Source organism: Pleurodeles waltl, chromosome 7 (genome assembly GCF_031143425.1).
Source record: "Pleurodeles waltl isolate 20211129_DDA chromosome 7, aPleWal1.hap1.20221129, whole genome shotgun sequence".
NCBI classification, from domain to species: domain Eukaryota; kingdom Metazoa; phylum Chordata; class Amphibia; order Caudata; family Salamandridae; genus Pleurodeles; species Pleurodeles waltl.
In genome coordinates this window covers 481,905,668-482,049,846 of record NC_090446.1, presented here as the reverse complement: position 1 = coordinate 482,049,846, position 144,179 = coordinate 481,905,668, and positions in this window count along the sequence as shown.

The following is a 144,179-nucleotide window of genomic DNA, read 5'->3' as shown; positions in this document are numbered from 1 at the left end:
ACAGCTGAAACCCCACTTCCTAGAGCTTCCTATGCATCTGCTGCTTCTTTCTAGTCAGTGATGTTCTTAACGTAGTTCTTCAATTCCTTACTATTGTCAGGGATGTTAGTACACCATTGTTGAACTTTTAATATCCAGCTTAATCCTCCCTCCTTCACAAGAAGGATGTCTAATGCAAGTCTGTTTTTCAAAGCCACTGATCTTATGGCAACCATTTCAGTATCGACTAGTAATAAGGCACCTGTTGTCCTAGTGGACAACTTATCTACAACAGTTGATTACTTTCTTAAAATCACTCCTACAGATGGAATCAGTGCACCAAACATATCTCCTACAATGTCTGAACCAGTAGCACCCCTCTTAATGCTTTCCTTTGTTTCCCATAAATTGTCATTTAAATGTTCTATGTGATAAATCGTTGGAAAACTGTCCCTAAATACCATGTACCATACCATCCTTTGGGCAACCTAAAACAACCATGATCTCCACAAATGAACAACAGTCCAGGCATAGCAGGATCTTGTCCTGACAACATGAATGTCCAACTACTTTTAATTTTAAATATGTGGTCATACTCATAATTTCCCATGAATTTTGTATCAGCTGCTGATGTCATCCTAAATATGCATAATTTCCCTTTATGTTTCCAATTTAGTGTTAAAGCAGCTTGATTCCCTGCAGTCACATGTTCCATTTCTTCCCACTCCCAATTTTGTACTACTGTCCCATTTACTGTTTTGACTTTCATTTCTCCTCTCCTATCTTCCATTACGTTCAGGAAATCATTCTCAACCTTTGTCAAGGTACATTTTAAATTGTTTCAGTGAGCATAAACCGTATCTAGTGACATACTACATTAAAGAATCCTTCAACTGTGTAAATGTTCTTTGCTTTGGGGTTCTTGTTTTCAGAATAGGAACTTCGGAAAAGGCAAAATCATAATTCGAATAGTAGTACTGAAAATGGTCTTGCTCATACAAAAGGCTCACCAACAAGCTACAAGTAACACGATAAGTCAAAGGAAGATGGTAATCCGTTTTTCCTTCTCCAGCTGATGCAGATAATTGCATCAAATGTAGCAACCCTTTGCATCCATAGTGTCAACATACTCATAAAGCAATTTATAAAACATATTTGATGGAAGATCTCCTCTAGAAGGATCTGCGTGTAATTCTTTCTTGCTCAGTAAATGCATTCTATTGTCAGTAGGAACTTGATTTGTAGGGGCACTTGTGGATCTAATGTTTTCTACACTAGAAAATGAAGGTAAGCTCAAACCTATAAGCAAAGCAATTATTACTATAACAGTCACAACTAACACTCCTGTACACCACAAAGTTCAGTTCACTGAGGCTCAGCTGTATTTGAATTGTTAAAACAAAATGTTCCGAATTCCTTCTCCCAGTCATTGGAAGCAAGATATGTCCATTTAGGTGAGGCGTGCCTCAGACAGTGTACCCTTGCTCTCGTTGGTCTCCGGACTACTGGCCCTTCACCATCATTGTCACCTTTGCCAGATTCCTCCGTCTCTTCAATCTCACTGTAACTGGCCCTTCAGAGACAGGTGCTGTTGTATCATCAAGATGACACAGGACTCTACGACTGTGCGCTGCATGCACCCAGTTGGGAAGAACCACATCAGCCAGTCTTTTGCAGTAATCAAGAACCAGGCCATCTGTAATGTTCACAAGCACATTTGCAGGCTCCGCTGGTAATCTTATGCCCGTCCCATGATCATTTATTGGGGAGATAGTTCTGTTCTCCTGACAAGAGTACTGAAAGGACTCATAAAAACAAGTGGCAATGCATCAGGCCATTTCAATGAAGTGGAAGCACATACTTTAGCTAGTTTGGATTTCAGCGTTCCATTACCTTGCTCAACAAGGCCAGAAGCCTAAGGTCCATAGTTGCAATGTAGTCTCTGCTCAGCTTGCTATGCTGCACAGTGTAATTTCAGGACTCATTATTGGATTGAGTCCCTCGGTCTGACTCCAGAAATGTCGGGAACCTGAAATGTGGACCAAGCTTTCATAACAAACACTTTGCTACTGTACGACTGTTATTGCTGCTGGTTGGGTGAGCTTCAACCCAATGAATGAAAATGCATACAACAACCTGGCCATATCTCAGTCCATTGCAAACAGGTAATAATGAAGATGATGAAGTTTAACTGCATCCTATTAAACAGCCCTCTTGAACTACCTATGTGACTCAGGCCCTCATTCAGACTTCGGCGGAACCTGAACCGCCTCGCCAGCGGCGTCTTTTGACCGCCGCCAGGGTGGCAGTGCAGACCTCCAAATAATGAGTGTGGCAGTTTGGCCTGTGCCAAACCGTCATATTCCCGTTGCTACCGCCAGGGTGGCTGGACCGGCCATGCCGGAGACGTACATCTCTGACCCGGTGGGCCACCCAATACCGCTGGCTGTATTCCGAGTGCCTGTTCCACAAGGAATTGCATTGCAGGAGCACCGCCGCAAAAAGTCTGGCAGAAAGGCTACCGGCAAGAGGAACTAGCATTCCCTCTCACCCTCCACCCCCCCAGTATAGACGCCCCACCCCCAGATCCCCATACTGCACCCTGCCCCCAAATACACACACGTACACCCTGACACACACACACTCACAACACCCTTACACACACGCATCACAACAATTACATACAGACACACACACACACACACAAACACTATGCATTACACGCATACACACACTGGCACACACTAATTCACACACCCAACCCCCCTCCCCTTGTGGATGACACTTACCTTGTCCGATGAGGTGCTCCTCCATGAGTAAACGGGACCCTGCTCTCCCACTGCTGGCCCTGCACCGTCATCACGACACCAGCAGGCCATATTACAGGTTGTAGTACGGTGGGAGGAGTCCTTTTGGCAAGGTGGGGCAGGCGGTGGGCCCACCTCTGCCCCGCTGACTGCCAGCACGAATACTGGAGGATTTCTGCCAAAATTGAGGCAGAAGTCCTTCAGTACTCGGAATATGGCAGTCGGAGGACTGCCATCACTGGCAGTCCTATGGCAGCCGCAACTTCGCCGTTCTCACCAGAAGACCGATGAAGTCGGAATGAGGGCCTCAGTGTTTCTGCAGTTTGTTTGCCCACATTTATCTGTTGACATGTGACACATCTGTGACACAATGCTTCTGCGTTCTGCCTAAATCTGGGATTGAACCATGTTTGTCAAAACAATCTCACCATTGCATCACATCCCACTTGAGCCAGACCATGGTAATGTCTCACCACAGGTGGTACAAGCTATCTGGCAACACAGTTCTCCCATCATTTGAAACCCAAATATCATCCTCATCTCTTTTGCCACATCCTGCTCTGATCCAGCCTTGCTGTTCTGCTTCTGGCACCTCTCCCTGTAACCTCTTAACCTCTCATGTATCTGATGCAGTTAGCAATTGTAATTTGTCTCATCTGTTGCTTCATTTTGATATTCACCCTTGAAAGCTCATACTTTTAAGGCGCAGTATCTGCCAATTTTGCCTGCATATTCATTTTCCATGACATCATCAGTTCCCTTGGTGTGAGCTGAACACTTCATGACTGCAGTCTGGACAGACAGCTGTAATGCCTTCAGTAAATTGTGCAATCTCTCTACTATGGATGGGAGAGCCAGTGGAGGTCATAAACCCCGTTTGCGACCATAACTGTCCGAAATCATGGACAACACAATGCCATATTATCTATTAAAATGGCCACCTTCAGCTGGTCTGAAACACAGCAAGCTCTTGTAAGGGCAATCAATTCAGCTACTTGTGCGGAAAAGACTTCTTGAAGCCAGGAACCTTCGACCACATCTGAGACAGTACAGACTGAGTAGACAGATCTCAGGTTTCCTTCGTGGTCCCTTAAGCAGGAACCATTGACAAACATTACATAATCTGATTCAGGAAGTGGCATATCTGGTATGTCAAGTCTCAGCTTGGTGCACAGTTCAGTGGCATCTAGACAGTCATGCTCAATTTCATCATCAACATTTCAAACATTTACAGGCAAAGGCCACAAATTTGCAAGATTCAGCGTTGTACATTGTTTCAAGGTGTTGTTCAGGGCAGCTAGAATGACATGCTCATAACATGTTAATCTACTACTTGTAATATTCTGGGTTTTGGTTCGAGTCAACGGAACCTCTACAGGATTGGGAACAAAAACATTCAAAGGAAGACCCATAACAATACTTTTGCACTGTTCATTGTTGACACCGGTGGTGCCAACAGCTTTCAGACAGCCAGGCAACACTGAAATTACTGGGTCAAGTGTAGCTGTAAAGTAGGCAACAGGCCATGAGTGTTTCTATGTAACTCATGAGTGCATCCCTCCCTCTCACTGCAGTACAAAGTAAAACATTCGCTGTAATCAGTCATTCTCAGAGCCAGGGGCATGACAGAGACTTTTGCCCTCCTTATGAACATGGCGGTGTGGGCCGCCATGCTAGCAGTGGCGGGAAATCCCGCCATCCGGCATGGCGGCCCACACCGCCACTTAATGAAGCCACCAATGATGCCTCACCCACCGCCTGGCTGTCCCCGACAGGCAGACTGGTGGTGGACAGCATCATTATCCGACAGGGCAGTGCTGCTGCCCCTCGGATAATGATCCCAATTCCCCCAGCCTTAAAGACTGGTGGAAGGGGTGCTCTAGGGCCCCCTGGGCCCCCCTGGGCCTGCACTGCCCATGCTTGGCAAAAATGGGATCATGACCATGGCGGAAACTGTCAACACAGACAGCCACTTTAACACTCCGACCGCCACGGCGGTAGAAACAAACACCGCAGCGGTAACCGCCAACAGACAGGCGGAAGACAATGTACCACCCACTGTATTACAAGGCACCAATCTGCCAGCTTTTCCGGGGTGGTACCAACGCCATCAAAACCACACCGCAAACAGTCTGTGGAATGGAAACCACTCACCTCTCGACACCCAATGAGGAACCAGGACGCCATGGAGCCCGAACTACAGGTTTTACCAATGTTGGTTTACCTCCTCTTCTACCAGGAACTTCAAAGACGGCGGCGACGACCGCAGTGAGTACTGCACCTAGCACACAGGGGAGGGGGGGAGGAAAAAAAGAGTGACACACACACGCAACAAGCAACACCTCCAGCCCCACCCTCACCCCAAGCACCATACACACAAATACATGCATCAACATTACATTTACACCCCGTCACCCCCTGGAAGAAAGCAAGGACCAAATGAAATTATTGTAACAAGTGTAATGATCAAAAATCCAGATAGGGAAACAGGTCTGTAAAAGATCAATATATACAAATATGTACAGCAACTACACAAGTCCGGATAGTGTTCCATTCATTGTCCGTGGACCAGTGGTCCCAAAATGCATGGGCGAAGCCCACACATGATACCTGCCTCAAAATGGGGAGAACACTGCAGGGGCATCAGGTTGAAAATAAACAGTCACCTCAGGGGGAAGGGGAGGGGGGCACCTCAGCCGGATGATGGGACGACGCTACTGCTCCACGAGGGGGCTCCATGCCCACAGATTGGTCCTGGGGAGTGCAAAGCCACAGTCTCACAAGTCTCTCAAGTGGGTGGATTGCCCACTGATTGGTCCTGGGGAGTGCAAAGCCACAGTCTCACATGTCACTCAAGTGGGTGGGTTGCCCACTGCTTGGTCCTGGGGAGTGAAAAGCCACAGTCTCACAAGTCACTCAAGTGGGTGGTCTGCCCACTGCTTGGTCCTGGGAAGTGCAAAGCCACAGTCTCACAAGTTTCTCAAGTGGGTGGTCTGCCCACTGCTTGGTCCTGGGGATTGCAAAGCCACAGTCTCACAAGTCACTCAAGTGGGTGGTTTGCCCACAGACTGGTCCTGGGGAGTGCAAATCCACAGTCTCACAAGTCTCTCAAGTGGGTGGTTTGCCCACTTATTGGTCCTGGGGATTCAAAGCCACCGTCTCACAAGTCTCTCAAGTGGGTGGTTTGCCCACTGATTGGTCCTGGGGACTGCAAAGCCACAGTCTCTCTAGTGGATGCTTTTCTCCACTGGTTCTGGAGGGGGCATGGTGCCCAGAGTGCTTCATCCTGACGAGGACTAGGTTAGTGGATGCTTTTCTCCAATGGTTCTGGAGGGGGCATGGTGCCCAGAGTGTTTCATCCTGCCAACGACTGGGTTAGCGGGTGCTTTTCTCCACTGGTTCTGGAGGGGGCATGGTGCCCAGAGTGGGTCATCCTGCCAAGGACTAGGAGGGGGCATGGTGTCCAGAGTGCTTCGTCCTTCCAAGGACTGGGGTATTGGATGCTTTTCTCCACCTGTTCTGGAGGGGGCATGGCACCCAGAGTGCTGCACATGGTGTGTGGCAGTTCCCATTCCCTCACTTGGGTGTGTGAGCCACAAGATTTTCTGGGAACAGGTAGCATGATACTCCATGGAGGCAGAGACACACTCCACCCTGCAGCGACTTTAACTGCCAGCTGCTGGTACTGCCAGTGCTGGTTGTGGTGCCTCATGTAGTCTGTGCAGGGTCCAGGATGTCTCCTGCAGCCTCAGACGGCTGCCCACTGGGAATGATGTTCATGTTGGCTGCAGTGGCACTGTCTGAGCATGTCGCGGGGCAGGTGGTGGTGGTTGCCGCGGTGTCTGTGGCAGAGATGCTGCCTGTGGTGCATGTGTCAGCACTTGTGGAGGGCGACAGCAGGACTTCTCCTGCAGCCTTGGATGGCTGCCCACTGGGGATGATACTGGGGACTATTGCAGAGGCAGCAGACGTGCAGGTGGCGGTGCAGGTGGCGGTGCAGGTGGCGGTTCAGGTGGCGGTGCAGGTTGCGGTGCAGGTTGCGGTGCAGGTTGCGGTGGTTGCAGCGTTGGCCACCGCCGTACAGGTTGCTGTTCTGTTTTGCAGAAGGGGTGACACCAGTCCCTCACCCGGAGGCTCCATGCTCTAAGCTGACTTCCCTTTAGCCTTGTGTCCCTTCCCCACCTTGGAAGTCACTGCTGGGACCTTGGCACTGTCCTCTTTTGTCTTGGATGAGGCCTTGCTGGGTGGTTGATGGGGCTTTTCCCTACGGCTTGTTGGCCCCTTCTTCACCTTGGCAGGTGGCAGAATAGGGTGATCCTTGGCCTCACTAGGTGGCACACTGGCAGCCCTGATGGGTGCCTCCTGCGATGTTACTGGACTTGCAGGGACTACAGTGCTTGAGGATTTCGTGGCTGAGGTGCTGGGCTGGGATCTGGACAACCTGGCCCAAAGGGAAGGATGGGGGGGAGGTGTAGGGAATAGGTCAATGTTAGCCAGAAAAAGTTTTTTAGACACACTGGGACGGGAAGCTGGAAGGGGTTTGGGAGTGGAGGTAGAGGTAGTGGTTGTGGGAGGCGAATGTCTGCTGAGTTTGGGTGAGGGTGCATGGGCTGGAGGCTGTTGTGAGGTGGATGGCTGTTGAGTGGGTATGTGCCTGTGTTTGTGTAGTTTGGGAGGAGGGCTCACAGACACACTGGGAGAGGACACAGGGGACTTGTGCATGGTAGTGGGGGTGGTGATTGCACATGAGCGGTGTGTGGTGATGGGCATACTGGTGATGGAGGTAGTGGCTGAGGATGTAGTGCATGCAGGTGTGAGTGGAGATGAGAATGGGAGGGAGGAGGAGGACGTGGAGGAGGGGGACACAGTGGAGGCAGTGGACGTTGGTGTGTCTGCAAGGGGATGGTGCTTGTGTGAGCGCCTGTGCGATGTGCAGTGCTTATGTTTGCCATGTCCACTCTTGTGTGTTTATGAGTGTGCATGCTGGTCTGATGGTGTGCTTGGGATAGGCTGAGGTAGAGGGGATTGGGTCTGGGTAGTGGAAGTTGGAGGGGGAGGCTGGACACAGGGACAATGGCTGCCATCAGTCCTGAGGCCAGAGCCTGAAATGCTCTCTGTTGGGCTGCCACGCCAGAATGAATGCCCTCCATGTATGCATTTGTTTGTTGCAAATGCCTCTCGACACCCTAATTGGCATTCAGAATGGTTGATTGCCCAACAGTGAGGGATCTCAGGAGGTCAATAGCCTCCTCACTGAGGGCAGCAGGGCTGACTGGGGCAGGCCTGAGGTGCCTGGGGCGAAGGAGATGCTCACCCTCCTGGGTGAGTGGGCACGGGAAACACACTGAGGGGCTGCTGGGAGGAAGGTGCTGGTAGGGGGGGGGGTGGTGGCTGTACTTGTTGATGCAGTGGGCACAGGGGTGCCCGCCACCGCAAGGGAGCTCCCATCAGAGGAGGAGTCGCTATCGCTGGTGTCTCCTCCTATCCCCGTCGTGGAGCTCCCCTCGCCCTCCGTCCCACTGGTGCCTTCAGACTCCGTACATTCACACTCCTGGGCCGTGTGGGTTGCAGCTCCCTCCTGCTCCAGTGCCAATGCTCCTCTGCCAGATGATGCTAGTACACACATGGACAGGGTGACAAAACAAAAAGGGGAGGAAAGGCAGAAGAGACACATCGTCAGTGCCTGCAACAACACCACCGTTGGCGGACACAACACACAGGGAGCAGCCCTATGCACTAGCCCATGCACTAACAGTTCAGGGGAAAATCACATGCCCTATCTATGCACTAGACCCATTATGATGCACACCTGGAACCCACAGGAGTCTGACTAGGTGTAGAGGGCCACTACCACTTTTGGGGTTGGAGTGCCACAGAGCCTGCCTAACAATGGATTTACCCTGGCACGTTTGCCATGGCCTAGGGGAACCCACAGCACACGTCCCCCACCCAGAAACCTCATAAAGCGCGCAGAGTCAGCTGAATGAGACTGTACTCACCCCCTTGTGGCTGCTGTGATGCCCTCAAGCACCCATCCAACTCAGGATATGCCACCGCCAGGATCCGGTACATCAGGGGGGTCATGGTGCGACGGGCAACCCTTCCACGTTGGGAGGCCATCCCCAGCTGGGACTCCGCCGTTTTCTTGCTCCAGCGGCGCAGGTCCTCCCATCTTTTGCGGCAGTGGGTGCTCCATCTATGATAGACCCCCAAGGTACGCACTTCCTTGGGGATGGCACGCCAAATACCCTTATTCTGGTTGGCGCTGACCTAGAGGAAAAGTGAAGTAAGAATGGATTTTACTCCCCCGGCCGGTTCTCTTACTTATTGGCCACAACCTCCCACCCTGGCACAGAAACACATACACTGACCATCCTCACATACTGGCCTCTGCCCACTGTATCTTCCATCCACACCACTCCATACATTCATGTCCCATCCATCATGCTCACAGTGTACTCACCTGTTTGTCTGGTGGACCGCAGAGCAGCGTATACTGGGGGAGGACCCTAGCCACCTGGTTGTCCAACTCCTCCGCGGTGAAGACAGGGGCCCTTTTTCCCAGACACTGTAGCCATTGTCGCTTCCAGACTCAGGTCACAGCAGCACTTGCAGTGTAGGTCCTCTCCTGTTGAAGGTCAGGGATCAAGTGAGTGAAGAGATAGAAAATGGCGGTCACATCGGCGGCGGTGCATACCGTCACCGCCGGCGTACATCGTCATTGGCTCCTGGAACCCAATGATAACTAATGCTGATTTGCGCTGCGGTCTTCGTCCGCCAACCGCGACGCTGTACAACGCCAGCGCAGTTACCTCACTTCCCCTTGTCCATCCTTACAGGTCAGGCAGCCGCCATTTCAGGGGGGCACATGGCAAGGCAACTAACTGGGTCACAGCACTTTTGGGCAGGAATACGGACAGACAGCGCAACACACTGATTACATGACGATTGTTCTAAACACCCTGGTCAAACCTATGTGGTATTTGACCCTCTGCTCACCCTTCTCCTCCATAGGGCACGTCCGCTGGGGCAGATGATGAGATGACATCATCCTCTGGTATACAGACCCCTGGTGGACCTGTCGACAATGGAAGACAGACACATCATTATCAACTACAGACTTGATTGTGCCACAATCCATGAACTGTGTGCCCAGTTGGAGCCAGACCTGATGTCAGCTATTCGCCATTCCACAGGAATCCCCCTCTAGTGCAGGTCCTGTCAGTACTCCATTTCCTGCCCAGTGGGTCCTTTCAGACAACAGTGACCATGGCATCAGGGATGTCACAGCCAGTGTTCTCTAACGTGTTGTCCAGAGTGTTGTCTGCCCTGCTGAAACACATGAGCAGCTACATCGTTTTCCCTCAGGTGGAGGATTTGCCCACAGTGAAAGGTGACTGTTATGCCCTGGGACATATCCCCAACATCATTGGTGCCATTGATGGTACACATGTGGCATTTGTCCCCCCCGCAGGAATGAACAGGTTTACAGAAACCGCAAAAGCTACCATTCCATGAATGTGCAGATGGTGTGTTTGGCAGACCAGTATATCTCCCATGTGAATTCCAAGTATCCTGGCTCAGTGCATGACGCTTACATTTTGAGGAATAGCAGCATCCCTTATGTGATGGGGCAACTCCAGAGGCACCGTGTGTGGCTAATAGGTGATCCCAAGGTCCCAACACAGTTGACATAGGTATCTAGGTATGGGAGAGTCCCTAAGGGTTGGGGTGTGTCTGACAGTTGTCGATATTTGCAGGTGACTCTGGTTACTCCAACCTGTCATGGCTACTGACCCCAGTGAGAAATCCCAGGACAAGGGCAGAGGAATGCTACAATGAGGCACATGGGCAAACTAGGAGGATAATGGAGTGGACTTTCGGCCTCCTGAAGGCCAGGTTCCTCCATCTGACAGATGGCTCCCTATACTACTCACCGAAGAAGGTGTGCCAGATCATCGTGGCATGTTGTATGTTGCACAACCTGGCTTTGCGACGCCAGGTGCCTTTTCTGCAGGAGGATGGGCCTGATGTTGGTCTTGTGGCAGCTGTGGAGCCTGTGGACAGTGAAGAAGAGGAGGCAGAAGAAGAGGATATAGACAACCGAAACAACATCATCATGCAATACTTCCAGTGAGACACAGGTAAGAGACTGGCACTGCTCCTCTTATATCATACTACTGTAGGACATTGCATGATTCTGCCTTTTTACCTCTGTGTATGGACCCTGACATTTCACTTTGGCTTTCCATTTCACAGATCTGGGTACCACTTTCTGCCTTCTGCTATGTTTACTGATGCCTAACAACTGTCGAACATTGGTATGTGAAAATGAACATTGACATTGCTATTTTTTTGAGAGGATGCAATTACACATTTGTGAAAGTACAGACTGACTCCAGATTGATTTGTGATTCAAGGGTGTTTATTTCTGAGCTAATAAGAGGAGAGGGCTGTGCAATGGGCTGGGGTGATGGTGGAGGAATGTCCACGGTAGAGTCCAGTCTATTGGTATCACAGGTGCATTGTCCAAGGAGGCGTAGGAAGTGGAGTAATGGCAGTTAAAGGTTGTCAGGGTGACATGGTTGAACAGAAGGGTGACAATCAGGAGAGTCTCATTTCCTGGCGGGGGTCTTGGCAATGTTCTCTGTCTTGTTCCTGGATCTCAGGGACCGTTTGTGGGCTGGTTCGCCTTCTACAGGGGGTGGGGTGCTGGTGGCCTGTTGGTCCTGTGGCGGGACCTCCTTTCCTCTAGCGCTGGCTGAGGTGGAGGGCTGTTCATCATTCAGGCTAGTATCAGGGGCCCGTTGGTGTGCCACTGTGTCCCTCATGGTGTTGGCCATGTCTGCCAGCACCCCTGCACTGGTGACCAGGGTGGTGTTAATGGACTTCAAGTCCTCCCTGATCCCTAGGTACTGTTCCTCCTGCAGCTGCTGGGTCTCCTGAAACCTGGCCAGTACCGTGCCCATGGTCTCCTGGGAATGGTGGTATGCTCCCATGATGTTGGAGAGTGCCTTGTGGAGAGTGGGTTCCCTGGGCCTGTCCTCCCCCTGTCGCACAGCAGTCCTCCCAGTTGCCCTGTTATCCTATGCCTCTGCCCCCTGAACCGTGTGCCCACTGCCACTGACCCCAAGTCCCTGATTGTCTTGGGTTGGTGTTTTTGCCTGGGGTCCCTGTAGTGGTGGACACACTGATGAGTGACGTGTCCTGGGGGCAGAGGGATGGCCCGCTGGGTGGGTGCTGTGCTGGTGTTTCCTGAGAGAGGAGGTTTAGTGGCGGTTTGTGGTTAATAAGTGGTGAGTTCCCACATCAAGAATGAATATTGATAAAAAACCTTATAAACACTGTGCATATTCAGCAATCATTTATTAAATTTGAAAAAGAGATCATGAGTAGCTGCAAAGCAAAGCGTCTCTCAAATTCCACAGTTGCCAGAAGTTCCACTGATTTAGAGCCCAGTTGGCTCTTGACAAACTTAAAGAAGATGTTAAGTTCCAAAAATCAGCAAAATTACAGTCCAATTGACAAATATCCAGGTTAAAGAGAGATCAGGTTGAGGTATTCAGAAGAGTAACAGCCAACACGTGTTTCGCCCCTTTAGCGAATAAGCAAGGGCTTTCTCAAGGCTGTGGGAGATACAGGGAGTGCAGAATTATTAGGCAAATGAGTATTTTGACCACATCATCCTCTTTATGCATGTTGTCTTACTCCAAGCTGTATAGGCTCGAAAGCCTACTACCAATTAAGCATATTAGGTGATGTGCATCTCTGTAATGAGAAGGGGTGTGGTCTAATGACATCAACACCCCATATCAGGTGTGCATAATTATTAGGCAACTTCCTTTCCTTTGGCAAAATGGGTCAAAAGAAGGACTTGACAGGCTCAGAAAAGTCAAAAATAGTGAGATATCTTGCAGAGGGATGCAGCACTCTTAAAATTGCAAAGCTTCTGAAGCGTGATCATCGAACAATCAAGCGTTTCATTCAAAATAGTCAACAGGGTCGCAAGAAGCGTGTGGAAAAACCAAGGTGCAAAATAACTGCCCATGAACTGAGAAAAGTCAAGCGTGCAGCTGCCACGATGCCACTTGCCACCAGTTTGGCCATATTTCAGAGCTGCAACATCACTGGAGTGCCCAAAAGCACAAGGTGTGCAATACTCAGAGACATGGCCAAGGTAAGAAAGGCTGAAAGACGACCACCACTGAACAAGACACACAAGCTGAAACGTCAAGACTGGGCCAAGAAATATCTCAAGACTGATTTTTCTAAGGTTTTATGGACTGATGAAATGAGAGTGAGTCTTGATGGGCCAGATGGATGGGCCCGTGGCTGGATTGGTAAAGGGCAGAGAGCTCCAGTCCGACTCAGACGCCAGCAAGGTGGAGGTGGAGTACTGGTTTGGGCTGGTATCATCAAAGATGAGCTTGTGGGGCCTTTTCGGGTTGAGGATGGAGTCAAGCTCAACTCCCAGTCCTACTGCCAGTTCCTGGAAGACACCTTCTTCAAGCAGTGGTACAGGAAGAAGTCTGCATCCTTCAAGAAAAACATGATTTTCATGCAGGACAATGCTCCATCACACGCGTCCAAGTACTCCACAGCGTGGCTGGCAAGAAAGGGTATAAAAGAAGGAAATCTAATGACATGGCCTCCTTGTTCACCTGATCTGAACCCCATTGAGAACCTGTGGTCCATCATCAAATGTGAGATTTACAAGGAGGGAAAACAGTACACCTCTCTGAACAGTGTCTGGGAGGCTGTGGTTGCTGCTGCACGCAATGTTGATGGTGAACAGATCAAAACACTGACAGAATCCATGGATGGCAGGCTTTTGAGTGTCCTTGCAAAGAAAGGTGGCTATATTGGTCACTGATTTGTTTTTGTTTTGTTTTTGAATGTCAGAAATGTATATTTGTGAATGTTGAGATGTTATATTGGTTTCACTGGTAATAATAAATAATTGAAATGGGTATATATTTTTTTTTGTTAAGTTGCCTAATAATTATGCACAGTAATAGTCACCTGCACACACAGATATCCCCCTAACATAGCTAAAACTAAAAACAAACTGAAAACTACTTCCAAAAATATTCAGCTTTGATATTAATGAGTTTTTTGGGTTCATTGAGAACATGGTTGTTGTTCAATAATAAAATTAATCCTCAAAAATACAACTTGCCTAATAATTCTGCACTCCCTGTATATATAAACAGTATAAGTCACATATTGGACAATGGTGCTGCCAAAAACCTTAGGTGCAAGCCATGCGAATCCTAATGTGCTCCCATAGGGTGAGACCAATAAATATTAAAGGTGTAGCACGGACAAAATCCCAAGTATTGTCCTAGGACAAAGAGTCTTTAAAGAAATGTGAAAATGAAGCCATATGTGAAAAATAGGAGAAATGAACATATTATTCAGAGATATGAAGGAGAATGAGAATAAAGTCTGATAGAGCAAAGTGGGATTATAATTGTCCAAACAGAGTAGTGAAAAAAGTACATGCTGGCACTCGCGTGATGTTAATGCATACATGCTCAACAGAGGTGCAAGAGAATAATTACTATTTAAAGCAGAATATGAAAAAATTCAGGTGAAAGGAAACTTAAAATGAGTAGCATACCTAGTTCAGTAGGTTTTGAAAAACTTCTGACATCAATTGTCACATTTAAGGGTTTAGATCTGGACATGAAATTGTAGATAACGTATTTAGAGAAAGCACTTATAGAGACATTATTTACAAATTAAAAATGAGAACACCCAAAGGTGTATGAAGTCAAATTGTGGCCCCCTCTATCATGTCATGTATTTGGAATTCAACAATACTGAAAGGACTGGATAACTAAGAACACAGGTAAGGAACTTATGTGGTGTGCAAGATAAATAATAACAGCAGGCTCGCTATGTACAATGCATCAAAGAACCTCAAAGTCTTAAACCGGTGCTCCCTGTCTGTTAACTTATATGGGCTCTAAAATAGAAGTTACACAGCGAACAGAAGGCATCTGACAATCAGTAAGAGAAACGGATAAATGTACTTTACCTAACGAAACGGGAACAAGTAAGTGAAGCCGAGCAATCCCGGCGCGTCCTGCGGTGAATCGCTAAGGCGCGCCGGAGAGCAACGCGGATTTAATGGCCCCTTCTCTGTTTCGAGGGAAGCGAAACAGAAGAGGGACAAAAAATACGTGCAGCGTTCAAAAAACTAGCGGCGCCATTTTGAAAGTGGGCGAAACTGAGACTAGATAGAAATACGAAATATATATAGTGTTAGAGGAACGATAGACACATAGGAAATTATGGAACCCAATCGAAGGGGATTGCTTCCTCTAAAAAATTGACTCTCGGTCTAGTAGATGAGTCCCTGTCTGAATCATCAGATGTTTCAATTTCAGAGGAAGGAATGGTATCTGGACAGCTTAATATATCTGACGGAGGATTGGAATCTTGAACATGATCATAAGGTTTTTTATCAATATTAATTCTTGATGTGGGAACTCACCACTTATTAACCTAGTACTGGAGTTATTGGGAGGTTAAGAGTCCAGGCCTCCTGGTTTGAAGTTCCTACAACCTCTCCACAAGTCTGGCATTTTCAGGAAGTCTTTTGGCTGGACTCTCCCTTCTCTTAGTGGCGGTTTGTGACTGTGGCAGGGAAACCGACTGTCCAGAGGTCCCTGATGGGCCGGGCTGGTCCTCTTGATCCAGGCATGCAGAGCTGCTGTCATCACTGTGGGCCTCTTCTGTGGGGGGACTAAATATGTCTGCCACCTCCTGTCCGGTGACGTTGGGTATGGGTCCTGTTGGGGTGTAAATGCATAGTTATTGTATCTGTATGAGCCATCTTGTGCAATGGGTGAGATACCCTCTACTCCTGTGCTTGGCTTATTGTCTTTGCCCTTGTGTGACTAGTGATTTTGGTGCCTGGGTGAGTATCTGTACTGGACATGCTTTGGTGATGGGTGTCCATGCATTGGTGTGACATGCAGGCCTTGGTTTTGGAATGTGCGGATTGTGATAGTGGGGTATCTGTGGGGTGTTGGGGTGATGGTGTGAGGGTTGGGCTAGGAGATTGTGATAGCATGCAGGTAGGGTGGGGGGATATAGTAGTAAAAATATGTCTTACCAGAGTCCAGTCCTCTTGCTACTCCTGCGAGGCCCTCAGGATGCATGAGTGCCAAGTCTTGCTCCTCCCATGTTGTTAGTTGTGGGGGAGGAGGTAGGGGTTCACCACCAGTCCCCTGTACTGCTACCTGGTGTCTGGATACCACGGAACACACCTTCCCCCGTAGGTCGTTCCACCTTTTCCTGTGTTCTGGGGTGCTGTCCCACTGCGTTGGCCCTGTCGACAATTCTCCACCATAGCTCCATCTTCCTTGCAATGGATGTCTGCTGCACCTGTGATCCGAAAAGCTGTGGCTCTACCCGGATGATTTCCTCCACCATGACCCTGAGCTTCTCCTCCGAAAACCTGGTGTGTCTTTGAGGTGCCATAATGTGGTGTGGGTGATGTGTGAGGTGCTGTTTGTTGTGCTGTGTGATGTGTTGTGTTGGTGTGTGTTCTTTGAGGTGCGTGAATGTTGTATGAGTGATGGCGTTGTGTGCCTGTGGATGCTGGTGTTGTGTTTGCTATTCTCTCTCTCTGTGCTTCTTCAAAAAAAATTGTTGTAAGGGGTTGTGAGTAATGTGGGTGGGTGCTTTATAGTGGTGTGAGTGTGCGGGTGTGATGTGTGTATGTGTATCAGGTGTGTGTATTTTGAATTGTCCAATGTGGTTGTGTTTTGTAAATGTGTGTGCATTTTGAGCGCGGCGGTGTGTACTGCCAATGGATTACCGCGGTTGAATGACGCGGGTCGTGATAGTGTGGGCGTAGTTCTGTTTGTGTGACGGTGTAGGTTTTGCTATCGCCAGTTTATCACTGACCTTTTGTGTGGTGGACTTGTGTGGGTGTCTGTATTGTGGCGGATTACGTGATGTGGGTCGTAATACCTGTAGCAGATTTCTGCCACGGTATCTTGGCGGCCGTCAGCACGGTGGTAGGCGGGATTTACCGTCAGGGTTGTAATGAGGGCTATAATCTTAGAAATAGAGATAATATAAAAACGCTTGACAGATATGAATAAACTGATACACGCCAATCTCGTTCCTTTTGGGATTTACTGGAAAAACGCAGCGAGAGAGGTGGGCGGTCAGAGCGAAGCACTGAGTATGTGAAACCGAGACAGGATTCACAACGCTCGACAGAAGTTTCTGTTAAAAAAGAAAAGAAACTTCCCCAATAAAATCCCCAATTTAAAAAGAAAAAGGTGGCAGCAGCCAAGAAGAGGGCTCTATTGAGGAACAAGAAGTGGGCATTAGCGCTATTAGACAGCGCAGCAGAGGTCACAATAGTTCTACAGAATCTTCTAGAGCATCTGGAGGTGAAAGCAACTGATGACTTCCTACAAGTAGAAACTGCGGACATGCGTGTCTCCACGCCTGATAGGGTGTACAAAGTGACATTACAGTTAGAAGGAGACATTGAGCGCACAATAAATGCAATCTTTCGGAGCTGTGTCGTAAATATATATGATTTTCTAGTGGCTGATAGGGATTGGCCACCTAAATTTGTCCGTACTTGCCCATATGGGGAAGATATTATCAAACCTTCTTTCTCGCCCCTTGTTTTCAAGGAGCGCGCGGAATCCTACACCATAAATTGGGCATTGGCACAAGCACCCAGGTTATATCGCAAACAAGTAGGATGGGATAAAGACTCCCCCAACATGTAATTCCTATTAAAAATCAACCCCAACCACAACCCCAGTATCCAATAAAACAGGATGCTAAAGCACCCGTGAGGGACATCCTCACACAACTAGAGTACCAGGCCATGATTGAACCATGCGTGTCACCAATGAATAATCCCTTATTCCCAGTAGCTAAACCGGACCATTCGTACAGAATAGTCTTAGACTACAGACATTTAAACAGTCATACACACACATACGCTATAAAAAACTCACATAGCACAGCACTCATGAACAACATAGTGTGCAAAAAATACAAAACAACACTGGATATTTCCAGTGGTTTCTTCTGCCAAAATATTGTGCCTAAGAGTAGAGACTGAACAAGTTTCAGCACACTAGGCTCCTAGAATTTTTTTTGTTGTTTACCCAAGTGGTACAAGAACAGTCCAGGACTGTTTGCGGCCCGTGTGACTTCAATATTGCATGACATTGACCCTGAAGTATTGTCTTATGTAGATGATATTTATCTCACGGATGATGAATTACTGCAACATTTAAGATGGGTAGCCTGTATTGTTGTGGGATTTGCCGAGTTCGGCTACAAATTCAATTTAAAAAAAACAAAAATAGCCTTCCTTAGCGTCATGTTTCTGGGATACAAGCTATCAAGTGAAGGAAAGAACCTAGCGCCACAATTCTTGGAAAAATGCACACAGTTACAACCTCGAAATACAATTTAAAAACTCCAATCCCTAGTGGGTTTCCTAAATTTTGGCAGAAGTTACATTCCAGATTACGCATCACGTATAAAATCATTATGGCCCTCATTACAACCCTGGCGGTCGGTGATAAAGTGGTGGTAATACCGCCAACAGGCTGGCGGTAATTACCGCCAAATTATGAACATGGCGGTGAGAACTCAGATAGACAGCCACTTTACCACACAGACCGCCAGGGTGGAAACAACAGTCACCACGGCGGTAGCCGCCTACAGCCAGGCGGAAGCCAATGTCCCACCCACTGTATTAAGACCCTGCAATCCACCACCTTTTCCGAGGCGGTACCAACAACATCAAAAGCCTGGTGGAAACGCTGCACAGAAGTGAAAGGACTCACCATTGGAGACACAGGGAACAACAACACCACCATGGAGCCCAATCTGCATGTCTTCCCCATGCTCTTCTACGTGCTGCTCCACCACGAACACCAATGACAGCGAAGACGACGACAGTGAGTACAGCTGCCTAGCACACAAGGGGGGGGAGAGAGTGACACACACACACACACAACCCCCACCCCCACCACCATACACACAATCAGCTGCAGTGATAAAACATATATACCCTGTACCTCGGATGAAAAATACAAGGACAAAATGAATTTACCAAGGTGAGTGTAATGAGAGCAACACAGTAGAAATAAGAAATATGCAATTTAACTGGTATATACAAATGTACAGTTCAAGGGACACTGCCCAGTCCTCTGTGCGCGTGGGCCACAGGCCCACAGGCCAAAGTCCAAGGCCCCACTTCTCACCTGCACCAACACAGAGAGAACACTGCAGGAGCATCAGTTGGAAAATAGGCAGGCACCTCAGTGGGACGGGGAATGGGGGGCACCTCAGCCGGCAGATGGAACAAGACCACTGGTTCTGGAGGGGGCAACATGCCCCGTGCTTGGTCCTGGGGAGTACAAGGCCACAGTCTCTCAAGTGGGTGACTTGCCCACATGCTCTGGAGAGGACAACATGCCCTGTGCTTGGTCCTGGGGAGTGCAAGGCCACAGTCTCTCAAGTGGGTGACTTTCCCACATGCTCTGGAGGGGCAACATGCCCTGTGCTCTGTCCTGGGGAGTGCAAGGCCACAGTCTCTCAAGTGGGTCACTTGTCCACATGCTCTGGAGGGGGCAACATGTTCTGTGCTCGGTCCTGGGGAGTGCAAGGCCACAGTCTCTCAATTGGGTGACTTGCCCACATGCTCTGGAGGGGGCAACATGCCCTGTGCTCTGTCCTGCGGAGTGCAAGGCCACAGTCTCTCAAGTGGGTGACTTGCTCACATGCTCTGGAGGGGGCATTGTGCCCTGTGCTCTTGGTCCTGGGGAGGCTGGGATTGGAGGGTGTCTTACCCACTGGTTCTGGAAGGGGCATCGTGCCCTGTGCTCTTGGACCTGGGGAGGCTGGGGTTGGTGGGTGTCTTACCCATTAGTTCTGGAGGGGGCATCGCGCCCTGGGCTCTTGGTCCTGGGAAGGCTGGGGTTGGTGGTTGTCTTACCCACTGGTTCTGGAGGGGGCATTGCGCCCTATGCTCTTGGTCCTGGGGAGGCTGGGGTTGATGAGTGTCTTACCCACTGGTTCTGGAGGGGGCATCGTGCCCTTTGCTCTTGATCCTGGGGAGTGCAAGAAAACAGTCTCTCAGGTGGGTGTCATACCCACTGGATTAGCAGGGGCCAGGCCGCACAGTAGCCCATGGAGGCAGGACTAAATATCGTCCGCCGGCGGTGACGGCTGCTCAGTAGTGGAAGTGGTGCTGCTGCAGCCACTGGTGTGGAGAAGCTCCTGCCCATCCGCTGCAGCCTCAGATGGCTGCCCACTGGTGGTGCTGCTGCTGCTGGTGGGGGGAAGCTCCAGCCCATCCCCTGCAGTCTCGGATGGCTGCACAACCATGGTTGGTGGTGGGGTTTTTGTCTGAGTCCCTGTCCCTTGCCCTTCCTGCCTGCTGGTGCTGGCTCCTTGCCCTTCCTGGCAGCAGTTGGGGCTGGTTCCTTGCCCTTCTGGGCAGCAGCTGGGGCAGGCACCCTTTCCCTGAGGCTGCCTGGTGCAGGCTCCTTCACCATCTGCACAAGTGCCCAGGATCCTTTCCCACCACGATTGGGTGTGGAGACTACTGGGCCCGTGGACTGGGTGGCTGAGGTGCTTGCCTGGGTTTTTGCCACCCTGGCCAGACGTGAAGGACGGGGAGAGGGGGAGGGAAGAGGTCAATGGTGGAGAGGAAAAGCTTCTTAGGGATGCTGGGGCGGGAAGAGGAAGAAGGTTTGGGAGTGGAGGAAGAGGGAGTGGTTGTAGGAGGTGTCTGTCAGCTGATTTTGGGTGCAGGTTCATGGGCTGGATGCTGTTGTGAGGTGGAATGCTGTTAGGTGTCTGAGTGCTTGCGTTTGTGTACTTTAGGAAGGGGGGACAGACACAGTGGGAGAGGACACCGGGGACGTGTGCATGGCTGTTGTGGAGGTGTCTGCCAGTCAGGTGTGTGTTCTGCTAGCTATGGTCATGATGCTGGTAGTGGATGAGGATGTACTGCATGCCCTCCAGAAATGCATTAGTTTGTTGCATTTGGGCTGACAGCCTCTAGATGGCATTCACAATGGTTGACTGCCCAACAGAGATGGATCTCAGGAGGTCAATAGCCTCCTCACTCAGGGCAGCAGGGCTAACTGGGGCAGGGCCTGAGGTGCCTGGGGTGAAGGAGATGCCCACCCTCCTGGGCATGGGCAACTCGATGAGGGGCTGCTGGAAGGGCAGTGCTGGTACCGGGGTGGTGGCTGTACCTGTAGCTTGAGTGGTCACAGAGGTGTCCACCACCACCAGGGAGCTTCCACCAGAGGAGGTATCTATGTCTGAACTGTCCCCCTCAGCCTCCACTGTGGTGCTCCCCTCGCCCTCCGTCCCACTGGTGCTCTCACCGTCAGTGGACTCTGCCTCCTGGGTCCTGTGGGATGCAGCTCCCTCCGTCACATGTGCCTCTGCTCCTCTGCCAGATGATGCTAATGCACATAAGGACAGGGTGACAAAACAAAAAGGGGTGCGGAAGAGACAAAGGATACACCTGGTCAATGGCTGAACCAATCCCAACGTTGGTGTGCAAACCCCTCTCACACACAGGGAACAGCCCTACACATTATGCATTGCACTACCAGTTATATTGCTAGCCACCAAGACATGGGAGGGGTGCACACCACCAAATGCAGGACACCTGGGACCCACGCAGCCTTGACCATTTGTGGATGCCTATGAGCTAGGTAGCATGATTATCTAGCTCACAGGACCCTTGCCACCTTCAGGACCCTTGTATCAGGGGACCTACTGGGCAATGTCAGGCCTGGGCTAGGGGCACCCAATGACACACATCCCCCACCTGGTTACCACCCTACCATGCGTAAGTTGTAATGATGGGCACTGTACTCACCCCCTTGTGGCTGCTGTGATGCCCTCAAGTGCCCATCCAGCTCAGGATAGGCCACTGCCAGTATGCGGGCCATCAGGGGGGTCAGGATTCGAAGGGCACCCCTTCCTCGTTGGGAAGCCATTACCCAGCTGGGCCTCTGCCGTCTTCCGTGCCCAGTGTCTCAGGTCCTCCCACCGTTTCCGACAGTGGGTGCTCCGCCTGCCGTAGACCCCAAGGGTCTGCACATCCTTGGCGATGGCATGCAATATACCCGCCCAAAGGACATCCACCCCCCCTTACACAAGGTCTTCACACACACCACTCCATGCATTCATGCCACATGCATCGTGCTCCCAGTGTACTCACCTGTATGTCTGGAGGCCCATACAGCAGTCCATACTGGGGTAGGACGCCATCCACCAGTCACCCCAACTCCGCTGAGGTGAGGGCAGGGGCCCTTTCCCTAGTCACACGGGCCATGGTAGGTTCCAGACACAGGTCACAGCAGCACATGCAGTGCAGGTCCTCTCCTGTTGAAGGTCAGGTAGCAAGTGAGTGATCAGATAGAAAATGGCAGTCACGTCCGCGGTGGTGCATACCATCACCGCCGGCGTAGATCACCATTGGCCAATGTACCCCATAGGGCCCAATGTTAACCAATGAGGAGTTGCACGGCAGTTCCCGACCCCCTCCCGTAACGGCACACAACGTTAGCAGAATTACCTCACTTACACCTGTCCCTCCACACAGGACAGGCGGACGCCATTTCGGGGGGGTGGGGGAGGTAGGCCCTGGATAATAACTGTGTCAAAGTTAAAGTGTGGACATACAGGACAAAACCCACTTACCCATTACAAATCAACATCATGCATTGTACTGTTATGGCTCCAATGTTCAGTTTGTGACTAGCTCCTCACTCCTTTGTCCCTTAGATTGCTACTGCTGCAGATGAATAGGAGATGGAGACATAACCCTGTGTACAGACCCCTGGTGGACTTGGCAACACTGGAGGGCAGGCGTATCATCCTCAACTATAGACTTGACAGGGCCACTATCACTGAGTAGCAACAACAATGCTTGCTTAAATATTTATTATAAGCCTTAAAATAAAACAAAACCAGTAACACATTATCGTCACCATTTAGTCTTAGAAATTGCTTCCAGCAGGCAAGTCTGAACAGTATTTAAAAAAAATACTCTTTGGGCACCCAGATTTGCAGTTCTTATCTGTTTAATTTATTGCAAGCCCCTTTCCAAAGGTGATTCTGTCTCTGATAGCCATGAATGGGAAATAATATGCAACTCTCTGTGTCTTGTTTTTTAGGTTGACCTGTTGTAAGTATTGTGGGCTTTTAACCACACCCACCTCACGTCCATCACTTTCACTCGTTTGTGGGCTTGCCTTTCAAAAATCCCTTTATGTCATTGGTGATTGCTTTATGTTTGGCCTGCCTTGTTGTGGTTTTGTTACCGCCTTGCTTGCAGACTAACCCTGTTACATGGATAATTACACGATTGCCTTACTACTTCAGCGTGGGTGAACTATTTTTTTCTTTTGTCTCTCCCCTTAGTACTCCATGGCAGCTTGGCCTTTGCAGCGCTCATAGCTACAACAGCAGAAACTCCATCGGAGCGCTGGTCACATTGTTAAAAGTGTTACCTAATCAGAGTAATTTCTTTTGGCTCTCCCCTTCACGCTCCATAGCTTTCCCAAAAACACTTATAATTGATAAATGCTTTACTAAAAAATACAGAAATCTGCAATGTGTCTCTCCTGGCCCAGTGGGAGAGCCGATACTACAATATTGACTGCACTGGGGAAAAGGTGCATTACAATGCTTCGCAAGCATTCTTTTTCAAAACATTTTTGCCCATAACTCAGCCTGTGGTGGTCCTAGGACAATGGGACCACCACTAAAACATTAAGCGTGACACACTCTTTCTGTTTAGGTCATCTCTGGGTACCCACACTGGGTTAGTGGGGACCCCCAAAATAATAAGCCCTACCACTGTTCAGTTCCTGTTTAAGCTCTCTTGTGGCTGAAACGTTTGTTTAACAGCTTGGAGTACTTTGTGTTTTCAGGGCCTTAGTCTTGCAGTAGGGCTGCTAGGCCTGAAAATGTGTAAGGCACTAAGCTCTCTGGGGGCTAAATATATGGTACACTACATTACTTTATACCATTCTATACCATGTTTCTGAGAAATGATATTTTCATTGTGGTGTTCTCTGGGGGCTGTTTTGAGCATTACAGTCAACATACTACAATATTTGCTGCACTGGACAATGAGACCACCTTCAAAATGTTCTCCATAACTTGCTCTTTCTGTCTAGATCATCTCTGGGTCCCCACACTAGGTTAGTGGGAACCCCAAAATAATAACCGCTCCCTTCATTCAGTGTCTTTTTAACCTCTCTCATGGCTAGAACGTTTGTTTTACAGCTGAGAGTAGTTTGTGTTTTGAGGATCTTGTTTGTAATATCATTGTAGTAGGCCTGATAGCCCTGAAAAGGTGTAATGATCTTTGCCCTCTAAGGCTAAATATATGGTTACACTGCAATGCTTTCAGTCATTTTCTTTTCATGTGGTTATGCCATCAAGGGGCTAACTATATGGTAACATGATAGTTTTTCTGTTTTCATTGTGGTGTCCTCTAGGGGCTGTTCTGAGCATTACAGTCTAAAAGGTTTTTATGGGTTTGTTTGATAATTGTATATGGTCTTATTAATCTCTCCTCATTGCAGTTATGACCACGATTCAGGTTTACTTACCATCCGATTTACACTGTTTGAACACTCTTGATATGTTTGAGTGACCCTTCTAGTTTATTTTTTTCGGCCGTGTCTGTCTTGTATTGGGAATTGTGTTAGCCAGCCAGCAACTTTGATGATGGGGCAGTGAAAGTGGTATTCTATTTGAATTAGCATGGAATATTTAAATTAGGATGCCAAATGGCAACATTTTCATTTTTGGCTGCAAATAGAAGAAGAAGATAACTGGAAGTGCTTTAGTTTTTTTTTTTTTTTTACTTCAAGTCAAGCTTTATTCGGTCAATTAACCATGAAAGCATCACATACATTAAAAGAAAAATTTCATCTCATTTTATAATCTGTACAATGATTTAATAATTTTATTAAAAAAAAACACATAAATAAATACATACATGTGATATCAGAGTATTCATCTAAAATCCTGCCTGGGCACGCTTCGTGGGTCCTTGATTGAAATGGTGATCACGTATATGCCATGCTGCCACTAAGAACTTGCTGACTGCTAAAATTAATTAATTTGATCTATGGCTTTTTTAAAACCCTTATTGCTATACTGCAGTTTTCCAGCCCCATTTCCCTACAGGTTTTTCGAATCCATATTGACTGTGGAAAAAAAAATATGTTGGGCAAAAAAACATAAAATGTTCAACTGTTTCCGGGGCACCGCCAGAAGCCGGACATATATCTGAAGTAGTGATTGGCCCCCAGTTGCAAGTTAAAGACAACATTGGTAAGGACCCAAAACGGAATCTAGCACATAAACCTTTGCCCTGTAGATCTAGTATAATATCTTAATAGGATTCATACTGCGGAAACCACTTAAAATCAGTAAAAAGATTAGATAATCGACCATGAGTTTTACAACAAATATAATTGTTCCATACATTGGACCAGTAAGCTGATTTCAAAGCAGTTTTATGGGATTTCACTAATTTTTGGGGATTCTCCCAATAATCTCCAAACCCCAAGATACAAAACCAATTGGACACATATTTAATCCAAGGAATAATAGCTGCATTTGGTCTCTTTAGCAGGTCAAGCAATGGTGCTTTGTATAAATCCAATTCAGGGTGGTCCAAATCCTTATCCAATATAATAGAGGTCATAGGGAAATTAAATCAGCTACTTGGTTTAGCCCCAAATCAAGAAACATTGGGATCAGTGGTGTACTTCGGGGGCACACTATCAAAGCCCTCGCAAAATTGTTTTCTCCCACAGTTATATTTGTACATACATAGCTTTATTGGTTACTTTCAACCCTAAAAGCAAAACAACCACCGGTAGAAAGATAAAAGATAAGTAAAAATTATGTTAAAAAGGAAATAAGAGGAATAAAAAAGAACATCCTTTACGGCCTTAAAACACATAAAAACCAAACACCTAATCTCCTACTGACTGTCATTTAAATCAATCATGGGGTATTGTTCCAGTCTAGGTGTGTGGTTAAAATTTGATGACTAAAACATTCCATTGTCAGTTTTTCATGTTGTCCTTATTTGGAAGTAAGTTCCGCATCAGCAACTTTCCCCAAGTGATAAGTACGTACATGCCAGGCAGCTGTAATGTACCTACTAACCGCACAGGGCAAGGGGGGGGAACTTTCCCTCATCAGAATTCTTAAGGCAACAATACAATGTCTTACCCCCACGTTCCTACACACTGGCCGTAACCACTTTCGACGCGCAATCAAATAGGCAGGACATAAAAACATAAAATGTACAATGGATTCTGGATTAAGAGTACAGCTCGGACATAAATCAGATCTTGTAGTTGCACTCCACTTACTGCCATATGATTTGAGAGGCAGACAACCATATCTGAACTGGATATATAAACTCTTACTTAATGGGTCAAGAATTATATCCATAAAAGATTCAAAAGACGGATACCATTTAAAATCAAAAAATTGTGAGGTCAATCTGCCGTGAGTAAGGCACAGCAGATAGTTTTCCCTGACGTAAGTCCAGTATACCGTTTTCAAATGATTCTTCTGCTCCTTCCTTATACTTTCTGGATGACTCCATAGCTCACTAAGACCCAATTTGTGAAACCATATAGAGATGTGATTAAACCAGGGAATGGTGAGTACATTAGGTCTATCCAAGATGTCTTGGATAGACTCCTTGTATGTAGATAACTCAGGGGTGGACCAAACACGGACCCAAAAAAGCAGAGGTCGTAGGGCAACTACATCTGTGATGCGTGGAAGGTCAAGGTCCCAAAACAATGGCAGCAGTGGGGTACTGCGAGGGCAGGCCAAAGTAGACCTCACGAAATTGTTTTCCCCCACTGCAAGCCTGCCAGTGTTTGAGGACCCCCAAATTTCTGCCCCATAGACCGCAGCACTTTGTGCCTTTGCTCTATAAATTTTAATAATTGGAGTAATCACTCTCTCAGAAGTAGACTTATGAAAACGAAGAATGGCTCCAGATGACTGTACCAGGCGAGCCAAACTTTTGTCGATTTGGGCCCCCCAATGCAGATTGTTGCTGATTCTCACCCCCAAGTAATCTATAGATTTTACCAAACCTAGGGGCGTTCCATTGTAAAATATTGAATATCTCTTGGTGGGGCCACAACCCAAAGTCATGAGTTTAGTTTTGCTATGGTTAAGTTCCAGACCGTAGTCACCGCAAAACGAACTGAACTTGTCCATGAGTACCTGGAGGCCCATAGGGGTTCTGGAGATCAAGAGAGAATCATCGGCAAATAACAAAATTGGAATTTTATGGTGATTCAAAGATGGGGCGTCATTTTGACAATTGGACACGACTTGCACCACCTCATTGATGAACAGTGTAAATAGCGTTGGGGCAAGAACGCAACCCTGGCGCACTCCTCTCTTGATGTCTATTTTGTCTGTGAGTTCCCCCTGATTGCCCCATCTTACTTGTGCAAATGTTTTTTCATGTAATCTTTGGATTAAATGCACTAAGTTCCCTGGGATACCAATTTTGTACAATACTTCCCACAGTTTCTCTCTTGGGACAAGATCAAATGCAGATCTTAAGTCTACGAAAGCCACATAGAGTTTTTGCTTAGATAAGGTGACATACTTCCAGAACAGTAATGACACCCTGAAAACTTGGTCCATAGTATTAGTTTTGGGCCGAAACCCAGCCTGTAAAGGAGATAAAATTTGCTGGTCTTGAATCCAGTCAGTAAGCCTCACTAAGACTTGTTTGGCAAACGTCTTCTGAAGGATATCAATAAGGCTAATAGGTCGATAATTTACAGGCAACCCTGTATCACCCTTTTTATAGATCGGTATTATTTCAGCACCGTGCCAAGACTCTGGAATAGGGCTGCCAGCTGCTATGGCATTAGACAACAAATTGATATACCATGCCCATATCTTAGGTTCTGATTTGAACAAATCCCCTGGAATCTTATCCGGGCCAGGGGCTTTTGCTGGCCTCAGAGAATCAATAGCAGCTGTGGTTTCAGCTAAGGTAAAAACAATTCTCTCAGTTGAGATCTTATTAGCAGCCCAACACTCGACATGTGCAGGGTCCTCCAGAGCTTGCTGTACAGGCAAGGCATAGATTTCAGAAAAGTAGGACACCCATCTTTCGGGCTGTATATGCAACCCAATATCGTCCTTACCCCTTTTCGAACTGGAGGTCAACAACCGCCAAAAAGAGCTATCATCTTTACTTTGGGCTGCTGCAAGCAGTTTCTGCCATGTCTCATTCTCCCAGTCTCTTTTGGCTCGCTTCAGGGCATTGGCATACCTACAACGAGCCTCTTTAATAGCCGCATGCGTAGAATTTTTAACAGCCTCTTTTAAGGTGGATCTTGCTTGCGCACAGTCCTGATTATACCAGTCCCTGCGAAGGGTGTCAGCGGGTCTCAATTTAATGGAAGTTTCCTTATAGAAGATACCCTGAAGGGAATCGACCATCTTAGTGTGGATCGCCATAATAGGAATATCCAAGGATTCTTGATCTTCATAATCTACAAAGAGTTTTAAAAAAGATGAATAAATTTCCACAATTAAGTACGGGTTACATTCAACCTTTGGCCAGCAGACCCTAGAGCGTCTATGGTTCAAATGAGGGAATGGAACATTAGTAATCCTTAAGTGCTGGACTCTTAAAAATGCCTGATTAGTCAATACAAGACACAAAGGATTATGATCACTATCCAAGCGAGGTAGAATTTCCATATCAAGTGAACTTGACCATAGCCTAATGTCCAAAAGAATGTAATCAATAGTACTAAAGGAAAGCCCTCGCTTGAAAGTAATGGCTCGCTCTGAGTCAGATTTAGTGCGGCCATTGCATTCTCTCAGGCCATAGTTCAGGCAAAGGGAAGACATCTGGAATGCAACACAGGAAACAGGCGAAAGTACCATTTCTTTAGATTGGGGAATACCCCAATGTTCGTCCTCCTCAGTAGTCAGATTGCTAATGGAGTTGTCCAACACAAAAGAACAATTAAAATCACCTGCTATAATCAAAAAAACTGAAGGGTCCAAAGCGTCTATGTAGTCCGTCAACTGAGAAAGAACAATTGAATCAGACCCACGGGGAACAGATCTAGCATAAATATTCAAAACTATAATTTTGGAGCCAGGACGGAATGTAAGTTGCACACCCAGCAGATCAAAGGAGTTAAACTTTATCACAGAGTGATCACATTCTAACTTATTGTTCAGTAAAATCATTAAACCTCCTATCTGTCTTCCGAATCCACCAGAGGCAGGTTGGGCAGCAGAGAAATAGGTTGTAAAGCCTTGTAAGGATAACTGTTCTTTAGTCCATGTCTCCTGGAAGAGACAGATATCTTGTTTGTTTACAAGGCTTACCCATTCCGGGTCATCCAGTTTTTGCTTGATTCCAGCTACATTCCAGGACATGATGTTAATTTTAGGAGATGGAGAGATTGACTTTGTTCTCATAGGTAGGGCAGGAGTCGAAGTCCCTATAAATTGACACACATCATTTACTGTTTTTGGAAGCACTGTACAGGGGGCAGACAGTCAGTCCAATTCAGAGAGTGAGGGGGAAGGGTTCTCATTTTAGAAGTAACAGAATTATCTGGGGAGGGAATAGCCCCAGCTGCTATAGTTCCGGATGTACAACATTCTCTGGATAGCGGGGCCCCTGGCGGCTGAGTGCTTTAGTTATATGGAGGGCCAATGGAATTATGTGGCAGGAAAAGACCAAATTATGAGGCAGGGTTGACCTATTTATGTGTCAAGAAAAGTCCAGTTTGAATTTACAACGCCATGGGCTCTAACTCAAGCAAATGCGAGCCCATTGCATTGCAAATGTTTGTTCTTTCATGTCCTAATTAAACTTCTGTGTCTTCAGAATCTACTCTTGGCACTACCCAAAAAACAAGTTTTGTTCAGCTATGGTTAGGATAAATTCAGTAATATGGTTGTTATTTAGAAACTAGTCCATTATCACATCTGCAATATCACTTTACCTCCAAATCAACAAGCACAAACTAGTTAGCAGTTGCCAAATGTTGCCTAAGAAAAAGAGTGCAGCGATCTGTGTATGTGGTCATGAAGGAACAAATTTGAACTGCTTGTGCAACAACTATTTCTTGCTGGGAAAATGTAGTTATCGTGTAACCCTAGCTCTGAGAATTGCCATGTCTTAGAAACTGTTTAGTTTTGTCTTAATCAGGCTTTAACACCACCATTGAGAATCAGTTAACTTGGTTTTACCCAAAGAGTAGGAATTGGAACAGCAAGCAAACACAAACTCTCTTTCAAGAAGTTTATAATGCACAGTTGCATGTGGTTTAGTAGTAGGGTGGGCTTGGACTGCAGTTTTCAGGGGGTAGTGGCCAGACACAAATTGTTTGAATGTTACAGTGTTTACCCAGAGAGGGAGGCAAATACCCACGCAGCATGTTGAAGGTTACAAGACCACATGGGGGCTTCCTGTACCACTCAAAGATTCTAGGGCCCATGGATTATAAGTCAGACTTGTACAAAAGTATAAAAATAAAAAGGAACCACCTTACAGGTGGAAAGGGCACCATAATACTATTTTCCTGAATAGCACAATGAGTATACTGTAATGGAACAAAGGAAGGCTCAACAGATGGTTAAGAGACACGATGCACATACATACTTTAAACGGCATTTCATCCAGATAGTATTCCTCCAAGAAACCCATTTGACAGAGCAAGAAGAGAAGAGTAAATTGAGAGGTCAGTTTTTCTCCTCCACCTATTCAGCATATGCCAGAGAAGTATCAATATGGTTGGTACCTCATATCTCAGTCCAGCTTTGTTAATCTGAAGCAGAAATAGAGGGGAGATATGCTGTGCTGTACGACTGCTGGGCAAGGTGGAGATATGTCTTGTTAACATGGAAGACTGGATCACAAATGACAGGTCATATTTTCCCATACTAACCGGACTAATTATTTCTTGCATCAATATCCCACTACTACAGGCTGGGATTCCTAATTGTATAATATATGAAATGCGGACCGATATCCAGCACGGCAGGGTACAAAACCAGGGATGACAGGAGGGGCTCAAAGTTCCGGGGGATGTTGACTGCATGGATACCTGCATAGATACCTGGAGAATGCGGCACCCAGCTTTTTGACAGTATTCATGTTACTCAGCCACACACAACACCTACAGTAGGTTAGACAGAGTGCTGATATCTTGTACGCTGGTGACCACAATCCAAACAGCATAGTATCCTCTGCGCTCATGCCCCTCTCCTTTTTTAATCTTCTTTTTTATTGTATTATCACAACAAATGACAATAAACAGACAGCATACTGTTCAAATAGCCTCAAAGATGAAACATCATGCTGGAAGACACAACCTTTTTACAGAGACAATAGAATAGATATAAAGGTAATACAATCCTCTTATTGGAATACAATGTCAAACGGCCTTTGATAACATATCATGAAAGTGGTTCAACCATTTACCCCATATCCTATTATGTCTGCCTGGACGGCCTCGAGTTTCTATAAACTGTGGCTTCTGCCAGAGTGCAACAGTCCATCCTCATAGTTAATCTGTAAAAATAGATAGTGCAGCTGCTTGCCAATGCATAGCAATATCGCTCTTGGCCTCCAAGCAGCCAATATGAAAACAATGTTGTCCCCACTGGACCCATCCCATCTCTGATGCACATCTAAAGGGGCCTTCCAAGGGACAGGCAGCGCAAGGAAACCTAGCACTTGTAAGGTGGCATGTACCCTGAAACGATATGGTTGAAGTTGTAGACAAATCCAAATCATGTGCAACAGAGTGCCCATCTCTGATCCACAGTGAATGCAAGCATCTGTAGGGGCCCTCTTCACTTTATGTATTTTCTCTGGGGTGTAATATATTCAATGGAAATATTTAAGTTGCACCAGGTTCACTCTTGAAGAGATTGCATGTACCCTAGCTGCCATTTTGGATTTTAACCAATCATCATCGTCTAATGCCACAAGAACCAGTACCCATCATTCCCTCAGAAGTATGAGTAGATCCCGTGCATTGATTACCATCGTTCTGTAAAGTCTCAAGGCACCCTTACTGTCTATCGCCTTAAGAACCAATTTGGCCTTGAGTGGGTTATAGTCCGGGATGGGATTAAGGGACAGCTGAAGTGCACTGTGTACCTGAAGGAAATTTAAAAAAAATGTGTTTTGGGGAGGTCATCTTCAATACCTAATTCCGTAAATTACTTTATGTGCAAAGAGGCTCATATATCCCCTAAAGTCGAAATGCTGATTCTGTCCCAGATCTCAAATCGTTAAAGCTGTAAAATAGAGGGCACCCACTTTCTTACCCATAGATGGGTTAGCCTATTCAATTTTTTCATCCATGCAATCCATTTTAATGCCTTAAACCAGCATTTTATATGTAGCTTTGTGACTAGCAGAAGGTCTTCTGCCAGTTTATCAACATAAAGGAGCACCGACACTCAGGGCCTGATTACAACTTTGGAGGAGGTGTTAATCCGTCCCAAAAGTGACGGTAAAGTGACGGATATACCACCAGCCGTATTACGAGTCCATTATATCCTATGGAACTCGTAATACGGCTGGTTGTATATCCGTCACATTTGGGACAGATTAACACCTCCTCCAAAGTTGTAATCAGGCCCTCAATGCCTCACCACCTCATTCGTTCAGGTCTGATAGTAGGATTATCTCTCTCGAACATCCAGTCATTGATGGGGAGCAGTGGTGCTACTTTAGCCCCATTAGCCCCCGCAGTGCAGGGGGGTCCCCGAGCTCCAGGTGGCCCCCTCAGCACAGTACACTGCCTGGGTCTGGGACCAGTTAGTGTTAGGTTGATACGCTTGATTTTTTGGTGCCTGGGCAAAGTGGTAGGTAGTATGCTGGAGGGAAGGGGGGACCTCCTTTTACTTTGCAGGGGACCCCCTCAAATTTCATTACAGCACTGATAGAGAGCATCTGCGTGGCCAATAGAATAGTTGGACGTCTGGTACAGCAAGTCCCCCGTTCCAGGGAGACCTTTAGCAAACACATAATATGCAGGTCTACCTCCCCATAAGAAGCGAGACTAACCCACAGGTTACTAAAGAAAGAGAAGAGCAAAGGAAACAGATAATTTTGTAAGATATAGAGAATTTATGGAAGAGAAATCATTTTGGAAAAGGGCCACCTCCTTGTGGTTTCATTTTACACTCTGCTTGGGCACACATATTTTAGCTTAGCTTAGGCCTATGGCCTGTGCCTTTTCACCTACATATGTGCTCTGATTTCATTTATTCAGTTTTATTCATTTTAGTTAGCCTGCTTTCAGTGGGGATGTTTTTATTTTTTAATTAGCTGTAACTCTGTGATTCTGCAAAAGCATTGTTATTATTGTTCTGTGCACAACATTTCACAATGTACCTCTGTTCAAAGATGACAAGAACAGTACCTGACAATCCAGCCAGCAATTGTCGCCACAAGAGTATGTAAACAGTCCAACACTTAGGCACGTCAGGCCTTTTCACAGAACAGCATTATGGCAAACAGTAGTTGTAGGAAAGTACCATCTTGCCTGGCATGTTACCCCCATATTTCACTGTATATATGTTGTTTTAGTCTATGTGTCACTGGGACCCTGCCAGGCAGGGCCCCAGTGCTCATAAGTATGTGCCCTGTATGTGTTCCCTGTGTGATGCCTAACTGTCTCACTGAGGCTCTGCTAACCAGAACCTCAGTGTTTATGCTCTCTCTGCTTTCCAAATTTGTCACTAACAGGCTAGTGACTAAATTTACCAATTCACATTGGCATACTGGTACACCCACATAATTCCCTAGTATATGGTACTGAGGTACCCAGGGTATTGGGGTTCCAGGAGATCCATATGGGCTGCAGCATTTCTTTTGCCACCCATAGGGAGCTCTGACAATTCTTACACAGGCCTGCCACTGCAGCCTGCGTGAAATAACGTCCACGTTATTTCACAGCCATTTACCACTGCACTTAAGCAACTTATAAGTCACCTATATGTCTAACCTTCAACTGGTGAAGGTTGGGTGCAAAGTTACTTAGTGTGTGGGCACCCTGGCACTAGCCAAGGTGCCCCCACATCGCTCAGGGCAAATTCCCCGGACTTTGTGAGTGTGGGGACACCATTACACACGTGCACTGTACATAAGTCACTACCTATGTACAGCATCACAATGGTAACTCAAAACATGGCCATGTAACATGTCTAAGATCATGGAATTGTCACCCCAATGGCATTCTGGCATTGGGGTGACAATTCCATGATCCCCCGGGTCTCTAGCACAGAACCCGGGTACTGCCAAACTGCCTTTCCGGGGTCTCCACTGCAGCTGCTGCTGCCAACCCCTCAGACAGGTTTCTGCCCTCCTGGGGTCCAGGCAGCCCTGGCCCAGGAAGGCAGAACAAAGGATTTCCTCTGAGAGAGGGTGTAACATCCTCTCCCTTTGGAAATAGGTGCCAGGGCTGGGGAGGAGTAGCCTCCCCCAGCCTCTGGAAATGCTTTGATGGGCATAGATGGTGCCCATCTCTGCATAAGCCAGTCTACACCGGTTTAGGGATCCCCCAGCCCTGCTCTGGCGTGAAACTGGACAAAGGAAAGGGGATTGCCCACTCCCCTATCCTGCACCTCCCAGGGGAGATGCCCAGAGCTCCTCCAGTGTTTCCCAGACCTCTGCCATCTTGGAAACAGAGGTGTCTGTGGCACACTGGACTGCTCGGAGTGGCCAGTGCCAGCAGGTGACGTCAGAGGCTCCTTCTGATAGGCTCTTACCTCTCTTGGTAGCCAATCCTCCTTCCTAGGTAGCCAAACCTCCTTTTCTGGCTATTTAGGGTCTCTGCTTTGGGGATCTCACCAGATAACGAATGCAAGAGCTCATCAGAGTTCCTCTGCATCTGCCTCTTCACCTTCTGCCAAAGGATCGACCGCTGACTGCTCAGGACACCTGCAAAACCGCAACAAATTAGCAAGACGACTACTAGCAACCTTGTATCGCTTCATCCTGATGGCTTTCTCGACTTTTTCCAGGTGGTGCATGCTCTGGGGGTAGTCTGCCTCCTCTCTGCACCAGGAGCTCTGAAGAAATCTCCAGTGGGTCGACGGAATCTTCCCCCAGCAACAGGAGGCACCAAAAGACCTCATCACTGGTCCTCTGGGTCCCCTCTCAGCATGATGAGCGTGGTCCCTGGAACTCAGCAACTCTGTCCAAGTGACTCCCACAGTCCAGTGACTCTTCAGTCCAAGTTTGGTGGAGGTAAGTCCTTGCCTCCCCACGCTAGACTGCATTGCTGAGTACTGCGTGATTTGCAGCTGCTCCGGCTCCTGTGCACTCTTCCAGGATTTCCTTAGTGCACAGCCAAGCCTCGGTCCCCGACACTCTAACCTGCAGTGCACAATCTTCTGAGTTGTCCTCCGGCATCATGGGACTCCCTTTAATGACTTCGCGTGGACTCCGGTTCACTCTTCTTCCAAGTGGCTGTTCGATTACTTATGCGGGCGCTGCCTGCTTTTGTGAGGGCTCCCTGACCTGCTGGGTGCCCCCTCTGTCTCCTCCTCCAAGTGGCGACATCCTGGTCCCTCCTGGGCCACAGCAGCATCCAAAAACCTGTACCGCAACCCTTGCAGCTAGCAAGGCTTGTTTGTGGTCTTTCTGCATGCGAACACCTCTGCAAGCTTCATCATGATGTGGGACATCCATCCTCCAAAGGAGAAGTTCCTAGCTCTCTTTTTTCTTGCAGAACTCCAAGCTTCTTCCAACAGGTGGCAGCTTCCTTGCACCCTCTGCTGGCATTTACTGGGCTCCTGCCCACTCTCGACACTGTCGCAACTATTGGACTTGGTCCCCTTGTCTTACAGGGACTCAGGTCCCGAAATCCACTGTTGTTGCATTGCTGGTGTTTGTTCTTCCTGCAGAATCCCCCTATCACGACTTCTGTGCTCTCTGGGGGTAGTAGGTGCACTTTACACCTACCTTTCAGGGTCTTGGGTTGGGCTATTTTTCTAACCCTCACTGTTTTCTTACAGTCCCAGCGACCCTCTACAAGCTCACATAGGTTTGGGGTCCATTTGTGGTTAGCATTCCACTTTTGGAGTATATGGTTTGTGTTGCCCCTATACTTATGTGCTCCTATTGCAATCTACTGTAATTTTACAATGCTTGCATTACTTTTCTTGCTATTACCTGCATAAGTTTGGTTTGTGTACATATATCTTGTGTATATAACTTATCCTCATAATGAGGGTACTCACTGAGATACTTTTGGCATATTGTCATAAAAATTAAGTACATTTATTTTTAGTACTTCTGTGTATTGTGTTTTCTTATGATATTGTGCATATGACACCAGTGGTATAGTAGGAGCTTTACATGTCTCCTAGTTCAGCCTCAGCTGCTTTGCCATAGCTACCTTCTATCAGCCTAAGCTGCTAGAAACACCTCTTCTACACTAATAAGGGATAACTGGACCTGGCACAAGGTGTAAGTACCTCTGGTACCCACTACAAGCCAGGCCAGCCTCCTACAGTAGTGGGTAAAGTGGGCAACTCTGTTTCATCCCCCTCTCTTTAAGGATGTCTAGGATGGAATGCCAATTATACATACCCCTGCCTGGGGAGAGAAGTAAAGGAGCCGAATGTATAATATGAACCTTGGACTGAAGTTCATTTTTGCAATAGAATACCTGATACATGAAGGATTATGTCACAGAATCAAAAGCAAGCAAAGTGGCCGGATGGGGGAGCCAGTGGACAGAGGCAAGTGCTACATGTAGACATCTAATACGTCTGGTACTGCGTGATAGCATAAAACCGTTTTGATTGGGTGAACCTGCATTTGCATCATCTCGGACAATCTAGTGGCCAAATCCTTAGAGATTATTTTTGGTTCAGTGTAATTCAGAGTGATGGTATGATAAGAGGCTCAATCCATGTGGCCTTTCTCAGGCTGCTATTGTCACCCTCTCCCCAAAGTCTTGTGGCCAATCATGGGTATAAAGGACCTCTCAATACCAGGAGACTGGTATATTTCTTATAAAACTCAGGGAGGAAACCATTGAGGATAGTTGTTTCCCCCAATGCTCCAGTGGCATGGTCCTAATCGCAGAGTATATTTTGTCTGTAGATATGGGTAGATCCAGTGCTTCTCTGTCTATGATCTGCAGTAAGTACACTGGAAGTTCGTGCATGAGAGGGTTATCTTTTTCAGCATCAGGGATGGGGACACTGCCATAAAGCCTTCTGAAATAGTTTGCAAACACTTCTGCAATTGGTGCGGATATGGTGACCAGAGTAGTAGAAGAGTCACAGATGCCAGCAGTCACCCAGGTCTCCATGCCCCAGTTAGCTAACCAGTGAATGAGGTTGACAGTCTTAACCCCTGTATCCTACAGGCAGTGTTGTGAAGAGACCCAGTGTTGTCTAGCCCTTCAAGCACCCTCTCTTTTAGGGTCACCCTGATTGCTTCAAGCTGTTTAAGGGCATTGTATACCCACCCCCCATCTAGTTGAATTCACCCTCCATTGCCAAAATTCTGTTGCCCAGATCAGTTATGTCATGATCCTTGTCTCTACCATATCTGGTTTTGTAGGAAATAATTTGTCCTGAATGGTTGCCTTCAGAGCCTCCCATGGAGTAGCAACAGAAGGGGTGGAAGCCTTTTCAATTCCCTCACAGAGTCGATCAGCAAAGTGGCCATCTAACAGCCTACAGGAGTTCAGTCACCATTGCACCTGCCCCTTCCTGGGGAGCACCCTAACCGCCACCTCTTCTGGGGAGTGGTCTCAAAGAACGTGGGAGTATGTTGCATTTTAGCAACCCCAGCAGGCCAGTCACTGAGACAAAGAAGTGATCCAAATTGGAGCGTGACCCATGAGCTCCAGAGTAGAATTTGTAATTCCTATTGTGTAGGCCAAGATAAGGGCAACCTCTTCTAGTAGCCACGGTGCTGCCAACTAGAAAAAAAGGCCAAGGCAGACCGTACCCTCCAGAAGGAGTCCCAGAGGAAAAACCCAATTAATGGGAAAAAACCTCTATCACAGGAACTCCTGAGAAAGAAGAAAAAGCAATGAAAAAAGGCAAAAAATAGAAGTCAGTTCTGCAGGGAAGCAGCAGGAGCCCGTACAAAACTGGAAACAGGAGCAAGGATCAACACTAAGACCGAAGTGTTTGCAACGCAAGCAAGGAGGGAACTTCAGTGCTTATATATCATGAAACAGGAAATGACAAAACAGGAAGAACGTACAACACCATCTTGGATTGGGAAAGACCACATAGAAATGAATGAGAAAAAAGACCAAGTAGAAAAGGAAAAGGAAAAAGGCATGCTGGGAAGACAAACATGAAGGAAGAAGACAATATGGAAGACCAAGAAGAAAGAAGACATGAAGATAGAAGAAAAAAGGAGAAAAAAAGAGAAAGGACCCAAGTAGGTAGGTAGGAATGGTAAGTCAGAGAGTCTACTAGGGGCTGCAGTGCGACCCGGAGCATGAAATGTGCCTCCTGGGCCGCACAGCAGCAAAAAATGCCAAACGAGCACAAAAAACCAGGCAGCATCCGTTCCGGCGTCCCAAAATGCGGACTGCCGGCCCAACCTCGGTCTGGAAAAGGGACACTGCGGTAGTCCACGACGTCACACCATAGATCTGTCAACCCTAGTGATAGAGGCTCAACACTTTAAGGAGGTCCTGCGCATCTGTGATCATAATTGTGTTGAAGTATCCTCCAAGAATCAGTCTACCTGCAGGGATTGTACGATTACGTCAGACAGGGATCTCAGTGTATCTCTGACTGTTGCCGATGGTAGATAGGTGCTCACAAAGGACCAGAAAATACCCTCCAAATGCTGGTCACTCCCACATAACAGCCCTGTGGATTGGTGTACACCTCAGCAATGGAATAAAGGAAGGCATGATTAATTACAATGGCTACATCCCTGGATCCTGAAGTAAATCCAGCATAATACACCCTGGAATATCCACATCTGCTGAGAAACCTGCGTCTGGGAACCAGCAGCTGGGTCTCCTACAAAAGGATTGTTTGGGGGTCGTGCACCTTGAGGTATTGTAATATCACCTTTCTCTTTACCTTATAATTGAGGCTGTTTACGTTCTACGATATGACTTTAAACTCAGTCAGTCATGTATAATATGTTTCAGATTCTGCTGTTAAAATGAGTGTGTTGTATTGAAATAACCAATCAGCTGTTGCCCCCTAACTAATGGGAACAAAAACTCAAACTCAACAACCCCCACCCCTTACCTCCTAGCATGAAGCATCCGTCACCCACCAGCTATAACTGAATTACTTCATATGTTCAGAGGATCTAGCCGGCTGCTGCCTACCAATAATGATAATGACTTGGAAACGTGTTATCAGCAACAATACTACTGGTCTGAAAGACCCTAGTTGGCTAGACACCTTTAGGAAGGGGATCTATCAGCACCCCCTTCCTCTGGCCCAGCACCACCCACCCCAGCCACTGTCCCCTCATCCCTGCTAGAGTCTGTGGAGACTGCCCATGAATGTGTGTGGATGTCTTGATCCCAGCCATCTTCATAGTTGGCTTTTAGGCTGGAGATGATTTAGGGCCTCATTAGGAGATTGGTAGTCCCACCATGGGACTGCCAACTTCACGGGGAGGATGCCACCACCATGGCAGTGACTCCCCCCCAAGCGTATTACAATGTTCCCACCTGGCTGACCTGCTGGAACATTGCAGCACGCATTCCCACCCATCAGTCTGGTGGGAAAAGTGCTACGATATGGGACTCAACTCCCTTAGGGGAGCCGAGACCTATACTATAGCACAGAGGGGGCCGACCAGTATGTTCGTAATGCACACTGTCTGCAAAACAGGGAGTGAGCATTCCGACGGTGCTGGGCAGGAGGGCCCCTGCACTGCCCATGTCATGTCCCATGTGGCCCCCAACACTGGCTTTCCACCAGCCTTTTAATGGCAGGGCCCAATCACCAAGTCGGGAACAATGTTCCTGGCAGAGATGGCAGTCTTTAGGCGGGTCCACCCATCAAGGTTGTAATTTGGCAATCAGACCACCTGGAGTGCGTCCTCGGATCGTCACACTCGTAATGAGGGCCTTATTGTCACATCCATCGCTGTAGTCCAGGGTCTCTGTCACCAATTCTGGGCTGATGCAGCAGCCCACGGATATCGAGCCGCTCTTTCACACAGTCCCAAACACGCTCCAGGGATTCAAAGAAGTGCATTTGGCCCTGGTGGTTAACATTCAGCTTCCATGGGTAGAGCAATTTGTACTGGAGCTCCAGTGCTCTTAGCTTTTGTTTCACCTCCTAAAACGACTTGCACTGCTCCTGCACCTTTGTGGTATAATCAAGAAAAGTTATGATCCTAAAGGTGTTGCAAAGCACTTCTCCTTGCTCCTGTGCTACCCAAACTATTGTGTTTCTTTTGGCATAATTCAGTACTCTTAAATCACTGGATGAAGAGGGCGCGGTGAGCACGTTGCAGGATAAAGTTTCTGTACCTCTCCTGACAAAATTGGACACTGGTCAAGTAAGCAAAAGCTTTCATATGTGTTGGTTCAGCTCAATGGTCCTGGATGACCTTGTATTTAAATCCAAAACACAAAAGATATTCACATGTCACTATATAGTAAACTTCTGGAATGACCTGTTCGAAATGCCGAGGTGATGACTTCCATAAAGCTGGAATGCACAATAGGACAATGTCTCCTTACTTTCATTCCTAGGCCTAAAGGGAGGAAAATGTAGCAAAAATTGGCAGCCTTGGGTTTACTATTCAGAAAGCGGCAAATCACCAACCATTGGCTCTCTCCCAGGCTCCTGTTCAGAGCCGGCCTTTGCACTGGTGGCGCCTTGTGCGACCACCTCTGCCACGGATTCTCTCACTACCACCCTTTTAAAGTGTACCTCAAGTCTCCATAACCACTCCCTCTCAGATGCCTTTAATTAGTTTTGTAGCGACACTCACACCAGTGTAGGGTGTCAGAGCACTTTACATCACAAACACATTACACAGAGACAATCAATTACAGGTGTGTAAATCAGTGTACAAGAAATGTTACATAAGACAGAGGACTGCAAGGTGTAGGAATCATATCTCATCCATACTGTAAGCTGTATACTTTAAGATTGCTTGGTCTGGAGAAGCAGAAACTCAGAATTTAAAAGGTAACTCCAGGGTTGGGGTTCTCTTTAATAATACTAATTGCTCTCTACCCAAATTAACCCTATATGCAATATTAGGATAATGAAAGAGCTGGGAAACAAGTAAAGCTCTAATCTACACCTTGAAGTTTGCATGCAGTTCTTTGGTAACAGTTAATTGCTTAGTGTTCTATTTTAGGATTTTAACTTATAAAGTGCAAGTATCAAAATGACCTCTCTGACAAAAGCAGTAAAGCACTGACCTATATGCGTTCTATGCACTTAGTGATCTGCTGGTACATGTTCTTTGTAGCTGACATATTAATTAATCTGCTGTGCTACCTTAAAACTTCCACTACAGAAAATTCCGAACTCACTCTAGGCAGAACATTAATCACCGAGTTATCTTAACATTTTTATTGCTGCCCGAAATTTGCTGGTGGCAAGGAACGCTGCAGTTGGGGCTTTTAAAACAATAATATACTTCTAAACAAGACGCCCCCTCCCAATGGCATCACCCGGTGCGGTGGCACCGGTCGCACGCCCTAGTGCCAGCCTGCTCCCATTAACGATAAGATTGAGTGGGCCTGTGCTGAAGAGCGGGGCCTGAATGTGCTGAGAAAGGATAAAAAGCCTTACGAGGAAATTGAAATCCGGAACTATTCATACCCTCCCTGAGGGTGAATAATTGTAATCGAGACCGACTGGATTATAGGTGCCAAGTACTGTATAAGTAATTTTATCAAAGGGTTGGGCTCGACACCTCCAGTCAATTAGATGCGACGGAGACCAAAATGGTGAGTCTGTACGGTCACTCAGTGCTGAGGGGTGGGAGTGTACACGTGGTCTTGATTTAAAGTATACTGTAATGCATTCGATCCTAGAGGGAGCTATAAGGGTGGGGAGTTGGGGATTTCCAAGGTCCAAAGGTGTTTTGACATGATTTGCAATGACCAAAACGCATATTATAAAATCAAAAATAAAATACTAAAAATAGGTATACTAGTATACTTAAGGCGTCTGAGCCACTAAAATAAAGTGGCAGTCCATCCCCCCTGAGGCCAATGCTGAGACTGCTGTTAGCATAAATGCATCAGAGGATGTCCCTCCCCATTCTCGCCTCACCCTTTATCCTGTAAGTAGCCCTTTGCCAATAAACAGGACTATGCTAATACTCAGAAAATTGGAGATGGAGATTCCAAAGGTTATAGAGGACAAAGGGTGTCAGAGAGAGAAAATCTGGGTAGATACGCTGCTTGCAGAAGTGAGGCAAGCTAGAGAGAAAAAGCGGTACGGAAGAAAAAAGGGCTTGACAAAGCTGTTGAGTTTCAGAAGTTAAAATTAGGAAGTGCGAAAATAACCCCTACTTCAAAAGCGAGTGCCACGATGCAGAGTAAAACTTCACTATGACCACATATCCCAAGGATTTAGAGCCCAACTACACTTTAGCAGGGCCACTGGAATTATGAGATTGTGCGGCCATGCCATTTTACAAATTATTATGGATTTGCCGCATTCGCCACTTAATGCCTCATCTGCTGCATAATCTGCCTAATTTAACAAAAAATGTTTGTAGCGCATACAGGTAAAACGTTACTAAAAACGTTGCAACGTGTGTTACCTGGCAATTGAACGCTCTTCGTAAGTATTGACTGGTGGTCAGTGTGTTGCTTAATGCTATATTTGATTATTAAACTGGTAGAAATTAGGTAAATGTATGCGCCGGCAGTATTACCATGAGTAAAAATGACAAAATATAAAGTAATATTATCACATAATGTGCCTCATTATACCATATAATTTGCTGTTTTTGCCACATAATTTAGTCAGCCCTGTCGCATAATTTGACCCTTTCCTTCGGTATAATTTCAGTGGCCCTGGCTATAGAGACTGATGTAATTGCTTGGTCAATGTATTGAATTGGCTTCATCATGTAAAATCTGAGTAATTTGGCAAAAGAGGCTTTTCAGCTATGTAGATTACCACTACTGGGTATTAAAGATGTGCTAGAGTTGGTTACAATGATAGAACCAAGCATAAATTACTTTAACTGGAGAATTTGGGTGGCCCAGGTCAATATTACATGGACAAGTGCTGAAGTAGAGGTTGCTAGAAAGTACATACATGATGGCTGAAAAGTGATTTCTCTGCGACTCTCTCTCACCTGCCCCCCATCCCCGATTGAAGCAGGACCAAGCCTGATTTGCATGAGGATGGGTCTTGACTGGAGTTGGACAGTGAGCAAAAAAATGATGGACTGGAATGTAGACCGGAGTAATTACCAGTGGCTGAGATAAATGTAAGCATTACACTCATCAACTTTTTGTTTTTTTTAAATGTTTGCATAGATGCGGGCTCTGTGCTCACTGTGCCACAGCAATTAAGCTCCACTTTCCTGACGAGGCCCTGTAGGAAAGTACCATCTTGCCTGGCATGTTACCCCCATATGTCACTGTATATATGTTGTTTTAGTCTATGTGTCACTGGGACCCTGCCAGCCAGAGCCCCAGTGCTCATAAGTGTTCCCTGTATGTGTGCCCTGTGTGATGACTAACTGTCTCACTGAGGCTCTGCTAACCAGAACCTCAGTGGTTATTCTCTCTCTGCTTTCCAAATTGTCATTAACAGGCTAGTGACCAATTTCACCAATTCACATTGGCATACTGGAACACCCTTATAATTCCCTAGTATATGGTACTGAGGTACCCAGGGTATTGGGGTTCCAGGAGATCCCTATGGGCTGCAGCATTTATTTTGCCACCCATAGGGAGCTCTGACAGCTTCTTACACAGGCCTGCCAGTGCAGCCTGAGTGAAATAACGTCCACATTATTTCACAGCCATTTACCACTGCACTTAAGTAACTTATAAATCACCTATATGTCTAACCTTCACCTGGTGAAGGTTGGGTGCAAAGTTACTTAGTGTGTGGGCACCCTGGCACTAGCCAAGGTGCCCCCACATTGTTCAGGGCAAATTCCCCAGACTTTGTGAGTGCGGGGTCACCATTTCACGCGTGCACTATACATAGGTCACTACCTATGTATAGCGTCACAATGGTAACTCCGAACATGGCCATGTAACATGTCTAAGATCATAGAATTGTCACCCCAGTGCCATTGGGGAGACAATTCCATGATCCCCCGAGTCTCTAGCACAGACCTGGGTACTGCCAAACTGCCTTTGCTGGGGTTTCACTGCAGCTGCTGCCAACCCCTCAGACAGGTTTCTGCCCTCCTGGGGTCCAGCCAGGCCTGGCCCAGGAAGGCAGAACAAAGGACTTCCTCAGAGAGAGGGTGTTACACTCTCTCCCTTTGGAAAAAAGGTCACAGGGCTGGGGAGGAGTAGCCTCCCCCAGCCTCTGGAAATGCTTTGATGGGCACAGATGGTGCCCATCTCTGCATAAGCCAGTCTACACCAGTTCAGGGATCCCCCAGCCCTGCTCTGGCGCGAAACTGGACAAAGGAAAGGGGAGTGACCACTCCCTTGATCTGCACCTCCCAGGGGAGGTGCCCAGAGCTCCTCCAGCGTGCCCCAGACCTCTGCCATCTTGGATTCAGAGGTGTGCTGGCACACTGGACTGCTCTGAGTGTCCAGGGCCAGCAGGTGACATCAGAGACTCCTTCTGATAGGCTCTTACCTGTGTTACTAGCCTATCCTCCTACCTAGGTAGCCAAACCTCCTTTTCTGGCTATTTAGGGTCTCCACTTTGGGGAATTCTTCAGATACCGAATGCAAGAGCTCACCAGAGTTCCTCTGCATCTCCCTCTTCACCTTCTGCCAAAGGATCGACCGCTGACTGCTCAGGACGTCTGCAAAACCGCAACAAAGTAGCAAAGACGACTACTGCAACCTTGTATCGCTTCATCCTGCCGGCTTTCTCGCCTGTTTCCTGGTGGTGCATGCTGTGGGGGTAACCTGCCTCAACCCTGCACCAGGAGCTCTGAAGAAATCTCCCGTGGATCGACGGAATCTTCCCCCTGCAACCGCAGGCAACAAAAGACTGCTATAGCTACCTTCTATCAGCCTAAGCTGCTAGAAACACCTCTTCTACACTAATAAGGGATAACTGGACATGGTACAGAGTGTAAGTACCCCTTGGTATCCACTACAAGCCAGGCCAGCCTCCTACATTGGTTGTGCAGCGGTGGGATAAGTACTTGCAACTACTTACCACTTTGTCATTGTGTACTTTTCATAAGAGAATACTATACAAAACAAGTTCAGTGTATGTACACCTAACCAAAAAGTTTTGCTTATCTTCTCTTACACTATCTGCTAAGTGCTGAAAAGTACTTCAAAACTTTCTAAAAGTTTAAAAAAGTTGAAAAAGTGTTTTTCTGTTCCTTAAAAAGTCCTGAAACTTTTTCTCTCTTTTATCTGTCTCTAAACCTTTTTCTATCATGTCTGGTGTAGGAACTCCTCTTAATTTGGTCAATACAACTTATGACCACCTTAACTTTAAGAGCCTAAGGAGTCTCTGCATTGATAGAGGTTTAGTGGTAGGAAAGAACCCTACTAGAGAATTTCTGTCTAATATGCGTATTGAAAATGAGAAGGCCCAGGGTGGCACCTCATCTGAAAAGTTGATAGGTAGCTCACAATCTGACTCAGGGGAGCGCCTTGAGAGAGTGGTACAGGGATCTCCTCCTAATCTGCCCCTTAGCAGACCACCTAGCAAGGCTGGTAGTAATAGAAAACCCCATCATAGTAGGGATGTTTTTGTTCCTGAAGGCCAGGTTGTTAGAGTGCCAACTGTTAGGGACAGGTCTCCCTCTGCTCATTCCAATATTTCTTCTGTGTCAAAACATTCCCAACCCACCCATCCTGATGACAAAATGTTAGAAAGGGAACTCAATAAGTTGAGAGTGGAAGAGACCAGGCTGAAGTTTAAACAGCAACAGCTGGCTCTAGAAAGGGAATCCCTAGACGTAGAGAAGGAGAGACAGAGGTTGGGGTTTGGACCCCATGGTGGCAGCAGCAGTATTCCTGATAGTAATCCTGTTAGAGAGCATGATTCCAGGAATCTGCACAAGATAGTTCCCCCTTACAAGGAGAGGGATGACATTAACAAGTGGTTTGCTGCACTTGAGAGGGCCTGGATGGTACAGAGGGTCCCTCAAAGGCAGTGGGCTGCTATCCTATGGCTATCTTTCAGTGGAAAGGGTAGGGATAGGCTCCTTACTGTTAGAGAAAGTGATGCCAATAATTTTACAGTTTTGAAGAATGCACTCTTGGATGGGTTTGGCTTAATCCTGTATTGTTCAGTGGTTAAGTTCAGAGAAACCAGAAAAGAGTACTCACAAGACTGGGTAGACTTTGTTGACTATTCAGTGAAGGCCTTGGAGGGGTGGTTACATGGCAGTAAAGTTTCTGACTATGAAAGCCTGTATAATCTTATTCTGAGAGAGCATATTCTGAATAACTGTGTGTCTGACGTGTTACACCAATATCTAGTGGACTCAGATCTGACCTCTCCCCAAGAATTGGGAAAGAAGGCAGACAAATGGGTCAGAACAAGAGTGAACAGAAAAGTTAATACAGGGGGTGACAAGGATGGCAAGAAGAAGGATGGTAAGTCTTCAGACAAGGGTGGGGACACATCTAAAAATGAGTCTTCATCAGGCCGACCAAAACACTCAGGTGGGGGTGGTGGGTCCAAATCCTCTTCTAATCAAGTAAACAAAACATGGTGCTATTTATGTAAAGTAAAAGGCCATTGGACAACTGATGCCAGTTGTCCAAAGAAAAGCACCAAACCTCCCACTACCACAACCCCTACTGCAACCTCTAGTGCCCGTAGTAATTGCAGTAGTGGTGGGAGCAAACCTACTAATAGCCAATCCAAGGGAGTAGCTGGGCTCACTTTTGGTAATTTAGTTGGGGTTGGTCTTGTTAGGGAGACCACAGAGGCTGTGCTAGTATCTGAAGGTGCCATTGATTTGGCCACCTTGGTTGCTTGTCCCCTTAATATAGATAAGTACAAGCAACTTCCCCTAATCAATGGTGTTGAGGTTCAGGCCTACAGGGACACAGGTGCCAGTGTTACCATGGTAATAGAGAAACTGGTACACCCTGAACAACACCTACTTGGTCACCAGTACCAAGTGACTGTTAGGGTTTGTGCACAGCAAAGAGCATGTCCCCTCTCACTGCACTAGTGGGTTCTGTAATAGCTCCCTTTTAAACTTACTATTCAAACCCTTTCTTGTTATCTCACCTTCCCCCCCCCTTAGGCTTCTGTGTATGTTGTTTAATGTGCTGTTTTGTTTACACATTGGGCCTTGCTTTTACCAAGGCTTCTTTAAAACACTCCTCCCTAGGCCATGTGTTAATTCAACTCATTTGCATAATAACTGAAACTCTGCACACCTTTCAAGAACATGTGCAGCATGTGAGGACCACACCCAGCCCTTCAAACCACACCCAGCTCTGCTCACCTTTCAAGAACATGTGCAGCATGTGAGGACCACACCCAGCCCTTCAAACCACACCCAGCTCTTCGAACCACACCCAGCCCTGTCTATAAAAGGCAGCCCCCGAGCCTCACCCAGTGCTTGTGCTCGTCTACCTCCCGCTTACCTGAGAACAGATCCCTCGGCGCTGGCACTCCTGCTCTCTACAGACTTTCATTGGCTTCAATGGGCGCAGCTGCTGGCTCTTCCTTCTTCTGGTTTCCGGTTCCTCCTTGCCTCAGCCTCTCTCCTACAAACAACCTGCAAAAGAGAAAGAAGACAAGGTTAGACTGATCAGTATCTCTTGCCAGCAACAAGTAAGTGCAAAACTTTTTATTACCTGAAGGAACTTTGACAACAATTTCTGGATTCGTGTGTGGACGGTTTGAAGCAAGATACCTTCCACGAACATTGTGATTCAGGCTCTTTGTTGCAAGAATACCTTGCGGAGCTTTGTGAAACAAACATTGGTTTTTTTTTTATGGAACTTTTAAGAATCGAACAGTGGAAACCATTAACAGCAAGGCAAACAGTAAATCAAGGACTTGCACAAATTACATGCTGTATTTTGATGTAAAAGTACAGTATTTGTTTTCCAAAAGATTCTGGAGATATGGGAAAAGTGAGTCTGCTATTGGGAATTTAGGCTTTAGTTATATTAAGATGAATGTTTGATATTGGTAATTCTGATAACGGTATTTGTTTAATGTTTTAGAAGCTTTACAGTAATAGAAAGCACATCCCAGAGCAGTAACACATTCCAAACCTGGAAACTCGAGACCAGGATCCAAGAGGTACTTTTAGAAGAGAATTTCTAATAAATAAAGGGATAGTCAGGAACCCATTTAGGAATAGGTTGCACTTATCTGTTCTTTGTTTATGTTTCATTAGGCACCAGTTTCTACAGAAGTCAGAAAGGGCCGCAGATTTGTGCAGCACTTCAACAGTGGAAACGCAAGAACGGTGTTGTCTCTCTTTTTTATTTTATCCACTTCCCCCCTACCCTTGAGCTTCTGTTCTTAGTGCACTGTGTTAAAAACTAGTGTGCTGGAACAACCAGTTTCAGGGTGGGGTCGGATTGTCTTCAACCTCCATCAGAACTGAACAAGAACTCAGGTGAGCTGGGCTTTGACAGTGACAGACGCTCATAACAATACTCTTAGCCACCCCATGGCTGTTGTGAATCTCAACTGGGGGGGGTTACTGGTCCAAAGAAAGTTGTGGTTGCTTCAGATTTACCTGTAGACTGTCTACTAGGAAATGATTTAGAGACATCAGCTTGGGCAGAAGTGGAGTTGGAGGCTCATGCAGCAATGCTGGGCATTCCTGGGCATATTTTTGCTTTGACAAGGGTTCAGGACAAAAAGCAAAAAGGACAGGGTGACTTGGATCCTGGAACAATGGACCAAGTGCTCCCTAAAGCTAGGGTTAGTAAGGGTAAATCCCTACCCACTATCCCTCCCTCTACAGATGATTCAACTTCTGAGAAAGAAGAATTTCCCCCCTGTGCAGAACCTTCACCAGAGGAGCTGGCAGCAGACACTGCTGAGCTTTTGGGTGGGTGGGGGCTTGCCAGGGAGGAGCTGAGTGTGGCACAGCAATCCTGTCCCACATTAGAGGGTCTCAGACAGCAAGCTGTTAAACAGCAAAATGGGGATGTCAGTGACTCACATAGAGTTTACTGGGGGGACAACCTCTTGTACACAGAGGCAAGGGGCCCAAAACCTAGAGCAGCCAGGAGATTGGTCATTCCCCTGCAGTACAGAGAGTTCCTCCTAACTCTGGCACACGACATTCCCTTGGCTGGACATTTGGGTCAGATTAAAGCATGGGAAAGGCTGGTCCCCCTGTTTCACTGGCCTAGGATGTCAGAGGACACAAAAGACTTTTGTAAGTCCTGCGTGACCTGCCAAGCCAGTGGCAAGACTGGTGGCACTCCAAAGGCTCCCCTTATTCCACTACCTGTGGTTGGGGTTCCCTTTGAAAGGGGTTGGCATAGTTGGCCCCCTTGACCCTCCTACTGCTTCAGGCAATAGGTTTATCTTGGTGGTAGTGGACCATGCCACAAGATATCCTGACGCTATTCCTCTAAGTACCACTAAAGCACCTGCAGTGGCAAAAGCCCTCCTGGGAATCTTTTCTAGGGTGGGTTTCCCAAAAGAGGTTGTATCAGACAGGGGTAGCAACTTTATGTCTGCATACTTGAAGGCCATGTGCAAGGAATGTGGTGTAACATACAAATTCACCACACCTTATCATCCACAAACAAATGGGCTGGTAGAGAGGTTTAATAAAACTCTCAAAGGAATGATAATGGGACTCCCTGAAAAACTCAGGAGGAGATGGGATGTCCTGTTACCTTGCCTCCTTTTTGCTTACAAGGAAGTACCCCAGAAAGGAGTGGGCTTCAGCCCCTTTGAACTCCTCTTTGGGCACCCTGTAAGAGGTCCCCTAACACTTGTAAAGGAGGGTTGGGATCAACCTTTAAAAGCTCCCAAACAGGACATAGTGGACTATGTACTTGGCCTAAGATCCAGAATGGCTGAGTACATGAAAAAGGCCAGTAAAAACCTTCAGGCCAGCCAAGAGCTCCAAAAGCAATGGCATGACCAGAAGGCTGTTCTGATTCAGTACCAACCAGGACAGAGGGTGTGGGTATTGGACCCTGTGACCCCAAGAGCACTCCAAGACAAATGGAGTGGACCCCATCTCATTGTTGAAAAGAAGGGAGAGGTCACCTATTTGGTTGACCTGGGCACTGCCCCTAGTCCCCTTAGGGTGCTCCATGTCAATCGCCTAAAACCCTACTATGACAGGGCCGATCTCACCCTGCTCATGGCAACATATGAAGGACAGGAAGAAGAGAGTGACCCTCTCCCTGATCTCTTCTCTTCCACAGAACAAGATGCTCTAGTGGAAGGTGTAGTTTTGGCAGACTGTCTTACTGTTGAGCAGAAAGACAACTGCATAAACCTCCTAGGTCAGTTTTCTGAACTCTTTTCAACTGTGCCAGGCACCACATCTTGGTGTGAGCACACAATAAATACTGGAGACAGCATGTCTGTCAAAAGTAAAATCTATAGGCAGCCTGACCATGTCAGGGACTACATAAAACAAGAATTTCAGAAAATGCTTGAACTAGGAGTGGTTGAACATTCTGAAAGCCCACGGGCCTCTCCTGTGGTGCTTGTACCAAAGCCTCACTCCAAAGATGGAAAAAGGGAGATGAGGTTTTGTGTAGATTACAGAGGTCTCAACCAGGTAACAAAAACCGATGCTCACCCTATACCCAGGGCAGATGAGCTCATAGATACACTGGCATCTGCCAAGTATCTAAGCACCTTTGATTTGACTGCAGGGTAATGGAAGATCAAGTTATCAGAGGATGCAAAAGCAAAAACTGCATTTTCGACTATTGGAGGGCACTACCAATTCACAGTAATGTCCTTTGGTTTGAAAAATGCACCTGACACTTTTCAGAGGTTGGTGAATACAGTCCTGCAAGGGTTGGAGGCTTTCAGTGCAGCATATCTGGACGATATAGCTGTCTTTAGCTCCACCTGGGATGATCACCTAGTCCACCTGTGGAAAGTTTTGGAGGCCCTGCAAAAGGCAGGCCTCACTATCAAGGCTTCAAAGTGCCAGATAGGGCAGGGGAAAGTGGTTTATCTGGGACACCTGGTAGGTGGAGAACAGATTGCACCACTTCAGGGGAAAATCCAGACAATCCTGGACTGGGTCCCCCCTACAACACAGACCCAGGTGAGGGCCTTCCTAGGCCTCACTTGGTATTACAGGAGATTCATTAAAAACTATGGCTCCATTGCAGCCCCACTTAATGATCTCACTTCCAAGAAGATGCCTAAAAAGGGATTGTGGACAGCTAGCTGTCAGAAAGCTTTTGAGGAACTCAAACAGGCCATGTGCACTGCACCTGTCCTAAAAAGCCCATGTTACTCCAAGAAATTCATTGTTCAAACTGATGCATCTGAATTAGGGGTAGGGGCAGTCTTATCACAACTCAATCCTGAGGGCCAGGATCAATCTGTTGCTTTTATCAGCAGGAGGTTGACCCCTAGAGAAAAGCGTTGGTCTGCCATAGAGAGGGAGGCCTTTGCTGTGGTCTGGGCACTGAAGAAGTTGAGGCCATATCTGTTTGGCACTCACTTCATTGTTCAGACAGACCACAAACCTCTACTTTGGCTAAAACAAATGAAAGGTGAAAATCCTAAATTGTTGAGGTGGTCCATATCTCTACAGGGAATGGACTATACAGTGGAACATAGACTTGGGAGTACCCACTCCAATGCAGATGGACTCTCCAGATATTTCCACTTAGACAATGAAGACTCATCAGGTCATGGCTAGTCTTATTGTCCTTCGTTTGGGGGGGGGGTTGTGTAGGAAAGAACCATCTTGCCTGGCATGTTACCCCCATATTTCACTGTATATATGTTGTTTTAGTCTATGTGTCACTGGGACCCTGCCAGCCAGGGCCCCAGTGCTCATAAATGTGCCCTGTTTGTGTTCCCTGTGTGATGAATAACTGTCTCACTGAGGCTCTGCTAACCTGAACCTCAGTGGTTATGCTCTCTCTGCTTTCCAAATTGTCACTAACAGGCTAGTGACCAATTTCACCAATTCACATTGGCATACTGGAACACCCTTATAATTCCCTAGTATATGGTACTGAGGTACCCAGGGTATTGGGGTTCCAGGAGATCCCTATGGTCTGCAGCATTTCTTTTGCCACCCATAGGGAGCTATGACAATTCTTACACAGGCCTGCCACTGCAGCCTGAGTGAAATAACGTCCACGTTATTTCACAGCCATTTACCACTGCACTTAAGTAACTTATAAGTCACCTATATGTCTAACCTTCACCTGGTGAAGGTTGGGTGCAAAGTTACTTTGTGTGTGGGCACCCTGGCACTAGCCAAGGTGCCCCCACATCGTTCAGGGCAAATTCCCCGGACTTTGTTAGTGCGGGGACACCATTTCGCGCGTCCACTATACATAGGTCACTACCTATGTATAGCGTCACAATGGTAACTCCGAACATGGCCATGTAACATGTCTAAGATCATAGAATTGTCACCCCAATGCAATTTTGGCATTGGGGAGACAATTCCATGATCCCCCGAGTCTCTAGCACAGACCCGGGTTCTGCCAAACTGCCTTTCCCGAGGTTTCACTGCAGCTGCTGCTGCTGCCAACCCCTCAGACAGGTTTCTGCCCTCCTTGGGTTCAGCCAGGCCTGGCCCAGGAAGGCAGAACAAAGGACTTCCTCAGAGAGAGGGTGTTGCACCCTCTCCCTTTGGAAAAAGGTGTCAGGGCTGGGGAGGAGTAGCCTCCCCCAGCCTCTGAAAATGCTTTGATGGGCACAGATGGTGCCCATCTCTGCATAAGCCAGTCTACACCAGTTCAGGGATCCCCCAGCTCTGCTCTGGCGCGAAACTGGACAAAGGAAAGGGGAGTGACCACTCCCCTGACCTGCACCTCCCAGGGGAGGTGCCCAGAGCTCCTCCAGCGTGCCCCAGACCTCTGCCATCTTGGATTCAGAGGTGTGCTGGCACACTGGACTGCTCTGAGTGGCCAGGGCCAGCAGGTGACGTCAGAGACTCCTTCTGATAGGCTCTTACCTGTGTTACTAGCCTATCCTCCTTCCTAGGTAGCCAAACCTCCTTTTCTGGCTATTTAGGGTCTCTGCTTTGGGGAATTCTTCAGATACCGAATGCAAGAGCTCACCAGAGTTCCTCTGCATCTCCCTCTTCACCTTCTGCCAAAGGATCGACCGCTGACTGCTCAGGACGCCTGCAAAACCGCAACAAAGTAGCAAAGACGACTACTGAAACCTTGTATCGCTTCATCCTGCCGGCTTTCTCGCCTGTTTCCTGGTGGTGCATGCTCTGGGGGTAGCCTGCCTCCTTCTTGCACCAGGAGCTCTGAAGAAATCTCCCGTGGGTCAACGGAATCTTCCCCCTGCAACCGCAGGCAACAAAAGACTGCATCACCGGTCCTCTGGGTCCCCTCTCAACACAACAAGCGTGGTCCCTGGAACTCAGCAACTCTGTCCAATTGACTCCCACAGTCCAGTGACTCTTCAGTCCAAGTTTGGTGGAGGTAAGTCCTTGCCTCCCCACGCTAGACTGCATTGCTGGGTACCGTGTGATTTGCAGCTGCTCCGGCTCCTGTGCACTCTTCCAGGATTTCCTTCATGCACAGCCAAGCCTGGGTCCCTGGCACTGTAACCTGCAGTGCACAACCTTCTGAGTTGTCCTCCGGCGTCGTGGGACTCCCTTTTCTGACTTTGGGTGGACTCCGGTTCACTCCTCTTCTAAGTGCCTGTTCTGGTACTTCTGTGGGTGCTGCCTGCTTCTGTGAGGGCTCCCTGACATGCTGGGTGCCCCCTCTGTCTCCTCATCCAAGTGGCAACATCCTGGTCCCTCCTGGGCCACAGCAGCATCCAAAAACCCTAACCGCAACCCTTGCAGCTAGTAAGGCCTGTTTGCGGTCTTTCTGCGTGGAAACACCTCTGCAAGCTTCTTCACGACGTGGGACATCCATCCTCTAAAGGGGAAGTTCCTAGTCCTCTTCGTTCTTGCAGAACATAAAGCTTCTTCCATCCGGGGGCAGCTTCCTTGCACCCTCAGCTGGCATTTCCTGGGCACCTGCCCAATCTCAACACTGTCGCGACTCTTGGACTTGGTCCCCTTGTCTTACAGGTACTCAGGTCTGGAAATCCACTGTTGTTGCTTTGCTGGTGTTGGTCTTCCTTGCAGAATCCCCCTATCACTGCACCCCTATGCAGCTAGCAAGGCTTGTTTGCAGTCTTTCTGCGTGGGAACACCTCTGCAAGCTTCTTCACAACGTGGGACATCCATCCTCCAAAGGGGAAGTTCCTAGTCCTCTTCTTTCTTGCAGAACTCCAAGCTTCTTCCAACAGGTGGCAGCTTCTTTGCACTCTCAGCTGGCATTTCCTGGGCTCCTGCCCACTCTCGACACTGTTGCGACTATTGTACTTGGTCCCCTTGTCTTACAGGTACTCAGGTCCAGAAATCCACTGTTGTTGCATTGCTGGTGTTTGTTCTTCCTGCAGAATCCCCCTATCACGACTTCTGTGCTCTCTGGGGGTTGTAGGTGCACTTTACACCTACCTTACAGGGTCTTGGGATGGGCTATTTTTCTAACCCTCACTGTTTTCTTACAGTCCCAGCGACCCTCTACAAGCTCACATAGGTTTGGGGTCCATTCGTGGTTCGTATTCCACTTTTGGAGTATATGGTTTGTGTTACCCCTATACCTATGTGCTCCTATTGCAATCTACTGTAATTTTACACTGCTTGCATTACTTTTATTGCTATTACCTGCAGAAGTTTGGTTTGTGTACATATATTTGTGTATATAACTTATCCTCATACTGAGGGTACTCACTGAGATACTTTTGGCATATTGTCATTGTCACTTCTGTGTATTGTGTTTTCTTATGATATTGTGCATATGACACCAGTGGTATAGTAGGAGCTCTGCATGTCTCCTAGTTCAGCCTAAGCTGCTCTGCTATAGCTACCTTCTATCAGCCTAAGCTGCTAGAAACACCTCTTCTACACTAATAAGGGATAACTGGACCTGGTACAGAGTGTAAGTACCCCTTGATACCCACTACAAGCCAGGCCAGCCTCCTACAGGCCCTAACAGCTCTGAGACTGAAGTTGCTTGTTACATTTCCAAGGGAACCCGAGTGGACGAGTGGGCTGTTCCTACTAGAGCAGAACAAAGCCTGATTTGCCTTGGGAGTGTTTCTTGTTTGCAGTGGCACAGTAGGCAAACAAGGATGGACTGTAAGGTGACCCAGATAAGTTTACAGTGCCAGATATTAATTCAAGCATTCAATATATCATTTTTGTGTTTTTCTCCTCTCACTTGCACTAAGCAGAAATAATGATGACAATGACCCACTTTGTTTTAAGATAGGGAAAATGTGTGCCTCTAACAGTGGCAGTCTTGCCTGTGGTGGACCCGCTGAGGAAGTGAATGGCAACTGTGAATAGACTAGATGCAAGGAACCCTACTGGAGCGGCCTTGCTGTCCTGGGTAATGGGAGAAGGGCAGTTGAGAAACATGAGCCCACTACTACTTGCCCACTGCACCACATTGAAGTAAGCCATACAACCGGATTAGGTGTTAGAGGCTTGCACTGGTGGGTGAGATTCGTTGGGTTGAGGCCTGTGGGACTGGACAGGAAGCCTGGTGTAGAGAGCAGCAAGGGTTCCTTGCCAATGGGACCTCGATGATCTGACAGTGGAGATTACAAGAGGGGGAGAGGCCAGTAATCAGTGAATGCTGAGGCTGAAAGTGAAGCCCTGTGACTGATACTGCAGAGCGAGAGCCACTGGTGTCTGGAGTATGCTTAGTAGCAGTGCTTAATTTGTGCTTGTTGTTTCCGGTGCGGAGCACCGGTACTTATTTTTGAGGGCCCGAGCTTAGTTTTCTGAATCAGGCATTTCCTGCGAGCAAAAGACACATATGGGAAAGGCGGAGGAAGTGAAAATTCGAAAAAGCGTTCAAAAGGAGAGAGCAAAAGGCTGCAAGAGTGAGCTGAAGAGACAGGGAGTGGCTGTGAATGGATTAAAGAGGCCAGGGAAGGTTTTAGGATTACGCTGCCTTGATGTTCTGTGTTTGCATACTTAATTGCAGCAGCCGTGTGTTTTACAGGAGAGCTTTGGGCACCACCACGTTTTTATTTACAAATTAAGCACTGCTTAGTAGAAAAGATCAGCTGGCGCTGTGCTCAGGCAACTACACAAGAATTAGGGAGCCATGTGAAGGTCTGGTTGCACTCTTGTTACAGGAGGCAAACGCCTAGGAACCTGCCCATGGAGTTACAAGGGAAGCTGAATTGTTTTTGGTTTAGTTTGGCTTGAGAGTGCAGCGGTTACCAAACATTATGGGGTCACTAGAAAAAGTGCTTCAAGAAGCAGTAGTCAGCGAAGGGCTTATTACCTTGTCTCAAGTTGATCTTCCTCTCTACATGCTGTTGGTTGGACAGAAAGTTTGTGCTTCCACTGAAAAAGAATGTTTGCTTTGCCTTTTGGGAAAGCTTTGACCTCAATACAGTATGCATGAGTTGGTTAGGGTGACAAGCCAACAATAAAGGCACTAAGCCACATCGGTCTGTTCAGAAACTTTTCAGATGCCATAGGTCTGATATTTTCTTATGAAGGTTCAACAAAGGCAGTAGGACTGATATATATTTCAAAGTAGCTATTGTGTACTGACCAAACCTATTTTAAATAAAGTCGATTTCTGGAGTGAGCTGTGGAGCAGGTTGGAAGTCTTCCAAAAGGAAAAACTTAATATGGGTAATGACCACATCATGGAATTATCCCTGCAACAGGACAAACTGGGTAAAATGGGGAAGTGGTAGTGTGAGGCACACAGAAAAGCACTAAATGATTTCTAATTGGTGAGCGGGTACGTCTGGAGAATGTGTAGGATAAATGCTACCAAGAGGTGAGGCACTTTGTCCTTATTAGCATGCTCATTATTCCGATGCCTTTACACACTATGGGGCATATTTTCTGCATCAGTCCAGAATAACCACTTTTCTTGCATCACCCCTGCCCCACCTAATGACACCATGATTGATCCGTACTTTCAATACAGCACACTATGGAGGTTGTTAGGACAATAGCGTCAAAATGTTTGACGCTTTTGTGGCGCTTTGCTGCACTAGCGTCAAAAATGTTGATACTAGTGCAGGAAACACAGGGAGGCCCATTGATTAAAATGGGTGTGTCATTTTATCACCTGCTCTGAGCAGGCATTAAAAATGACAGGAAAAATGGCACAGTGAAATGTTGTAATTTTCACTGCACCATTTTTTTGGGCCTCCCTGCGTCGGAACACCCACCTTACATACATTATGCCTGGAGCAGGCATAATGTGGCACGCACAAGGGTTTACATAGTGGCACATATATATATGTATGTATATATATATATATATATATATATACATATACAGACTAAGAGGCTTGAATGTAATTCTTTGCCCACGGAGAGCATTGTGGGGAATCTAAGGGTGCTAAAGCAAACAGAATCAGAGAACAAAGAGAAAAGACATTCTATTTTAGTTGCAAAGACATATATTCACAGTACAAAGAGAGGACGGGCAATAAATTAGAGATCCAGAGAGATGTTTCCATACCAGCAATTGTGAAACTAAACATCAGATTATGGATTATTGTAAAAGGCTGTAAACGTGTAGAGTGGAGGAGACAAAGCAGAGACCTACCTACGAAGTATAAACTTGCCTTTATAGAATGGTGAGATAAAGATACGCTAGAGGAACTAACTACCTCAGAAGATGAACTTAAAACAATATAAATTATAATGGTAATCAAGTTGTCAGGAGATGATGGGTTCACTGTATTATTTTATAGGAATTTCGTATATACACTCACCTTGCGCTTAGCAGAGCTGTTCAACAGTGTCCAGCAAGGGCAGCAGTTACCACCAAGAATGCTGCGGGCTGTTATAAATGTCCCTCCAAAAGAGGAAAAGTACTGAAGGGAATGTATTGCTTAAAGACCACTTTTGGTCCACTCACTGGAAGCAAAAATCTTGGCAAAGATTGCAGCATGTACATTAGATTAATGCTTCCCAAACTTTTTTGAACCACAACCCAATTTACATAATAACAAACGTTCAGACATATGGTAGCGCATTGTTATTTACACACAGCACATTTTCCATTAAAATGGCCACTAAATTTGCACAGGCATACAGTTTAAATGATAAACATGTATTGCACACAAATGATAATGTGTGGAAATCAGGTTTCAGTACTTAGTATTGTTGACCTGGCATCCTTTCTGTGGTTTTTCCTAACTTTCTGCCTTCTGAACTCCTATTTTTCTGACTTCATTTTTCCTGTCTAAGTTCCTCAGCACAATTGACCTAATGTCTGGGTACTGGCAGATTGCCTTGACCAATGGGGCAAAAGAGAGGTCTGTATTCTCTACCCCAGAAGTGCACTTCCAGTTCCGAACCATCCCCTTCGGGCTAAAGAATGCCCTTCCAGAGACTGGTTAATCAAGTCCTAGCTGAACTGGAGAACTTCATTGCCGCCTACCTAGATGACATTGTGGTCTTCTGTTCTTGCTGGGAAGACCACTTGTGCCACCTGAAGGAAGTGCTACGGGCTTTGAGGATGGCAGCTCTGGCTATCAAGGCCAGTAAGTGCCAGCTAGGGCAGGGTGGTTCTGTGCTCTACTTGAGTAAAAAAATGGGAGGTGTAAAGGTGCAGCCCATCCGGGCTAAAATTGAGACCATTCTGACTTGGGAACCCTCCAAATCCCAGACAGAAGTGAGAGCCTTTTTGGGCCCAACTGGTTATTACAGGTGATTCATCAAGGGGTATGGCACCATTGTTGCCCCCTTGACAGAGCTGACTTTCAAGAAGCAGACATGTGAAGTGATATGGACAGAGGCATATCAGGAAGCTTTTGACACTCTGAAAGGAGCCATGTGCACGGCACATGTGCTTAAGACCACTGATTTCTCCTAAGAGTTTATTGTGCAGACGAAAGCCTCAAGGCACAGCATAAGGACCATGCTCTCACAGTTAAATGAAGAAGACTTGGATCAGAGTGCAGCCTTCATCAGTAGGAGGCCACTCCCAGGGAACAGAGGTGGAGTGCAATTGAAAGGGAAGCCTTTGCTGTGGCCTGGGCACTGAAGAAGTTGAGATGATACCTGTTTTTCACTCACTTCATGTAGGAAGCTGGCCTGGTGTGTGGTGGGTACGTAAGGTACTTACACCTCATACCAGGTCCAGGTATCCCCTATAAGTGTAGTGTAGGCAGTGTCTAGAAGCCAGGCTCTCTAGAGGTAGCTGTAGATGAGGAGCTAATTCTTATCTAGGAGACCTGCAAAGCACATGCAATACCACCAGTTCTCAATTTGTGCTTTTATATCCGGTGCGGAGCACCGGTACATAATTTTGAGGGCCGGCGCTTAGTTTTCTGCCTCAAGCATTTACTGTGAGCAAAAGACACCTAAGAAAGCAAGAGGAAGAGAAAAACGAAAAAGTGTCACAAAGTGAGAAAGCAGAAAGCTGCAAGAGTGAGCTGAAGGGGCAGAGAGTGGCTGTAAATGGACTGAAGAGGACTGAGGTGGCTTCAGGATTATGCTGCCTCAGTATTATGTGCTCGCACTTTTAATTACAGCAGCCGCGTGTTTAAGAGGAGAGCTTAGAGCACCGGCACCTTTTTATTTACAAATTAACCACTGAATACCACTGTAGTCAAACAGCACTTATACACATGAAAGCATACACCAAGTGTTACAAAAATAAAGGTACTTTATTATGGTAACACAGCACCAAAATACTATAGAGGCAATACTCCCTTAGGAGGTAAATAATACACAAACTTAATACACTGGTTGTCAGAAATAGGCATAAGAATAGTTAGAAAACAGTGCAAATAGTGTAAAGCACAATAGAGACTAGTGATCCTAGGGGGAGCACAAACCATATACTAAAAAGAATGGAATGAGAGAGTGTCACCCCACCTAGGTAAGTGGAGAGGATAGAGGGCCGCTGGGGGTACCAGGAAAGCACAAAGGTAAGTACCACAACACCCCCCAGAAACTAGGAAAGCAGGAGTAAATTACTAGAATTTCCCCGGGACACCCACTTAAAAGAAAAGAAGAAAATTGCAAAACCCAGAGGTAACTGCAAGAAACCAACAATGGATTCCTGAAGAGGAAGACCCGTGGAGAGAGGGGATAAAGTCCAGAAGGCACAGCAGGGTCCAGTGGGGACAGGAGCCCCTACCCACTAAACTGAGGATAGCAGGAGTTGGTCGACAGTGAGGAAGGAAAGTCAGCACTGCAGCCCTGAAGTCGGAGTTGAGTGCCTGGAGGATGCAGGTGATGTCCCATGCCAGAAGGAAGATTGAAGTCAGGTTTGCATGTCCGGTTTCCACCAACAAGCCTTAGCACATGCAAAACTTGCGGTTGGTGGAAAGGGGTGCTGCTGGGGACCAGCAAGGCCCAGGAGGGCTCAACCCAAGAGGGGGAGTCAGAGGGAGCCCTCAGCGTTGCAGAGAGCCCACAAAAGCACTGGCAGCACTCACAGGAGTCCCACAGGATGGGTACACAGAAGATGCAAAAGGATCTCATGCAGCGCTAAGAAAAGGAGTCCCACGATGCAGGAGAGCCTTGGCAGCTGCTAAAGACGGGGTGCACAGCGGTATTGTCCTGCGTGGGAAGGCAAGGGCTTACCTCCACTCAAGGTGGACAGCTGATAGAGAGGACTGTCTGGACCACTTCGACCATCACCTGTGTAGCAGGATCCACGCAGCTCAGCAGGAGTGGGGAGCCACGCAGCCAATCGTCATTGCTGTTGGTGCCTGCAGCTGCAGAGTAGTGACTTCTTCTCTCAAAGGGAGATTCTTTCTTCTTTTCTGTGCAGACTGAAGACGGGCTGTCCTCAGAGAATGCACGACCAGGGAAATGTTGCAGAAGCTGGAAGGAGCCGTAGAAACAGTGTTGCAGGCAAAGTCTTCATCTTTGTTGCAGATTGTCGGTTCCTGGAGAGTCCAGATGCAGTTTCTTTGGTCAGAAGTCAAAGTAAGGGATGCAGAGAAATCCCGCTTGAATCTTGCAAGCCGAATCTGAGTAACCACCCAAAGGAGAGACCCTGAAAGGGGGATTGGTCACATAGTTGGGTGACCACCTATCAGGAGGAGGCTATGATGTCACCTGCCTGACTTGGCAACTCAGATGCTCCCAGAGTTCCCTGTCAACCTTGGTTCCAAGATGGCAAAACCCAGGGGCCCTCTGGATGAGCTCTGGACACCACCCCTGGGGTGGTGATGGGCAAGGGAGTGGTCACTCCCCTTTCCATTGTCCAGTTTCATGCCAGAGTAGGGACTGGAGGCCCCTGAACCGGTGTAGACTGGTTTATGCACGCAGGACACCAAACGTGCCGTTCAAAGCATACCAGTGGATTGGGGAGGCTTCCCCTCCCAAGCCATGTAACACCTATTTCCAAAGGGAAAGGATGTAACAACCCTCTCCCAAAGGAAACCCTTTGTTCTGCCTTCCTGGGCTTGAGCTGCTCAAGTAACAGGAGGGCAGAAACCTGTCTGTGAGGTGGCAGCAGCTGGGGCTGCCTGGAAAACCTCAGAGGCTGTTGAAGCAATGCTGGGGTCCCCTAAGGAGCCCCCAGAGTGCATGGATTAAAACAACCAATACTTGCAAAAGTGTTGGGGTATAATTCCAACATGCTTGATACCAAACATGCCTAGGTTCAGAATTACCATTATGTAGCTGGACATAGGTAGTGACCTATGTTCAGTACACACGTAAAATGGCGTCCCCGCACTCACAAAGTCCAGGAAAATGGGTCTGGAGTTTGTGGGGGTACTTCTGCTAGTGCAGGGATGCCCTCACACACAGGTACATGCACCCTGCCCTCTGGGCTCATAGGGCCTACCATAGGGGTGACTTATAGTGACCTGGTGCAGTGGCATATCGTGAAAAATTGGGTCATGCACCCAGTTCACGCAGACTGCAATGGCAGGCCTGCAGAACCCTTTGCATGGGCTCCCTATGGGTGGAAGAATAACTGCTGCAGCCCATAGGGATCCCCTGGAACACCAATGCCCTGGGTACCTGGGTACCATATACTAGGGGCTTACGTGGGGGCACACATATGCCCATTGTGGGATAAAATACAGAGTTCTGGGAGAGAGAGCATAATCACTGGGGTCCTGGTTAGCAGGATCCCAGTGAACACAGTCAAACACCCTGACCTCAGGCAGAAAAAGGGGGTAACCAAGCGAAGAAAGAGGGTACTTTCCTACACTTCTGGATTACGACAGACCACAGGCCCCTCAGATGGTTGATGCAGATGAGGGATGAAAACTGTTGCAGTGGTCCATCTCCCTACAAGGAATGGGCTTTAGGGTGGAACACCATACTGGAACAGACCACACCAATGCTGATGGTCTCTCCAGGTTCTTCCACCTTAGTGAGGAGAACTCCCAAGAGTTTGGGTAGCTCTTCCCACTTTAAGCTGGGGAGGCACATGTTAGACTTGGCATCCTTGGCTTTCCCTAATGTTTTTCCTTCTGACCTCCTGTTTTTCTGACTTAATTATTGCTGGCTTTAGGATTCCGTGCAGTTTATTACTGCTAACCTGTGCTAAAGTGCAGGTGCTCTGTACTCTAAAACATAATGATATTGGCTTGTCCACAATTGACATATTTAATTTACTTGTAAGTCCCTAGTAAAGTGCACTATATGTGCCCAGGGCCGACCTGCACTACTGAATGTGTCAAACCACTACAGTAGCCCTTTAAACAGGCCTGCCACTGCAGAGCCTATATGTGCAGTATTAAACTGCCCTTTCAACCTGGCAAGTGTACCCACTTGCCAGGTCCAAACCTTCCTTTTTTATTACATACAAGTCACCTGTAAAGTAGGCCCTGGTTAGCCCCAAAGGCAGGGTGCCTTGTATTCAGAAAGTTGGGCCTGTACTTTTAGGTTTAACATGTCCTGGGAGTCAAAAATGATTACATTTGTTTTTCAATACTACAAGGCCTATCTCTCCCATAGGTTAAAATTGGGGTTACCTCGAAGCAACCTTTAAGTGTAACATCAATTGGGAAAAGATAGAAATTTGGAGTTTAGTGTCTCTGGGCTCACAATTTAAAATCACAACTTGTGATAAAGTCAGATTTAAAATTATAAGTCTGAAAATGCCACTTTTAGAAAGTTGGCATTTTCTTACTTTAACCATTCTGTGCCTCTGCCTGTCTCTGAATACGTATGGGGTGGGTGACAGCTGGGCTGTGCAGTCCCTGTAGACAGTCACACACAAAGGGAGCTGGGGTGTGACATTTGCATCCTGGTGGCCCATCCCCAGGCTGATGGGTCTTCCTGGACTAGATGAGAGGGAGCAGCTGACACTTATGCTGTGCCTCTAACCACACAAAAGGCTGCATAACCCCTTGTAGACTGTCTGGGGCCAGAGAAGAAAGTGCAGAGACCTTGTGCACTTCAAAGGCCTCTTTTTGAAGTCTCTTCCACTTCAAAGATTTAACTGGGTGTAAGTACTGGACCCCAAACACCACCAAAAAAAGTATGTGTCTGGATCTGAAGGACATTCTGCCAGGAAGAAGGACTGCTGTGCTGCCAGGAAGGACTGGCAATCTGGTCAGCTGCATTGCTGTGTTAGCCTACTGCCTCTTGCCCGGGAGCGAGAAGGACTAGACTTTACTCTCTACATACTCTACAGAACCAAGTGGCTCCAAGGGTTTGCTGGCTTGTCCCATGTTCTTGCAGTCTCAGGGAAATCAACGACTGCCTGCAACTCTGTTTCTACTGCTGGACTCTGCCATCGGTGAGTCCTACCTTTGCTTGAGGTACCAATCCAGTTCTGAGCTTTAAAGGTAGGTTTTGCAGTTGTTACTCTGTAAGAATCCACACATCTGAGCTGCTGCACAGATCGGATCCGACGCAGTGCCCTCTTACACGATGCATTGCCAATTCAATGACGTTGCAAGACCCAACTGTGAGGTTTGACGACAATGCAGCACCGATCCAAGGACATTGCTGCACGGCTCAAGGACAATGTATCACATGCATCCCAATGGAGTTCAATGCCAACACGGGACTGTGTGGATCGGTACTGACACATCACCTTTGTATCGCTCCTCAACGTCGACGCTTGCTCCATCCCAGGTACTTTTTCAGTGGGCTCTGTGTGAGTCCTGTAGCCAGTCTGCCCTCCATTGCAGTAGGACTAACTTTGGATTTACCCCAGTCTAGCACAACATCAAGTAACCTTTCAGCGCTGTTGACTTTACAGCACTGCATTGCAGTTTAATCCTTAAAAATGTATATCTTGAGTCCTACTTATTGGATTTTTGTTGTTTTGGTCTTGTTTTACTCAGATAAGTATTCTCTCTTTGTCTAAACTGGTGGTGTCTTTCACTGTGTTACTTTAATTTATGTGTTGCACAAATACTTTACACTTTGCCTCTAAAGTTAAGCCTGGCTACTCTGTGCCAAGCTACCACAGTGTGAGCACGGGGTTAATTTAGGGTGTGTATCTGACTTACCCTGACTAGGATTATGGTCCTAACATGGACACAGTAAATACAGCTGTCAGCTAGTGAACCAATTGAACAGTTATCATTTGTGCATCACCAAGTGTCTTGATTTGTTTTGATCCTCTTAAAATCTTTGTACCCGTCACGTTTCAGAATTACCAAAAAATGGATTTCCTTTTTGCTTTTCCAACTGCTGAATGTGTCCTGTTCATTTACAGGCATTTACATTTAGTTGTGTGCTACAAAAATGACATCCTCCAGCCTTTCCTTTCACACTCCCTGTACCACAGTAAAATTGTCACAAAACTCACTTTACTTTTCTTCCTCTGACTTCAAAGTGGGACCATTTTGTAAACACCAATCCCCATGTTTAAAAAGCTGTAATTTGTCAGAACACATAGCCTGACATTTGACTTCTCTCTTTGAAGTGCAGCAAATGTGACAAGATCAATATGGAATTTAAAGGTAACTTTCTTTAGTCCTTGGACTTTTGAGACCCACTAAAAATCAGCTCATGACCCACTCACCAGTGGCTTCGATCCCACAGTTTAGAAAACATTGCATCAGATATAAATGGGATAAAGTACCCCATGCCGTACACTATAAATATATTGCAAGTCACTAAGGAGTTCCATGATTATATAGAGGACTGACCCTTTTATAGGATCAAGGAACTCCAGGGTGACATGCATTACTCTTATAATGTACAGCAGGGGACACGTAATTCCTTATAACACATGGTCCACCAACACCCTTCCCACGCAATTAAATCCTTGGTTTGTCGCTCTTTCATATGAAAGAGATAGATGTTTGCAAACATGAAGAATACAATTTCTAGTGCAAAATTAAAAACACCAAAATGCAGTTAGATATTTGCTGCAAAAGATTTTAGAATCAGTTTAATACAGAACATATTTAAAAATACACTGTAGCTCAGTATGTGTGGAAATGTATAAAGTGATTAGGTAATTATAGAAAATATATAAAGTGTGGGAAAATGAACAAACACCCCTAAATATATTCTTTCTTCTTACCACTGTTTATTTAGAAAAACACAGCAAAAGTTTAAAAAAAAAGCCACATTTTGTTCTCATTTTTGAATCTACAGCTTTAGTTATGCTCTGTGACTTGCCTCCCCCCTCAGCTGCTGGCTATAGCAGCAGGCATCAATTACATTAGAATTATACTGTTATAACTTGTTACAGTTAGGGGCTACATAATTTCTTTATTAGAGGGGTCTAGGTGCATCAAAAGCTGCCTGTGCTAATGAAATTTGACAGTTTTTTTTACATTTCTCTCACTGTTGCATCAGTCTCGCAGATCACGAGAAAATGATCCTGCCTTATTGTTATGTGAAAAGTATTCCCAAAAATGATTTATTTCATAGTTGCAGTGGACATGTCCACATTACAAAATGCACCTCTTCACAAAGGCTCATCAGGTTTTGGGCAGACATTCTGTCATTCTTCATACTTCTACCGGAGATCAGTCACTTCCAGAGACTACAAGCCAAGTAATTTATAAACCATTTCATCTCAAATATCAGTGAGGTAATTAGCAAGCGATGTAATATTTAAAGGGTCATACTATTATTGAAGCTGACTTGATGTTCTACTCACTGACATTTTTGTTTTCAGGGATATTTATGTCCCAGAGTTTACCAATGCCAATTCATCAAACCAAATATAATACCTTCATTTTGTTAATTTTCCATCCCTGCAACAGTATCATTTCTCAATATTCAATCACACTGTCTGGGATTAATTTCAATGTCACAATGGGTTATTATTCATAATTGAACAACGGTATCTCCTGGATTTTAGAGAAAGGAACAAGTCATATAACTCCCTACAATATTACACATCACTGACCGTCAGGGCTGAGTTAGCTCTCGATCCCATCCTTACTGGTATGATTTTCCCAAAATACAGAGCCCTGTTGATCTCTTTTTATTTAATTTTGTACCATTGTTAATAAAAAATATTTCTACTTAGCTTCTTTGCAACGCGGTACAGGTTCATTATTGCCCCCTTCTGGTATTTATCAGAACGCTCACTAATTGCAAGATATTAAATCCCTTGTTAATTTCTGCAAGGTTTTTCCAAACAATGTTGTGTATAGATTTAACGGCTAGCCTTTTTAGGTCTCGCCTAAGCAGCGCATGCACTGTCTCTTTGAGACAAGCTGTATCTTCTCTGTGGGCTTACAGCCCACCTATTGCTTTTAATTTGTTGCTTTGCAGGTCCTTCGCAAAGGCTTGCTTTTTAGCGTCAATGCTGGTTATATGTCTCTCCTTTTTGTGTGTCGAACACTCCCATTAAGCATGCTCCTATTAATTGTAGGCTTGCCCTTTTGTGCATGTAGGTTTGTTTAAGCGCACTATTTTTTATTTTGTTTTTGCCTGTGTTTTCAAAATGTCGGCTTTTTTTTTCCTGTATGCGTACACCCGACAGGAGTTCCGCAACGATTTCCGTAGTGCTAATAAAGCTACTGATCTGCATTTGTCATTTTTTCCCATTCTGCATTCTGTTTCCAAACAGCATTTTTGGGGGTTTTGCCATTGTTTTATTTTATTTTTTATAATGGGCATGTCTGTGCATTGTTTTTTTGTAGGTACGGGGAGAGCCCATACTGAAACTCAAACCGAGCTGCCCAGTTCCAAAGTCAGCAGATGTTGCCATATCCTCTCTCCAAATCTTTCAGCAATTGTTTGGGTTTTGCCATTGTTCTCTGTAAAGCTGCCTAAACTCCCCTCCTCCTCCTCCCACCTCTCAATCCCTGTTTCAACTCCCACCCTGTCCCTGATCCACTCACCCTCATGTCCGTTTTTTCTTCCCCCCATCCGCTCGTGCCCTTTTCTTGCACCAAGCATGTGCCCTCTCCCTGGCAAGCAGCAGGCATTTCAGGGTCAGCATATCTGGCTGGTTTTCTTCCCTTCCCCAGCCGCAGCTCCCTCACAGGCAGTAATTGGCAGGGCTTGGTTTGCATTTAATGGCTGGCACATCCAGGAGAAATGCAGTCACACCTCACCCTTTTGCTGGCCCTTCATCCTGTGCTGACTGCCCCCTGGCATCAGAGAATTACACAAAGGTGACAAACGTTGCCACTTTTTGAATTGTCAAAGTCTGCCTCATTCACAAGCCGCCACAGGTGGGATTCTCATTAAGTGGCCCCTACTGGGAGTTGCCAGATAATCTTATAAACTTCCTTCCTTCACAGACCCTCGATGAAACACTGAATGTGTACAAAGACAACGAGACAGCAATCGGGGTTTAAAAGGACGTTAGTGGAATGTATTTTTCATGGCACAAACACTTCTCAGCGCTGTCAGGAGCGCCATTCATTAGCGATACACGTCTGAGCCGAGGCACAGATACATGCATGAAGCAGCAGAGAAACTAACTCAAGACTCGTGTGTATGTTGTAAACCTGGTATCTTTATGTAGTGCTTCACTCGCATGTCGCCAAGAGTCGCTTCACAGCGAGAATCGATGCTAACTCAAGACTTGTGTGTATTTTGTAAAGCGGGTATCTCTATGTAGCGCTTCTCTAACATGTCGCCAAGAATCGCTTCGCAGCGCTAAAGGTTCATGCTCAGTGCCACGGGTGGTGCCGGGAGTGTGCAATGTTCATGCAGGTTTCTTTCTGCAGTAGATCCATGCAGCATCCGTGGTGTAATGCCTGGATACTCTGCCCTGCTTTAGCTTGGTGTCTCCAGACAGCAAACATATAAAGCGCTTTCCTTAGAATTATCCATCACCCAACAGTTCCAGTGCCTGCAACAGAAGCTGCACCGTGCTGCCACCTGCTGGGTTGTATGGAGACAACACTGAGAGTATATATAAAACCCACCCTCTGACCCACGGACGTCATCGTGCTGGCACACCCACCACACAGCCATCTCACTGCAAACACCTTAAGGAAACCTCCTCCTGCGGACTCAGGCACGAAGCACACACAGGCACCAGACTTCCAACACACAGAGAATCCACAACGAGAACATAAAGGCATCACACAGGCACTCAACAGACAATACCCTCAGTGAGCACCAGGCACCAGGGTCGGATTGGCAAAGCGGGCCGATGCCTGAGTGGCAGCTAAGTGCCATTTTTAGATTTAGCCTAAGCAGCGCTTGCGGTGTCTCTTCGAGACGTGTAAAAAAAGCCTGCAGCATACTCTAAGTGCATTTCATGGCACCAAACAGCAGTAAGTGGCCACGGTACCCTGCCGATTCCATGCTATCAACATCAGGTTCCTTATCCTATGCGACACTAGTCACACAAGGTGTTATGACCACGATCACAAAGCTCACAATGCCCCCATCTCATCTGCCTCTGGCATTGTTTAATGGCACTGGATGCAGACACTGAAGACAGACTTGTCTCCCGCGCTCATACAGTCTGTCCATTGCTAGTGCCCAGCTGCACACATCTTGCCCTTTCAAGGCACACAGACAGGAAATACTCCTCCCTGCTCCCTCATCTTTACTTTCACAGGCACAACTAGCTACTTCCTTGTGTCACTTTAGCAAGGCACACCCTCCTCCTGAATATGTGACTGTAAACATTTCACCATATTACAAACTGCAACTTTCACAATGTTTAGGTTTTCACACTGATAAAGCCAATAGGTAGCTCTCTGATTTCACAATGATAATATGCATTGTCCGTTCGGTGTAGCCGCAGGGATACGTACTCCTGCACAATTGGTATCATGTGCTCACTGCATACACAAAACACACTCTGTAAAACGTGTATCATGAGCTCAGTGCAGCCAGGCACAGACTGTAAACAATGCATTATTCATAGGGTGCTCTTGGTGCTGCAAGGCATAGGCCAATCGTACTGTAAACAGTGTATAGTAAATGTATAGCTCTTCAATTCCTGGTGGCACAGCACTCGGGATAATGTCCTACATGGGTACATATTTATAAGGTCCAAAAGGGAAGACCTACTGGCTATGCCAAAGCTTGTTTCGCACTCCTTATATGCGGACTTAATTCATAATATCGTGTTAACAAAGCAGTTTCTTTCAAAAAGTCCAATGTACGTGGTTTCCGATTTACAGTCCTTCATTATTAGGAAATTTGAGGAAGCTATTTGCAAAGTTACAAATATTATAATGTCCACAATTTAAGAAGCAGTTCCCTAAATGGCATGGCCGATTTTTCAGTAGGTGATGGTACAGAATGATTTTTTTAGGATACCACCAAAATATGATGCTTTAAAAAAAAATTATGTTAGGTGAAAATGGTGTCTCTAACTTGTGGGTTCTGCACTAACAAGTGGCAATGTTTCAAAGATGTGTTTATAATCTGCTGGAGGTCAACACAACATGCCATAATTGTTCTGGAGGCCGTAATACTTCCAGTAAAATTATTTGTGCCAAAAATGGTTTGAAGAATCACACTGTTGGCCTTAGAGACACAGTTTCTGTTAATTATCATAATGTATCCTCTTCATTCCTAAACCCTGTCATCACTCTACACTCAAATCGAAAGGCTTCTTTATTGTTGCAGTTAAATCTAGGTCGTATTCTTCATAGTGGATACTTCTTTTCAAGGTCGACAATAACTTGCTTTCAAAATTGAATTTACTGAGATTTATTTTCTAAAAATCGTAGCCAAAATATTGGAATTCACTATATACTATTTTAGATCACGAAAAACGATACCAATTTCACTTATATTCAATGTACGCCTGATGTTACATGGTTTGGAGTAGGCATGGGCAGAATTATGATTGCGCTGAGTAATCAGAGTAATTTCAGTTTTGCCACGTTACTCTTTGATACAGGTAATTACACAGTTACTCCTGCTTGCATAATTAAGAGTAAATTAGGAGGAAAAATCTTATAGCGAGAACTCATGTGGCAAGCGTAAGCGGCCACTCACACTCTCTTTTCATGTTCTGCCACATTTAGCATAGTTTCTTAGCGCAAAATGCACCCTAGCACTAAATGCGGGTAGTAAATTGAGGGAAAATCCCACCCCAAGACCATATTTTGCAAGCGCAAGCGTCCACTCGTTATTTCTGTTCAGTTGTATTCAGTACTATTTCTTACCTCAAAATGCATCATTGTGTCCATTTTGGAGCAAGGTGGCATATTTGCTCTCAGAAATAGCACTAAATGCAGAATTACTCTTCTTGCTTAATTCAAGCGTAATCTCACAGAATTCTTAGGTAATTCCACATGACTACTCTACACTCAATTATGCAAGTTACGTCCACCACTAGTTTAGAGATGATCTTCTTAGCTAACTTCATGAATAATGTATAACTACCATTCCAAATAAAAAGGTTGTCGATGTATTGTCAGCTACGTATGCACTTGTTGCATTGTTGCAAACGTCCTAGCTGATCATTGAAGGGAGAATAATATGTGGCAATGGATGTATTTAAAATACTACTGGATCTACATCTACAGAGTATGTAATCTAACTTGGGCTCCTGGAAAAGAAATTCTGGGAAATGTGAATAATCATTTTACTTTCAGTGTCCTTGACTAGTTTGCAAGGACAGATCTGCCCCTAATGCAAAACTCTCGATTTGGCCATCCTGCTTTAGTTCTGTGTGTGGTGCTTTCTTTCTAACTGTGCCTACAATGTATTGAGAGTGATGGATGAGGACTTAGAGAAAGTGGTTACACTGTTTAGAGATATTACATTTATTGACGGAGAGATCCTTAAAGAGTAACTGACTCTTAGGAAATTTGAGGTATTCCACTGCCTGAGAAGGAAGGATGGGCTTCTAGAAGGTTAATGATTTCAACATTGAAGAGGGCATTTAAGCCTACTAAAAGTAGTCCTACGTAAATATGCAGATCATTAGGGGAATATTTTGTAGCTCAACATGCATACTAATAGAAGTGCCTTAGGATCTCGGACTACATTTAGAAAAGATGGTCAGGCTTGAGTTGGAACAGCTCTCCCAGATGAGATGTGGGGCCAAGTATATGGAAGGAAATTCCATGGAAGTTTATCTGCATGGCCAATTAGTGTGGCCTTTAGGATTCAGCAGAAATGTCACTATGCTCTATGAGCAATCTCAAAGATGTTTTGAAGGCCTTTGGAATCCTAGCCCAGAAGCTTGTAATGAGTGAGGGCCATACCAACATATGTGGTGGGGTTTTGGGTATGTATTCAAAGGTGATCCTGAAATAGATGAAATATGTTGCAGAAGTGTGCAGCCCCTTCAATAGGACTACTGTATAGCTTATTTAGTATCCAGGTGCCAGAACTGGTAGTAGCAGTCCAGTAGTGTCTGAAAAGCAGTTTTACACCTTCTTCGTTAAATGCTGATCCTCTAACCTACCTGTTGCCTTGTTTTTAACAGTTTTAGATCAATTGTAGAGAGTTTTAACTTTTCTCTCAAGTGATAATTACCAGTAACCATAGGATTAATATCCTCAGATGATTTCTTTGTAGATTCTGTCCGTTGATTGTTCCATGTGAAGTATTCTCGCGCCTTCCAGTGCTCTGCACTATTAAACAAATAGATCTATAAATAATCAAAACATAACTGGGAATTGTGCAGTTCTCTAAAATGATCTATTGTGCCTTTTTTTTACCTTTACTATGTTTCTATTCCTTCTACTTGCTGGCAAATTGAACGCACTTAATTCAATGTACTGAGCTAATTCTATGATTGTTTTCATATGAGTTTCTATAAAGAACATAGAGCATGATATTGTGATGACTGGTGGTCCCTGGATCTTCATTCTGTAGATCAACATAGAGTTCTTTGCAACACGTGACAGTTGTTTGTTCCGGTCATGTTACTAGTGGATGGAAACCAAGGAGAGTTTGCAAAAAATTGTTGCTGTATTATGCATTCTATAAAAATGAAAATCGTAATAAAAATATGAGTAAAAGTGTTCTGGGATGTAAAGATTGAACTGGAAAAGATTTTGCAAGGCATTCATAAACGGTTGAGTTACTATATGAGGTTGAAGAAGGTATTTAGCTTCTAGGAGGTGTTTAATCTGCTGTTAATTGAACAACTTTGGAACATTTGCATTGCGGAGCCAGTATTAGGATTTAGGATTCGCAAGTCTCTGATCCCAAGGCACATGTAGATAAATGGACAAGTCAGAAGGGGCAAAGTAAATAGATAGCCAATGTATAAGATTACCCCACAGCAGATCCAAATTTCTAAAGGTAGCAATGGTTCTGAAGTGATTCCACAGAAGGAAGTTGAAAGGGAATTAATTATTTACGAAAGGTCACAAAGCTGAGAATGGTGGAGGTAGCCAAAGGGCACTCTCGACTAAACCTTGTGATGGGTGTTACACATGTGGAACATATGACAATTTCAAATGTAAATGCTCACACATAACTCCAACGCAGCAGTATGAAACCTATAATTCAATCTAAATGAGGGTGATCAGATTAGACCCTCAGAGGTCATGTTAGGATCTTTGCCGTGATGGCAGTGCAGGGGAGGAATCAAACCTGATATCCCTCCCCAGAACTATCTGCAACTTATGTGGGTGGATGATGGCCAAGTAGCCTGGCATTCAGGGCGCTGTGCTATCCATACTGTTTGATGCTTGTGTAGTGAACCCTTCCAAGGTGATCCCTGAAGACTAATGCCCCGGGGGTCACTGTGTCCAATGAGGGCATCAAGTGAACAGTCACTGGCATGGAGCTGTAGACAGGAGGAATGTAGGAGGCTGGCCTGGTTTGTATTAGTGAAATGTAGGCAGTGTCTGGCAGCTTAGGCTTTCTAGGGGTTGCTGTAGCAGAGCAGCCAAGGCTGAACTAGGAGGCATGCAAACTTCTTGCAATACCACTATAATCACACAGTACTTATATACATTAAAAGACAATACTCAGTGTTACTAAAAATAAAGGTACTTTATTTTAGTGACACAAGGCCAAAAATATCTTAGAGGCAATACTCCTTCTGGAGGTAAGTATTATACAAAATATATACACTAGTAACCAAAATCAGGCAAGTAAACAGTCATAGAATAGTGCAAACATGAGAAAATACAATAGATTACAATAGGCCTAGGGGCAACACAGACCATATACTAAAATAGTTGAATGCAAATGTCGAATTCTACTCTAGGCAAGTGCAGTGTGTAAAGGGGCACTGGGAGTGTAGGAAAACACCAAAGGTAAGTAAAGTACTCCACCCCAGAGACTGGGAAAGCAGGAGTAAAGTACAGCAAGTTTACTCAGAACACACTACAAGTCGTGATGAAGAATTATGCAAGAACCAAGCAAGACTGCAAGCAACCAACAATGGATTCCTGGACCTGAAGACCTGTGGAGAGAGGAGACCAAGTCCAGAAGTCGATGAAGAGTCCAGGAAGAAGTGGCAGGGGGAAGACCAGGAGCACCTGCCCACCTGGAAGGAGGTGCAAAAGTGGATTCTCCGGTTGGAAGAAAAGTACAGAAATGCACCTAAGAAGATATCTGTGAGTTCCTGCTAGATGCAAGAGATGTCCCATGTTGAGTTGTTGGATGCAGGCTGTTTGTGTCACCGCCAACAAGGCTTAATTCACACAAGTACGCGGTTTGCGTCAAAGAAAAGACCTGCCTGGACCCAGGAGGGACCTGGAGGTCTCAACTCAGACTGAGGAGACAGAGGGAGCTCTCAGCACTTCAGAGAGCCCTCAGAAGACCAGGAAGTGCCCACGGGAGTCCCAGAAGATGGCTGAAAAGTGCGGTCGTCGCAGCAGTACACTGGAGGACCCCACGCCACCGGAGAATAACTCAGAGAGCTGTGCATCACTGGTCAGAGTGCTGGGGACCTGGGCTACACTGTGCACAAATAACTTTTGGAAGAAGTGCACAGAAGCCCAAGGGGCTCCAGAAGATGTGGTGCACAGGGGTACTGTCGCTGCACAGGGAGGCAAGCTCTTACCTCCATCAAATTTGGACAGCTGGACCTTTGGACGGTATGGGTCACTTTGATCCACTATCTGTGATCCAGGGATCATGCTCGTCGACAGGAGAGGAGTCCCAGAGTACCGGTTGATGTCACAGAGGGGTGCCTGCTGAAGGAGGGAAGTGACTCTGTCACTCCACAGGAGATTCCTTCGGTCCTTCTGCTGCAGGGTGAAGACAGGCAGTCCTCAGAGCGTGCACACCTTGGAAACTGTTGCAGTTGCTGACTGGAGCTGAAGTTGCAGATCACAGGAGCCTTCCTAGATACTTGGTTGCAGTTACAGCGGTTCCTAGAGCAGTCTGCGGTTGATTCGATGGTCAGAAGCTGAAGCAGAGGAGTCCTAGAGGAGTCTTGCAAACCGAATCTGAGGAAACACCCAGAGGAGAGACCCTAAAGAGCCCTGAGAGGGGGACTGGCTACCTACCCAGGTGTGCACCTATCAGGAGGGGTCTCTGACGTCACCTGCTGGCACTGGCCACTCAGAGGTCTCCGGAGGGTCCCCACACTTTGGAATCCAAGATGGATAACACCAGGGACACTCTGAAGGAGCTCTGGGCACCACCCCTGGAGTGGTGATGGACAGGGGAGTGGTCACTTCCCTTTCCTTTGTCCAGTTTCACACCAGAGCAGGGACTCGGGGTCCCTCAACTGGTGTAGACTGGATTATGTAAAGAGGGCACTGTTTGTGCCCATCAAAGCATTTCCAGAGGCTCTGGGAGGATACCATCCCCATGCCTGCGACACCTATTTCCAAAGGAAGAGGGTGTAACACTCCTCTCCTAAAGGAAATGCTTTTTTCTGCATTCCTGGGATTGAGCTGCTCAATCCCCAGGAGGGCACTGGGGGTCCATGGTGGAGCCCCCAGGGTGCATGGAATTGGCCCCCCAATACCAGATTTGGATTGGGTTCCGTTCCACAATCTTGGACACCTCACATGGCCATATCCGGAGTTACCATTGTGAAGCTACATATATGTATTGACATATATGTGGTGCACGCTTATAATGGTGTCCTGCACTCACAAAGTCTGGGGAATTGACCCTGGACAACGTCAGGGCACCTTTGCTAGTGCCAGGGTACCCTCACACACAGTAACTTTGCACCTAGTCTTCATTAAATGAAGGTTAGACATATAGGTGACTTCTAAGTTACCTGGTCCAGTGAAAAATGGCTGTGAAATAGTGTGTGCACTAATTCACTCAGGCTGCAGTGGCAGTCCTGAAGAAAGGTTTGTATGAGCTCCTTACGGATGGCAAAAGAAATGCTGCAGCCCATAAGGATTTCCTGGAACCCCAATGCCCTGGGTACCTAGGTACCTACCTAGGTACCATATACTAGGGACTTATAAAAGGGTCCAATGTGTCAATCAGAATAAGAATATGGAGTCACTAAACTATAGCGACAAATTTAGTACACAGAGAGAGCATAAGCACTGGAGTTCTGGTTAGCAGAATTCCAGTGACACAGTCAAGCATACTGACAACACATATAGACCACAAACTATGAGCACTGGGGTCCTGACTAGCAGGATCCCAGTGAGACAGTAACACACACTGACAAACAGGCAAAAATTGGGGGTAACATGCCAAGGAAGATGGTACTTTCCTACAAGGGAACAGATAGATCCTGGGTGGTGTTTTGGACAATCTCAGCATGGTTTTATTGCTAGGGAACAACTTCAGTGATTGAAGTCTGGCAGACACTGTGGCCACGAAAGCACAAGGATGCATTTGAGGTGAACTGGAGATGCCTCAGAGTATGTTTCCACCAAGAGACACAGAGTTAGTTGTACTAGAGTTTGAGCTGCAGTCTCTGTGAAGTATGAGTCACAGCTGTCAGATCATGTACCAGACCAGGAGAGACTGCCTGACTTTCAAGAGTTGCTTGAGGCTGAAGCTCCCACAAAAGCTGACCTTGGGAAACATTAGTCAAACTACCAGTCTCTGGAAGGGCTGTGCCACACTGCAAAGGCACAGGCCCAAAGAAAAATAGGGTAGTAGTTGCATTTTTGCATTTGAGGATGGACTGCTTATCAGCAAACACTTTCATCTGTATTTTGGAAGCAGGAAAAGACTGGCAGTGTCCCAAGTGCACTGGAACCTCACATACCTGAGACAGATACATCTGCCTAGATACCTTGGTGGAAAAGACTAAGGAGAGGCTTCTCTCTAATTTCTACTAGCCTGGAAGGGAGTGTAAAAATTGAATGTCTTTGCCACTCATGTACTATTTGCCATAAAAGAGGTAAGTCTGGAGGACAAAGGTACCACTAGTACCAGAGGTGGTGAAATGAGTACCTTTTGAGAGGGCAGTGAAGTTCCCTGACTCCCCCTGGAAATCTGAGAAGACATACATCATGATGCTTGTGTAGTACAACGCTACAAGATACCCAGTAGTGGTTCTGTTGAGTAGCATGGCTGGATCTGGAGTAGCCAAGGCTCTAATAGGTAACTTTTAACAGTTTTGATTCCCTATCTAGGTGGTTTCTGACACTGGAATGAACACCGTGATGACCTGCATGAAGATCCTGTAAGACAAAGTTGGTAATATGTGCATGTTTCCACCTACTTTCTCCCTCTCCAAGCCACTCCCAGATCAACAGATTTGCCCAGAGGCTTAATAAAACTTAAAAAACCATGACAGGTTCTTTGGAGAAAACCTGACTAAAGGAACAAGATGACAGGTGGCATAATTTTTGGTGGTATCCCTTTTAGGGGTAAGGACTTTAACCACAGGACTGAGAAAGCACAATGCTACTGCTGCTGAAGGTATCCAGGAGGTGGATTGTCCTCAGTGCTTAATTTGTGCTTGTTGTTTCTGGTGATGAGCACCAGCACTCATTTTTGAGGGCCGGGGCTTATTCTTCTGTCTCGAGCATTTTCTGCGAGCAAAAGACACGCATGGGAAAGACGGAAGAAGGAAAAACTAAAACGCGTCATAAATGGAGAAAGTAAAAAGTTACAGGATGACCTGAAGGGGCAGGGGTGGCCGTAAATGGATTGAAGAGGCCAGAGATGGCTTCAGGATTACGCTGCCTCAGTATACAGTGCTGGCAGATTTAATTACAGCAGCCTCGTGTTTAAGAGAAGGGCTTTCAGCACCGGCACCTCTTTATTTACAAATTAATCACTGATTGTCCTCCATGTAAAGGACCTGCCCGGTTCAGCCAGAAACAGAGTTTGTTGCTCAGAACCTTGCTGTGAGGAGATAATGGAAACAAAGTTTGTCAAAACCGGGAGTCTTCAACGGCTGCACAGCTCAGTCTCCATCTTCTCCCATGAATAGTTACCAAAGACTGTCCCCTTGCCACTGAAGCTGCATGAGACGTGATATAAGCAGTACTAGGATCATGTGAAGCCATTGTGCCTGCACCCTGCATTGATATGCAGCTTCCTTCCTTGAGGGGATGATGAACATCTGGTTCCTGCGTGTCGGCTGCGCCCTGTACTGCAGTGCCTTCCCCCCATGTGGCCCGAAGATTGTGTGAAGCAGAAGCGACTACACTGCGCTCAGCCAGCAACTTTTAGTGATGCTGATGACCACATGAGATACTGTTCTGCTCTGACATCCACCTTTTCTTCAAGCTATGTTGATCACAGAGGAGTGTGCACCTACACCTGCACGTCATACGTTCTTCTAGATGCGTTGATAACTGCGCCAAGCCTGTGTGCTTGCATCCTACATCATCATGCAATTTTTCTTCAAGCAATGTTGATAATCGCACATTGTGGTGCAAGTGCAGCATCACCTACAGTTCTAGTACAAATGTTTCTCAAGAGAGCTACTTTTGATGTACTGCTACTGCCCACAGACTCCTGCTACTCCCTATAACTGTGCTGCCATCTGCCCCTGCACCCTACAGACTCCTGCTACTCCCTCTAACTGTGCAGCTGTCTCCCCCTGCAGCCCACAGACTCCTGCTACTCCCTCTAACTGTGCTGCCATCTGCCCCTGCAGCCCACAGACACCTGCTACTCCCTCTAACTGTGCTGCCATCTGCCCCTGCAGCCCACAGACTCCTGCTACTCCCTTTAACTGTGCTGCCATCTGCCCCTGCAGCCCACAGACTCCTGCTACTCCCTCTAACTGTGCTGCCATCTGCCCCTGCAGCCCACAGACTCCTGCTACTCCCTCTAACTGTGCTGCCATCTGCCCCTGCAGCCCACAGACTCCAGCTACTCCCTCTAACTGTGCTGCTCTCTGCCCCTGCAGCCTACAGACTCCTGCTACTCCCTCTAACTGTGCTGCTCTCTGCACCTGCAGCCTACAGACTCCTACTACTCCCACTAACTGTGCTGCTTTCTGCCCCTGCAGCCTACAGACTCCTGCTACTCCCTCTAACTGTGCTGCTGTCTGCCCCTGCAGCCCACAGACTCCTGCTACTCCCTCTACCTGTGCTGCTATGTGCCCCTGCAGCCCACAGACTCCTGCTACTCCCTCTAACTATGCTGCTGTCTGCCCCTGCAGCCCACAGACTCCTGCTAATCCCTCTAACTGTGTTGCCATCTGCCCCTGCAGCACACAGACTCCTGCTACTCCCTCTAGCTGTGCTGCTGTCTGCCCCTGCAGCCCACAGACTCCTGCTAGTCCCTCTAACTGTGCTGCCATCTGCCCCTGCAGCCCACAGACTCCTGCTACTCCCTCTAACTGTGCTGCTCTCTGCCCCTGCAGCCCACAGACTCATGCTACTCCCTCTAACTGTGCTGCTATGTGCCCCTGCAGCCCACAGACTCATGCTACTCCCTCTAACTGTGCTGCCATCTGCCCCTGCAGCCTACAGACTCCTGCTACTCCCTCAAACTGTACTGTTATATGCCCCTGCAGCCCACAGACTCCTGCTACTCCCCCTAACTGTGCTGTTCTCTGCCCCTGCAGCCCACAGACTCCTGCTACTCCCTCTAACTGTGCTGCTGTCTACCCCTGCAGCCCACAGACTCCTGCTACTCCCTCTAACTGTGCTGCCATGTGCCCCTGCAGCCTACAGACTCCTGCTACTCCCTCTAACTGTGCTGCTCTCTGCCCCTGCACCCCACGGTCTCCTGCTACTCCCTCTAACTGTGCTGCTCACTGCCCTTGCAGCCCACAGGCTCCTGCTACTCCCTCTAACTGTGCTGCTATCTGCCCCTGCAGCTCACAGACTTCTGCTACTTCCTCTAACTGTGCTGCCATCTGCCCCTGCAGCCCACAGACTCCTGCTACTCTCTCTAACTGTGCTGCTATGTGCCCCTGCAGGCCACAGAATCCTGCTACTCCCTCTAACTGTGCTGCTCGCTGCCCCTGCAGCCCACGGACTCCCGCTACTCCCTCTAACTGTGCTGCTATGTGCCCCTGCAGCCCACAGACTCCTGCTACTCTCTCCAACTGTGCAACTGTCTCCCCTGCAGCCCACAGACTCCTGCTACTCCCTCTAACTGTGCTGCCATCTGCCCCTGCAGGCCACAGAATCCTGCTACTCTCTCTAACTGTGCGGCTCGCTGCCCCTGCAGCCCACGGACTCCCGCTACTCCCTCTAACTGTGCTGCTATGTGCCCCTGCAGCCCACAGACTCCTGCTACTCCCTCCAACTGTGCAACTGTCTCCCCCTGCAGCCCACAGACTCCTGCTACTCCCTCTAACTGTGTTGCTATCTGCCCCTGCAACCCACGGACTCCCGCTACACCCTCTAACTGTGCTGCTCTCTGCCCCTGCAACCCACAGACTCCCGCTACTCCCTCTAACTGTGCTGCTATCTGCCCCTTAAGCCCACGGACTCCCGCTACTCCCTCTAACTGTGCTGCTATCTACCCCTGCAGCCCACAGACTCCTGCTACTCCCTCTAACTGTGCTGCTCTCTGCCCCTGCAGCCTACAGACTCCAGCTACTCCCTCTAACTGTGCCGCTATGTGCCCCTGCAGCCTACGGACTCCTGCTACTCCCTCTAACTGTGCTGCTCTCTGCCCCTGCATTCCATGGACTCCTGCTACTCCCTCAAACTGTGCTGCTCTCTGCCCCTGCAGCCCACAGACTCCTGCTACTACCTCTAACTGTGCAGCTATCTGCCCCTACAGCCCACGGACTCATGCTACTCCCTCTAACTGTGCTGCTATCCGCCCCTGCAGCCCATGGACTCCTGCTACTCCCTCTAACTGAGCTGCTCTCTGCCCCTGCACCCCATGGACTCCTGCTACTCCCTCTAACTGTACAGCTATCTGCCCCTGCAGCCCACAGACTCCTGCCACTCCCTCAAACTGTGCTGCTCTCTGCCCCTGCAGCCTACAGACTCCTGCTACTCCCTCTAACTGTGCTGCTCTCTGCCCCTGCAGCCCACAGACTCATGATACTCCCTCTAACTGTGCTGCTTGCTGCCCCTGCAGCCCACAGACTTCTGCTACTTCCTCTAACTGTACAGCTATCTGCCCCTGCAGCCTACAGACTCCTGCTACTCCCTCTAACTGTGCTACTCTCTGTCCCTGCAGCCCACAGACTCCTGCCACTCCCTCAAACTGTGCTGCTCTCTGCCCCTGCCCCTGCAGCCTACAGACTCCTGCTACTCCCTCTAACTGTGCTGCTATCTGCTCCTGCAGCCCACAGACTCCTGCTACTCCCTCTAACTGTGCTGCTCTCTGCCCCTGCAGCCCACAGACTCATGCTACTCCCTCTAACTGTGCTGCTCGCTGCCCCTGCCGCCTACAGACTCCTGCTACTCCCTCTAGCTGTGCTGCTATGTGCCTCTGCAGCCCACAGACTCCTGCTACTCCCTCCAACTGTGCTGCTCTCTGCCCCTGCAGCCGACAGACTCCTGCTACTCCCTCTAACTGTGCTGCTCTCTGCCCCTGCAGCCCACAGACTTCTGCTACTCCCTCTAACTGTGCTGCCGTCTGCCCCTGCAGCCCACAGACTCCTGCTACTCCCTCTAACTGTGCTGCTATGTGCCCCTGCAGCCCACAGACTCCTGCTACTCCCTCCAACTGTGCTGCCTGCCTGCCCCTGCAGCCCACAGACTCCTGCTACTCCCTCTAACTGTGCTGCTATGTGCCCCTGCAGTCCACAGACTCCTGCTACTCCCTCTAACTGTGCTGCTATGTGCCCCTGCAGCCCACAGACTCCTGCTACTCCCTCCAACTGTGCAACTGTCTCCCCCTGCAGCCCACAGACTCCTGCTAACTCCCTCTAACTGTGCTGCTATCTGCCCCTGCAGCCTACAGACTCCTGCTACTCCCTCTAACTGTGCTGCTCTCTGCCCTGTAGCCCACAGACTCCTGCTACTCCCTCTAACTGTGCTGCATGCCTGCCCCTGCAGCCCACAGACTCCTGCTACTCCCTCTAACTGTGCTGCTGTCTGCCCCTGCAGTCTACAGACTCCTGCTACTCCCTCTAAATGTGCTGCTATGTGCCCCTGCAGGCCACAGACTCCTGCTACTCCCTCTAACTGTGCTGCTGTCTACCCCTGCAGCCCACAGACTCCTGCTACTCCCTCTAACTGTGCTGCCTGCCTGCCCCTGCAGCCCACATACTCCTGCTACTCCCTCTAACTGTGCTGCTATGTGCCCCTGCAGCCCACAGACTCCTGCTACTCTGCTACTCCCTCTAACTGTGCTGCTGTCTGCCCCTGCAGCCCACAGACTCCTGCTACTCCCTCTAACTGTGCTGCCTGCCTGCCCCTGCAGCCCACATACTCCTGCTACTCCCTCTAACTATGCTGCTCTCTGCCGCTGCAGCCCACATACTCCTGCTACTCCCTCTAACTGTGCTGCTATGTGCCCCTGTAGCCCACAGACTCCTGCTACTCCCTCTAACTGTGCTGCTCTCTGCCCCTGCAGCCCACAGACTTCTGTTACTCCATCTGGCCGTGTGGCTATTTGCCCCTGCAACCCACAGAGTCCTGACACTGTCAAAGACTCAGACTGCAACTGATGAAGACTAATCAGACGCCCTGTTATCCACACGCGGCTCCTGTGTAGCTCTATCAGAGACGATAGAAAGAAATTAAACTAGGAATCAAACTGCACCAGTTAACATCTCCTAAAACAGAGATTGTGTCGGTTTAGGCCTGCTATTGTAGCGCTGATAAAAGTCCAGAGGTAAAAGACACAAAGAAGTTACAGAGAAACAGATACTAGTTTTAGAAAAAATTGTTGATAGCCTTTATTAGTTACTTCACGTATTTCCCTAATAATAATAAAAGTATACATTTTGTATTTTACAAAATAATAAAACAATTTTGAGTTCCTTCACTTCAATCTAAGAGAAAACCTTGACTGCTCGACTTTGCTACCCACTAACAGTCCAGGTCTGTAGAAGAAATATTTGGTTATTTGGCATGCCTCCAGCAGTGTCTGGTTTCCATGTCTCCAATGGCAGTGGATCAATGCTTGTTACAAGGACTGCCTAGTTGCCCTCGACCACACAGAATCCAGAGAAATGGCCCTAAATCAATCAATCAATCAATCAGATATTTGTAGAGCCCGCTACTCACCCGCTAGGGTCTCAAGGTACTAATGGGAGGAGGGGTGCTACTGCTCGAATAGCCAGGTCTTGAGGTGTTTCCTGAAGGTCAGTAGGTCCTAAACACCCGTCCTAGCACGCTGGCATTACCCGATGTAAAGAGAACCCTCTAGGGCAGAGTACCTTACCAGGGCTTCTCTTTGACCCTTGAATTGAAGCCAAGCAGTCACTGGTACAATATTGTGTGAGGGTTGACAGGTGAGGGGAGCGGTATGGGTTCAGAAAGGCCAGAATCTCCCCACCTATCCCAGCCTATTAACATATCAGTTGCCTTTGAGTCACAGCTTTTATAGTTTGTGGAGGGTGTAAACATTGCGGTGAGGTTGGAACAAGGCCTGCCTAGGTATGAGTAGTTTTAGGCCTTAAGAAATTACAAACTACTGTTTTCTTGCCCCGGCCCACAGTCGGCCTGATGCACCTCTTCCTTGCCCAATAGTAATGACAGTTGGACTGCATTGTGAGCAAACTCCTTTCTCTCGTTACTGATTTCTTGCAGATGCAGTGCTTAATTTGAACCAGTGGTTTTCGGTGCTGGGCACTGGCACTTAATTGTCAACACTGGTTCTTGTGACAGTCGCCACAAGGAGGGGCTATTTGGCTAATTTAGAGATTACCATAGCAACAGTTCATTATTAATTCAAAATACATTAAAGTGACTATTACCTGCCGCCCAAGCCATTCTTATTGCTTTGGGGCCCTGGAATAGTCTGCATTGTCTCACTTGTAGAAGCGTGATGGTTAGTAGTTGTTTTGTTACTGTCATTGGCAGCATGGCTGGGGCAATGTGTGGTGCAAAGCTTCAGTGGCCTCCTGACGAGACCCCTGGCACTTCATTTATTACAAATTAAGCACTGTGCTGATGTGTGGAGCCTGTCTCACTTTATTAGCCGGCTGTGCCCAGAGGCGCAGCCTTCAGTGTGAAGCTCCCTCACAGAAATACTGTGTCAGCCACGCGGGGTGGTTCATGGGGTGCACCCACAGGGCAACTGTGGAAGGGGTGGGGGTCCAAGCTCAGTTCATTTAGGAAAACCTACATCCCTTCTGTGACCCCCCACTCCTCTTACTGTGTGCCACAGAAGGGAGAGGCAGGCCGTTGCTCTCTGAGCAGGCTGAGCTTCTGTAGCAATCTGACAATGTGACTACATGGCGCAGCCGTCACAAACGGAGCTTTCAACCTATTTCCAGTTTGAGGGTGGAAACCAATGTGAAACCCGTAGGAGATCCAGGAAAGCTATATATTTCTGAAAAGTACACAACATTCAGAATTTAGAAAAGGGTCATATAACTAGATCCTTCAATATTTTCCCAAAGTATTGAAATAAATAAATATCGAAAATGAGTAGGAAGAAACAACTATTTGTAACAATGTTTCATATATAGCTTTTTGTCAGAATGGCAGATTTACAAAAGCAATATACCATTATACCTGACAGACCCTTCTGGTTGCAGGGTTATAAAGAGTTTTTAGGTTCTCTAAGAAACCGGGGGACCCAGAGCTAACAACTGAGCTGCAATGTACATTGATTTTTCATTGTGTACTGGGTATAGACCAAGTCATATGGTGAAACATGTGGTGAAAATGGGTATCAAGTAAACCTATGTATTTCTGAAATGGGCACAAGATATGGAGTTTAGAAGCAGTGGTTATTTGTACATCTCTGAATTTGTGAGTACTCGTACTAGTGTGTGATTCAGAGGGCATTTTTCAAAATGTCTTCTTTCCTACGCACTGGCTTGCTAGCAAAATCCAATTGGAAATAACAAATGTTCTAGTATTCTGTGTTTCCACATGTCTTCTGTTAAAAAATTGTATGTCACTTGTGTGGGGAAGCCTAGTGCCTGTGACACGAAACAAGCCAAAATGCAACAAGGACGCATGACATTTTTCCATTGAAAACGGATCCTTTTTTCCAATGGGTTAGTTGTGGACTTTGGGCCCTACCTCATGCGGCGCTTAGGGAAACCTACGAAACCTGTACATTTCTGAAAACTAGATACCTAGGGGAATCCAGTGTGGGGTGATTTCCTTGGCTTCTACCATTTATTTTTTTACTCAGAATCCTTTGCAAACCTCAAACATTGACTAAAAAGACATTTTCCTCACATGTTTGTAATAGAAAGTTCTGGGATCTACAGGGACCAACAAACTTGCTAGCACCTACTATTTCCCCAAGTCTCTTGATAAAATAAGAACCTCACTTATGTGGGTAGGCCTAGTGCCTAAAACATGAAACAGCCCAAAATGCAACATAGACACATCACATTTTTATGCAGAAACTGACTCCTTTTTTTGCAAAGTGGGTAGTTGTAAATTTTGGTTTCAGCCGGCACATAGGGAAACCTAGCAACCCTGCATGTTTTTAAAAACTAGACACCAGGGGAATCCACAGTGGGGTGACTTATGTGGCTCTCACGGGGTGTCTTGCCCAGAATCCCTTGAAAACCTCAAACTTTGCCTGAAATACACACACATCTTCCTCACATTTCTGTGATGGAAAGTTTTGGAGTCAGCAGGGAGCCACAAATGTCTGACCAGCTAGCATTCCTCCAAGTCTCCCAATAAAAATGGTACCTCACTAGTGCGGGTAGGCCCAGTGCCTGCACCAGGAATGGCCCAAAGCACAACATGCACACTAAGTCAGCCATCATCTAGAGAAACCTAGCAAAAGTGCACATTTTTTTTAAACCACACACCTGGGAAGTTCAGTGGTGTGTGACTTGTGTGGCTCTTGTGAAGTAATTTTAAACAAACGTCTCGTATCGTTGACTAAAAGCATACATTTTCCACACTTCTCTGTAAGAAAAGCATCTGGAATCTGTGGTAGCCACAAATTTCCTACCACGCAGCATTCCTGCAAGTCTCCCAATAAAAATGCTACCTTACTTGTGTAAGGCTCAGTGCCCACAACAATAGAGGGCCCAAAATTCAGCATAGACACGTCACATTTCGGCACTGAAAACTGACACTTTTTTGCAATGTGGGTAGCTGTGGAGTTTGGGCCCTATTTAAGCTGTCTCCTAGGGAAACCTAGCAAACTCACATATTTGTGAAAACTAGACAACCAGGGGAGTCCTAGAGTCCATGCCTTGCAAGACTTTCACTAGATAATGTTACCTAGTGGTCCTTGCAAACATCAAACTTTGGTAAACACACATTTTCCTCACATTTCTGTGACAGACAGTTCTGTACTCCGTAGGGAACCACACATTTCCTACCCCCCTGAGTTCCTACATGTCTCCCAAAAAGAAAAGCACCCCACTTGAATGAGTGGGCCAAGAGACCACAACACAAAATGCCCTAAAGCGCTACATTGAGAGATACACAATCGAAGTAGATGCTGTATTTGGGGCCATGTTGTGGAGTCACCCATACAAACTTACAAACCACAGAACTTTTTGAAAACTAGACAACCAAGGAATTCCAGGGTGGTGTGCCGTGCACGATTCCCATAAGATTTTCTTACCCACACTGCCCTGCAAACCTCAAACTTTGCCTGAAATCACACATTTATCCTTACATTTCTGTGATGGAAACTTCTGGAATAAGCAGGAATCCACAACATTCCTATGTGCACCACCCTGGAATCCCCTGGTTGCCTACAACTAACTTGCATACAAATACAACACAAGCAAATCTCTACACACATATGGCCAGACATGTTGGCTGTTGGTCCGTCAATAACCTTCACAAAGGGAAAAAAAAGTTTAAGTAAGTTTTTACTACCTGCCAAGATTCCACCTCCATTGACATTCTTAGCATTACAGGGTGTGTGCCTAATGAACCTTTACGAATGGCTCCCATGACATCTACATGAGGCTCAGGAAGAGGTCTTTCATGCCCCTTTAGCACACTCACTGTACTAAATCCAACAGTTTCTGGATGCAAGTTGAGGACGTCTAAGACTACCTTACAAGGCCCACAGTTTTCAAACCGAGCGAGCAAATCTACCTTTGAAACTCAGGCAAACATGGTGGGGAACACTGCCTAAGTTTCATGAAGAGCACATCCTATACTACGAAGAACATACATTTTTGGCACACAGTGTAGTCAGTGAGAAAGTGGAATGTGTCCCATCCACTGTTATGTGCAGTACTGTTATTGTAATGCACTTGTCATGCCCCATAGTAAATATCTGCTATGTTCTGATGGCAAACAGGACACATATGTCACCGATATGTGTAGTACTGGGTGCAGAGTTCTTTGTAATATATTGTGTATTTGTAAAGTGCAATACCACTGGGGGGGGGCGGTTCCTGCTGCTGACGCAGGAGCAGTCAGGCCTGATCCATGGACTTACCTAGTTGAAGAGCCAAATGTTCAGCTTCCTGTGGAATGCAATAATTTTAAAAGCGGCACAGATGTGTGTGTAGGGGCAGGTCATTACAGCCTTGGGAAGCAAGGTAGGAAAAGTCACTGCTGCCTCTTCTGGTGATGTGCATGCCTGGGATGTGTACGAGTACGAATCTGGCTGAGCAGAGGTTTATGGAAGGTTTCTGAAATCTGAGGCAGCTTTGAGGTATGTTGGGCCAGTGTTGTGTAAAGCTTTGCATGTATGTGTCAGGAATTTGATAAGAGCTGTGGATGGGAAGCCAATAAAGCTGTTTGAGGTGCAGGATGTGTGTGTGGTGTTAGGTTGAGAGGTACGCTGGCTGATGCATTCTGTTTGGTTTGGAGTCATCTGCTTTGTTGAGCAAGGACGTAATTTAGTATTAGGATGAATGTGGCACCAATAAGGATGAGTTCATTGATGGCGATGAAGTGATGGCATGTGTAACTGCACTAGCATGACTCTCTGCCTTCTACCTCTGCAATATCCCTGTAAAAGCACACCTAAGCCAAGCGTTTCCTACCTGTTCACGTTTCTGTCCCCTTCAAAGTCCTAACGAATCCTGTATGCTTTCCAAGTGAACCTTTACCTATGTCTTCAATTGCTAGATGCCTGAAGCTAAAAAAAAGTGTCCTTCATGCACTTATACGGCACCCAAATCCTACTTCTTCCACTTTGTGGATGCAAGTTGGAGGGTTCAGAGACTGCCTTGCAATGCTCACCGTCCTCAAGCTGAGCGAACAGATCTACCTTTGGAACTAAGGCAAACATGCAGGGAAAGACTGCCTAAGTTCCCTAAAGAGTTTTTGACACACAGGGTACTACTCCGTGACAATATGACTTATGTTTCGTCCATGGGTATGTGCAGTGTGGTGAATATAATGCACTTGTGATTTAGCATACAGAATTCCTATCCAGTGTTCTGACAGTGGATAAAGGTGTTGAGAAGGCCATAAGCAAGTCCATGATTTCTTCAAGTAGAGGAAAACTATTCTATGGCTGCATGCCTAATAAAATAGTAAACCATGGAAAGTATGTATCCAAGCACAACCATTGAAAGGTATGTTATGGCAAGACCACCTGAGTAAATTTTTTAATAATTCACTTTTGTAAACGTAAAGCAAGTAGGAAAACATCGGCCTGGCTGGGATGGGCACTGGGGAGATGCTTAGAGCAGACTGCAACCCCAACATGGCAGAGTATTGCTAGCTGTTGCAGGAATGCGGGAATGCAGTGGTCAAAGTGCAACCATGTCATGTTCTCCACAGATAGGAAGAGAATGCTGCTGCTTTTGTAGCAGTAAGACTTTCAATAAAGAACAACTGAATTTCAAGGAAAGACATGGCTCTTCCGGTGGTGGTCTGACGAAAAACAGCATACGCATTGTATGTTGCCATATGGATCAGGTAGGTAAACAGCTTCTTATACCAAGTGCAAGTTTTACGACTTGCATTGTATCACTGAAGAACCTGGTTGTTCTTATCCACTCCGCCCATGTACTGGCCATAATGTTGTAAAAAGTATAAAGATGGGCTCATGAACTTCACCCAGATGACTCCAAACAGTGATGAGGAAGGTCTCATCACAAAAACATCACACCTATCAGAGAACTTAACTGAAAGCAGTTCGTTGGAATGCAACACAGTGCTCTAGGATTTTTCAAACTTTTTACAAGCAAGCTCCTGTGGGAATCCTTTGTGGCACCAACAAATGATACAGAGGCGGCTTTGCACTGCTCACTCAACAGCTCTACTCGCTTACAGAATTTGTCCACATAAAAGTTATATCCTTTCTGACGGAGTAGGTGGACAAGCTCCCATACAATCATATAATTCCTGTGATTCCTAGATTGGGAGGGAAAACTACAGGGTTTAGGGTGGAGTCCTTACATGTATACTCTCTCAAGTTGAGTACATAGCCAGTAGAGCTCTGACGCAGAATGTAAAACTTGATGCCACAGTGAGCTCTTTTGCTCGCAATGTACTGCCTGAACAACAGCTGCCCTTTGTATAGCATCAAGGACTCGTCAATGGATATATACTTTCCAGGAGTAAAGATCTCTGGATACCTTGCAAACAAATGTTGCATGAAAAGTTGAATCCTTAACAACCTGTCATGGTCTGGATGGTCCCAGGGCTATAGAGCAGAATTATCATTGAAAGCTGAATACGATGCAATAGCAAAAAACAGTCTCTGCTCATGTAAGGTGTGAAGATGGGTGTTACCCAAACTGTGCGAGTAGACATGTAGCACTGCAAGCGTAGTTTGTGCACTAACCCCATTTTGAGCATAAGCCCCCAAAAATGTCTTCAACTCCTCAAGTGAAGTGAGAGTCCACTGGCGTGTCCTAAAATGAGACCCCAGAGTACTCCAACCTCCCTCAGAAATTGTAATGCATGTAAATTTGTTTGCTGCACAATTTTCTCAAGGAAGTCAACATTAAAAAAAAAACAGACATAGAGAATTGGTAAAAGATTTGCTATAACGATGTTTCATCCAGCATCTCCAGTGAATGGGAGAATTTAGGGCTGCACTAAAGTTGGGGGCTGCCAAGAAAGCACTCTGTGCTTGCTGTCACACAAGCTTCATCTCTGGGTTGATCTTCCCTGCTATGGACACTCCACTACACAGACTGTACTTGAGAAGGAACATAATGACTGACATCATCATATTCCTCAGAACCACTGGGTGACCCTCCCCTTTCCAACGATGCCTCCCTGAAACCTGGGGTGGCAGATGGAATTCTGCGTAGAGGCAGATGGAACTCCGCTGACTGAAAAATCACTTCCAGATTCTGCTCCATTTTCCTATCCGTCAGATGCTGTCTCCGTATCTGATCTTGCTTCAGAGCTGTCAGCCATAACTTGAGTTAGAGGCTATGCAGCCTCATCGACTGAGACACCATTTCTGCTGTGTGGCTAAAACCTTCCTTCTAAAACACTGTCCTACGTAGAAGGCAGAAGTATTGTTCTGAATCAGTCGGTGGCTGTGTGCATCTGTAAGAAGTGTGCAATAGTAAACAAACAAAAAAAGACATATCTTTTTCACTGAAGCTGCAGGTTCTCCAAAGACACTAAAAACGTTAAAAAAAGACAGTATTACTTTCTCTTGCCACATACCAACTATCATAGCATACTTTTGTCACGGCTTATGTTGGGGAGCTGATGTGCCATTGCTGGTATAAAAGTAATTTCCTGAAAGCAGAAACCTACCTTTGATCTCAGGAAGGACACATAAACATTGTAGCCCCTGCTACTTTGTGCCCAGGCGTGCTCCTTGTGAAAACCCAGGGCTATCACCAGGGTCACTGGAATAAGGTGGCAGAAGAGCACCAAATTATGAGACATGGTTGACTAAATTATGCAGCATAATTCAGCACGTTTGTTGATTGTATTACTTTTATATTTTGTGACTTAAAATACATGATAATGCTGCCTGGGCAAAGATGTCACCACGTTGGCTCCAGTATAGCATGCAGACACAGAAAAAAGCAATTGAAAGATGACCAGTCAGCCTTTGCCCAATGCCTTCCACTGCATGCAAACACGTTGCCACATTTTTAGTAATTTTGCTACAAGCTTTTTTTTTTTTTTAATAATCTGCTGATAATACAGTGGACAGTTCTTTTATGTTTTTAAATGTGTGGTTGCCCTTGGGGCCACAATCACCCACCCAGAAAAACACATTAAAAAATGGAGCCGGATTCAGAGAGGGGAGTGAGATACCAGGCCTATATTGGACCTCTGCCCACTGAATAGCTTTCTGAGGAAAGAGAAGTACAAAATGCTGGCTTCATCTCAGATTCCTTGTGCTGCGGACCCAGAAGAATTGATGGAGTCCCTTGACTTGCAGGATGACTTGCAGACAACTGGGTCAGGATACCCACTTGGTCCCAGCCCAGTAGAGGACATTCCATTATATTCATGGTCCTGTAACAGTATGTATGTTGCTTGCATTATTGACTGTCATCATGTTTGTTGTTGTTGAAGACTATAGTCAAAATCAAATTTGAATTACTGCATTCAACATCTGCAGTTGAAGTAATACCCAGACTAAAGATGATGCTTGCTGCCTGTGGGATACCAATTGAAATCTAAAAAGACAATGGCACACCATTGAAGGGAACTACTTTAATTCCTTTGATTCCTACCTAACATCCTGCAGAACTGCACACCATAAAATCAACCCTCAATATCCACGCTACGGGAGAAGTAAGTTGCAGATATACAACATAACAACATTGAACAGACTGTTTACAAGTTTGGCCATTTCCACATATACTTTTTGGTATCCCACTACTTACCATTCTAACCAAACACTGAGACACTGCCAAACCAGGAATTCTCACCTGAAACACAAAGGGTGACCTGAAGACAGTTCTAGCCAAGTGGGAGACAAGAGTTCTCCTCTGCAACCCTTTCCTTCAGTGCAAATTCAGGAGCCATTATGATACATGACCATTCACTGTGACTTATAGCACTGATATACACTAATCACGGTGACAAGAAATGTACTGCATTTCAGGACACCCAGGGCCTGATTACGACCTTGGCGGATGGGATACTTTGTCAGATACGTGATGGATATCCCGTCCGCCATATTACAAGTTTCATTATATTCTATAGAATTTGTAAAACGGTGGGCATGATTTCCGTCACGTTTGAGATGGAATATCCCATCCGCCAAGGTCGTAATCAGGCCCTCAGTGAGGATTCATTGCACTTAGAGAGATTATTAATGTCAGTCTTCCCCCTGAGAAATTATTGCCCTGTGTGGGCCATGTTGTCTAGAGCTACCCCACAGTTCTGTAGAAACATCTACACATTTTGTGGACTTTCCTACATTTCAGCTAGGTTTGCACTATACAAATAGGAATACACACATATTGCAATGTCACCCTCTTAGAAAAAACATGAATTCTAATTTCGTTTTGCAGTTTTTCCAATCTTTTTGCTTTGTCATTTTCTTTAAAATGCGTTTGGGTTGGAAAGTTATGTCTGTCAGAACAAGGAGGCCTGTCCTGTGTCCAGGTAATCAACTACCTTCAGGTAACCTTGGGGGTTTCGTACATGGTAACATCACACTGTCAATAAAAGAACAAAGCTAGTGGATTCTCAGATAAGGTTACTTCTGGTGCTTGTGTCACAATGTGTTGTGCTGCCAGGGACATGTGAAGTAACTAACACAGTGGAAGAACATGCATGCTGGTTAGACAACCAATGAGAAAGCCAATAGGTCTTGCTTCTCATGTCTTTTGTTAGGCAAGACCTTTTTGTGTTACTCAGATTATGGGGGTGATTCTAACATTGGCGGGCGGCGGAGGCCGCCCGCCAATGTTCCCCCTCCAAAATACCGCTCCGCGGTCAAAAGACCGCTGAGGGTATTTTGGGATTTGCCCTGGGCTGGCGGGCGGCCGCCAAAAGGCCGCCCGCCAGCCCAGGGCAAATCGACCTTCCCACGAGGACGCCGGCTCCGAATGGAGCCGGCGTAGTGGGAAATAGTGCGACGGGTGCAGTTGCACCCGTCGCGTATTTCAGTGTCTGCTTTGCAGACACTGAAATACTTTGCGGGGCCCTCTTACGGGGGCCCCTGCAGTGCCCATGCCCGGGCGAACCGCCAGGAACAGGATGGCGGTAGGGGGTGTCAGAATCCCCAAGGCGGCGCAGCATTCTGACGGGCAGCGGAAAACCGGCGGGAGACCGCCGGTTTTCCTGCACTGACCGCGGCCAAAGCGCCCGCCGACCCTGGTCAGAATGACCCCCTATATCTTTAACATATTTCAGTGGGCTGTCAGCAGTTGTTGACATTACCGTGCATGCCGTTACAACACACATCCTTATCATGCACACCCTTTCCACGCAATTACATAGGGTATAATTAAAAATGCCTTTACCATGCATACAACTGCCATGCAAACAATTACTACACAATTTTTAAATGTTAAAAAAAACATTGATAAATTGTAATAAAGTACCTGCTTACAGTAGTGCTATACATTTAAACATACTTGGACAATAAAATTAAGGACCTGATTACAAGTGTGGCAGTCATGGTACTGTCGTCAAAATAGCATCAGAATCACTGCTGTACCATTGGCGGTCCGCCGGCCCTATTATGATGCATGCAGTTAAATAGATGAAAGACCACCCCGGTCCTGCTGATACAACCAGGAAATCTTGATTGGAGCAGCTGCAGGATAGGCCAATGAGTCTGTCAGAGGGCGGACCACCAGTGTTACTGCCGGCCCAAATACAAAGTGTCTTCCCGCCAACATGACTGTGACTATCCAACCATCACATCTGAGGTGGCAGAAAGGGAGGGATATAAGGCTGAAATTCACCTGTACTCAGCTTCATACGTCCTGTGCCGCCATGGAGTCGTAATGTCCTGCCACAGCTGTTCCTGCTTCTTAATGTCCAAAACCTATACCGTTGTGGGCCTTGCAATGGGTTTGTGGTCCCTGGGCCAAACATATTTTGTGGGGATTGTTCTCAATGTATGATCCGATTCAGCTCTACGATGCCCTTTTTGGCCAGGTCACTGACACTGCACATGCACACGCTACAAAAGACGACATGTGTGCACATCTCATAATCAGGAATAGTGATGTGTGCATTAAATTGTGTCACACAACAGCACCTCCTCATCAATAGCACACTTATTAATCGCTGTGACACCCTCACATTGCTTACACGCTAGGTCCTCTTGTGATATCAAAGATACAGTTGTATGGATGTGTCATGAAACTGAAACACACCTTCTCTCCTAAATCTCTGTATTGGACGCTTATGCATCACCCACATTTAAAGGTAATGTTAGATAAATGGGATTCAAGTTAATCGGTATGAGAAACATCCAAAGGTCACACTCTAAAGACTCTTTGCAGAATAGGTATGGCTCTACCAGGGGGATCCTTGAAAGACTGGAGGCCTGGGCCACATTCCACTTTGCACATGCCTCAAAACCTCTATGTGAATAGGACCTGTGGCTTTAAGTATATCAACGACAACCAACAGCACAACCAAGTGCCATGCATATGTGGGAAATGTGTAAGTGCAAGTCATGAAAGCAAACACAGCAGTAACAACATTTGTCATACATATAAAGCAGGTGTAAGCTACACACACAAAAATAGACACATATTCATAAAAATGTCGACAAAGTTATGACAATTTAACACCCTCCACGTATAGTCTCTAGCTTGCACACATTAAATACATATCCAACCTACATTATAGGAAGACATGCAAGCTAAATTATGTTGACATTGACCAAGCCAAGCTGAAATACCTACCCCATGAACTATCACCCAATGCAATGTCAGCACCAATTGAAATTCATCCCACATTCACTGAACATTTCCCCCTGTCCTGCCTGTGTAACTCCAGGCACTGGTTCCAAGGTTAGATCATAGTGACCACATCAAATTGATCATCAGGGTGAAACAAACACATCTGTTGTCAAACATCCCAAAGTATCAAAGAACATCAAAATGGAAGAAAGTATTGGCAGGAATAATGTGTACTAAAACAAGCAAACTTTTTAAATTTTCCAAAATCAACACATGGAGTAAAGCAAAGGCCAATGGACAGTCCATTAACACAATGTGTGGTCAATCACACTGCTGTGCCACTAAACATGCCTCTCATGACACTGCCAGGAAAACCTCCCCTGGAAGGGACATCTAGTGGGCAGTCCAGGCACCTCAATTATGTCATTTGGGAGGGGCAGGGTAAGTATTGAGAGGGGTGGGTTTGGTTTTGGGAGGGGTTTTGGTCTTCTTAGGGGGTATTGCTGGGTTTAGTGGCAGGGGTCCAGGTTTCTCAAGGTTGGATTTGGATGTGGAAGGGATGGGTTGGGGAGTGAAAGAGGTCCTTTTGGATTTGGGAGGAAGTTGTCTTTGACAAGGGTAAGGGCAAGAAAAAATAATAAGCTTTCCCTGGGAAAATGGGTAGGATGTTCATGAGGGAGTAGGGGTTGGGAGGGAGAGGGCATGGAAGTGTCAGGTGTGGGTGGGTTTGTTTTTGGTGCAGGTGTTTGTGTGTCTGATGTATCTTGATTGTTCTTTGTAGGTATCTGGTATGTGGGTAAGTGTGGGTGTTTGCATTTTTTTGTGGTGTGTGATACAGACGTGTTGGGTTTGCTGGGTGTTGTGTATGGGTCTGGTGGTGTGAATGTGGTGTGTGGGGTAATACTGGAGATGGATGCGTCTGTGGATGTGGTCTGGGGTAATGCTGGGGGTGGTTGATGGGTCTATGGGTGCCGGTGTGGTGTCTGGGTTAATGCCGGGGGTGGCTGATGGTTCTGTGAGTGAGGGTGAGGTGTCTGGGTAATGCTGGGGTGGTGGTATGGGTGTAATGTCAGGGGGAATACTAATGTTAGGGGTGGTGAATGGGTCTGGTGGTGTGGGTGTGGTGCCTGGGGGAATGTTGGATGTTGGGGACAGGTCTGTGGGTGCATGTGTGGTGTCTGGGGATATGTTGGAGGTGGTGGTGGTGAGGGGTGTGAGTATCCGGTGAGTGGTTGCATGTTTGTGTGTGTTCTGGTGCTTCTGTTTGCATGTGCTGCTTGGGACTGTTGAAGTGTGTGTTTGCGTATCTGTGAGTGTGCTTTGCACTGGTATGAGAATAGGTAATTTGGATAGGCAAGAGGTAGGATGGGAAGTAGAAGTTTGGGATGGGTGGAAGACTGCTGTGAGGGAGGAGGCCAGAGCCTGAAAAGATCTCTGTGGAACAGACATAGCACTGTGGATTCCTTCCAGGTAGACCACCATCTGTTGCAGATGGCTGCCTTGCACCTGGATGGCATTCAGTAGTGCCGCCTGATCCACAGATAGGTTTCTGAGGACGTCAATAGCCTCCTCACTCAGGGCAGCAAGGGCAATAGGGGCAGGGGCCAAGGTGCCTGGTCCCGGCCAACTGGAAGGGCTGCTTCCCTAAAGATGTTGGCCCTGTTTCTTCCGCTTTGCAGGAAGTATGCTGACATGGCATTTAAAAACAGGTTTATTGCATGTGCCAGAACACACTTGACCATCAACTTTGATCACAGAACATTAATAAATTGTACAAAAGACCCCAGCTACAAGGTCTAGTATAGTGGTTTCAACATTAGCAAGAACACATGCATGCATGCTTGCTACATGACGTGTAAACAGTTGCTGCTCACAGTGAACTCATAACCACAGACAGCTCCAATTGCATGAGTGAATTTGTTTGATTACCATCCTCATGTAACTAGTAGGATACATGATCACCTTGTATAGTAACCTATTGTCATCAAATAGTATGATAATGCCAAATTCATTCCTACAGATGCCACACAAGTTCCTGCAATCAGTAAATGTTCATATACCTAACACCACATCATGATGAAATGATGATCACCTAATACAGGTATTTTGAAGCAATATGTACAGTAGCAGGAATAAGGTGACATGGTAATGCTCATTTCACACTGTTGACACTTCCCAATAGTAATTCCCTAATATGTTCACTGTCCGAATAGACTCATGAAAGCTGTACTTAAGTAACTTCACTATGCATCACATGTAGCACTGAAAAGTAGACTGGATACAATCTGAACCAAATATCTGGGATATTTATCTACAGATATCCACAACATAATGAATCAGCTAGGCCTAGGGACATCCCCAGTCAAGATTGGTACTGGTGAGAACAACATTCTTACATTGCATACCTAAAAGCCAATAGTCTGTTGAAGATTGTTGAGGCTCAGGGCATCTCCACTACCTGAAGAGGTGGCTTAACCTGTTTCCTACTGGGAAGGCACATCACTGTACAGTTTTTGTCATGCAAACACAGATTTCATCATATTACTGAGTGTAGGCACTCACATATGATTCCTACATTTCTGCATGCATGTCACTAGTCAGTAAATGAACCTTCACAAATCAACATGTACAAATCACATAGCTGAATACTTCCCCATCAATGACATGGAAATTGACATTGTGAGAAATTACTGTAAGTCTGCCTGTCTCGTCCTTCATTGCTTCCTCAATTGGACCTGACTAATGACACTGGGTAATGGCTTAGGGTATGCGTGACCCACCCACCAATGTCTACACAGTCCTGTCTGTGGTAACAATGAATTGTATACCCACCACGCATAATTTTTTTCTAATACAGTTTGGCCTACTCACACATTTGTGATGGAATCAGACATCAACCTATGAAGACATGTAGATCATGTATAAAAACAGTAGTGCAGATGAAACTACAAAAGCGAAAGGTACACATGTTAACATGTAGGCATAAATACTGATGGCACCAGTGATGTTTGCTATCTCAAGTTACTGTACATTCCCAACGTATCCAGAGAAAGTATTGCTCAGTGACTGCACCCCAAGTGCACTGTATCCTACATCACATGAAAGAGGGCTACATGAGACACAGTAGTGAGGCAGCGTCACTCTTGACAAATTGAAGATAAGTGGCATGTTGGGTACAATTGTCACCTACATCAGACAACATGAGCTGATTAATCACTTTACTCAGTCATGTGTCTCTAAAAACAGTGAATTGCTAGTGGACTGAACAATGCTGTGTACCTGGTCATAAGGGCAATAGGCAAAGCACATCAGAATGCACCTACTACCAGATGTACACAAACAACAACTCTTCTTGTGCATCACACATGTATATGTACAATATTGATGGGGAAATGTCTGTAACACACAAAGTTGGCAATGTAACATTTATGACTCACCCCCTTGCAGCTGCTGTTGGCCCCTCAACTGCCCATCAAGCTCCGGGTAGGCCACCACCAGTATGCAGGGCAATCGGAGGCTCAGGATCCGGTGCACACCCCGTCCACGTTGTGGGGACATCCCCACTGGACTTACATGATCTTCTGGGTCCAGCATCTCAGGTCCTTCCACCTTTTCCTGTAATTGACGCTATGCCAGCAATAGCCCCCCAGGGTTTGCACCTTACTGGCGATGGCTTTCCAAATGGCTTGCTTCTGATGGGCGTTGACAGGTATGGATGCCATAGATGAATAAAGAGCTCATAACTGTAAAGTTTAGGATGCCTGTTTGGTTGACAGCCATTTTGTATACACCTAGCAGAAGCATTATTAAATAGTTAACACTACATGTGCAATTCTCACATGCTGAGCACTACAAAGACACAAATACACACTTTTGTAGTCAACTGCTGGCTATCCTCAAACCTGGTCATGACCTACACTGACTAAGCCAGCCCACTAACCTCCTGTAGCCCAGGGCCAGTCGACATATCCTGTGATGTGAGCTACTATGAAGCACAACACACCACTGTGACCTTCTGAAGGGTAAACTACATGTGCATGAACTGTACAGACACCTTTACATCTAGGCCCATAGACTGGATGCATACAGTCTATACAGACTGGTTCCATAGTACAGACTACATCCTGAGACATAGGTCACAAAAGGGCTGGCACTGAGAGCTTCCTCTCTGGGGATGTGTGGTTCTACTAATGGGATATCATACTACGTCTGATTGAATTTGTGTGGTATGTACTGTCATCATAGGACACACCTTTTGCCAAATGTGTCACTGTTACAGAGATGACATTCAACATACCATTGTATGCCTTATTTGATTGGTTGAATGTTACAAAGCTGGTGATTCACATATCATAATTTCTTCAGAAGTAACCAACTATCTGCACTGTTAATTTGTCACATGTGCAATAGCTCTGTACAGTGCAAACATGAACTATGGAAAAGTGAAAACCGACCTGTGGGAGTAAGGGCTTGTCATTGGTAACTGTCACAAATTGACAATGTGGGTCAATGGAAAGGAGTATCAGGCCCCCGGGTTTTCTCAGTCCCCATTCCAAATGCAGTCTATGTAAAAGCAATCAGGGCTACTACTGGTTCAGAAAACTCATTTTGGGAATTCCAAGGATCTGCAGGTCTACAGGGAAATTACACTGTGCATCAGTTGAACTACTACAGTAAGTCTGCCCCAGCCTGGGCCGTGGCCCAGACTGGAAACAGCTGATTGTCAGGCCTTGCTCTCTCACGCTGACATAATGAACCCATGTGAACATTACATTTCGACCACTTCAATACATCAAAGTACATCTTGTGGCCATCCAATATGTGACCTCAAGGTTGTGTGGCACTCTGAAGGGATCAGTGAGGTATAGCTAGCTCTCAGACACCAGTTTGGCAAGGCCTGATCTGGGCTGAGTGATATGAGGGACTGTACACATAGCTAACATCATCCTCAACTGCTTTTAACAGTATACATACACAGCTCATGCTGTAATGCATATACATTTCTTTGCTCATTTATCATGATCTGATTAGCAAATATGTCACATGTACCCTGAAATGTATACATGCATAGATATGTGCATGCAACACAAGTAGGATCTAGGGCTTATCCCACATGACAATGGTGATGTTAAATACACAAAGTACAGGGCTCCACAATCCATTACATTTATATCCAATGTAGGGACCACAAAATGTTACTACAGTTATCTGAATTCAAACTGGGACTTGAAGGCACATTGTAGCCTGTGGGAATAGATGGGATGGAGATGACCAGAGGAAAATATGTAGGGTGAGCCATAGAGCTGACCATACAGGGGAAAGACCTCTTCCACCAGTTTCTCCAGCTCCTCTTTAGAGTAGGTAGGGGCCCTCTCACCTGCTTAGCCTGGCATGATTTCTCCCAGAACTTGCAAACAGCAGCTAAAATGTAGGCAGTGTTGATAGCAGCAGTGTCAGGAGGCAACTGAGTTATTATTCAAACCATGGCATATATGTACGCCACGTATGTGGTCATCAGCATAGATGGACATAGCAATCGGGCCGCTGCTGACACAATCACCATAGTGAGCCTATGGCCGTGTCCACCGTGGATGAAACCATCCGCCGCGTGGTCAACTTCCGCCAACGGCTGCAGGTTCCGAACGTCCTATTTGCGAGGTCAGGCATCTGCCATTTTAGCAGTTGTAACTGCAGAATTGGTGACTTTTAAGTGTGTCACCACCACTACAAATGTGTTGTAACATGTTTACATATGTATTACTTCATCGCTATGTAATTTCCTTTACACAAACATCAATGTAGTGCATTACTGGGCATAAGTGGCATATTACTGCGGTGCACAGTACACCACTGGTGACGGTATTTTGTGAGAACAATTCAAACTTTACAATATAGAGGTGTTCATGATACATCTTTCAGATGTATAATGTGCTCATCTCTGTTACAGGCACATGTGACAAACACAATGGGGATTACAGGTGGATGTTGGACAGTAGACAATTAGTATGTGAATTATGTGTAATGGTTTCTGAACCAGTAATGTTTTTACTCATGCTTTTTGGCCTACTCTTCATATCTGTTACTCTGAACACTGTGGCAAATTGCCCTAAATTGTTTGCACTCTACACTCAAGTACCCTGGAAAAGGGAGGAGACAACAGCCTCCAGTGTACCACCCATTTCCAGATCTTCAGACCATGGAAGAAAGGGATGTAATCAAGAAGTTTGTTTGAACATGCAAACAATACAGGATTTATTTAATCAGTTGGAGCCTGATCTCCTGCTTCAAAACACTAATCCTACATGTATGCCACCAATTGTGAAACTTACAACAGTATTGCATTTCCTGGCCACAGGTTCCTTTCAATACACTGTGGCTTTATCTGGTGATATGTCACAACCAATGTTCAGTGGTGTATTACAGGATGTGCTTTCAGCAATGATGAAACACATGGACAGCTACATCCAGTTACCCAGACGTGAGGATTTAGCCAATGTGAAAGATTACTTCTATGGATTTGGTCGCCTCTTACATGTGGTTGGAGGCACTGATGGCACTCATACTGCCTTAGTACCTTTGCACGTCAGGGAACAAGTCTGTCATCAATCTGAAAGTTGTCTGCTTACCGGACTTGTATATCTCAAACATCTGCGTACAGTTCCCAGGATCAGACCATGATTCCTTCATACTGTTGAACAGCACCATACCCTGGCTGATGTCACAATTATTACCGGAGAGGGCCGGATTGTTGGTAAGTATGATATGTCCTAACTTTGTGTGAGTAATGTCAGGTACTATAATCAGAAAGTGTGTGACTTACTGTAGCACTTATGTCAGTCTTCCAACTAGAAGACCCAGCATATCCCAACTGTCTATGGTTGTTGACATTGCTGAGGAATCCAACTACACCAGGGGAAGTCCGCTTCAATGAGGCTCATGGAAGAACATGGCGGCTAGTGAAGCAGGCTTTTGGGCTTCTAAAGGCCTGATTCAGATGTCTGGACAAGACTGAGGAGCCATTGTCTACTCACCCGGGAAAGTGTGTCAGATCACTGTGGCCTGCTGCATGCTCCACAACATCGCCCTGCGACTGAACTTCTCTTATATCACAGAGGATGGAGAACATGAAGTACCACCGGGTGAGGATCCTGAAATGCCAATTGATGATGATAGTGGTGAAGAGGAAGGAGCTGAATTGCACCAAGATCTTATCGACAACTTCTCATGATTGTAAGTATGTTGTGAGAGGTTGTGAGATGTCATGACTTTGACTATTAAAGCAACTTTTATTGTGATGATATGAGGTGAATGTTCAGGGAAAACATTAAAAAGCTGCAGCTCTGGCAAAGTCTGGTGAAAGGTGGTTGTGGAGGAAGGGTTTCACATATGCTCATTTTGTTAGTGTTGCTTTGTTTACCTTAGATTTGTGTCATGGGCTGTGTTTTCTAGAACTTGACCATGTGAAATATGGTTTCATAGCTTACGGGTAATCTCTTTGATTTGGTCTGTTTTAGGCACCTTCACCATGGCATCTTCATTTAGACATTTCAGAGTTGTGATATAAGCAGGTATATGATGCTGTTTGGATGTATGAAGTGGACATGGATTGTTCCTGGGAATGTCTATCGCAGACTTTGGGTGTACAAAACCTGTACAGAAACAGCTTGCACAGTGAAAGGATGGAAGTTAAGAAGAATCCATTGGACTTGGTCCTTGTCATGTGGTGGACATAATGCATTATGTGTGCCACCATGTGCTCCAACAAAATATTGTTGTAGACCCAACTCATGCTATTCTCTTACACATTGACTAAATCCTCATTGTGTAAAAACTATATGTAGCTTTTGATGTGTCTCGTCATTGTGGGTCTAAGTGCTTGTGGCACATCACTGACATTTGTTTGTGACATTACACCAGATGCAAAAGCATTGGATTGTAATGACCCTGTGATCAGATACTGTTGTACTGCCATGCGTCTGTTTTTTGCTTTAGATGTGCTGATATGTTGCATTTAACATGACATCTCACAGCATTTAAGCCAACACAGTAGAGAAGTAACATGTGCATTTGACCATTTCAAGGCCTAGTTGTGAACAATACAGGCGAAAATACATATTGGTTGGCATTAGTCATCATGTGAGCAGTGCAGAGTCAGTGGGTAACCTGACAGTTCCAATCAGCTGACCTAGCTTAATGTCTTACAAATATTTGTTGTACACACTTTGTACGGTGTCACTCATGCCATCAATAGTTTCAGTTGAGGAGACCAGGACAACATTGATCTAAGTAGGCAGACGAGTCTCTTAGTAGAGCATTGTATGTAGATTGCTTAGTCCTTGAGAAGTGAACATCAGTTGTAACATGTCAAACAAGTGAAAATGGGAAAAATCACAATTGCATCCTCTTTTCTGTTACAGAAACAAGGCCTCATAGTAGTTGTAGTCATTTCACTCTCTACTTCCCAACCCTTGACAAATGCTTAACTCCATGAGAAGTGAACATCAGTTGTAACATGCCAGACAGGTGAAAATAGGCATAATCACAACTGCATCTTGTTTTCTGTTACAGATACTGGGCCTCATCATAGTTGTAGTAATTTCAATCTCCACTTCCCAACACTTGACAAACGGTTAGTCTTACATGCCTGTTGCCAAAATGCAGGTGGGCTAGACCATACAATTACATACTGACAGATAGCATGGGTCCTGAGATGATAATTTAATATTAATACACTTACAGACCCCATTCCAACATGTGGCATGTCGTGGAGATTGATAAATGTGATCTTATATGCAACAATACACATTGACACTGACAATCAAACATCTCTGATACTTTGAGTATTGGATGTTAGGAAAGTAGATAGACAACACAATAGCAAAAGCTGAGATGAGAGCATACAGGACATTGAAGTATTGTCACAGTTAGTGAGGTGTAACTTACCAGATTCCAGTCACCCAGTTATTCCTGTCAAGCCCTCTGGATGCAGGATGGCCAAGACCTTCTCCTCCCAAGAGTTGTAATGGGGTGCTGGGAAGACCACCCCCAGTCTTCTGGGCTTCCAGGTGTTGCTTGGAGGCCACAGAACACACCTTCCGCCTCAGGTCGTTCCACCTCTTCCTAATTTCTTTCTTTGTGTGCAAGGTGTCAACTATCCTGTCCCACATTTCCATTTTCCTACTAAGAGGAGTATATTAGACTTGGGCTGCAAACAACTGTGGCTCTACTCTTATAATTTCATCCATCATGACTGATAACTCAGCCTCTGAAAAACGTGGATTTTTTTGACATGACATAACTCTAACTTGTAGTGAGTGACAATGACTGGAAAAACAGCAAGGGATATTAGAGAAAATGCAACAAACGTGTTTGGAAAGTGTTTAAAGCAATAGGGAAAAATGGCTGCCTTATCGCACAAAAAATGTGGTCTCATCTTGCTTTGCTGCAGTGGAGAGTCAAAGGATCATGGTCTGGGATGGGGTGTGATTTATAGTGTGATTTGCAGGTATGTTCACTTGGCCAAAGGATATCAGCTGTGTTGTTTTTGGCCCATCCAATGGGCACTGTTCTGGTGCTTTGCTAAGAGAGTACCGCGGCGGCCTACCGCCGTCAGGGAACCACCACAAGGGGACCGCCAGTACAACTGTGTTCTCGTTATTGGCTCAACCGGAAGCCGCAGCACTGATGGCGACGGAGTACGCATCGCCAACATTGCAGTCCACTGCACCTCTGGCTGCAAGCACTCTGTCAATGTGGTCAGCTGTTCAGGCTGCTTACATCGTAATACGGCAGACAGAAGACTGCCAGCTTAGCGGTCTTCTTCAGACTGTCGCCGCTGCGGTACAGCGGTGAAACCACCAAACTCGTAATCAGGCACTAAGTCTGTTTTAATTTACTTAAAAATACCTCCACTAAAATGGTGGATGTCAGATACACAGAAGGCCAAAATGAAAACTCGGAAGAATACGGAACCACTATAATTATAGGTTCAGTCATGATTATGTTGTTGAAAATTCAATGATTTTGAATCTTATTTTGTTAATAATAATTGTAGTTGTACCTCATAAGTTCTATAAAATTGGTTGTCCACCATTTTGTGTACAGTGGTAAACCAGATATGCTTCCGAGTAGAGGAGTTTCAGTCATAGCGATCACCTAAGAAATATTGCCACCTTTCATTCTAAGGGCCTCATTATGAGTCTGGTGGACCGGCAGACTCACGGTGAGGGGCCGGACTGCTGCACTCCAGGTAGTCCGACCACCACATTACAACCCTAGTGTGCAGACCTGCCAGGGGACCGCCGTCACAGCCAGGAACATACTGAACTCAGCTCCACTGTGTTGATGACAACTCAGCTTTCTACCAGCCTTTCCATGGTGGTCACCTCGCCAGGGAAATACTGGTGGAAAGCCAGTGCCGGAGGCCAAGGTGGGCCATTGCACTGCCAATGCCCATGACATAGGCAGTGCAGGGGGCCCCGTGCCCAGCACCATCGGAATGGCACTGTATGCTTTGCTGTAGTGCTACGCTATTGACCAATTACCAATTACCGTAGCACTGTTCCTGCTGAGCTGACCGGTGGGAATGTCGTAATACAAGGTTCCACCAGTCAGTCTGGCGGGAACATTGTAATACGACCGGTGAGGACACTGCTGGCATGACGGTGGCATCTTCCCTCCTGCATTGGCGGTCCCATCAATGTCGTAATGAGCCCCTAAGTAACAACTGCTACTAACAATAAGATAAATTAGCGGTATAACATGAAAAAATCTTGTTCGTTTTTTCAAATTAAAATACATTTCTAAATTATCTACAGAATACTTTTTCTAAAACAAGGAAGCTTAGAAAATTAACACATTGAAAAAACTTCAAAGTTATAGCCATTCCAGTAAGTATTATTAAAATAAAGATTCTTTATCTTAATTGATTTTAAAAAATACTATTAAAATAATATGTTTTCTTTATGTCAATAGTTATTAAGTATTACCTAAAATTCTATTATTAGAATTGAAAAAATATTTTAAATAGACACTAGACAGTGAACAGAATAACTATTCTAACTCAAATCAAGGTTTGCCAAAACGGAAGGTACTGGACACTGGGAGGGGGACAGACTTACAATTCTAACTCTAGTCAGGGCTTGTCTTGAGAGAGTTGCTGGACAGCAAGAAGGGGAAAGATTTACTATTCTAACTCCAGTCAGGGATGGCCTCAGGGAAGGTGCTGGACAGTGGGAGTGGGACAGATTTACTAATCTAACTCATGCCTGGGGTTACCTCAGGTAAGGTGCTCGACACAGAGAACTAAATCGGCAAAACCACAAGAAAATGCATTTTAAGAAAACACTACTGATAACCAATCCTTCAACCTCCACTACAAAATTATCTCTACAACCTTCCGCAACAAGAAACCAGAAGGTACCTCTTTCTTAAAAGGTTTGCAAAACAAATCAGCTTGATCAAATCGTAACTTAAAAAAAAAAAATAGAATGTTAGTTCCTGATCTCTGAGAATAGGTGCTGATTTACTATTGTAACTCTAGTCAAAAGTAGCCTCAGGCAAAGTGCTAGACCGTGGCTGGGGGCAGATATGCTATTCTAACTCCAGTCAGGGCTGACTTCAGGGAAGGTGTTGAGCATTGGATGGGGGACAAATTTACTATTGTAACTCCAATCAAGGTATTAACTCAGGAAAGGTGCTGGACAGATGGAGGTGGCAGATTCACTATTCTAGCTCCTGCCAGGGCTAGCCTCAGAGAAAGTGCTGGACACACATAATAAAATTAGCAAAAACAATTTTGTACAAGAGAAAACTCTGTATTACACATTATAATGCAGAAATCACAAGCCATATATTGGTGAAAACTAGTAAACGTGAACATTACTCTAAACCTAGGTAGTCCTCTCCCAGGAAACCTGCTCCAATCCGTACACTGTTCTTCGGGCAATTTCAAGAGGCGGCACAAATCCAGTTTGATTCAGTTGCTTTTAAAAAGGTTTATTATTCCATTCAATAAAGTGCAAAGTGTGAGGTGCCACAAAGAAAACCTGGCCTATGAATTTCCGCAACAGCCTTCGACTGGGCAATCCCGTAGTGCAGTGCAAAACAAAGATTTAAAGGGACCTTCTCTTTTTTGTCCACACCTTCTCTTAAAGGTGTAAACACACACACAAACCACATGTAATACCATATGGAGCTTTTGTTATGCAGTCAACCCTCCTTATAGCAACATGAAAATCCAAATCATGTAATAACCTTGAAATGAATTTCTATTTGTACGATCACTTGATCATTTGCTTGAGTTAACATAATTTTTGGTACAGTACTTCTTTTAATAAAGTGTTTTTCTTAGTAAAAATGCTATCAAAAGTTTAACTCACTAATATCATGATTATATACATTCACAGCAACAAATAATTTGCTATCTTCCATCATTGCAATCCTAACGTAATGCAAGGTGCAGAGTGCCACAGAGAGATCTCACCTGGTAAAGTACCCCAGAGTTTATCCTTTGCTGAAAAATCAGCTAGCCTAATGAGAGCACTCCATATAGTAATAAAATCACCCAAAAATTACTTACTTTCTCCTGATAAGATACTTATTATTAATAAAGGATTTAATGCTATCTATTACTACACTGGCCTCATGTAAGCTAGGAAGTTCATAACTCTCACATTCTCACATATTCTCCCAGGTAAACACTTATGTCAAAAAAAGAGAGAGAAGATCATGTAACGGACAACCTAAATCTTAGTTATGTGAAAAAACATATGTGCCAAAAAGAGAACAAATAACGGACATAAGATTAGCATCATCTTTTTTTCTTTTTCTTTAGTATTCACCCATCCTGAATATCAGAGATGTCCTAACAATGTTTACGATTCATTTATAAATGGACATGAACTACTGTATCTGTGTTCAGAACCCAAGGTATATCTGTTCGTATTGTCATGATCCATCTAGATTCCGCTCTCCTAAGTGTCAACTCTCGATCTCCCCCTCCTATGTTTGTTTCCACATGATGGATACCATAATAACAAATGTCCTTATAATCTCTAGCATGGTGGCCCCAAATATGTTTGGCAATGACCAACGGGTAGTCTCTATTTGCTATTGCTCCTAAATGTTACAATATGCGTAGTTTCAGTTTGTTTACAGTACTCCCTATGTACTTTTTGCCACATCTACATTTTAAGGTATAGATAACAAACGGGGTTTCACACGCTATCCGGTCTCTTATCCTCCACACGGATCCATCAAAACATTTGAGCTCTGCCATATTCTTGCTATACCGGCAGGCTTTGCATTTGGTGCATTTGAAAAAACCTACCACTTGGAGCCAGCTTCTTGTTCCCCTTCCTTGCAAGGGCAGGTAACTTTTCACAAGCAAGTCATTCAGAGATGGTGTTTTTCTGTATGTGATCTTTGGATTTTCTGTCACCCATTCTTACAATTCTCCATCTTTGCTATTAATCCTCCAGTTCTTTCTAAGAGCTGTTTTAATTTGTTTATCTGAACGATTATAATACATGATATATTTAATCATTTGGTCCTGATTATTATTCTTTTTTTTGGGGGGGGGGAACTAATAGGTCATCCCTATTCTTTTCCATGGCTCTTTTCATGGCATCCTCCAGTGCGGATACTGGGTACTCCCTCTTTATAAATCTGTGAAACATTTCCTTGCACTGTCTTTTAAAGTAACTCAATCCAGAGCAATTTCTTCTAGCTCTTAAGAATTCTCCATAGGGCACGCTCCATTTGAGTGCTTTTGGATGTGAGCTATTGGCAAATAAAATACTATTACAACTGGTAGGTTTGCAGTATAGTTTTGGGCAAATCTTCTTGCATTCAATGTATACTTCAATATCCCGAAAAGTTACTTTTTTTGCTTATTTCAAATGTGAATTGTAATCCAAGCGGGTTGTTTTTTAATTAATTTAGGAACAACTCTAGTTAATTTTGCTCGCCTTCCCAGAGAACTATCCAAAATATCAGTATTTTCTTCTGTCCATATGCATTATGCTTACCAGTGACCCGTCGGAAGGTTGGCATAAGTGAGAGCAGAAGATGTTCCCATGGCTGTTCTATTCTTCTGAATATAATATTCGCCATCAAAGTTAAAGATGTTATTTGTCAGACAGAACTCCATCATGTGTAGCAACATCTGTGTGTGCTCCAATAGACTTAATGATCTACTTCGTAGAATGTATGTGCAAGCTTTCAAGCCATCCTCATGTTTAATTGAGGTATATAAGGACACAACATCCACTGTTGCCATTATATATTCACATTTCCACGGTATATCATTGATCCGATTTGAAAAATCCATGGAATCCCTAATATAGGATGGAAGTGCCACCACATATGGAAGTAAGAAAATATCTAAGAATCTTGATGCATTCTCCAGCAATGAGTCACAGGAACTGATTATCGGACATCCCGGTGGATTTTTCATGATTTTGTAAACTTTTGGTAGCACATATATTGTTGGTGTTATAGGGTGATGCTTTTTGATGTACATCAATTTCTCATCTTCCAACAGACCTTTTTTATGCCAGTTGTTTAATTCTTCATGAAACATCCTTGTAATTTCTTTCATAGGGTCTTTCTCCAATTTCTCATAGTTGTCTTGAATCGATAATTATCTATTTATTTCCTTACTGTATCCACTACGATCCATGACCACTATATTTCCCCCTTTACTTTTGGGGGGGTTTGTTTGCCAGGTATTTATTTTATTTTATTTTCCTGCAAAATGTACACAAATCAATTCTTGATGTTGCCAAGTCCATTCTCGCACTGGGGCAAAATGTGAGACCCCTGTTCAAAAGATTATTGTGTTTACTATTGAGAACCTTTGAGGATAGATTAATGACAAGATTATCATTAAAATATAATTTCATTTTCTTGTTCTTCTGTTTCCTGCTTCGCCTTGTTCTTTTTGATTGGTCTGATTCCCTAACCTCATCTTGTATCCACCTTTTCTGCGAGTTGACATGTGTAACAGTCTCATTTCTTCTGAAAAATCCAGCTCGCTGCTCTGTGTCAGCGACGGTCCTTCGCCACCCGAACTTACTTCAGAGCTTTTCACACTAGAGGGTCTGTCTGACTTATCTTGGATTTGATCCAGTGCCTGTCTACAATACACTGCATCAAATCATCTTGCAAACATATACACCCTACGTGCTAAGTAATCCATTTTGTCTCTGTTAAATGTTTTTAGTTTTTTCTGTTGAACCTCTTTTTCATGATTATCCAATTTATTTTCAAGTTCCTCCGGGCCTGTAGCCCCTTCCTCAGCATCTTTATATTTTTCCAAGGCTTTTCCCAGCTACTTATTTTTTTCTGTTGCTTGTGCAAGCCTCCTTTCAGCAGGGATAGTTAAAGTGTTCAGTAATTTAGCTGAACAATCTACTGTATCTATTTGCCGTTGTTTCAATAAATCAGGATCCATATCGTTACGTTTTCGTAAAATAAATATTCCTAATCCTCTTGGAATTCGATTACATTCTATATATCTTTTGAGGATGAAACTTTTCCACAATTTATTTATTTCCATAATACGCACGTTTTCAAACTCTTTCAATAATGTTTTAAGTTCAGTTCCTCTTATGTTCCCTTGCGAACATGTTTTTTGTGAAGTTTTACTGCCATTTGCATCAAACATTTCTCTAATGAACTCTTCACATTTTGTTCTCCTTTAGGCCATTATTTTCAGTGTATTATTAATAGGTCAAAAATAGTTCTGGTATCTCGATAGCTCTTATTGTTTTTAATTTTCAGAATGTAAACTCTAGTGCAATTCCTTGTTCCCTCTTCTTAACTGTAGATGGCAGTACACCCTCAATTTCTCTTCAGTTCGTATGCTGTTACAGTTTGACTGCAAAACGAATTCTCTATTTAAAGCAATTATCACATCTTATTTCAAATATTTGTATGTCCGTTTACGGTCTAAATCTCAAGTTTTAATTTCTTCTCTTGTTGCCTATTGTTGTCTTCAGAAATAAATACCAATAACCGTGGCCTTGCTCTTACTTTCGTTTCTCTAAATCTCGCCACCTTTAAACAGTGTTCACATTGCTTAGAAGCATTAACCAGAACCACCAGAAAAAGCCATTTCAACAACCAATCATACAGAGAAAACAAAAGATAACCCCTTCTTTCTAATTTTGCAAAAAGAACGCATCTTGCACAAATACAAACTTTTTAAACAAATAACACGCTCTAAATGTGAGGTCCTGATTTCTGGGGGTAAATGTAGACTTTCTATTCTAACTCCAGTCAGGACATTATCTCAGGAATGGTGCTGAATAGTAGGAGAGGGAAGATTTACTATTCCAAATCTTGGCAGGGCTGAGCTCAGGGAAGGTGCTGGACAATGGAAGGGAAGCAGATTTTCTATACTAGCTTCAGTCAGAGCAGACCTCAGGGAAAGAGCTGGACACTAGATTGTGTGTGTGTTTGGGGTGGGTCAGATTTCTCATTATACCCTACTACCCAAATTCAAGGTTTTTATTTTACTTTTCCTAGGCTTATTGGCGCAAAATTATAAAAGAAACATCCTTAGAACAAGACTATAGGCCTCATTACGAGGCTGGGGGTACTAGGACCGCCAGCCTCGTAGTGACAGTGGGAGCGCCGCACTCCAGGGGTCCGACCACCAAATTACGAGCTTGGCAGGCGTAGCTGCCTAAAGACTGCCGTCCCTGCCAGGAACCTTGTTCCCGACGTGGTGACGGCGGTTGAGGTTGTAACCAGCTCAGGCGTGTTTTTTTAAGAATGCCAAACAGTAACAGTAGTATTAACCTTTGTACACTATGCTCTAAAGAATAGGATATATACCTTTAGGTTTGTTTGTAAAATACCCTATTTGCAAAGGTCTTATGCAGATTTAGTTTTGTGCAATAGCTGCTGTCCAAAGTGTGACTTGATCTTGGGACAGCTTTTTTCAGAAACAGTTGTGCAGGAGACCATAAATTAAGATATTCCATTTTGCACTCTAATCTTTCTAGTGTCAATTGGAGGCTTTATGTAAAGTATAGTAACTTTTTGAGTCTACCAAGGTTTCTTAATTTAACAGCTTTTTCAAGGAACTGCAAGAGGAGAGAGTTTTACAGTATGGCCAGCAAATTATTTTTGCACATGTAGGGTGTATGTACTATCCAAACTCCAGCCTCAGTAGGTTTACTTCAGAGAATTGTAGTATCTACCCAATCAACAACTGTTGAAAAGTCCAAAAAACAGTAAAACTATTTTGTGATTTAAAAATTACATATTTGTCTAACAGGTTTTGTTCTTTAGGAATGATTCCTTTCCCATAAGCCCAGTCTTGCAAGTATTCCAAATATATATATCTCACTAAGACTTTTCCTGTTGCATCAAGAAGGGTAATCTGTTTGTAATTACTTGCTGTCTGAAATGACCCTGTCTACAGGGTCACCACCAAACGTTTTAACTTCCTCCTGTTATTTTTGCTCGATTTCTACCCTTGTTGGCTTCAAATCTCTGTGCACCTCACCACTACTCACCAGTGATAAAGTCCTTGTGCTTTCTCCCTAAAACGTGGTCTGAGTTGCTCATATTCAATTGGCATATTTCATTTACTTGTAAGTCCCTTCTCGAGTTGTATACCATATACTCAGGACCTGTACATTAAATGCTATCAGTGGGCCTGCAGCACTTATTTTGCCAAGTAGCTCTCTAAAACTTGTCCCAGGCCTGCCATTGCAGCATGAATGCAGTGTCTGACTGACATGATGTCTTGGCATTTGAAATCCCCTGCCAAGCCCTATACTCCCCTTTTATTACATATAAGTCACCCCTAAGGTAGCCTCTAGGTAGCCCGTAGGACAGGGTGCTGTGTACTGAAATGGTAGGACATGAACCTTCATGTTTTATATGTCCTAGTAGTCAAAAAAATCGCAAATTCGTTTTTCACTACTGTGAGGCCTATCCCTCCCATAGGATAACATTTGGGATTCCTTATTACGTTTAAAAAGCTGTAATTCCTAAAGGAAATTAGGTAGATATATAATGTTTGGTACCTATGGACTTGTAATGATAAACCTTTCTTAATGGTAAAGTCATATTTATCATTACAAGTTTGAAATTGCCACTTTTTGAACGTTGGCATTTTCCTGCACTTAGCCCTATATGCCTGCAGCCTGTCTTGGTTCACATGACTGGGTGTAGCTGAGTTAGACTTTGTGAGTTCCCCGAGACAGTCACATAATACTAGGATTAGCTGAGCCTCACCGGGCCATTAACCTGCTTGACGGGGGTGAAACTAAGCGCAGCTCCACTTGCACCTGAATAGGCTGTGCCCTGTCCCCTCACAATAGACCAAACTACCCTATATAGTCACTGCACCCACCTTGGAGTGAGGGGAGTCAGGCAACTCAGAGAACCTTTCCAGAAGCGTCTCCCACCTTCTAGGAGCAGGGCACAAGGGTTTAAAAATAAGGCTCTCAGACCCACTCTTCAGTTCACTACTGGACCTGTGGAAAGACTCTCAGAGGACTGCCTGGTGCTATGATCTGCTGTGCACTCTTATTAAAATGTACTCTAGTTGTCTAAATTGGTTTGGGATTTGTATTGTATTGTGTTTTCAATTTATCACTGTTTGTGTGCAGCATAAATACTTTACACATTGCCTCTAAATTAAGCCAGTCTGCTGTTTTGTGCCAAGCAACCTAAGTCTCACACCCCAGTCAACTAACAACCCAATTTCTCACTCTTGGATTTGTGTGGAGACCTCTCTCATGCAGTGGAATCACACTGCTCACTGCCCAAGATTTTGGTATTCGGCCTGTTTTAAATCTGAAAGTAAATAGCGGAAACTTATCCCATTCATCTGGAACACCTTTCAAAACCTGCACTGGAATTTGGTCAGAGCACATTGCTCCAGAGGGCGTAGCGCTTTTTATAAAACCCACTCTTCACTTATTTGTTGTCAGCGAGATCATATTTAAAAAATTGCTACACCTTGCTTGGAGAGCAGAAGCACCATCTGTTGCATGTACAACTACATTTTCAGCATACAACTTGGCAATATATTCTTTCCATCTGAGAAGTGAGATGGAAACGGTAGCAGGGTTTTTTTGACTCACAATATAGTGCTAGAATTTTCAATAGCTGTTTTGAGTTTTTGCTTAAAGCTTTTTGATGGAGATCATGGCATTTCTGATTAAATACTTTTCTTTTTTTGGCAATGCAATAAGTTTTCCTTTTTTACCTCAGGCCTTGTATTTTTTATTCCTGGTTGTGGAGTACTGCATAAATTGCTTCTGTCTAAGTTAATTTATTTATGCAGATAACTTTGCAGCTGTTGGGTCTTTTATCGGTTTTACCTTCTTTTTAATGGTTTGCTTGTTACTTTTAACTCATTTGTTGACTCCAGCATCCACTTCTCATATTCAGAGAAGTTTCCCTCAGGGACCAGTGACAAGCCCAGAGTTGGAATGATCATCTTATTAAAGAGGTTTATAATAGTGTTGTTCCAGGGCATATGATCATGCTTTAATTCGATTTCAGTTGGACCAGTGCTGACCTACAGGGACACGTTTGTGGTATACTGAAGCTGACACTCAACAGTTACTTGAAGGATTGCCTGCTCATTGAGTTCACAATTCGATTTAATAGATTTAACTGGAAATAATGAGGTCTAATATTAATCTTTCTTTGATGCCTCTTCTAATTGGTTTGGCTGGTATGTCGGAGCCGACCAGGGGCGGCTCCTCCATGTGGGTGGAGAAGCGTCCCCCCGCCAGCAGCGGTGGCTGCAAAACCTTTACTGAAAAACGATAATAAACTATGTTTATTATTGTTTTTCAGTAAAAGGGGTGGGCCTCGGGGTGACGAGTAGTGAGGGGGAGTGCTGTGCACTCCCCCTCACTGCGCATTTACATGCCGTCCAAATGTACATGCGCACTGGGCTCTCTCCAGCCCAGCAACAAAGTTGCTGGGCTGGAAATAGCCTGAACAGGATCCCAGTCTGCCTGGGAGCGACCTGGCTGGGTGTTACCAGTCAGTCCTGACGCTGCTCTGAGCAGAGTCAGTATTGGCCGCAGGGCGGGCTGGTAGCCTGTGCCTGTTTGCAGCCAGCGACAAAGCAGAGGAGCAGAGCTGGGTGCAGCGGCAAAGGTAAGTTTATTTTCTTTTTTTATTGATTAATTTTTTATTTCCTCCCCCACCATCCCCGCGCGCCGCCCCGCCCCTTCTGCGCTTAGTGAGCCGCCACTGGATCCGACTCTTCCATTGATTAAAACTCCATATACAATTTTTCGAGATTCAAGCAACATTTTACAACGCTTTTCTGCTTTGCAGTTTCGTGAAACGATTGCTTTATAGATATTTCATATTTATTTGAGTTCTTAATTGCTTTTGGAGTCCAACAAGGTGTTAAAGATTTTAGCACTGAGGTCACGAACTATTATTGCCATTCAAGGTGTTTCCTTTTCAACTACATCTTCGATGAGCTCAAATATTTGAATTAATATTGAATTATTTTGCTGGCCTGGAAAGAATATACATTAAACAAGAGTATTTTTTCCTGCAGCACTCCTAGCTTTAACATATTATATTAGCAGTATTGTACATTCTTGCTGGGGTAAGGCCAAATCTCATACTCCCAATTGTAATCAACCAACAATAATGTCACTAGACCACCTTCTGTGTGACTTTTGTTGCAATTCTGTGCCGGACTGTCTATTACACATTAGGCTTCTATTGAAAATTGAACATTTTACGGTCACTCAATTTTTGTTCTATTAAAAGTATAAATCTGCCTAACTCAGCATCTGGCATGCACTGTTAGATCTCTGGTGTGCTGCGTAGCTTGTTCTGTAAAACACGAAAATACAAGTTTAAGTAGCTTTAACGTAATTGGAAACACGCATTTGATTGAATACATCATTTAAACAGGGCAATGTGTTAGGAGTACAAGGTGAGGAAAAAAGCTTGGAAATGATAATCATTAATACAACGCAACATCTTAGCTGCTCACTTGAAAGGCCTGTGTCCTGTTAAGTGTAACACCTTATCAAGTCAGTCATCTTACAAATAAATTCATTTTTTGATATGAGATAGCTCTGCTGATACTCGGAATCTGAAGATTTTTGAGGAGAAATGCTATTAAGCTGCACGATCAAGCCTGAAAGTCCGGCATGTATTCACAAAATGATTATTATTGTATGAACGTGTTTCTTCTGCCTTGCAATTCGAATTAAAGCCATTAGCAGACACTGCAGTTTACAATCTGAAAAACTGAAGTTCAACAGTCCCTCTACTTGTTGCCACTGAGACCTCAATCGAGTTTTACACATTTCCTATTTCCATGGCCACCTTTCTATTAGTAGTATAATAGGTCTATCCAATTTATTGGAATGTCTTTTAAAACCATTACAATAAAAAACTCTTTCGCAAATGTTATGTAAACAAAATACAGTAATAAAAACATTGTTACAGCAAAATGCCTATTACACAGACTCCCCAGCTAGGAACATTCTACAAATTGCTATGTTTTTCTCTTATTGTTCTAGTCATTTGCACGTAGTTTGCATCATGATTGTCCCAGTTTGCAAACCATTAGGCATACATGAGTCCCAGGCCCTTCAGCTGCCCTGTTTTCTTTAGTATAAAGTGCCAAATGCTGTGTTTTTGTTGGTACTGACTATCAAGAGCACAAACGTTATCACCTGGGTACAGGGTGCTATTAAGGTGTCGAATACTTAGCTTGTTGATGCGTCCTTTTCTACTTAGCTCATATCTCACATGGATGATTCTTGCCACAGTCCTTGGATTGGTAACAAACACACTAACTATTCATCATAACCATTGATATTGAGGGCCGCCGCAAATCTCAAGTGGAGGTCCGGCAGGGGGGTGGTTGGGGTGGGGGTTAAGGGAGGGGGAATACAAAATAATTTAAAAAATGTAATCACTGCCATTGCCACCGCCTCCTGTTGCCTCAATCCTCTTCTGGTTCCCAACAGTGAGACACCAGTGAGACACCAGCACAGGCTCCCCAACAATCCTGGTGCTGCTTTCATGATAAACCCAGCATGAAAGCAGCATCAGGATTTGTCTGAGCATTAGACTTAATGTAGAAGGGCTCAACAATCTGGTTAAGAGACGGGCCCATTGTGGGCAACACAGACTTCATGCCTGCCCTTAATCAAGCTGCATTCCATCTGTGGCAGAGGATTGATTGTCGAGCCATAGGCCATTTTATTGACGAAGATGGCCCTGTTCCCTTTGATTGCCTGCAGAAGGACTATGCACTCCCCAAGACAGAACGACTGCACCTCCTGCAGGTCAGACGCTGACTCTTGCACCCTTTACCATAAGCAGGAGCTCAATGCCAAAAAAGCCTTTGAGAAGTGACTAGTGACAAAAACTGCCAACAAAAGCATGGTCATAGAATTACATAGCATTTGTTACATACCTATCCGTCACCCCAAGCCCCAGGGCAGAAATGCAGGGAACTCAAAATTGGCAGGCAGCTCACTCCCAAGGAGTGGAATGAGATATATTAAAGGGCTCACCATCCTGCATGGAACACTGCTAGCATTGAGACGGCCACCAAGATCACCATGTACTGATGTCTTACACCCCCCTCTGCTTACACAACGGTATCCCTACACGCAGTGCAGACTACTGGCGGTACTGTGGATCTCCTGGGATGTTACTCCACATACTCTGGGATTGCCCCTAGCGTCATTTTAGGAAGCGGTCCTCACTGACATAGATGTACACCTAGACACGGAACTGCCCCGATTCCCAGCTTACATAATTCTAGGCCTCCCTAATGCACTTACCTTCCCTACCCAAATCGCCTAGAGGATGCCATATTGGCTTGGCCCTAGGAGCAGCTCACAAGACTATCTTTGCTCACTGGAGTACTGCTACACTCCTGACACCCCTAGGCTGGCTTCAACACCTATGGCACATCCTAGGAATGGAAAAGCTTACCTTTGTACTGACCTTTCATTTCTCTCCTGTCTTAGGAATTTTGGGAACTGACATACCCCAAATACTCGGAAAAAGAAAAAGGGACTGGGAGAATTGTGGTCCAGTGCACGGTCTCCCAAAACCTAAATCTATAACAAGAATAAGTACACTGTTCCAAAATATCTACATGCAGGGAGAGGAAGAGTCAGTATCTTCAGGAGAGCCCTCAAACATCAACTAGGATGCTGAGCATCATCATTGGGCAATCTCCTCGTCAGACCGGCACTACAATGTCTGGCGGACCACCCCCCACAAGGTGGTGGTACTCAACCGAAGATGATAGCAGATCTATTAAGGTCTGCTGCAAGTACTGATAAATGAGGCAAAATGGGAGAGACAAATAGGCTAAAAGTGGTTATGAGCCTTGGGCATCATGATTTAATAACTCAAAGAAAAGGGTCAGGCCAAGACTAAAAAAGGAAACAAAAGGAGTACATGCGGGGAATAATGTCCCACTGTATTCCATAGGAAGGAAAGTAGGTGGTGTACCTAGTCCTAACACAGTGTGGTCAACATGTTTCGCGCCTCAGCAGTCAACAAAAGATCCTTTGGCGCTTCATCAGGACCATAACTATTACTTCTCCTATTCATATCAAAAAAATAAGTGCTGGGAAGTCACTTACTGAACGAAGACTATTTGTCACCGTCAATTGGTCAGTAGGACGCCCTGGATAAAAATAAAGAAACAAACATAGACGTACATTGGTGTCTACAACATGAAGAAGATGTAATAAACGTAATCACCCCAAAACAAAGTGTGGCACACTGGACATGACACGAAAGGCTTACCATCCCATAGTAGAGAAAAGGCATCATAGGAACGCGCAAGCCTCAAACCAAAGGGAATTTACTAGGTATAAAAAAATAATGTTAAAGTGCATTGATAGAATACATCCAAATGAATGGTGTGAAAGAGGGCACCAAGTACACACAGTCACTAGGCTGAGCACCCATGTATATCTCAACAGTAATGATGTGAATCAAGTTGTCAATTCAAACACAAATATTAATGCAGAGATAAAACCAGCCCTATCGAACAGTTCTACTCCGTTAGAACACGTCAGGTGATAAATTATTGTGCTGATAAAGTGAATAAAATAAGGAATAAATATACATATATCTAATAGTTACTTCATCATCAGTAAATGTCAATAAGCCATCAATAAAAGCATAGAACTGGTTGTTCCAAGGCAACAGCTGGTCAATATTGAGCAACCGAGTGGCTGACTAGTCAGGGAACACAAGGGTCAGAGGCGTCAGAAAAGTATAAAGGCAAACATATTATGCACAATTTAGGGTGATAGGGTGCACCACAGGATATCATCATTCAGACCCTCACTAGATGTCTTAAGTTTGAAAATCCAACGCTGTTCTGTTCGAAATAAATACTTAGGGTCGTTGTTGTATCTGGGCACCTGTAAAACTATCCATCATAAATCGTCAGGGCCATGATTTGCTTCCAAAAAATGAGAACTCAATTTAGTAGTAATACGGGAGCACCTGATATTACTACGATGCTCGTTGATTCTCTGCTTCACAGGTCTGGTTGTCATGCCAATGTACTGCAAATTACAGGGACAGGTGATCATATAAATACATTGTCGGGTGTTGCAATTCGTGTGTCTATTCAGGTGCCAGGTGCCAACATGTCTCAAATCCAATTGGTCAACCCGTTTGGTCAAAGGGCAGACATTACACGAACCACACGGGTAGTGTCCGGTGACCGGGGGTAGATTCCATAAAGTGGACTGGTTTGACGAATCTCCTTGTATACGTGGACTTGTATGAACAACTAAGTCTTTAATGTTGGGAGATCTTTTGAATGCAAAAAAGGGCCTCGGGATCTGGGTACCTCCACTTTGTAAAATGCTCCAATGTTTATTAATGAGCTTTTTGACAGTGTTGGACAGAGGGGCGTATGTGGATGCACATGTTAAACGAGATTCCACTTCCCTCACAACAGGTGCTAACAGAGACTCCCTGTGATTATTCCGAGCCCTCTTATAGGCCGGATTGATAATCTTCTTAGGGTAATGGCGGTTCTGTAGTTTGCGTTTCAACTCGAAAGCCTGAGCGTCAAATGACTGAACCGAGCTGCAATTACAACGTAGCCTCAAAAATTGGCCAACAGGGAGATTATCACGTAGTGCCTTTGGATGGTGGCTATCATACAAAAGCAAACTATTTCGGTCAGTGCTCTTGTGGTAACTATCGGTAACAAGGTTACTGTCAACAATACTGATCATTAGGTCCAAAAAAGGGACTTGGGTGGTGGAAGTATGGGCAGTGAATCTCAAAAAAGGGTCCAAAGTATTGACCCAGTTGGTAAAGAGGTCCACATCCTGAGCGGGACTTTACCAAATAATAAGAATGTCATCTATGTATCTTCGCCACAATTTAATATTATCGTGGAAAGGATTGGATGTAGGTAAAATGAACAACTTTTCAAAATGGTACATGTACAGACACGCCAAACTTGGAGCGAATGTACTGCCCATAGAAGTCCCCCGAATCTGATGATAGAGGGAATCCTCAAATTGAAAAAAATTCTGTGTCATGACCAGTGTGGCACATTGCATCACAAAATGCACAGGAGTGGAAGAAGACCAGGAACTATGGAGGAGAGCAGACTCCACGACTCGTAGGGTGGCTTCCTGGGGAATGTTCGTATATAAGGCCTCTACATCCAAGGTGATCAGTACCTGAACTTGAATAGTGGAACTAACCATCTCAATCAAATTAAGGACATCTTTGGTGACTTTGAGATAGGTGCTGGAATCTCTCACCAAGGGTTGAAGAAAAAAAATCACAAAAAGTGGACAATGGTTCTAGAACCGAGCCAATGCCGGATACAATGGGGCGTCCAGGTGGAGGGAAAGTACCCTTGTGGATCTTCGGAAGGCAATAGAAATACGGAGTCCGGGGAGGGACAGTCTCCAGAAATTCAGCCTCCTTCGGAGAGATCCAGGCATTGCTACTGGCTTCTTCAATCATACTCTTGATTCGAGTCTGCAAAAGGCTGGTGGGATCACGAGTCAAAGGTGCATAATATGTAGTGTCACTCAGGAGGCAAAGGCATTCTTGCCTATAGTCGGAGGTGTCCATGATGATTATGGCCCCTCCTTTATCAGCTGGTTTAACCACTATAGATTGATCTGTGGACAAAGTTTTAAGGGCCTCTCGTTCAAAGACAGGTAAGTTAATGAAAGTTGTTTAGGGTGGACCTGGTCAAGGTCTGATAGGACAGCTTTCTCAAAGGCCAGGACCTCACATGGAAGAGACTGGGGTGGGGGCACAAAGGTAGAAGGTTTTTTCAAACCTGTGCCATCAGCAATGGGAGGTTCTGGTCGGTCCTTAAAAAAGAAGTGAAGGCGAACCTTTCTAAAAAATTGAGACAGCTCGCAATTTAAGCGAAAGGGGTCCTCAGATGGTGTGGGTACAAAACCTAAGCCTCTATTGAGGACTCTGGATTCATTTATGGATAGCTGTCTACTGAAAAGGTTAACCACTAGGTCCTCGGAGGGGGAATCTTGCCTCGGCTCCGAGTGACCATCTGCGGTTCCTCTCTGCCCCAATGTACTCTCCTGCCTCTTCCTCTCCTTCTGCCTCTTCCTCTGCCCGGGCCGCGGCCTAAAAAAGGCCCATAAGGTAACATAGGGCGAGGTTGAAAACATGGATAGGGAGGTTGCCAGAAAAAGGGTTGATTGGTAGGGTATTGCTGGAGGTTGTAAAAGGGTTGAGGCATGCTGTCATCAGTGCTCCATCGATCAGATGAGGAGCTACTGCTGTAGTTACGTGTTTTCTTGTTCAATACTGTGGACTCATTTAATGAGCGGGATTGTGTGTCAGCCTCAAAGTTTTCCTTAATATAAGGATAGACCTTCTCCCGTTCAAACTTACTTATGTCCTTTTGTAATTTAGAGATTTTTTGCCTGGTAAGGAACTCCTTGGTCTCATTAAGTTCCACATTAATCTCAAGGAGGCGGCTCTTAAATGCTGCTAACGTGACTGTCTTTTTGATTGTACTTTCCACACAGTTGATCTGTATGGTGATGGATTCAGCTAAACGTTTTGAAGTGTTGATAATAAGGACAAGCCAATCACAAGTGCACTTCTATGCAATCTGTGCCCAGTCTTTCCTAAAGGCCAAATCCTGTAGAAAAATCCTGGGCACATTGGAAACCAGTAGACCATTCGGGGTAATGTTGGCTCTAAGGTATTCCATCATGATCGTTCCATGCATAATGGTTTTGATCAATTCACGCTTCCGAGAGGATAGTTTGTCCCAATCCTCCTTCAGACTACCCGTTGGACCCGAGCCATCATTGGCGAGAATAGAAGGGGCCTGTAGTATGGCCGAAACTACCTCGTCATCATAGCTGAGACCTTGGAAACTCTCCAAAGTCAGATTAGACAGAAAAAAGGGAGGGGGGGATTAAATCAAGGATAAAAGTTATCCTGATTAGGAAACAATACAAGTCCCACAGCACAGCTGCTGTTCAATGCATCGTAAAAAGAAAAAGGGACTGGGAGAATTGTGGTCCAGTGCACGGTCTCCCAAAACCTAAATCTATAACAAGAATAAGTACACTGTTCCAAAATATCTACATGCAGGGATAGGAATAGTCAGTATCTTCAGGATAGCCCTCAAGCATCTTCTAGGATGCTGAGCATCACCATTGGGCAATCTCTTCGTCAGACCGGCACTGCAATGTCTGGCGGACCACCCCCCACAAGGTGGTGGTACTTAACCGAAGATGATAGCAGATCTATTAAGGTCTGCAGCAAGTATTGACAAATGAGGCAAAAACGGGAGAGACAAATAGGTGAAAATTGGCTCTGAGCCTTGGGCATCATGATTTAATAACTCAAAGAAAAGGGTCAGGCCAAGATTAAAAAAGGAAACAAAAGGAGTACATGCGGGGAATAATGTCCCACCGTATTCCATAGGAAGGAAAGTAGGGGGTGTACCTAGTCCTAACACAGTGTGGTCAACATGTTTCGCGCCTCTGCGGTCAACAAAAGATCCTTTGGCGCTTCATCAAGACCATAACTATTACTTCTCCTATTCATATAAAAAAATAAGTGCTGGGAAGTAACTTACTAAAGTTTCCTAATCAGGATAACTTTCATCCTTGATTTAATCCCCCCCCCTCCACATGTTGGCACCTGGCACCTGAATAGACACACGAATTGTAACACCTGACAATGTATTTATATGATCACCTGTCCCTGTAATTTGTAGTATGTTGGCATGACAACCAGACCTGTGAAGCAGAGAATCAACGAGCATCGTAGTAATATCAGGTGCTACCGTATTACTACTAAATTGAGTTCTCATTTTTTGGAAGCAAATCATGGCCCTGACGATTTATGATGGATAGTTTTACAGGTGCCCAGATACAACAATGACCCTAAGTATTTATTTCCAACAGAACAACAGAACAACAATCGGACCATTTCGAGTTCTGAGTTCAACGCAAGTGGGCGCGCTTTGGTCACCAGCTATTTTAACCCCCCCGAGATGCTGTGCCACCGTTTTCAGGCGCGCTACTCGGGGTAGGTTTTTGCCGACGGAACAGAGAAACATGAAAGTTAGTCCTTTCTGCTGTTTTTTGCCCCACTGATGCCCGTGCTAACGCTGGTGCTCTGATAGCCCATTTCCTCGCAATATAAGTTTATGAAGAGTTAACTACGTGTTCCCTGACTAGTCAGCCACTCGGTTCCCCAATATTGACCAGCTGTTGCCTTGGAACAACCAGTTCTATGCTTTTATTGATGGCTTATTGACATTTACTGATGATGAAGTAACTACTAGATATATGTATATTTATTCCTTATTTTATTTACTTTACCAGCATAATCATTTATCACCTGACATGTTCTAACGGAGTAGAACTGTTCGATAGGGCTGGTTTTATCTCTGCATTAATATTTGTGTTTGAATTGACAACTTGATTCACATCATTACAGTTGAGATATACATGGGTGCTCAGCCTAGTGACTGTGTGTACTTGGTGCCCTCTTTCACACCATTCATTTGGGTGTATTCTATCAATGTACTTTAACATTATTTTTTTATGCCTAGTAAATTCCCTTTGGTTTGAGGCTTGCACGTTCCTATGATGCCTTTTCATTACTATGGGATGGTAAGCCTTTCGTGTCATGTCCAGTGTGCCACACTTTGTTTCGGGGTGATTACGTTTATCACATCTTCTTCATGTTGTAGACACCAATGTATGTCTATGTTTGTTTCTTTATTTTTATGCAGGGCGACCTACTGAGCAATTGACGGCGACAAATAGTCTTCGTTCAGTAAGTGACTTCCCTGCACTTATTTTTTTTATATGAATAGGAGAAGTAATAGTTATGGTCCTGATGAAGCGGCAAAGGATCTTTTGTTGACCTCAGAGGCACGAAACATGTTGACCACACTGTGTTAGGACTAGGTACACCACCTACTTTCCTTCCTATGGAATACAGTGGGACATTATCCCCCGCATGTACTACTTTTGTTTCCTTTTTTAATCTTGGCCTGACCCTTTTCTTTGAGTTATTAAATCATGATGCCCAAGGCTCAGAGCCAATTTTAACCTATTTGTCTCTCCCATTTTTGCCTCATTTGTCAGTACTTGCTGCAGACCTTAATAGATCTGCTATCATCTTCGGTTGAGTACCACCACCTTGTGGGCGGGGGGGGGGGGTCCGCCAGACATTGCAGTGCCGATCTGACCAGGAGATTGTCCAATGATGATGCTCAGCATCATAGTCGATGTTTGAGGGCTCTCCTGAAGATACTGACTCTTCCTCTCCCTGCATGTAGATATTTTGGAACAGTGTACTTATTCTTGTTATATACCCCAAATACTTGCATTTGCTCTGCTTAACTGATGTGGCCCCTCCGGCTGTGACTGAGAATGACGCTGTGACGGATAACACACATAGGGGGTCATTCTGACCTCAGCGGTAAAAGTCCCTTACCGCCGGTCAGAAGTCCGCCATTCTACCGCCGTGGCCGCGGTAAACCGCCACGGTCATTCTGACCCACAACTGACAACCCGCCAAAAATCCGACATCCACAGCAGGCCGCCACATCAGCGGCCAGTGGTAAACTGGAGATGACCAAACCTCCACCGCCACGCCAACAGAAACACGCCCACGTCATTCTGACCCACAAATCCACGCGGCGGTCTTTCAACCGCGGTATTCCATTGGCGGTACACACCGCCGCGCTCAAAATACACACACAGCTCCAAAACACAGCCACATTGGACAATTTGAAATACACACACCTGATACACATACACACACCACTCCCACACACCCAACCCAATATAAAACACACACCCACATCACCCACAAACCCCTACGACCAAAGATCAGAGACGAAGGAGAGAGAGACACATCACAGAATAGAGAGCCACATCACACAGAGGCACACTACACCATCACACACACCACATAGAAGCACAAAGCACCACACACCAACACACTCATCACCACATACACCACCCCACACCTCATCCACACCACCCCATGGCACCCCAAAGGCACCCACGCTTTTCGGACCAAGAACTCCAGGTCATGGTGGAGGAAATCATAAGAGTTGAACCCCAGCTCTTCGGCTCACAGGTGCAGCACACCACTATAGCCAGGAAGGCGGAGCTACGGCAGCGGATCGTGGACAGGGTCAACGCGGTGGGACAGCATCCCAGAAATCGGGCCGACATCCGCAAACGCTGGAACGACCTACGGGGAAAGGTGCGCTCAATGGTCTCGTGACACAACATCGCAGTGCAGAATACTGGCGGGGGACCCCCACCCACTCCACCCAAATTCACAGCATGGGAGCAAGAGGTACTAAACATCCTGCATCCTGATGGCCTCGCTGGAGTACACCGAGGAATGGACTCTGGTAAGTACAATCTCAACTACTTCACCCCCCCCCAGCATGCTAACCCCCACCATCCCCCTCACCCCCAAGCCCCCATCACACATCCTCCTTGAGAATGTCTCTCCAGCACAACCCACCCAACACCAACCCCTGCATGCCACCACAAACTATGGACACCCATCACCTAAGCATGACCACTGCACATACCCCTCCCCCAAAACACCCTCACAACACCTCCCCCAAGGGAATGGCAGCACTGGGGGACAAGGGCACCCATAAATCGCACGCAATAGCACACACAGAAACAATAACCATACTCTCTTACCCCATGCAGGACCCGAACGCCAACACACCGGTCAGGAGGGTCCAGAAATGTCCATCCCACCCCCGGAAGAGGCCCCCAGTGATGACAGCAGCTCTGTCGACCTGGAACCTGATGACCAGCCCGGACCATCGGGGACCTCTGGACAGTGGGTTCCCCACACACAGACACAGGCCACACCAGACCCAACCCCCTCTGGGACCAACAGCACAGCTCCCACCCAGCGGGCCCATGCCTCTGTCTCTAGGACAGGTCAATCAGCGGTGTGTCTGCCACTACAGGGCACCCAGGCTAACCCACCACCCCAACAACAACAGGGACCTGGGGGCAGTGGTAGTGGGCACACCGTCCAGGGGACAGAGGCCGGGGGAAACCGGGCAACTCGGAGGGCTGCTGTGCGACAGGGGGGGGAGGAGAGGCCCAGGGAACCCACTCTCCAAGAGGCCCTCGCCACCATCATGGCAGCCTACCACCACTCCCAAGAGACGATGGCGACGGTACTGGCCAGGTTCCAGGAGATCCAGGCACAGCAGGAGGAACGCTACATGGGGTTCAGTAATCAACTCACCAACATCTCTACCGCTATGGGGAGCATAGTCCAGGCCATGAACCGTATAGAAGACACGTTGCGGGACCATGTGGCACCACACAGGGCCCCTGTCACTAGCCCGGACCAGGAACAGCCTACCACCTCCGCCGGCGCTAGTGGTCAGGAGGCCCCACCACAACGACAGGCCACCAGAACCCCACCTCCTGCTGAAGAACAACCACCCCGCAAGAGGAGCCTGAGATAAAAAAAAAAGACAGAGTAGGATGTCAAGACCCCCGCCAGCATGAGATACCCCCTGAAGTCATCCCACTGTCCCACATTGCCACCCTGTCCAACCTTGAACTGCCCCTGCTCCATCCTTCCACAGGCATATGGACAATGCACCTGTGAGACTGAGAACTGGACTCTGCCATGGACATTACTCCACCCCCACCCATCACCGTGTTAATATCATGTACCATTATCTAGCACTACAAATAAATCACTCATTGCACTGAAATCTATCAGGAGTCAGCCTGTATTATTTACAAATGTATAACACATTACAGATCAAATATGTTCGGTTAACTTTGTGTTGAAAACATACCGAGGTCAATAAGCACTAGTCCATGGGCTAACCAACCAGAAGTCACGCAGTGGGTCATACAGCACTGAAAAGGGAAGGGAAAATCAAACATCAGTCTAAAAGAACTGGGGGGAAATAGACAAAGTTGAGATGCAGGAGTCTTCAAGTAAATGTAAAATGGCGTGGGTGATTCTTACCTGAGTGCTACTGAAAATACTGTTGGATAACTCTGTCCCTGTTGTCTGTGTCGTCCTCTGAGTCTTCCTCCTCTTCACTCTCCGCAGGCTCCACAGCTGCTGCAACACCACCATCTGGACCATCCTCCTGCAGGAAAGGCACCTGACGTCGCAATGCAAGATTGTGAAGCATACAGCAGGCCACGATGATCTGGCACACCTTCTTTGGTGAGTACATCAGGGATCCCCCTGTCATATGCAGGCACCTAAACCTGGCCTTCAGGAGGCCAAAGGTCCTTTCTATGATCCTCCTAGTCCGCCCATGGGCCTCATTGTACCGTTCCTCAGCCCTGGTCCGGGGATTCCTCACTGGGGTCAATAGCCAAGGCAGGTTGGGGTAACCAGAGTCACCTATTAGCCACACACGTTGTCCCTGTAGCTGTTCCATCACATAAGGGATGCTGCTATTACGCATCACATACGCGTCATGCACTGAACCAGGGAACATGGCATTTACATGGGAGATGTACTGGTCAGCCAAACAGACCACCTGGACGTTCATAGAATGATAACTTTTCCTGTTTCTGTACACCTGCTCATCGTCTTTTGGGGGTACTAAGGCCACATGGGTCCCATCAATGGCACCAATTATGTTGGGGATATGTCCAAGGGCATAAAAATCACCCTTCACAGTGGCCAGATCAACCTCCTCAGGGAATAGAATGTAACTCCGCATGTGTTTCGTCAGGGCAGACAACACTCTAGACAAAACTTTTGAAAACATGGGCTGAGACATTCCAGATGACATGGCCACTGTCGTCTGGAATGAGCCACTTGCAAGAAAATGGAGGACTGACAGAACCTGCACCAGAGGGGGAATTCCTGTGGGTTGGCGGATGGGGGACATCAGGGCTGGCTCCAGCTGGGCACACAGTTCATGGATAGTGGCACGGTCAAGTCGGTATCTTAGTATGATGTGGCGTTCTTCCATTGTCGACAGGTCCACCAGCGGTCGGTACACGCGAGGATTCATCCTTCTCCTCGCAAGTCCCATGGGACGGTTCCTAGGAAGGACAACATGGAGCACAGAGTCAAGCAACTCACAGGTACGTTCACCACAGCTTGCATAGCACACGGTTATCTATGTACTGAGAGCGTGTATGTGTGGCAATGCAAGGCCTAGGCCTGTGTGACGCAGTACGAATTATGCCATGTGGGCCCTTGAAATGGCGGCTGCCTGACCTGTGAAGTGGGACAATGGGATGTGAGGTCAATGCGCTGGCGGGGCGCACCGTGGCGGTAGGCGGTCGAAGACCGCTATACGAAGCCGCATTGGTTAACATTGAAGCCTATGGGTTTCAGGAGCCAATGACGAGGTGCGCCGGCGGTCGCGGTACGCACCGCCGCGGGCGTGACCGCCATTTTCTATCTGCTTAATCACTCGAGACCTGATCATCCACAGGAGAGGACCTATACTGCAAGTGCTGCTGTGACCTCGGTCTGGAAGTGACAATGGCTGCTGCGACTGGGGAAAGGGCCCCTGCCTTCACGTCTGAAGAGTTGGAGAAGCTCGTGGATGGGGTCCTCCCCCAGTATGCGTTACTCTACGGTCCTCCAGACCAACAGGTAAGTACACCGTGTGCACATGGAATGGGCGATGCCTGTGTGGAGTGGGGTGGATGTAAGTTGGTGGGGTGGTGGGCGAATGAGGAGTGCAACGCACAACAGATGAGAGCATGTGCCATTTGGCAAAGTTGGTGAGGGGGGGGCCAATCACATCTAACATGCAGTTCATTGATGACTGTTTCCTTCCCACCCTGTACATGTCAAATAGGTCAGCGCCCATCAGAAAGTCAACATTTGGCGTGCCATCGCCAAGGAAGACCGGACCCTGGGGGTCCACAACAGACGGGGCACCCACTGCCGCAAGAGGTGGGAGGACATCCGCCGCGGAACCAGGAAGACCGCCGAGTCACTGCTGGGGATGGCCTCCCAACCTAGGAGGGGTGCCAGTCGTACCATGACCCCCCTGATGTCCCGGATCCTGGCGGTGGCCTACCCTGATTTGGATGGGCGCTTGAGGACATCACAGCAGACACAAGGGGGTGAGTATCAGCACATTCTGCTATCTTTCTGCGCAGTGGAGGCGTCTGGGTGGGGGAGGAGGGCTGTGGGTGACATTAGGCCAGGGCGCTTTCTGTAGGCTAGTCCCCTCCCTTAGGCATGGCCCTGTGCTCCCGGCCCCCACCTCTGTAGGGTGACAAGTACAGCTATTGATGGTCCAGCATCACACATGTGCGCGTTTGTCGTCTCTAGACCTGTTGTCCTAGTCAGGAGTACTGAGTAGTGTACCCCGAATGCGCAGCGTAGTGCATGAGGCTCCTCTGTCTGTCCTCTCCGCCAACGGTGTTGACATTGCATGCACTCAACCTGGTCTTCGTTTTTCTCCCCCCACCCTTCTTCTTCATCTTCTTGTGCATGTGTGCATTAGCATCATCAGGCGGAGGAGATATGGCATCGGAGCACGAGGGAGCTGCCAGTCACAAGGCCCCGGTGGCCCCAGGAACAGACACCGAGGGCACCAGTGATCCGGAGGGCGAGGGGAGCACCACAACAGGGACCGGTGGTGAGACCAGCGACACAGACACGTCCTCGGATGGGTGCTCCCTAGCGGTGGCGGCAACATCCGTGCCCCCCGCCTCTACAGGTACAGCCGCCACCCAGCGCACCAGCCCCGCCCTCCCAGCAGCCCCTCAGCCTACGCTCCGTGCCCGCTCGCCCAGGAAGGCGGGCGTCTCCTTCGCCCCAGGCACCTCAGCCCCTGTCCCTGTCACCCCTGCTGCCCTCAGTGCGGAGCTCAGTGACCTCCTGAGGACGCTCATTGTTGGGCAGACTACCCTTTTGAATGCCATCCAGGGGGTAGAGAGGGAGGTGCATCGGAGCAATGCCTACCTGGAGGGCATCCATTCGGGTCAGGCTGCCCATCAACAATCGTTCAATGCTCTGGCCTCAGCACTGACGGCAGCCATTGTCCCTGCTTCCAGCCTCCCTCTTCTGACTGCCTCCACCCTGTCTCTGTCTCCTGTTCCTCAGCCTATCTCATCCACACCATCTGACCAGCCTGCACACACCTCAACACCCAAGGGCAGCTCATCCAGACACAAGCACCACAGATCCCACAAACACTCACCCAAGCAACACCCAGATGCAGACATTCCAACAGTCACTACCACCTCTGTGTCCCCCTCCTCCTCTCCCTCCTCCCTCCCTGTGACGTCTACACTCACACCTGCATGCACACCAACATCAGCCAGTGCTTCCATCACCACCACACCCTCCAGTACAGTCCGCACGCGTGCAGTCACCACCCCCACTGCCATTTACACGTCCCCTGTGTCCTCTCCCACTGTGTCTGTCACCCCCTCTTCCAAGACACACAAACGCAGGCAGCCACCCACCCAACAGCCATCCACCTCACGACAGCCTACAGCACCAGCACCTTCACCCAATGACAGCACACCTGACTCTCCTACAACCACACCCTCTTCCTCCACTCCCATCACCACTTCTCCTACCCTTTACCTTGGTCCTAAAAAACTTTTCCTCGCTAATCTTGACCTCTTTCCCTCCGATGACCCACCCCCTCCATCTGCAAAGAGTCCCAAGAGCACCACAGCCACCACCAGCCCAGCTACGAGTGTCACTGTTGTGCATGGGTTCTGGAGTCCACCCTTTGCCAGCAGTGACACTTCAATCAGCAGCAAGGACACATCCAGCCCCCCCCCCAGGGAAGAGGACCAGGAAACACAAGGGCCGCCGTTAGAGGACTGACACGGCTGCCCCCAAGGAGCAAAGTTCGCCCACTTCACCTGCCACAACATCTAGGGGAGGCAAGGGCCCGAGAGCCACATCTAAGGAGCGAAAGGGCAGCAGGGCGGAGAAGTCAGGCAGCAGGAGCGCGGAGCAGGTGGGCCCCACATGCCACGTCCCAGCTGTAAGGGAGGACACCCATGGGCCCAGGACTCCGTCACCGAAGGGTCCAGAAACATCACGGTCGGAGGGGGACTGAGCAGGGAGTCCAGCCCAGGTCTGGCTCCCTTGACTTACTGGAAGAGCACCGCTGAACAGGGCCCGCCGTGAAGATAGGCACCGCTGAACAGGGCCCGCCGTGCAGAAGAGCACCGCTGAACAGGGCCCCGCCGTGAAGAAGAGCACCGCTGAACAGGGCCCGCCGTGCAGAAGAGCACCGCTGAACAGGGCCCCGCCGTGAAGATAGGCACCGCTGAACAGGGCCCGCCGTGCAGAAGAGCACCGCTGAACAGGGCCCCGCCGTGAAGAAGAGCACCGCTGAACAGGGCCCGCCGTGCAGAAGAGCACCGCTGAACAGGGCCCCGCCGTGAAGAAGAGCACCGCTGAACAGGGCCCGCCGTGCAGAAGAGCACCGCTGAACAGGGCCTGCCGTGCAGAAGAGCACCGCTGAACAGGGCCCCGCCGTGAAGAAGAGCACCGCTGAACAGGGCCCGCTGTGCAGAAGAGCACCGCTGAACAGGGCCCCGCCATGAAGAAGAGCACCGCTGAACAGGGCCCGCCGTGCAGAAGAGCACCGCTGAACAGGGCCCCGCCGTGAAGAAGAGCACCGCTGAACAGGGCCCGCCGTGCAGAAGAGCACCGCTGAACAGGGCCCGCCGTGCAGAAGAGCACCGCTGAACAGGGCCCCGCCGTGAAGATAAGTACCGCTGAACAGGGCCCGCCGTGAAGAAGAGCACCGCTGAACAGGGCCCGCCGTGCAGAAGAGCACCGCTGAACAGGGCCCCGCCGTGAAGAAGAGCACCGCTGAACAGGGCCCGCCGTGCAGAAGAGCACCGCTGAACAGGGCCCCGCCGTGCAGAAGAGCACCGCTGAACAGGGCCCGCCGTGCAGAAGAGCACCGCTGAACAGGGCCCGCCGTGCAGAAGAGCACCGCTGAACAGGCCCCGCCGTGAAGATAGGCACCGCTGAACAGGGCCCCGACGTGAAGATAGGCACCGCTGAACAGGGACCCGCCGTCTCAAGCACCGCTCCGCTGGGCCCATCCTGTCAAGCACCGCTCCGCTGGGCCCTTCCTGTCAAGCACCGCTCCGCTGGGCCCCGCCGTCTCAAGCACCGCTCCGCTGGGCCCTTCTTGTCAAGCACCGCTCCGCTGGGCCCTTCCTGTCAAGCACCGCTCCGCTGGGCCCCGCCGTCTCAAGCACCGCTCCGCTGGGCCCTTCCTGTCAAGCACCGCTCCGCTAGGCCCCGCCGTCTCAAGCACCGCTCCGCTGGGCCCATCCTGTCAAGCACCGCTCCGCTGGGCCCCGCCGTCTCAAGCACCGCTCCGCTGGGCCCTTCCTGTCAAGCACCGCTCCGCTGGGCCCCGCTGTCTCAAGCACCGCTCCGCTGGGCCCCGCCGTCTCAAGCACCGCTCCGCTGGGCCCTTCCTGTCAAGCACTGCTCCGCTGGGCCCCGCCGTCTCAAGCACTGCTCCGCTGGGCCCTTCCTGTCAAGCACCGCTCCGCTGGGCCCCGCCGTCTCAAGCACCGCTCCGCTGGGCCCATCCTGTCAAGCACCGCTCCGCTGGGCCCACCCTGTCAAGCACCACTCCGCTGGGCCCTTCCTGTCAAGCACCGCTCCGCTGGGCCCCGCCGTCTCAAGCACCGCTCTGCTGGGCCCCGCCGTCTCAAGCACCGCTCCGCTGGGCCCTTCCTGTCAAGCACCGCTCCGCTGGGCCCCGCCGTCTCAAGCACTGCTCCGCTGGGCCCCGCCGTCTCAAGCACCGCTCCGCTGGGCCCCGCCGTCTCAAGCACCACTCCGCTGGGCCCTTCCTGTCAAGCACCGCTCCGCTGGGCCCCGCCGTCTCAAGCACTGCTCCGCTGGGCCCATCCTGTCAAGCACCGCTCCGCTGGGCCCACCCTGTCAAGCACCGCTCCGCTGGGCCCTTCCTGTCAAGCACCGCTCCGCTGGGCCCCGCCGTCTCAAGCACCGCTCCGCTGGGCCCCGATGTCTCAAGCACCGCTCCGCTGGGCCCTTCCTGTCAAGCACCGCTCCGCTGGGCCCCGCCGTCTCAAGCACCGCTCCGCTGGGCCCTTCCTGTCAAGCACCGCTCCGCTGGGCCCCGCCGTCTCAAGCACCGCTCCGCTGGGCCCATCCTGTCAAGCACCGCTCCGCTGGGCCCACCCTGTCAAGCACCGCTCCGCTGGGCCCTTCCTGTCAAGCACCGCTCCGCTGGGCCCCGCCGTCTCAAGCACCGCTCCGCTGGGCCCTTCCTGTCAGGCAATGTTAACGGTTCACTGTGCCCACCATGCCTCCTCCAGAACCAGTGGAGACTGAAATCCACCTGATGGACTGTGGCTTTGCACTCCCCAGGATGGCACAGTGGGCAATCCACCCACTGTAGAGACTTGTGAGACTGTGGCTTTGCACTCCCCAGGATGGCACAGTGGGCAATCCACCCACTGTATAGACTTGTGAGACTGTGGCTTTGCACTCCCCAGGATGGCACAGTGGGCAATCCACCCACTGTAGAGACTTGTGAGACTGTGGCTTTGCACTCCCCAGGATGGCACAGTGGGCAATCCACCCACTGTAGAGACTTGTGAGACTGTGGCTTTGCACTCCCCAGGATGGCACAGTGGGCATGGTGGCCCCTTCGTGGATCTGGCGTCGTGGACTCATGTGGCTGTGGTGCACCCCCCTTCCCTTCCCCCTGAGGTGCCTGTAGTTTTTTCATCAGATGCCCCTGCAGTGTTCTCTCCAAAGGACTCAGGTCTCCTGTGTGGGCTTTGCCCTTGTGTTGTTACACTTTGGCCCACGGACACTTCGATTTACTTTTGATGTGCAGGACTAATTGCCTCGGTTATCCATAGCACTGTATATATAACTATTTTGGTATTGTTTTTTGGCTAGTTGACCAATACTTTTCAAAGCCTATATTGTACATAAATATTTTTTCTAATTTTAATTATGTCTTTGCATTTTTCCGGGGGGTTTGGGTGGTGTCACTGTGACTTGTTGCTCTGCATTGGTGTGTACATAGTTTGGGGGGGGTGGGGGTCGCATATGTGTGTGCGCGTAACCTTTCCTCCTTCCCCCTCCCGTGTGTCGTAGGTGCAGTACTCACCGTTGTCGTCTGCGCCGGCGTTCGTACTCGTGGTAGATGAGCAGGTAGACGAGAGCAGGTAGGATGTTTAATTCGGGTTCCATGCTGTCCTCCGTACTCGTGGAGTGTGTTTCGGTGAGCGTTTTCCCGTTCGTGGTCTGTTTCCGCGGTGTTTTTATCGGCGGTGCTCCCGCCCCGGAAGAGGTGGCGGATTGGTGAGTTATGATAGTGTGGGCGGTACATTGTCTGCCGCCTGCCTGTTGGCGGTGACCGCCGCGCTGTTTGTCTGGACCGCCGTGGCGGTCGGAGTGTTAATGTGGCGGTCTCTGTTGGCGGTTCCCGCCAGGGTCAGAATTCCATTTTTTGGACCGCCGGCCTGTTGGCGGGTTGGCCGCCGCTTTATCACCGACCGCCAGGGTTAGAATCACCCCCATACTGACCAAACATTGTCTAAAAACCCAAAGATAGCAAGTACTCTGGGAGTGAAGAAAGGGACTGGGAGTTAGGGGATTGTTGAAATTTTGTTGCACTGTGCTTTCATGACTCTATTCATAAGCGCTGCGATGCTTAATATTGCTGGCTCAGTGTTCTATTATGGCCTTGCAACAATAAAAACAGATTTGAACCATAATATTTGAGATCCTTTAGGAATATGTACTTTTTTATTGAATTTACATAATTGATTTTGCAGAATACTCGTACAGATACTGATTGTCCTTGCGTGGTTTTAAAACTGGAGTTTGCATCTAACCAGACTCCAAGGTTAATGTAACTTTCTGTAGTTATTAATATTTGATGACCAATCTACCATATACTCTTCGATTTGGTGCTGTCCAATTTAAAAAAAATAGTTGTTATTAAATTTATGTTGAAATCGTTCTTATGATTGTAAATTTGCAGTCCATCTAATGTCCTTTGCAGATCGATTACTGTTTGGTCCAGCAATGTCATGTCACCAGCATATTGTAGCAAGGATTCGGGCTCTCCCCCTAATTTTGATGAAAAGATATTCTGAGAGGCCAGTGTAGATAAAAGTTCAGTGGTATATAAACTGAACAATACTAGCACCAACACACAGTCTTGTTTTAGGCCTCTATTTGTTGGATGTTCTTATATATGTATCAGTATGTGACAATCGGTTTGCTGTAAATAATTGTTCCTGTATGTTCCACTCCTTTATTGTCTTCACAAGATATTCCAGTTGACTCTGTGGTAGGCTACAATATAGTCTATGAAACATACCTATCCTGCCAACCTCTGTTTTATAGCTGTGCTTGCTAAAACATTTACCACCACAATATTATTCAAAGTTTCACATCCTTTTCAAAATCTAGTCTGAAATTTAGAAAGAATGTTTCAGCTGACTATCTGGTCTTCCAGTTCCTCCAGCAGAATGTTGCTAAACCCTTTTGCTTCCACATCCAAGAGGGCTATTTTCTATAAGTTTGAGGTTTATTTTTGGAATCCTTCTTGTGGATGGGATGTAGACTTGAGCCCCGCCAGGTACCCGGAATAATACCTGCAGCCAAAATCCATTGTAATATTTTAACAAAGGGGATTTTCCAGGAATTCTGTCTTGTTTAAAAACTGCTGGAGGGCCACCATTCGGTCATGAAGCACCACTGCATCTAAGGGCTATTACTGGTTTGACAGTATCAACACTTGTAAACTCTAATAAAGAATTGACTTCTTAGTGTTCCGCCTTGGGTATGTGATATTTAGTTTCCATTTCCCCTGTGATTGGCTTGTGATTTGAAGAGACACTTGAGCTCTTAGGCGTACGCTGTTCCTTTAGGCAGAGATTCAATGTAGTAAAGGTTTGACAAATATTTCCCCGATGAGATCTCATCAATATTGTTTTTTTGGAAACCAGGGGAGTCACAATTAATCTCTAAAGTTCTGTGTTTTTCCTCGTGTGAGCCCACCTGTTGATGTTAAACCATCCCCTTGCCTCAAATGTCTATTTGGCCTCCCAGTATTTTGCTTTACATTGCAAAACAAATTACAAGTCAACTAGGCTGTTTTCCACCTTTAACTCACCCTTGTTACAGTGTTTTAGTTGGTACTTAAGAGCATTGTGAAGTATTTTTAGGTCCTTTGTTTGCCATGAGAGATTAGTCCTTGTTTTAAGATGCTGCTGAGTATCCCGCTTTTGCAACATAGTTTGTGTGGTGTGTTTCTTGCTGGTGTTTGATCAAAGATTTCATAATTTCACTCCAAAATGGGATTATGCCTCATAAATGTCATTGCAGACAGAGGGGTCTCCCCTTCAAATGTTTTACATACTCCATACTTAAATTGAGACAGGATGTTCCACCTTATTCTGCCAAAACAAGCAATTTTCACCCCCTTAAATTTGTCAGTATATGTTACTTCCCAGTTGAGTGTTACCGTCTAGGGGTAATGGTCACTTCTGCTGGTGATGAATATTTGGAATGATACTAACTGCTTCAGCAGATGTAGGGATACTAGAGGGTAGTCAAGGATTTTGGCAGAACCATCGACTACACGTGTTTTGCAGGTATACCGGCTCAAAACACCAGTTTAAGTTAATCAGTCCCCGGTCACAAATGCTTCCCCAGAACTTTGTTACTTCTACCATTCTGGAAGGATGACATACCATTTCTATGATCTTTTGGTGCAGTTAGTCTCCTGTGACTCTAAAGTTATAATCTAGATAGGCTGTTTGCTGCTGTTTTAAGTGATGAAACAGTGTGTTCTGGGACAAATTCTTTCTAATCTGGTCATCTGATCTTTCATCTATTGTATTTGATATAGGTCTAGTGGCCTTGCTTAAATGATTCCGGTTTGCTGATGTGTTTTTTTTGGTCACCTTGGTGTAGATCTTGTGTTGAATACCTTGATCAACTGCTGTATTTTCCTGATCTGTTAGGGGCTTATCTCTTATTTGTACCCTTAGATCCTTTTCAGTCTACATCCATCCCGTTATCATTGACTTAATTATGCTCTGCTGTGTCCCCAGCTTTTCAATAATGTCACCACAAAACAACCCCCCACGGTGCTTTCACTTCTCTTGTTGTCAGTTTACTTCTCTTACCTAGCAATTGTGTAGCAATATATGAAAGAAGTTCAATTTGGGCGTCCATTTTGACTGACTGGATGTTCAGGATGTCAACTACTGAGGTTAAGAGTGATGTCATTGAATTTGATGTGGCTACTGATGGACCTATTGCGGCATTGCGATGGTCGGGTTTCTCATTTTGATTCTCTTGAAAGTTAAGGCTTTAGGGCTTCGATTGATGAGTTACTGGTAGGCCGGGGCATAGAACTCCATTCTCTAGCAGAGTTTGCGAGCACTTTGCACTATGTGGAGTACCGTAGAGTTCCCGAATTCCATACTCTGGAGCGGAGTTTGTTCAAGCTTGCGAGTGGGTTTGGGCACTCTCTCACAAGCGCAATGGCACTCCCGGACCAAAACAGGGCCGCTTGCGAGTACAAACTCACTTCTGAAGTCGATTTTCGACTCCAGAGCCACTAAATTTAGTCAAAAAGAGATTTTGACTAGATTTTCTTCTCCAATGGACTCTGCAATTTGTTTTTCAGATTGAGAAGCCTTTTATTTTTTCAAACAGGAAGGAAGTGTTTTAGACACTCCAACTTCTTGTTCCTGTCCAGCAGGCTCCTGCCAGTGCTTTGTCCATCTCTTGGTCACTTTTCACTTGGATTTCAAGGTGGAAGGATCACTCTCTTTGTTTCCCGGATATACCTTTGAATAAGGACTTTGTTTTTGTTGAATCACACAAGTTCAAAAACGATTGTATAAGGGTGTTATGTTTGTTTGCTAGGGCATGCACCTGTAGTTCTTTGTACTTCAATTTGCTATTTGATTTTAAAATATTATTGTGTTGGGTGGGCTGGAGTTTAATTCTGGGCCTAGTTATTATTTTTTCTGCATTTCATTGATTTTTCACCTTTCTAAAGGAACATTATTGCATAGTTCAGTACCCTTTCCACATGTTTGTAACATTTGCAATATTAGTTTAGTATGTGGTCTAGATTTTCAAAGGGCCATTTAGCCAGTCGGCCTAGTACAAGTAGTCATCAGTGCATGAAATAAATGTTTCAGTAGTATATGTTTTTACAACTTTATTTAGGGCAGGGATGGCATTGGATTTAATTTAAAATGTTGGCTATTGTTTGCATCCCATTTGTTTTGCAAAAAGTGTATATATTGTTGGGTAATAATCTTTGATGGCAAAGGAGAATATTGTTTGACCATGTGGCTGGCAGGCATTTTGTGTGTGCAGCCAGTGTCCGTTTGCCATAGGCTTGTAGGCGTTCTTCCTGTTCTCCTTGCTCCTTGTTGTTGTTTGACCATGTGGCTGGCATCCATTTTGTGCATGCAGCCGGTGTCTCTTTCCCATAGGCTTTCATGTGTTTTTTGTTTGCCATGCCTCCTTGCTCCTTGTTGTTTGACCATGTGGCTGGCTGGCTGGCAGTCATTTTGTCCATCCACTCAGTTTTCCGTGCCATAGGCTTGCATGTGGTCTTTTTTTGTCATGCATACTTGTTCCTTGCTGCTTGTTGTTGTTGTTTGACCATGTGGCTGGCTAGCAGCCATTTTGACCATCCAGTCAGTGTCACTTGCCATAAACGTGCATGTTTTCTTTGTTCTCCATTCCTCCTTGTTTGCAGTTGTTGTTTGACCATGACCATGTGGCTGCAGCCATTTTATGCATGCAACCAGTGTCCCTTTGCCATAGGCTTGCATGTGTTCTTTGCTTGCCATGCCTACTTGTTGTTCTTGGTTGACCATGTTGCTAGCTGGCAGCCATTTTATCCATCCAGTCAGTGTCCCTTGCCTTAGGCTTGCATGTGTTCTTGCTCTGCATGTCTCCTTGTTTACAGTTGTTGTTTGACCATGACCATGTAGCTGGCAACCATTTTGTGAATGCAGGCAGTGTTACATTGCCATAGGCTTGCATGTGTTCTTCTTTGTTTTCCTTGCTCCTTGTTGATGTTGTTTGACCATGTGACTGGCTTCCATTTTGTACATACAGCCAGTGTACCTTTGCCATAGGCTTGCATGTGCTCTTTGTTTGCCATGCCTCCTTGCTTGTTGTTGATTGACCATGTGATTAGTAGCCATTTTGTACATGCAGCCTGTATCCCTTTAGCATAGCTTGCTTGTTTTCTTTGTCTGGCAGCCACTTTATCCATCCAGCCAGTGTCCCTTGCCATAAGCTTGCATGTGGTCTCTGTTTGTCATGCCTACTTGCTCCTTCTTGTTTGACCGTGTGGCTGTCTGTCAGCCATTTTGCCCATCCAGACAGTGTCCCTTGCCATAGGCTTGCATGTGTTGTTTGTTCTCCATGCCTCCTCGTTGCTACTTGTTGTTGTTGATAGAGCATGTGGCTGGGTGGCAGCCATTCTTGTGTAAGCACCAGTGTGTCATTGACATAGGCTTACATACAAACATTGTTTAGTATTAATCATTTGTTTTTTAGCTTTCTATTTTATTTTTTTCTATTTTCATTTTTAGAATTTTATTTTTAATTTTAATTTTACTATGCCATTTTTATTTCATTTTTTTCTTAATTTCCTTTTTATTTTAATATTTATATTTCAGTTTTATTTTACTATTTTTTAATTTTTTGACTTTTTTATTGTTTTCATTTTTATTTTTAATTGTAATTTATTTTTTATTTTAATTTTCATATTTTTTAATTTATTTTTTATAATTTATTTTTATTTTTATTTAATTCTGTATTTTGCCTTGATCCATCCATCCAAATCCATCCGATCTGTTCCTCCATCCATCCACTGTCACGTAGGCTCTCATTATTCTAATGAGACTACTGGATTTTAAGCAGCAGAATTACCCGCGGTATGGGAGACTGAGTCCAACCCACTACAGTTGACACCTGTCACTCCAATCTGAGTTTTGCTCCGGCCAACTAGCAGTGCCTCATCTCAACCAAAGGATAGTGATGATTGGGCAGCCGAGTGCATGACATACTAGGCTTCTCAGGGAAGTCGTGGTCACTCAGGTCGCATCCAGTTCTCTCATTTACAATTTAGTCTCATATGTAAATGACAAACAGAGGGAGTATGTGTTTCAATAATGAATTTAATAAAACAACTGCATCTTAGATAGCAAAGCGTGAGCTGCAATAACCAGGACAACACAACATGACAGTATCAAAATTGTGACGAGAAGAGTGAAGCATAAAAACAATGCTATCATATTGTCACTATAACCAAGGGACTATTTCCTATCTAGGTGGTAATTTGACCATATCATGTTAAGCTCTAATTCTGCCCTTCAGGTTCCCCTGGAAAGACATCAAACCCCATACCTGAGCAAAGACCTGTAGTCTGTGTTACCATCTGTAGTGAAGCATTCAGCAATCTGCATACAGTCGTGGTTCCCTAGCTGGAATCTCCCTCTAACATGTAAGGGAGAAGGAAGTGTTTATATAATAACACAGCTGATGTTCTGAGAAAATGTCCCTACGTAAGGATGTTTATTTTCTACGAATGTTGGAGACTAAACTTCTACCACGTTCACCGGCAATGTACCGAGCTGCAGCCTTGAATAAAGCACAGAGTGATATAAAATGTCTTGTTTGAGAACAGAGTGCTGGCCTAGGCAAAAACAGCTAGATAGATGAAAATAAAACAAGACTGTAAAAATGGTTATTGTAATAATAATAAGGCAAAGCTGAATAAAATATATCTAGGTTAGAGTGCACAGCGGCCTAGTGTGTTAAAATAACATGCATGGAGCTATAACTAAAATGGCTACACAACACCCTCCCCTTGTTGGTTGAAATTGGTTCACAGCCAAAGCTAAAATGTTATCGCTAAGTAGCCCAACCTAGGATATATATAAAAGCAAAGTCAATTCGGACAAGTTGAAGGGACACACAAGCATCCTACATGATAATATAAAACATGAGCATGTGGCATAAAACCAAATTTGAAGGGCATGTCAATTTAGAAAAGTTCCAATCTAGGTACAAGTCATGGGGAATAGGAGATCTTACACTTCGGCTGATGTTAAAATCGGGAAGTCCTCGCCAAGAAGGATCAAGGAGCAGGTGTGTTCCGTAGCCCCAGTGTCAACCAAGGTGGCATCCCGTGGTGTGCCCAGTGATGAGTTGTGAACACCTTCCTCCGGGAAGGGTAACTCATAAGTAGCTTCACGTAGCAAACGCAACCTCAATGCGCATGTCCGGTAATGAACCCTCAGTGAGAACATCAACAGATCAGAGTCCACTGCAGGCAAGCGCTGCTGCGAAAGACAAATTTCCAGTGCATGTTCGAAAGAGCACCAGAGGCACCGAAACACGGGCTGCACACAATGCAAAACCGTTCGGAATGACAAAGAACAGCCACACTCCAATTGCTCGAGGAGTATTGCTCCAAAATACTGCATCATAAGTTCACGACACAGCTGCGCTGATAGGAGCACCGTCATTTCTCCTTGTTGGGGCGGGACAGTCATTGCACATAAAAAACATCAACAGCAGGGTGCCAACTAATAAAGCCAAAGTTATCGGAAATCCCCCGAAAATACTTGAGAAAATTGAGTGGATAGCTGAAGGTATCAAACCGAATACGGAGGAGAAGGTGTGAATGAAACCAGAACCAACAGCTTTGAAAAAATGTGCGATTACAGTTGTACTGGACGCATTAAATATTAGTCCCACAAGTTCACCAAAGTGTCTCGGAAAGTTTGTATTTAACACGGACTGTATTTCTGCCAATGACCTTGCCACTTGAAGTGCGTAAGTCTCACGCGCAGATGTAAGGGCCGCATGCTTTTGAAACAGCAAAGCCTTGAGTCTGCTCAGCTTGTCAAAATTCACGTTTGAAGTAGCAATGTGAGGCCAAATACCAGCTACCTCCTTAATTTTAGCTGCCCATGCAAGGACAGCTGTTTACAAACCATTGAATGGCTGACTAAAGTCTTGCATTCTCTACCGCTAAGAAAGACTTCTTTCATGCCATTGAAGCTTTTGTACGAGAAGGGAAACTCCCACACCTCATGAATGTATCTATCTCCCAGTTTTTCATATCTGCCTACCAGAATGTGTTTTAAACAGGAGGTGAATTGAAGTGTTGAAATAGGCAGATTAATGGCCCCATGTATTAACCATTTAGCAGATGGTATTTCGGCCACAGTAAAAGGCAACCTTTCTAATTTCTCGATGTTAAGCATGACATAAGTCGCTTCCTTCTTTGCCATTAGTTGTTGTTATCGCGTTAAATTAAAGGAAGAAAAAATCTCCCTTGCACTGACATGCTGCAAGAGAACTCGACCCGCCTTCAATGTTTGAAGTGTCCAGCCCAACTGCATAATGGACCTGATCTGACTCGGTCCACGGTGTAAAGAAGACATATCTGACTGTATAATGCCTATAGCAGAAGAGACAATATTATTTATGGTCTAGATCCGGTCGGACAAGGTGTTAATCCCATTATCCACAACAGCTAATGCCTTTTTTACATTTTCCTGATCTATTTGCCTTAACGGGGCAGCAGCATCCTGTTGGGAAATCTTCCAAATTTCATTATATACTGCATATAAGAAACGCTTCCTACATGGTGATCAGGGGCCTAACAGGAAGTCCTGTAAATCAGTAGTGTTAGACAGGAGACTGAGGTGTTCTCTAACCGCATCTAGTGAGGATGATCTTAACCATTGCTGGCACAATTTTCCCACACTGTCTGTTGTAACTATACCCGCATGTTCGGATGATATATAGCGAGCATCTGGCCTACTCGTCCTAAAGCCCCCCGAGGAGTTAATAAAACGTTGATGACATCCATTGGTATCTATTGGTCACAATAACCACCCACCAGGATGTGTCAGTGAGGCCTTAAACGTACCATTCTGGACCCATTCGTCAAGCTGATTTTCAGTTACATTTGTATATTTTTTACATTTATAAAATTTTGCTGGGGCAGGTATACTGGGCATGTTTAATTCCTTAATTTTAGCTAAGCCTAAACAACTTGTTTGTTGTACTGTTTCATTTTAAAAGATCAATTGTACAGGAATAAAGCATGCTCTGAACAAAGCTCCCTTTCCCCTAATTTGCCAATTTTTTGTTCCCCATATACTTTTCAGGTTGATTGACTTCAGCCAATATTCATAGCCTTCTATAGACAACCGAGAAACAAAAGATTCTGAATATATACATTTCGTATTGGTCATTAACCGATGTATATCTTTAGTAGGTGGTACCCTAAAATAATATGACTCAGCTTTTTTCACATTACGCCCAGAAAAATATACAAACTTTTCAGAGTATGTTTTAGAGCTCCCCTGTGGTGGAGTCAGACAATGTCCCCATTGTGTATAATTAAAAATAGTTTTTGGGCTACTCACTCTATGTATGAAATGGTGTCCATAATAATTATAGAAAAACATATCACCATAATTTTCTTTAAATTGATAAACATCCTCGTTTTCAAAGACAGTATAATTTTGCAATTCAGTCATCTTAGAATCAACTGTTTTCACATTCCAATCATCAGGAACAATGCCTGGTATTACTATATAATTCATTGATACTTTGAACAAATACAGTATTTGAATGACTTCCGTGGGACCATATATATCAAACATTACTTTGTCCCATGCAATCCCACCAGGAATTGGTACTGCGGAAATGTTCACAAAGGATAAGTCTCTTCTGACTTTACGTGATGAAAAATGTGGTTTTAAAACCTCCTCCACCAGTTCAGCTGTTGATTTTTCAGGAAGAAAGTGACCATGTATTAATAAAAAAAGTTGTGCGGTTAGGGTTTTTGGATGCTGCTGTGGCCCAGGAGGGACCAGGACGTCGCCAATTGTGTCTGGGGACAGAGGGGGCGTCGAGCAAGACAAGAAGCCCTCTCAGAAGCAGGCAGCACCCGCAGAAGTGCCAGAACAGGCACTACAAAGTG